Source organism: Siniperca chuatsi, linkage group LG4 (genome assembly GCF_020085105.1).
Source record: "Siniperca chuatsi isolate FFG_IHB_CAS linkage group LG4, ASM2008510v1, whole genome shotgun sequence".
NCBI classification, from domain to species: domain Eukaryota; kingdom Metazoa; phylum Chordata; class Actinopteri; order Centrarchiformes; family Sinipercidae; genus Siniperca; species Siniperca chuatsi.
Genome location: NC_058045.1, coordinates 29969637 through 30113815, shown reverse-complemented (window position 1 = coordinate 30113815; position 144179 = coordinate 29969637). Strand labels below are relative to the sequence as shown.

At 40.4% G+C, this 144179-nt stretch overlaps 7 protein-coding genes, 1 long non-coding RNA gene and 1 pseudogene across 34 annotated transcripts in view; 3 read left to right on the top strand and 6 right to left on the bottom strand.

Moving 5' to 3' along the window:
- The window catches only part of cadps2 (Ca++-dependent secretion activator 2), a 228518-nt gene extending 192698 nt beyond the window's left edge, over positions 1 to 35820 (bottom strand). For 5 of the 12 annotated variants that reach the window (XM_044194160.1, XM_044194162.1, XM_044194166.1 and 2 more), the window contains exon 1: positions 35113 to 35818. In XM_044194160.1, coding sequence (XP_044050095.1) covers positions 35113 to 35457 — 345 coding nt within the window. In that variant the 5' untranslated portion in view covers positions 35458 to 35818. Of the gene's footprint in view, positions 1 to 35112 lie in introns of all 12 variants that reach the window. The other 7 variants (XM_044194157.1, XM_044194161.1, XM_044194168.1 and 4 more) reach the window with 4 other exon arrangements.
- A 1820-nt stretch (positions 35821 to 37640) lies between these two features.
- slc13a1 (solute carrier family 13 member 1) lies at positions 37641 to 57445 on the bottom strand. The gene is made up of 16 exons (XM_044194156.1): positions 57288 to 57445; positions 53827 to 54196; positions 52220 to 52348; positions 51563 to 51699; positions 50848 to 51014; positions 50302 to 50341; positions 50068 to 50149; positions 49034 to 49191; positions 48594 to 48713; positions 47075 to 47173; positions 46340 to 46441; positions 45675 to 45766; positions 45215 to 45309; positions 42694 to 42855; positions 41151 to 41288; positions 37641 to 41012 (listed from the first exon to the last, which is right to left on the bottom strand). The coding sequence occupies exons 2-16, from the start codon at positions 53929 to 53931 to the stop codon at positions 40869 to 40871; spliced, it is 1770 nt and encodes a 589-aa protein (XP_044050091.1). The 5' UTR covers positions 53932 to 54196; positions 57288 to 57445; the 3' UTR covers positions 37641 to 40868.
- A 2601-nt stretch (positions 57446 to 60046) lies between these two features.
- Positions 60047 to 76455, bottom strand: iqub (IQ motif and ubiquitin domain containing). Of its 3 annotated transcripts, none has more exons than XM_044194213.1 (14): positions 76030 to 76455; positions 75511 to 75621; positions 75121 to 75228; positions 74104 to 74238; positions 72994 to 73161; positions 71951 to 72126; positions 66031 to 66186; positions 64426 to 64636; positions 62931 to 63106; positions 62239 to 62409; positions 61913 to 62089; positions 61586 to 61834; positions 61228 to 61413; positions 60047 to 60364 (listed from the first exon to the last, which is right to left on the bottom strand). In XM_044194213.1, exons 1-14 carry the CDS (start codon positions 76193 to 76195, stop codon positions 60167 to 60169), a joined length of 2388 nt encoding a protein of 795 aa, XP_044050148.1. In that variant the 5' UTR covers positions 76196 to 76455; the 3' UTR covers positions 60047 to 60166. The 3 variants fall into 3 exon arrangements, with proteins under 3 accessions (XP_044050148.1, XP_044050150.1, XP_044050149.1); XM_044194215.1 differs by having other exon boundaries at positions 75511 to 75649; positions 76030 to 76165; XM_044194214.1 differs by lacking the exon at positions 74104 to 74238.
- LOC122875265 (ankyrin repeat and SOCS box protein 15-like) lies at positions 74543 to 89511 on the top strand. 7 transcript variants are annotated; one of them, XM_044194219.1, is made up of 11 exons: positions 79103 to 79424; positions 80530 to 80670; positions 81325 to 81426; positions 81530 to 81582; positions 81862 to 81993; positions 82958 to 83122; positions 83678 to 83923; positions 84212 to 84383; positions 85533 to 86058; positions 87444 to 87597; positions 88617 to 89511. In XM_044194219.1, exons 3-11 carry the CDS (start codon positions 81329 to 81331, stop codon positions 88790 to 88792), a joined length of 1722 nt encoding a protein of 573 aa, XP_044050154.1. In that variant the 5' UTR covers positions 79103 to 79424; positions 80530 to 80670; positions 81325 to 81328; the 3' UTR covers positions 88793 to 89511. The 7 variants fall into 7 exon arrangements, with proteins under 7 accessions (XP_044050152.1, XP_044050154.1, XP_044050153.1 ...); XM_044194217.1 differs by lacking the exons at positions 79103 to 79424; positions 80530 to 80670 and adding an exon at positions 74543 to 74745; XM_044194218.1 differs by lacking the exon at positions 79103 to 79424 and having other exon boundaries at positions 80420 to 80670.
- On the bottom strand, positions 85927 to 87795 carry LOC122875267. The gene is made up of 3 exons (XR_006377778.1): positions 87673 to 87795; positions 87418 to 87554; positions 85927 to 86029 (listed from the first exon to the last, which is right to left on the bottom strand). It is a non-coding gene; the product is annotated as an uncharacterized LOC122875267 (long non-coding RNA).
- A 1216-nt stretch (positions 89512 to 90727) lies between the features above and the next one.
- On the top strand, positions 90728 to 104296 carry asb15a (ankyrin repeat and SOCS box containing 15a). 8 transcript variants are annotated; one of them, XM_044193665.1, is made up of 11 exons: positions 90757 to 90840; positions 91406 to 91513; positions 91601 to 91638; positions 93168 to 93299; positions 94453 to 94611; positions 94755 to 95000; positions 96072 to 96243; positions 98107 to 98650; positions 99664 to 99817; positions 99969 to 100165; positions 104166 to 104296. In XM_044193665.1, the coding sequence occupies exons 2-10, from the start codon at positions 91410 to 91412 to the stop codon at positions 100124 to 100126; spliced, it is 1707 nt and encodes a 568-aa protein (XP_044049600.1). In that variant the 5' UTR covers positions 90757 to 90840; positions 91406 to 91409; the 3' UTR covers positions 100127 to 100165; positions 104166 to 104296. The 8 variants fall into 8 exon arrangements, with proteins under 8 accessions (XP_044049596.1, XP_044049600.1, XP_044049597.1 ...); XM_044193662.1 differs by lacking the exon at positions 104166 to 104296 and adding an exon at positions 103829 to 103943; XM_044193664.1 differs by lacking the exon at positions 104166 to 104296 and adding an exon at positions 100452 to 103813.
- A 118-nt stretch (positions 104297 to 104414) lies between these two features.
- lmod2a (leiomodin 2 (cardiac) a) lies at positions 104415 to 109204 on the top strand. The gene is made up of 3 exons (XM_044193670.1): positions 104415 to 104694; positions 106945 to 108171; positions 108955 to 109204. The coding sequence occupies exons 1-3, from the start codon at positions 104425 to 104427 to the stop codon at positions 108973 to 108975; spliced, it is 1518 nt and encodes a 505-aa protein (XP_044049605.1). The 5' UTR covers positions 104415 to 104424; the 3' UTR covers positions 108976 to 109204.
- A 3671-nt stretch (positions 109205 to 112875) lies between these two features.
- On the bottom strand, positions 112876 to 114142 carry LOC122875191 (annotated as a pseudogene).
- A 1034-nt stretch (positions 114143 to 115176) lies between these two features.
- On the bottom strand, positions 115177 to 141078 carry wasla (WASP like actin nucleation promoting factor a). Its single transcript, XM_044193669.1, is given in 13 exon segments — positions 115177 to 116685; positions 117583 to 117691; positions 118450 to 118661; positions 118664 to 119022; positions 119024 to 119069; positions 122503 to 122656; positions 124194 to 124236; positions 125235 to 125436; positions 130073 to 130096; positions 132360 to 132456; positions 133140 to 133226; positions 134977 to 135111; positions 140399 to 141078. Coding segments are annotated over 13 exon segments (1635 nt in total). The 5' UTR covers positions 140504 to 141078; the 3' UTR covers positions 115177 to 116623.
- Between the last annotated feature and the right edge of the window lie 3101 nt (positions 141079 to 144179).

Genomic DNA, 144179 nt, shown 5'->3' with positions numbered 1-144179 from the left:
ATAAAGAACAGCAATTTAAGACAAAACAGTCTAAAAGCCTACAGCTAAGCTAGCGGCTCTGAGGCTATACTCAGGCACGGCAGTGCTTTGAGCTAAATGCTAACACTAGCATGGCTTAAATGAAAAGTTAAGGGACCACAGTGAATACAATTCAGCCTGTGTGCGACATAAATGTCTAGTGGCACTAGAGGGAAAGTCAAGGGATCACCATGGTCAGTAGCGTTCATCTGGGAATCTTGAGTGTCTGCACAAAATTGTGTGTCAATCCATCTACTACGTGCTGAGTTATTTCTTCAGATAAGACTTTGATCTGCAAGGTGGGTGGCACTACAGGAAAAGTAAGGGGATCACCAAATTCAGTAGGATTCATCCTCTGCTGATGTTTTATTTCAGTCTGGACAGACAAACATTAACATCAATAGAGCCATGCTGCGTATGACTAAAAACCCTACTGGCCTTAAAGTCAGCAAACACTGTATAATGATATTTTGAAACTGTCTACGGTACAAGTTACAGTATACTGTATATCTAAACACTCCTGTTGTCTGAAACCACTACAGTGTATTTACTGGTTTGAAGAAAATGTACAGACAAGCAGTAGACAATTTGAATATTATGCAGATTTTTGTACAGTTTACGCCTGTGAACTACAATGCAAAGCCATGTTCACATTAAGTAACTCTGAAAGTATTGCTTTATAGTTTCTTTACTCTGGTCTTCTGTCTGAAAAACCTGTTAAATGTATTCTGAATCTGTTTGTGTAGCTTATTGAACAGCAGCCCTTTTCACTGCTTCTTTCTCCACCTGAATAAACAGTGCCAGATGCTGAAGGTTACCTGTTTGCCACCCAGGTGGGAGTGACCATGTTGTCTACACCAACAGTGGCATTATGTAAAAACCCTCAATAGATTTTCAGCTTGTGAATATCTGGTTCAGATCCAGGAATCTGTGTCTCTGTATCAGAGGAAGGAAGCACTGCTGCGATTGCTACTTTCGCAGCTGTTTCCTCATATTGTTGTTCTCTCATTGTTCTACATGTGAAAGACAGTTTAATGACGAGAGCCGTGTTCTCAGGATTCACTGTCCTGCACTGAAGTGACGTCAAGCAGAGACACAGAATGAACGGTCAGTTTATCAACACTGATGTACTTCATTTGAGACCGATAAGGCTTCAGGGTCTGTATTTAAACAGGAACCTGAAAAGGTTTCAGTCAAACGGAGGCAATGCAGCATGAGAGCAAAGTAAACAACAGTGAGTATGTCATAATTCAGGAATGATGGTGCTCCTTGCTCAGCCAGTCACAACCTTGTTGTGACTACCAGTTGTGTGGGTCATTTAAAAAGCAAGTTAACAGATACTACAACAAAACAACAGCTTTTTATTTAGAGTTTATATTTGTTTCTAACTCAAATCAATTTGTAAAGATATGATTTCACTTGGATTTCTCTTTTTCCAGCCTCTTTCCAGTCTTTATTACGTCTAAAACAATTAAAAACATGCACAAAGTCGACAGTGAGTGAAGAATTTCTTACAGCAATGTATATGATGTTTATATTGAGTGATATTTTAAATCACAAGACATTATGGTTTTCCAGCTGCACCATCTTGCAGAACCTGTGTTTGAAATAATGGACGCATCAACTCTACCACCTGAGCTACAGCCATATATGATGGTCACTGCTGCATCATTTCATAAAAATATTCCAGGTGTCACTTTGTTCTAACTTCCCCAAATCTCAGCGTGACATTAATAACCTTTAAATGTTGACGAGACCTTTGAATACGGTTTTGTGGGTTTGAATTATGATTGTGCACAGACATGAGTTTATGATTATCGACCCTTTGACTCGTTTAGTGGAAAGGAAACCAAACAGCAGCAACTGATACACTAGATAAACGATTACATGTTGGACTCGCCTTTTGGACCGGTAGTTGTAGTTTTAAATATGGCAGAATAGGCAAATGATGAGTAGAATATCCTGAAAATTGGTTTCTGCAATAATCAACACAAAAAAAAAAAAATGTTTCTCACCCAACTTCCACAACCGAGGGGCAGAAAGTGAAGTTAACATACAGTTGAAACTAGAACTAGCTGAAATGATTGGTCGATTAATTGATTGGTAACAACTGTAATAATCGAGCAATTGTTGAAGCAATTTTTAAAGCAAAAATGACATTTTCTTGTTCCAGCAGGATGTGCTGCTTTTCTCTGTTCTATGAGATGAGAAACTAAATATATCTTTGTCTTTTGGACTTTTTGTTCCCGGACAAAACAAGCAATTTGATGATGTCACCTTGATCTTAAGGACAAAAAAAAAAAAAAAAAAAAAGTCACTGACATTTTTCACACTTCCCTGGCATTTTATAGACCAAACCAATAATTGATGAATTGACAAAATAATCAATAATGAAAACAGTTACATATAGTTAGTTAGTTGCAGCCCTGGTTGAAATGGTACTTACAGTAGCATACAACACTGAAAGACAATTGCTGATGTTTCCGTTCCATCTAGCATACATGTTATAATCATAGGATGCTTACGTACCAGTGCTCATCATCACCAGCAAACTGATGAGTTTGCAACCAACTTTAGCTCAAAATTCGGTCTCCTGTTGCTGTGTGTGTGACGTGGAGTGAGGAGGAAAGATTGATAACAGACTGCCCCAAGTTGAAGATACTTAACTGCACAAATGGCCTGAGAAGTTACAACCATTACTTAGTGTTTGGGTTTTTTTTTTTGTTTTTCATATTGTTTCCTCACAGCCTGGTAGCAAATGCTCTGTGGCATGCTCCTGAATCCTGTGGTTGGGAACATTTTCACTAAATTCAAGAGGCATTTATGTATTATAACAAAATCTACAGCTGGTTAAGAAGCTTGTTCTTTGGTTGTTCAGCCTCTGAGAAACAGAAGCTCCTGTGGGGACAGAGATAAGCACTTTAATCTGAGAGACTCTCAGAAACTCCAGTGGATGAAGCTGCAGATTTAGAGTTTCTTCAGGACAGAAGTGGGCGCCAGCAATCTTGCTTTTAATCAAGGCTTACTGGTTATGGCATTTTGGTAGATCTGGCTGTTAAAAGTTAATTTAGAAGTTGCACTGTCACCCAGCCTAGATGAGAGTGCCAACAAGCTGACATGAAAGTGTACAAGTTTGAGTGGTGGAAACAAGCATTGTGGCTCAGGAAAATAAGGAAGCAACAGCTATATGAGCGTTGGAATCCGACTGAAATCTGTCCTTTCTAATGGCTGCTGGTGGATCGAGCCAATGAGGCAGAAAAGCTCGCCACTGGGTCGCAGCAGGCACGAGAGCAGAGGGAGGAGAGGGATGGAGGGAAGCAGGGACAACAGAGGAGACGCAGCAAGAAAAAACTGAGGAGGAGGAGGAATCTGAATTGCAGAGAGGAGAGGATGAGATTGAAAAGACCGGACTGAGGAGAAAGGAGATGACGGCTGTGACTTCACCAGTAGAGGGATAAAAATAGAAGCGGAGCGCTGCCTCGGCTCGTCCGGTGAGGCCATTTGAATCAATTGATCATCGCTGAGCAGGAAAAGCAAGAAGTCTTTTATTAGATTAGAGCATCCAGAGAGCCGCAGCCGTGGTAACACAATCGGATTCAAACCACCATCACCAGCAAAATACGTTCCAGTGTCAGCCGTCAGAGCCTGACAAGAGGCAGAGGAGACGTCATGACATTTTAAAACCACCATCAAACCCATCCATTAAATTAATGTATTGGTACGAATATGAAGACAATATTTGTTCCTGGAAATTATGTTGGAAAAAGTGGGGTCGTATTATGTTAAAAGGACTAGTCTTTAAGTATTTACAACTTCAGATATTCTTTTTAAATGGAGAGTGTGTGTGTAACGCCTACAGAGAGTGTTGCATTATGGACTGTTGGTAGCCTAAACAGAGAGTGAAACCAGAATTTCTGGGTTCTGTTCCAGAAGTTAGAAAACCTCATTCAAAATCCCACTGACATTTCTAATCAAGCAAATAATAACCACACATACAGTTGAGCCTTTCTCAACGGTATATCATATGGTGTACTCCACATGTTTATATATGGACTAATATTTTAATAACTATCTAATATAATTTTTTATTCAATATTTCTCAGACAAGTCTAATAATAGCAGAACGGAGACGAACGGTTGTGATGTTTTTAGACAGCAGAAATTACAGATAAAAAGCTGGAAAAATGACTTCAGAAGAGAGTGGGGGGACAATGTGTTTATGAAAGAAAGAAAGTTACAATGACGGCCTGCCAATGCTGGTAGATTTCCATGGGAGCTGTAGTTTTTTCTGTGCTCACAAAGTAATTGTTGTTTAACTTTGTTAAAATCAAGAAGGTTTAAATTTCTAATAACAAGTGCTGCAGTGGATGCTGAGTTGTCTTAAATAAAAATAGTATACCTCAGAAACACGTTTCACTTTTCCTAAAAGCCAGATTTAAGAAATGCTCAATCAGAGATTATAAAAGCTAGTGGTAGAGAGGCTAGCCCGGATGTGACGTCAGGACTTTTGCTCTGTATGTAGTTTGGCTAGCAAGTTTCCATTTAGTCCATTTATAGTGTGACGTTAGTCAGCCCTAAAAGTGTGTAGTTAGTCCAGTTTAACCTTCAGGAGTTTCTGACAGCTCTTTTAAATTGTTTTTCTGCCACAGAGGAAATAAACTCCTGATGAGTAAGAGTCAATTTCGTCTCTGCAGAAACGGAACGAAGACCGAATCATCTGTAAAGCAGTCAGAAATTACAGCTGTCACAGAACGTTGTGGTGAGAAGTTTGAAAAATGTTAAGAGCCAGAGAAAATCATTCTGACTGCTTCAAGAGCCTGACAGAGGAGAGTGAGTGCATGAGACTGATAGACGAGCTGCACAAATGTGGGATTTATGTTCTGCTTTAATTTAAGTATTGCATGTTTCACTTTTCATCTGATATTCGGGCCGGTATGGCCAGTATTCCTCAGGTCCACAATTAGATATCTCATCAGCTACAGGACTGATCTCCATGAAATTCATTGTGGAGTTTCATGGGTGATGAAAAATCCTAAAGGTGCGTTCAGACTGAATGAAAAGGAAATTTTAGACACGGAATGACTGTATTAAGTCGACAGAGAGACGTGAATTGACGCAAACAGGCAGAGACGTCAGCACAAGTTTAAAATGCTTCTTGAGTAAAAACTTTGTACTCATCATAAAGCCGTTTGACTTCATTGCATACACATACAGAGGCGTCTAGTTTCACAGCTGTATGTGCTAAGCCAGCAATGACAATAAAAAGGTGGAGCCAATTAAAAATAATGAGCTGTGTGGTTTGTCCCTCTACCAGCCAGCTCGGCTACTGATCAATATCAAGAACCTCATCACAGTTAAACAGAAGGAAGTTCTACCAACAACAATAAAACGATTTAAATTAATGGCATAAAGAATCTTATTATGTGAATTTGAATACTTAAACAGATATTGCAACATGATGAGACAATGGTGTGATAATTATCATTTTTAATCAATTTGTCCACAACTTTTTATTTAATCTAAATTAGCAATTCAATTTAGGCATGTCACTCTCCTCACACACATTCTCAGATTAATGTTTTCATTATGAAGTGCAGAAAAAAAAAATCCATGTAGTTCACAAACCATAAAACAAAATATTATGAATCCATCTAGTACATGTGTGATTTTATCTCCGTATCTTTCAGACAAGAGCACTACAAAATGTTATTTTACTGCAGTCTGGAAACTAAAATGTGTGATTTCTGATATGACTCAAAAGCTCAATGACATTGCCTAAAATAAAATAAAATAAAAAGTGGGATGGGAAAGTGAAAGCAGAAAATATGTCACAGCTAATAAACGCCTGCACTGCTGAAAGAGGGTTTTTACAGAGATTTGATGGGTTTTTCAGGGGTTTTTATTTATTTATTTTATTTTTTTACAGACAATAGCAATATTTGAATGTATTGGTCATGTGAGCAACATAATGACAGACTGCAGCTCCTGTGACTCTCTGCCACAAAGATAAGTAAAGATGTCTGCTCACCCACAAAGGACAGGCGTGTCAGATAAAACACAAGGAAGTGTTTCTTTCTATTCACATGGAAATCCTTTTGTAGTGGATTTCTGCACAGGGATAATTAAAGTTTCATTTGATCAAAACATTTCTGAGATAAGTCATATAGAGAGAATCAAGCCGCTCAGACTGTTCACACATGATCTGTCGTCTAGGTAGGTAATAAACACCGACAGTTTTCAGCATTAAAAAAAAATTAAAAAAACTGTTTTTCTACACAGAGACATCCTGTTGTCTGAGACTGCACTAATGAAAGCATAAAAAGCAACCAAACATCTTAAAACACAAACGCAGCTAAAATTCACTACTAGGGCCGAGGTTCAAACCTCAGGACTTTTTCCATGTTAGACAGTAGGCGATTTGAGGGGGGACGCCATCCCCCTTGTTAGCAAAATGACCAAAATCCCCCGTCCCCCTTGTTAACCTGCTCAAAAGATGCTCTGTGCTTTGTCTCATAGTGGCGCTTCACATTGCTGCTTTTAATAATCGCCACGGTTTTGAACTGCCAGTGGGAAGATTGAACATGTAAGAGTCCATTCTTGATTAAAAGCTCTGTTTCCGCTGTCTACTTTTCTCTTTTTAGGGCACGCCATGTGACAATATTTCTCCAGCTCGTCTCTGCTCTCCTGTGTGTGTGTGTGTGTGTGTGTGTGTGTGTGTGTGTGTGTGTGTGTGTGTGTGTGTGTGTGTGTGCGCACGCACGTGCGCTGCACCGGTTAAAATAGAAACTCTGTCAAAATGTAATAATTCTCAACACTATATCGATATTCTCTACAGCAGACAGGGGGAAAGAGAAAGTGCGCTACCATTGGGCCATCCCCCTGCTAAAACTTAACAAATCGCCTACTGGTTATAGACACGAAAATGTGAATCAGAATTTGTTTTATTGCCAAGTAGGTTTTCACATACAAGGAATTTGCCTTGGTATTTTGGTGCATGACAATACTACGGAGTCCCCTAAAGGACCACTTTTGCGTTCCCTCGCAATATGTTTTGCTTTACCTCGCAATACTTCTTCCTTCTTCCATTCCTTCTGAGCCATATGTCTATTTACGCTCAGGTGCTGCAGCGCAACGCCCTAGTATACCAGCTCATTGAATTTTAATTTGAACTGGGCATTAAGTCAATAATATAGTACTACTGCTAAATAGGCAGGCATGGTTATGTAATTAGCTAAACTTAAACGAATTCTTAGATCAAGAGGTCTCTCCAGAAGAAAGCAGTACAAAGATCTGCAAGATGCTGTAAAGCTAATGTGCTTGTATGAGTCAAAAAAAGCAACTAACAAGAAGGTGACTGAAATGCTGCACACAGAGTCAGTGGTTCTGTCACAGGAAGAGCAGACAGCATTGAATCACTTGCAGAGATACAAGGCATCCGGAAAGTATTCACAATGCTTCACTTTTTCCACATATTGTTATGTTACAGCCTTATTCCAAAATGGATTAAATTCCTTATTTTCCTCAAAATTCTACAAACAATACCCCGTAATGACAATGTGAAAGAAGTTTGTTTGAAATCTTTGCAAATTTATTAAAAATTAAAAAAAAAAAAAAATCACATGTACATGAGTATTCACAGCCGTTGTCATGACACTCAAAATTGAGCTCAGGTGCTTCGTGTTTCCACTGATTATACTTGAGATGTTTCTACAACTTGATTGGAGTCCACCTGTGGTAAATTCAGTTGATTGGACATGATTTGGAAAAGCACCCCCCAGTCTATATAAAAGGTCCCACAGTTAACAGTGCATGTCAGAGCACAAACCAAGCCATGAAATCCAAGGAATTGTCTGAAGACCTCCAAGACAGGATTGTATTGACGCATAGATCTGGGGAAGGGTACAGAAACATTTCTGCAGCATTGAAGGTCCCAATGAGCACAGAGGCCACCATCATCCGTAAATGGAACCAGTTTGGAACCACCAGGACTCTTCCTAGAGCTGGCTGCCCTGCCAAAGAGAGCGATCGGGGTAGAAGGGCCTTAGTCAGGGAGGTGACCAAGAACCCGATGGTCACTCTGACAGAGCTCCAGCGTTTCTCTGTGGAGAGAGGAGAACCTTCCAGAAAAACAACCATCTATGCAGCACTCCACCAATCAGGCCTGTATGGTAGAGTGGCCAGACGGACGCCACTCCTCAGTAAAAGGCACATGACAGCCCGCCTGGAGTTTGCCAAAAGGCACCTGAAGGACTCAGACCATGAGAAACAAAATCCCATGGTCTGATGAAACAAAGATTGAACTCTTTGGCCTGAATGGCAAGCATCATGTCTGGAGGAAACCAGGCACCGCTCATCACCTGGCCAATACCATCCCTACAGTGAAGCATGGTGGTGGTAGCATCATGCTGTGGGATGATTTTCAGCGGCAGGAACTGGGAGACTAGTCAGGATCGAGGGAAAGATGAATGCAGCAATGTACAGAGACAGCCTTGATTAAAACCTGCTCCAGAGCGCTCTGGACCTCAGACTGCATCTTCCAACAGGACAACGACCGACGCTTCCCATCCAACCTGATGGAGCTTGAGAGATCCTGCAAAGACGAATGGGTGAAACTGCCCAAAAATAGGTGTGACAAGCTTGTAGCTTCGTACTCAAAAGACTTGAGGCTGTAATTGGTGCCAAAGGTGCTTCAACAAAGTACTGAGCAAAGGCTGTGAATACTTACTGTATGTACATGTGATTTTTTTCGTTTTTTATTTTTAATAAATTTGCAAAGATTTCAAACAAACTTCTTTCACGTTGTCATTATGGGGTATTGTTTGTAGAATTTTGAGGAAAATAATGAATTTAATCCATTTTGGAATAAGGCTGTAACATAAAAAAGTGTGGAAAAAGTGAAGCATTGTGAATACTTTGCGGATGCACTGTATATCAGGACTGCAGACCAACTCAAGTTGGAAAGCTTTTTGCACAGGGTGCTCTGTTTGCAAAAAACAAATTAAAGTAATCTTCAATGCTGAAGCAGGTTTAGTAGAAGGCCTGTTGCTGTAAGTGTGGACAATAATTTATGTTTTATAGAAAACCATGTTGAGATATCTCAAAGTAAGATATAGCAAAAAGTACTGTTTTGCTATCAAAAGTCAGGTATCGTATCGGCACTAGTATCAAGCAATTTGTAAAAACTGTCCTTTTTAAATTGTCTTAATAAATAAATAACGACAGAGGAGGATGTTTCCCTACCTGCCAAGTTTTATACATCCACTTGAAGTCTGGAGGTAAACAGGTTATTTTTTACAGGGTCTCACATCAGAAAGCAGGACAATTTACGTGACCAAATACACTGCCCACTCAAAAGTTTGGAGTCACCTGTTTATATTGATGTTTTTCTTCTTTCCTTCAATAATGGCTATTTTAACATAAATACAAACAGTATAATTATACACCAAATGTAGTATTTACATTTGAAAAGGAAAAGTGACCCTAGATCATTTCTGAACCACAGCTGTGCAATTGAGCTTTTGGGAAGCCGTTTTTCTTTGAACCCTCTGCAGTCTACTCAGTGGTTCGACTGAATAAGTTTAAACTGTAATTTGTCAGTCCGTAGCATGTTCTGCTGCTATTCCATGATCCAATTCCAACATTGCTAACCTCAGATTAACCTAACTATTTCTATTTTGAAGTTTTAAGAATAGCTTTGCTAAAGCAACACGCCTATTAATTCCAGCTTGTTCGAGGCATTATTGTGCACTTGACACTGAAACACTGAACCTGTTCCTATTTAAATCTGCACAGATTTTAATGCTTCCTATTTGTTTTACCAATGACTGCTGATTTCTTATATTCGTATTTAACTGTTGCTCAGAGATCTTTGTCTCTTTCTGCCCTTTTAATTGTCAGTCTGGTTGAACCATTGTACAGCTTTTGTTCTCCATGTGCAAAACATTACTTTTTTTTGAAAACCCTTCATACAAAATAACATCCATTTCTAAAGAAGACTTTCTACAACCTAAAAGCATGAAAGGCCATTCAGAAACAGTATTCCTCTTAGCCATCTGGCTGTACCGAATCAACCTTTTGTGGCAGGCGACTCCAAACTTTTGAGCGGTACTGTATATGTACAAGGTGTTATGTTTGAACACTTCCCTATCCAGAGTGACTTAGTGCGAACAAGCATATTGGGTTCAATGTCTGGCTAATACAAATGTCACAATGCTGTTAATGAATGCAGAGCTGCTGCTGGGAATAAATCTCTGACGTCTTCTTAAAAGGTCGGACCGAGCCACGCAACACTATTCCAGCCATGATTTGTGTGTCAGGTAATGTTAAATGACTTGCCCGCAGACAGTCAGCTTACTTTCTAGTTTGCCAAGATATGCTGTTGTTGTGACGTTAGCTATAGTAGCAGGAGAGTTGTGAGTATCGCTGTCTGGAGCTGCTGTGCTGGCTCTGGGAAACCGTCTCGTCCTCTCTGGCTGTTAGCTTCACAGCAGCAACTGTAGCGACAGTTTGCTAACCCACAGCTAATGTTAGTTACATTACTTGCTGTGTCGTTGTTCACTCTATAATCAAGGTATTTGTCAAGGTATTGGATTTCACCAGAATCGCATACTCCACCTTTAAGCTGATAAAAAGAAATCACTTCACTATAATGTGTAAAATGTATTTTGCGGTAAAGGCTATTTTAATTAATATTCCACCAATTTTTCATTATAACTTCCCTCTGTTGCTAATAATGACACAGCTACATGTATTTTGCTTGGTGACCAGCTAACTGCTTGGGTTTATTACTTTTTCACTACAGTTTAATCAGTTTTAGGCGCTAACACCACAAATCAAGGTTCAGGGCACAAAGTACACTTAAAGATTTCAGTCCTAGTTGATTTGTGTACACCTGTGGTAACTGGTGGTAGCAGCAGGTGTGTTTTAATAACACAGGTACCAGAGTTCTACTGGAAATGACGCGTGTATTGACCAGCAAACACCTTGAGCGTCTACTCTGTCAGACAGAACAAACAACAAATAGATGACAGAAGAAGAGCAACAGGTTTATCTATTTACAGCACAGCCAAACAAACTGTGGACTGCGAGTTTGTTCTAATAAAGAAAACTAAAAAAGACAGGATTCCTAATAAGTTTTTCTCATCCGAGTGCAGAGCTACATGCATTGACGGTGTGTGCTATGGCCATCAAATGACGGCGCTCCACACTACGGCCAGTGTGTGTTGCACTTTACAAGTCTACCTCCCGGCTGTATCCTTATATTCCTGGACCATTAATGAGTCTCCAGACCAGGCAGGTGCTCTGCATCCTAACAAGGATGTCATTTATTCCCAGAACATACAATTGTACTGCTGCTCTGCTCCACAGAAAGCACAAACAACAAACACCACAAGGACAACAAACAGGGGGGAAATATCTGAGTATCCAAATGTTTGATGTTAACAAGGCTAATGTGGGCAGCTGCTACTTCGTTATATACTGTATGTAAAGAAATGTGAAGGCCTTTGTGTGTGTGTTCTTATATCCCAGTGGGGACTTCAACCTGAATGCACACCAACCCTTGGGGACTTGTGTCGCCATGGGGACAAAAATTGAGGGCCCCATCGGTAGAGACAGCTTTTTGAGGGTTAAGACTTAGGGTACAGGTAACGATTAGGTTAAGGTTAGGCATTTAGCTGTGATGGTTAAGGTTAGGGTAAGGGGCTAGGGAAAGCATTATGTCAATGACAGTCCCCCACGGGGATAGTGAAACAAACAAACGTGTGTGTGTGTAGGGCTGCTTTATCAGCAGAGAGCAGAGGCGCTGTGGGGGAGAATCAACCATGACAAACCTGGGAGACAGTTTCCCTCAACAACCAAAGTCAACCTTAGTCTTCCTATTCTCGCTTCTTTTCTGTTCTCTTTCTGCTGTCATATAAATGGCCTACTGTGTCATTCATTGCAGTGTAGATGGAGCCTGTCATTTCAGAACAGGGAAAAATCTAGAGTTACGTGCTGGAAGTATTTCTTGCTGAACAACAGTCAGTGCAGTGTGCATCTTCTGGGAGTCTTTTCACAGTGAGGTTGCCAGGTTTGGTACGATCGTGCCTATTCAGAGATGAAAACCAAACCTGTGCTCACTGATAAAGTCTGGCAACCCACTCGTAAAGAGGGTACACGTAGATGAGCACCCAGCAGCAACCTCCGGGGCTGGAAAATGACGCCAAAAATGGAAGTGCCAAAAACTGCGGTGCCAAAAACTGCAGTTCCTCAAATGGCCACTTGAGGCTGTCTCCAAAAGCGAGTCAATCTCAATAAGCCCCATGTTAAAATGCCCAACTCCACAGCAGAAAATAAACATGTTGACAGCCTGGTACAAAAAAAACCTCTATAGCTAATTTCCCTGTGCATGAAAAATGTGGGGGGATTTTTATATAACTCGCCTGTTTAAATTATATTAAAGTTCTGCATAATTAAGGACATGACTGCTTTGAGTGACAGGTAGGTGCCGTTACAGGTGGCTGGTTTCAGCAAACAGGCTTCATCGGCCACGTTCCACGTCTTTGCCCTTTTTTGGATTACCCAGGAGTCAAGATGGTGATGGCCGGAGCAACCAAACTGAGCTTCACACTGGCATCCATATTTATACAGTCTATAATGAGCACCCACTTCAGGCTCCTCACACTGTGTTACTGAGCTGCGTAGTTGTCCCTGCTGCCCGCTGTGAACTAGTACATAAGGACTAGCACTGGAGGAGTTCTGTATATGGAGAGAATGACAAAGTCTACATGACTGTGACCTTGTTCATCAAGAAGCTTTACATGTAACTGTGCCTTAAACCACTGACTATGGCTTTTACATGTGTGTTTGTGTATAGATCAAACAAATGAGATACAACATTAGGTGAGCTTCTGAAGTGTTAGGTGTATTTTTAAACTTCATAGGTTAAAAACTCATAATACATAGATTAAGCGTTTTTAGTTAGAGGTGTCCTGTCAACAGTTTAACAGATTTGTCTTTTATAATGGCTGTCTATGGGGAAAATGCTCTGTGGGCTGTAGGGGATTTTTAGTTGCAGTAGCACAGTTGGCCACTGGGACAAAGTGGCAGTTCTTATGCCCCCCGGGATATAAGAACATGAAACACACACACACAAGCTTTACTTTGGTCTTGAGAAGCTGTAGCCTTTATTCACTGACAAACTGTAACCTACACTGTATAAACTGCTAAACTGACAACTTCACTGCTCACCTTTTCCTCTGCTTCGCTGCATTCACCGTCAAGCTCTGCCGCTCGCTCTCTCTCGCTCAACCACACACACACACACACACACACACACACACAAAAAGGAGCTACGCTACTCTTATAACAGAGGGTGTCTAAGGGATGGTGTTCTTGATACATCTGCACTTCGGCAATTGACCGCGGCGTGGTTTTGTGGGCTGCCATTTTTTAAAACCCTGGGTCAGTGAATAATAAAAAAAATAATAATAATTGAGGTTGCTATTAATGGTAGCTTGGCAATTTAAAAATGCCTGGTTTGTGCAGGATGTCCCGTATTGCGCGTGTGACCTCCCAAGCCTACCGCTAGATAAGATTTTATGTTTTATATGTTAATAATGCTATTGTTATGTTAACATCAAACAGCCCATTTCAGTAGAGGCTGTGTGAAAACAATGAGTTCTGGTGAAACTGAATAGCTTCTCACTAGTGTGCTTAGTAAACATACAGCAGTATACAGAAGTATAAAGAAAAAGACAAGTCTCTGTAAAAGAGCAGTGTCAGACGACATCCTGAAGCTCATCACATTCAGGGACAGCTCTCCTGTTTCCTTCATTACTATGGACTGAGTTAAATGTGAGGCTCTGCATGGAAAGCATATAAAATAATCCCTGTTTCCGCGGGTGATCATTATATTTGCTGGGTGGTGGGATCAAAGAGAGTTAAAACACGGGCTGTTAGCTGCAGAGACCCTGATCTGAAACAAACATTGCTCAGAGCAAAAAAAATCCTCAACAGCTCTGGAAAAAAAAAAAGAGGGGATAAAAAAAAAGCCCTAATATGACCCCCACCCCACCATTTTACAATAAGTTTTTTTTTTTTTTATGTCTTTATTTATCAAATAGCAAAACCTCCATGGACCACTGCAGGTGAGAAAAAAAAAATACATATTTGAATCTATCGTAGAAAAGGTTTCAGTCGTAGTCATCTGGACACTGTTTTCAGAATCAAGACGTTTCGGCTCCCATCCGGAAGTCATTCTCAATTGTAAAAAAATTGGACGGGAACTGGAAATTTAAACTACTCTGAGTTACATAAGCCCTGCCCTCAGGAAGGAATCTGCCTGAGTATCTGTAAATAGCTAGTTTCACCTGAAACTGGCCTAATAGTTTTAAGATGGCCCAGTAATCAGTAATCAGGCCTATTGTTCTCTGGCTGCATCTACTTCATCACTGCTAAGTGCCTGATTAGCATGTGATAGGCGTGACCAAGGTGATAATACACTCTGATAGACTTTGGGCAGATTAAATCTCAGACCACCATTTCTGTTCAAAGAGGGGTTCTCTTTCTTCACAAAAATGGCTTCCTTGACGCCCCGTTCAAACCAACTCTTCTCTCTACTAAGAATCTTCACCTCGCTGTCTTCAAATGTGTGGTTTGTAGCTTTTAAATGCAAATGCACGGCGCTCTGTAATCCTGAGTTAGCGTGTCGTCTGTGCTGATAAAGTCTTCTGTGAAGTGGCTGTTTGGTTTCGCCTATGTACCGTTCTTTGCAGTTTTCCTCACTGCACTGAATGGAGTAGACAACATTGCTCTGTTTCTGTGTGGGTAACCTGTCCTTAGGGTGAACGAGTTTCTGTCTTAAAGTGTTGCCTGGTTTAAAGAAGACAGGAACATCGTGCTGTCTAAAGATCCTTTGTAGTTTTTCAGACAGTCCAGACACATAAGGAATGGAGACACCGTTCCTTCTTGGTTCCAGTTCCCGTCCAATTTTTTTACAATTGAGAATGACTTCCGGATGGGAGCCGAAACGTCTTGATTCTGAAAACAGTGTCCAGATGACTACGACTGAAACCTTTTCTACGATAGAACACTCCCGGACGAATGAGGGACTACACCGTCATATTTGAATCTATTAAATCCACAGCCATAAGCAGGAGAACCTGTCATAGGATAAACCAACACAAGCAACTGCAACAGAAAATAAAAAGATTTAGAAACTGAGCATTTGGCAACATTGGTCCTTAAAGAAATGCTTAATGTGAGCAAAGTGTGAAGGATAATGTGAATTTGTCCTCTTTTTTAGCTTTAAAAGAGGTTTCTGTTCAGGAGCCAACTCTAAAATGTCTGATGTCAGAGTGTCCTTGAAGGCAACAACAGGGAGGGATTTCAAAACAGCCTCTGCTCTTTGCAGAGACTGCATTACCAGGCTGATGGATTACCTCTCTTGAGTAAGTTTCAAGTTTCTGCCGGTTAATTTGTTGGGTCTCTGTAATTAATATTATAAAGAGTACGGTCTAGACCTGCTCTATAGGAAAAGCACAATGAGATAACTTCTGTTATGAATTGGCGCTATATAAATAAAATTGAATTTAATTAATTTTCAAAGAAATTAACTGAAACCAATGACTTCCTTGAAGGAAGGAAATCCAATCAACCTAAAAAGTAATGGAGTATTTACAAAGTGATAAGCAGGGATGTAAAGTGGTGTATGTGTTATTCATAGTAAATGAGCCAAAACATGCACAAACTACCATTATGACCACTGTGGCCACGCTAGCGGCTGTATAGGCCTGTAATTAGGCACAGCGGTGCTTTGAGCTAAATGCTAAAGTCATCCTGCTAATATGCTCACAGGAACAATGCTAACATGATGATGTTTAATCGTGTAAAATATTTACCATTTTCATCATTGTTGTTGAATGTGTTAGCAAGCTAATACTAGCTAATTAGAGCTTAACTTTAGCCATTAGCTTTGGTCATAAACCAAGGTATTGAAATTGAAATTTTGACCTGATGGTAGTGCTAGTAAAAGTCAGAGGATCAAAAAGTTCATACTGAAGGGGGCATGAATATTTGGACCAAATTTTGTGGCAATTCATCCAACAGTTGTTGAGACATTTCACTCCAAACCACAAATTGGCTCCAGCCATCCAGCGACCCTCAAGGATAAGCAAACCTGCCAACACTCCCGTATTCCCCGGGTTTCTCCCATATTTCAAAGCCATCTCCCGGCGACCTCCCGTTTTGTTGTTTCTCCCGTTATTTGCATGGCCCTCAAACTTTATTATTAATAATCGTCATACATGGATCCAAGTTTTATATGTTTATCTGATGCTACCCAAGTTGATCGTCTATGAAACACAATCTACACACACTACATACAATTTCAACCCATCTGTCACCGCAACCTGGCAACACACAAGCCGATCCAAAGGCTGTGTGCGCAGCTGCTCTCTGCGCAGACAGATAGGCCAGCTAAGTTAATGATAGTTGTTGTCAAAATGTCAGGGCAGGACGGCGTTCCACCGAAAAATTCAACTGCAAATTTAAGCAGAGTTAGACTAAACAGTTTGAAATAACCCGCCACCGAAAAATAACCTAAATGTTGGCAGGTATGGATAAGTGGGTATAACTAATGGATGGACGGCTGGATGAACAACAACAACAACAACTCACAGCGAGACTGAAGGCTAAAGCTCCAGATGTAAAATGAAAGAAGTCTGATGATGGACAAGTAGAGAGGTAATTAAAAGGTTTAAAAAGATAATTGCACGGTTCAGAGGGAGAAATTCAATCAGAAGTGACTTGGGTCTGAAGGGTTCAGCTATGAAAGGGAAACTGATTGCTTATACAAAAGGCATCATTCTCAATTTCACAGACAGAGATCTGCAGAGCCTTTGTGCTTTACAGTACCTCTGCTCAATTAATAGTTCATGAGAATACAAAGGACTGTGCGGGCTGACGCTTATTAACGCCACAAACCATCATATTGAATTGACTGATTACAATGGCAATGTATTTTCTATGAACTATACCTACAATGGAAACATTTAGTAAAAAAAAAAAGAAAAATCTAATGTTTTGTTTGGAGTTATATTCTGCTCATTTGGGGGCTGATATAGCTGCCGTTAACTGAACATTAAAGTGAAAAATCGATTAAAATAATAGCTGCAGCCCTGTTGGAGCTCCAGTTCTCAGAACTCAACATGAGAGCAAATCTTCCTGTAATAGACAAAAAAAAATAAGTCAAGAGAATCACACTACAACAGCCCAAACATGTGACTGCTCACGCTCCAGTGCTCTGGAAAGTATATGCTCTGAAACAGAACTAGTGGACAGAAATCATTTTTATCTGCATGTTACATGAAGTTTACATTTGCACATTCAAAATCTGAATGGAAATACTGTAAATTTGGGGGGGTGGGGGGGGGACACCTGGATATGACAAAAAAGGAGTACTCTAGGGTCAAAATCGAAAAAGCAGAGGCCAAGGAATTCAAACTTTTAGTCCCTAGTGTGGGTCAAGCTCCAAAAACACTACATTTCCCAGAAAGCAACTGGATAGCGTCTTTCATTTACAAAAGAGGAAAGGTTTACTGACAATTATGAGACAGGAGTTGATGGTACAAGTATGTCTTTTGAATAAACTGTGTGAACTTATTGTCTCGTTAGCGACCAAGCTAATGGTAAAAGCTTGTTAGAGTGGAGAGCTTCTTTTGCCCCTACAATAACTCTTAATTAAATAAAATGATGTACAATAATGAGAACAAAATGCAAGTTAACAGCCCAGTACAAAGAAAATGGAAAGAAACTCAGCAAGCTATAGTGACTGACTATCGATAGCATGTTCACGGTTGCTAGCGCGTTAGCCATTTGCTTGCCAGCTACAGTAGTTCACCAACTAGCCCTAACTTACGGCACACAATTATTATCCAGATAATGGAAATTCACCACAATCAGCTTGGGTGATTTTTATCCCGATTCACGAAAATACTGAATATCCTCTCATCCTTACAACTTTAACCCTCTTTATCTATTCATTAAACTCTATTTCTGTTACACCGTGTAAAGCAGCAGACACTGTAAATACCTTATATAAATTACTAATGCAGAACCGTTCAGAAAAAGATGTCAGGAACTTGAAATCATATCCATGGAAACAACTGAGGTCTCGTGGCACATTTCACCCCCTACACGGCCCAGTGCCCTCGTACACTTGACAAACTGATGCGCTACAACAGCTGTTGTAGCCCAGGGTTTAGAACAGCAACACGTTTGTCTTCCGACATGGTCGGACAGCACATCATTTGAACTTGTTCTTTCGTAGCATAACGTGACCCGTAGTCCGCTAGTCTGAAGGGTGGACATTTGGTAGAGCTGAGTCTGAGCAGCTGAGTCTGTATTCTTGCCATGTGAAATGAAAATAAAGTTTTATTTGAGCCTTGGACTTTTTTTTTTTTTGCCTGTAACTTCACTTGAATCAGATTGACAGTTTATTAAGTTTAGCTGTGAGAGAGGATTCAGTGTTGTTCCTGACAGAAGCAGCCTCTGGATTTTTAAACAGCTGCTGCCAAAACAGAGGGTTAGGTGTAGGTGGAACGACAAAAACTAAGACATAACAGAGTGGGATTGCTTTTCTGTTTCTTTTTTTTTTTTTAACTCAACAGCTCAATTACTCAATAACAAAATACCAAAGTTGTCTCGAAGGAAGCATCAAAACAAAGAAAACAAGAACAAATCTAAATGATAGACCCAAGACACTTTGCGTGAAGACAAACGCAACACCTGTGCCAGTCGTCCCAAGAGCTTGCAAGCTGGTATTCAACAAACCTTCTCTCTTTCAGAAATCTAAATTTGCACTTTACTGCACAAGTACACGGAGGCACCGCAGCGGAGACAAAAAGTCTCAGGGGCCTCTGCAGGGGGGACACCAGAGCAGGCCGTCGTCTCAACAAACGAGAGGCATGTGGAGCACCGGTGGAGACGCCTCAGGGGACTTCATTAGTCACCAGAAGCACCGAGCGAAACCGCAGGCTGATCCGGCTGCCACACAGGGACGTGATGCGAGCTGCTCTGCCTGTCAATAACTATTTATTTATGACGGCTCGTAAATATCATCGGCCTCCAGAGGACTGCAGATAACGGTGGCTGTCTGAGAGTGACCCTGTTCTGAAATACACTCAGTGGCCACTTTATTAGGTACACCTGTACAGTCTGATGTAATCTAATACAACTGCAATGACGTCTACTTTTATTCCTATAATGTTGAGTTTTTTTGACACTGTCAGAGGTGTTAAATCAATTATATGCTTTAGCATTGAGGTCATAGTTAGTGGTGGTGCTGTACTGGACTCCATTATATTCAGATGTGTTTCCAATAGTCTGCCACCCTCATGTATGTAAATAGGGACAAAACACCTCTCAATATAATGTATTTAATGTATTCTAGTACAACACCACCTTTACGCATTTCCCACAATGTCAACAAAAAATTAACATTATGAACTTTGTAAAAGGTATAATTATAATTAATATGTCAGAGCTGTTGTATTTGAATAGCAATAGATTGTACAGGTATACCTAATAAAGTTGTTACTGAGTGTATGTTTCACTATAAATACATGTATGATACATGGACCTGCTGCCTGAAGGACCAAAAATACAAACCTGAATGTTTAAGTGTGTATATACAGAATGATTTACTGTTGACTACTGTCTTTATACACTAAGCCCTCATTCATTACTGAATCTGTCACATTGTACACAGGCCTCGGGGCAGCAGGATAAATTAAATAAACTGAATTTGTTCTGTTCTTAAAATACAGTACAAATACCAGTACAGACACGAGGTGCCAGATGCATTAAACTAAAAACAGACACTTCTCATGAGATTTATAAACAGTGTGCATGTTGTTCTTGTTCTGTTCAGTTAGACATAAATGGTGTAGACAGACCCTGTTCGCATATAAATACTTCTAGAGGTGAAACAATTAGTCGACTGACAGAAAAATAAATCTGAAACTATTTTGAATATTGGTTAAATGCCAGGCATTCTGTAGTTTGAGCTTCTAAACTGTGAGGATTTGCTGCTTTTCTTTAATTGAGTAAATAATCAGCAGATGAATCAATAATTCTAATAATTGTAGGTAACAGCCCTAAAAACCATTGCCCACTCCACTAGTCTTTACACCTGTCAATTAAAAGAACTGCAAAGGAAAAATGCAATTTCACCATCGCATCTAGGGTTGCATCGATGCAGTTTTTTTCTTTCCTGATACCGATACTAAGAGTATTTGTTGATACCCAGTTTCGTTCCGACACCAGTGCTCTTTTATTCCCATATTAAAAATTTGTATACTTCACTGCGTAGAACTCATTTGGATCATTTTAATGTAAGATAACATGAGGTCAGTGTTTGCTGTGGCACTACAAACTGAGATGGCGGCCCATAAATATAACTGATAGCGGAAACAATAACATTTTTTAGTGACATTGATGAAGAAACTGTATTTAATGTGGATCACGTCTGGACAATTCCTGATCTGCTTAATAAGGTCAGTATCTGTGCTGATACCGAGGACCATGAACCGCAAAATCCTTGTTGTATCTCTTTCTTCCTCATTTCCTAATCTCTCACCACTATTGCTAATAAAAGGGCAAGTACCCCAAAAAATAATAAAAGGTGAACACTGGCTGCACTCTGGACCGGACTGGCACAGTGTCAGTTTGTGCGAGTTAAGCATGGTTTCCTCTCCATTTCACTTTGACACACAAAACAGCTCACACCACTTATGCAGTCTTGAAACAACTGCTCTGTATGTCTCTCTGAGACATTAGCCACTGTCTATTTCCTCCCCGCCTCCAAAGTCTCAAAAGTCAACTTGACGAGCAAGGGTTGAGCAGTTGCAGGGTCACAGCCCCGTGCTCGTGGGACCGCATTTGTGCGCGCAGAGCAGAAATGCTCCCTTGCGAGGATGGTTTTATTCTCGCGGATTCTGTTCTGTGTGTACGTAACACGTGCACGCGGCTGTTTTTTTTATGTGGACGGGTTTTAAGACTAATTATATCTGCTGTGCAGCTGTGAGTCGGGGCCGGGAATTTTGAGGAGGAGGAAGAGGAAAAGGGTTAGAGAAAAGGGAAGGAAAAGGAAGACAAATGAAGTCCATCAGCAGAACATCCCAGAACAAAGTTATTAAAACTTGAAGTGATGTTTCTCTAAACTAGTAGACATTAGCATGTTTATTCTGCATCACCAGGGACTCGAACTCACAACCTTAGACACCAAGGGCAAGTCATGATCTTGCTCAGCGACCTGCCAAGCCAGAAACCATCTGTTAGTTTGGTGTCAATTGAGCAAAAAATGTGAGAGGAAGCAACTGAAGCTTGTCTTGGCTGGATAATGAGTTAATAATTAGAATCAGGTGTGTTAGAGTGGGGAGACACCTAAAACATGCATGGCAGTAGCTCTCCAGGAGCTGGGTTGATGACCACTTTGTCACCAATGGCACGTCATGACCGTTTGGCATAGGACTGGACTTATGTGCAAAATTTGGTTTATTTTCATGCATGGGAAGGCAGATTTCCTAGGAAGAAGAAGAACAAGAAGACTGGCAATTCCAATGCCATAAACATTATCTACATACAATATAAAATGAGAAAAACTAAAATGAGAACACAGGATTAGAAAGTTGAGTCCAACCCTACACTGCAAATATTTAGCTGTACAGGGTTTGTTAGTCTCAACTCCCCCTCATATCCTCAAACACTGTTATGTGTCCTCAGACTGGTGTACACTATGATCCCACTGTTCTGTTGTAATTTATTTTATTCAGCTGAGAGGTTTGTGTAGGAGAGAGAAAGACTAAAACACTAAAAGCAAGAGAGCGTAAGGTTTTCCAGTCCGGATGATCTGACTATGTGCTCATTCAAAAACACAAGTTTCTCCTGTGGGTGTACAAATTGGGAGACTGTACTGACCAGGTCAGGCCAGATTGGTCACTGTTCATCCAAACAACTTAAAATAACCAATGTTGCTACATTCAAGAGGAAAGCAGGAAGTAGCTTTTTCTTAAACCACGGGAGCTGTGTTGATTGGTCTATATAATTCATTAGTCAATCAACAGAGAATTAATTGGCCACTAATTTGATCAAGCAACAATACTGAGTCTACAGCCATGCTTGCTGCTCTGTGAGGCTGTACTTACACAAAACAGTGCTTTGAATGACAGTACGAACAAGCTGATATTTTGCAGGTATATTGATTACGATGATCACCATCTTAGTTTAGCTTGTTAGCATGCTAACATTTGCTAATGAGCACTAAACAAAGTACAGCTGAGGCTGATGGGAATGTCATTAGTTTTGCAGGTATTTGGTCATAAACTAAAGTATTGGACATTGTGAAATTCTGACCTGCTGGTAGCGCTAGTAAAAGTCAGAGGATCATCAAAGTTATTGCAATTCATCCTGAGATTAACATGAATGTCTGAACCAAATTTCATGGCAATCCATCCATCCATTCAGGTTTGTATCTCAACAGTTGTTGAGACATTTCACTCAAAACCACAAACGTCAGCCTCATGGTGGTCAGGGGAATACCAACGTTTTTAAAAGGAGTTAGGAGTCATCCTCTGGGGAACATCAATGTACAAAATGTCATAGCAATCTGTCAAATATTTGTTAAATTTCAAGTTCCACTTCCCAAGTTCCAATGTGAGTATTCGCTGCTTTTCTCGGTTTTATATTATTGTAAACTGAATATCTTCGAATTTTGGACTATTGGTTGGACAAAATGTTTGATGAAACTGTCAAAAGTAATCAAAGTATTTGACTCAATAATTCATCAATTACATCAGTATTTGTTTGTGCAACTGTTCTGTTGTTATGCAGCTGCACAAACACTGAGTCCATCAGCAGTATGAAAGTGTTCAAGGGTGAATTTCTGCTTTTAATCTGCAGCAAAAAATATATTGAACTAAAAATAATTTTGTGTGAAAGCTGTTGAGTTTGGACTGCAAAGCTAACATGGAGAATAAAGGTGCTGTAATTTTAATGAGTTCTCTGCAGCTGCACAGCAGCACAAATCACTCACACACAGAGTTTCCTGGGCTGAAAACTTCTTTTTTTATGTAAAACTTTACAGCAATTAACCTTTATGTAACAGGTAAAAATGAGGTCCAGTCATGGATCATGTGTATCAAATCATCTGAGAGGTAGAGATACACACCCCTAACAGTTACCTGCAAAATGCTTCTTTTTTCATCCTTGCCTCCTATTTCCTTCCATGAAGTAGGAAACAAATGTTTGTTTTTGGAATGTGGATGGTACGAGGATGAATATTCATTCTTCTTCAATCACATCAATAACAGTAGCCAACAAATACACATTTTCAGATTAAAAGAATAAAGACAAAGTTTAACATCTAAAAACTAAAATGAAAGCTTACGGTTGAAAGACAGACTTGTAAATAAATGACATGACAATGTCCCATTTGTGTTCACTTCGGTCTCCTTCACTTCCCTCCCTTCCTCTCCTCACTTCCTCTGAAGGAGGAAAAAGGAAAGAAGCAGGAGGAAAGAAAACACACCCTGCCGTTCTCTCCATTTTTCCTGCCAGGCATTTCCTGGTTGGGTCTCATGAGATCTCGTTTATCTTCTCAACAGAGACTCAAACAATGAACGTTGTCAGAGAACAACACACTTTGACTGATACAGTTCAGTTTGTGTTGACCACTGTGTCAGACAGGAGATGACTTTGCTAAATTATACTTAAAGTTGTTTCTACTGTGTCCACTCATGTATGTTTGGTAAATGAGTGATTGTGAAGAAGCTGAAAGTAAAACAAGTTGTTTGCTCCAGCAAACTATTTCATAAAAAAATCGTTTCCAAAGGGTTGCTGTGCAGAGAGCCTTGAAGCTTGTTGAAGTTGTGGGCTGAACTTGAATCTACTTGAATCTGTTTTTGCAAAAAATTAAAATCTTGTGTCATTATTAAATCACATTAGATATATATTGTTGTTATTGCCATCTGGCAGTCAAGTTGAAAATGTGAAAACAGGCCTGAACACTGATTCGATGTTAGCGTTTATCAAACTTCAATGGAATGATGATGTGTGATATAATCATATCGTGTTACGGTTTTACAAAATTGTGTTGTTGATGGTGATGGTCATGATTCAAAGCAAACTGTAATTGAAAACTAACAAAATGAGTTGAAAGTTTTGTCTGATATTATGCGTTAACAACTGTCAAATAATCAATTTAATTTTGTCTGAAAATGTCAGAAAATCCAGGTGTCCAAGGTGACGTCTTCAGATATTCTTGTTTTGTCTGACCAACAGTCAAAGATTCACAGGGGTTTAGTTTATAATTATATATATTTTTTTAAAACAGAAAAAATCAGCAAAGGCCACTCACTATGGAAACTGGTCCTGACTGAAATATCTCAACGATTGGATGGTTTGCCATTGAAAGTTTATACAGACAATCATGTCACCCTTGAGATGAATTGTAATAACTTTCATGATCCTCTGACTTTCCTCTAGCACCATAGCTAGCTAGCTCAGTTATGGTGAACTTTGATCTTGGTGCCAATTAGTACATATTATACGCTAACACGCTAGACTAAAATGGTGAACATGGAAAAAAAACTATACCTGCTTAACATCAGCATATTAGCATTGTCAATGCATGCCGACATCAGCGTTTAGCTCAAAGCACCAGTGTGACTAAGTACAGCCTCAAAGAGTTGCTAGCGTGCGTTATCATCCGTAAACACAAACACAATCCGTTCATTTTTCAGCATCAATACTTCACAAAGTGAAGCTTTAAACGTATTGTAAGTTTTTCTTTGATCACATTTGGTGATAAATCAAAGACTTACTTGTTTGTTGGTTATGTAGTCTAACAAATTGATTGCATATTTTCAAACACATCCATATTGCAGCCCTGCTTTGATACTAGTTGGAGAAAAGCTAAAACAAAAACAAGCGTGTACAGTGTTAAACTCACTGCACTGCACTGTACTGTAATGTGATGTACTGCTGACTGCAGAGAGTTTGAGCTGACTGAGGGCTGTCCTTGGCCCCAGGGCCGGGCTGACTCGCTGTTTGATGTTCTTCACGGAGCTCCCTGCAGTGTGAGAGCCCTGCTGAGACATCCTTTCAGTTCTCTGAGAGTGAGAGGAAGAGGAGGAGGAGGAGGAGAGGTTACATAACCCCACGAGAAGAGCTCCGTCTCACTGAATCCGACAGGACAAGGAGAGATGACAAAGGAGGACGGAAGTCGCCTCCAGCAAATCTGCGGCCAAAAATCCAGCCCACTACCTACCAAAACAAACAAGCCCCCACATCAGCAGAAGTGGCTTCTCATAGCAGAGAAGCAGGAGGAGATGGTGTTTGACATGTTTGTGTAATAAACAGCTGCCAGGGGATTAGATGTGCAGGGAGGGATGCGTGGGTCTCCATCAGGAGGGCGTTTCTGCAGTTATGGATTCCCTGCTCAATTCGTCAGGCACGCTTGGAAACAGGACAAAAACAGAAACACCGGGGGAAGACTGGAGGCTTCCCATGTTGGAGAGGCAAGAAAACACAACAGGCAGGAGCTTCCTCATAATGTCATGACAAATATCTCACAAATAAATACATAAATGAATGCACAAATATTCACTTATTTCTATTATTGGCTACTTAACTTTAACCAGGTTCTTCTACATTTTAAAATCAGAAAAGCCTCCCAGCTGCAGCACAGACTATTCAGAGATGCTGCTGAGCAATACAAGGTCCTCAATCCTTCACTCAAAACTATGTGTAAAAAATTCAAGGTTCCAGGAGGTTTCTGAGGCAGTAGTGGCTCCTCGTCCACCTCTGAAGACAGAAACGACAGAAGCCAGGCAGGAAGTTCTGCAGGACTGCAGAAAAGGAGCTCTGAAGTAACTAAGCAAAGTTAGCTTCTACTGTGGATGTGAAAGCCAGTGAGGTAGTGAAACCTTTGTAGCTTCAGGCTGCCGTCCAGCTGTGCTGCTGCTGCTCTGCCTCCCTACAGCTACCAGCCGCACATTCTGGTGGTAAAGATCTTAATCAACCGTCTCAGACTACAAAAACCTGTCTCCACACAGCCAAGGCAGAAAACTGCTGTGGCTCGCATTTTGCATTTTGTTGTCTCAAAACATATCCGTCCCGTGTGCCTTAATAAAGGAGTTTTAACTAGATTGGCTCGGATTTCTTTGTGCTGTTAAAAGAAAAATAAGATTACTATTGACTTCTCATCTTGCCACATGGTTTAGTTGAAGTCCTGCACAGATCGGGTCAGATTTGTAGCTCTGGAGGTAGAGCATGATCAGCTGCTTTTTCATCTTGAAATGTAAATTATTTATTAGGATTAAGAATAAACCTGAGTCACCGTGCTCTTTGGGAAATAAACATCCTTTATTTTATCGAGACGGCCTCGGGTGAAACCTGGGCTGTTTCCTTCCTCTCATCTGATTCACAACATGTTTAACCTGCTCCTGGAAGATTTCATCAATACCAGACACTTGTCCAATAACATTATGTACTTGTACAATTTCTTGAGCTCTTCCAACTCAGCAGACTTTCAACAACCTCAGCCAAATGAGCTGAGCATTAAAAAACTGAGACAAAAGCTCTAACATTTCAGAGTGGCTGCTTCACAGAAAGCAGAAAAGAAACAAGATCCTATAAACAACAAGCTGACAGAAAGCTGCAAAGCTTATTCAACATTCCAACTATGTAAACAAGGAAAGACTAGATGTTGCACGGCTGGTTTCTCTGCTTCAGTTTCTCTACAAAAACGTCCTCCAAAGCCACCCGGTTTACGGTAGGGCTGGACGATATGACCTAAGATCAGAATCTTGATTAATTGAACATCTTACCTCGATTACGATTAATGAACGATTATTTTCTTCTTGGGGTTTTTTTTGCCCTCATAGTTCACTGACAAGGTTTGTACTGTAAAAGGCCCCGTGTAATGGTTTTCTTTTGCTCAAGGACCCTTGCATCGATCCCCATCTGGTGCCGTTTTCAGCTTGTGTTGTGGCAGGTTCAGCTCTTGTTGCGCTTTCATTTATGCCTTCATACCCCCCCCCCCAACTATAGGAAAAAGCACTGACTATGTTCTAGCACACCCTCATTGCCCGCACCACACATCGATCTTTCATTGCATTTTCTGAAATAAACACACACACAAAATTATTATATTGACGGTTTCACTTATACTTGATGCTTTTACAAACTGTATAGTTCAAGCAAAAAGGAGAAATGCCTCTTAAACTACTTAATATCAGATTAATAACACTTCTGGAGCATTTTTTATTTCTACTCTAATGATAACTCAAAGTAGCGTTTTGTTACATTGTAATGTGAAGTTTACATTGTAATATCAAGCACATTTTAACATTAAGAAAGGCGCTATATGAACAGTTTTATTGTCAAAGTATTTATTTAGTGTGCTGAAGTAAAATATTATTTATATAGCACCTTTTTAAACAAATGTAACAAAATGCTTAACAAGAACATCAGCACAGAAAAGAAAAGAATAAAAAACAGTCACAAGTCAAATAAAAACAGACATCATTTATGACACATACAGACAAACACAGAAAGAATATAGCAGCCAGTCACCACCCAGATAACCCCAATTAGATTATTGAATATTATTGTCTGTTAAGCTGATGTGCACTTAACAGATTGCAAGGTGCAGCCGGTGTCCAAAACGCTGCTGCCGTGTCCATCCATTGTGCAGCTTTGACAACATCAGCGCCGTTGTCTGTCGTAATAGCCACGAGGTTCTCTTCCGTGAGTTCCCACGCAGAAACCATATCTCTCAGTGTGCAATCATCTCTGACGTGAGATCGTCAGGGCATCTGTTGCGCAGCTTCCATTCATCGGAAATGTAGTGCAAAGTAAGGCTCAAGTGTGGGTCCATCGTCCTACTTGACCAGAGATCAGATGTGGCTGCAAAGTGCTGATCAGACTTCAGTTCAGCAGCTACTTTAAAAGACATGTTTTGTACATGATGGGCAGTGCAGTTTGGGAAAAATATGGTCGTGCTGGGACAGTGCATCTTCTGTAGAGAGTTTTAACGAGGTGTTTAAACCCACTGCGCTCCACTGTAGCTATTGGAGTCATTTGAGTCGCTGAAAACTGTTTTTCTGCAGTGTTTACATTTGACTTCATTTTGATGAGTGTCTTCTTTACTGAAGCCAAAATGTGTCCAAACGACAGAGTTGACTGTGTTTGAGTTCTCCTCCATTTTGCTTCAATGCCACTGACTGGACGGGGCGGAGTCACGTGACTAAAAACATACTACTGCATGTGTAAAGGGAAAATATTAACAGGATTAAAAAAAAAAAAAAACATCATGGGAAAATTACGTTGGTTAGAGGTTCTGAATTTCGGTTTCGATTACTTTTCGATTAATCATCCAGCCCTAGGAGGACAGAGGACAGGGTTAGATGGAGGCACATGATTCGCTGTGGCGACCCCTGAAAGGGAACAGCCGAAAGGAAAAGAAGAAGAAGAAAGTCCAGCTCTAGTTTACAGTCAATCTAATTCATATCTTTACAGAGCAGACTGGCATCACTGTATTACACAAACCCCAGAAAACATGTTAATGTTTAAATCAGCAAACAGGATATAAAATGAATATCTGCCTGAAGGGGAAAGTAATGGATAAATACTGAATGCAGCGAACAGCAGAGCCGTTATGACTTCTCCAGTTTGGAAAAGCATACTTCAAAATCTCAGAAACGTCGAAGCTCATGTTCATTTCCTAAAATTCTGATTTTATAATTAATGTTGTGGAATTTTACTCCTAGTGGTGGTGCCTTCAACTCAGTTTGTTTTAACACAAGAGGTCATGATCGTAGGGGGAAATTCGATGAGGGATAATGTCGCTGCACTAGCAGCTTCATCTGATTGGTCAGACTATTCCTTGACCGTTTCCTGGCTCCAAGCCATTGCCAGGAAACCAGCGGAGACTCCAGGAATGTTACTGGTCGCAGCCAAGAAACAGTCCAGCACATAACCCTACATAAAACGGCATTGTCGTTTTTACATGTTGGTTTTTGTACGGATTACACAACCAAGATGTTAAGCATTAATTACTAAGAGGTGCTGGTGGGCAGATTTTGTTGCCTTTGGACGAGCCGGGCAACCTGTTTCCAGTCTTTGTTCCAAACTGAGCTAACCGGCAGCAGGGTTATATTTACCGAACAGATATGAGAGTGGTATTGATCTTCTCATCAAACTCTTGCCAGAATAAGCATCAGTGAATCGGCGTATTTACCAAAATGTCAAACTATTCCTTTAATTGCCACAATACATGCAAGAATGGTAAATATAATCTATCACCACCACACACTGACATCAACTGAACCAGACTGGAATATTAGTATTGAGGTACAATACCCAACTCTACCATCGGACTGCAAATTTGACTTTGATAAAAAAATCTGTACTGTCTGCGGCCTCAAATAGACCTTGAGGTGAGATTGTTTTGTCAATTGTTCTTCATTCGTTCTTCCTCATTAGCAGATGCCATTTCAAAGTAAAGAAAATGTGTTCACCCAAAGAGGGCATGCGATTCCTAACTGAGTTAAAGTATTACAATTAATAAATATGACTATGTGACAAAAATTACATTAAAAGTCAAAAACATGGCAGCAGATGTGTCATTTCTTACTACATAGAGTTATATAAATAAACAGCAAACACTTTTTTAGGATTTTTTCCCCACATGAAAAACAACCAATGTCATTATCAGTGTGTTCTGGGAGGTGAAACCCTGAGGTGTGAGCATCATGGAGGCCCACAGTGAACCCACTGAAGGCTGAGTTTGTGCATGGGCCGACGCTAAGCATCGGCGTGCATCATTAACTCCGCCTCCAGAGCCACGGCGGCCAGCAGGAAACAGACGGGATTCAAGACGACGTCTCTGTGCAGTTTTATTATTAGTCTTTTGTCACTTCTCCTCCTAAAAACCAGGAGACAGACTTCATTCGGTTTATTTTGCGGGTGGGTGTGACAAAGAGGAGGGAAAATAATCGCAGCACATGTTCTGTCACTAAAACTTCTTTAGTTCTGCATTAAGGGGTTACAGCGTAACTACAGTGGCTACGTGCATTGGCTCTATGGCTAAACCACAGCTGACGTGCGCCTAAAATAAATGTTGGTGCTACGGCGGCTGCAGAGATACCACGTGGCGACAACAACTGACTGGTCAGATTCGGCTGCTAGAGTTTTCTCCATTGTCAGTGGAGATTGTTATATTAAGGACAACATTAAGGAAGTTGAATCAAGACGGTTATTTTCTCCTCTTCAGTAAGATATTTAACAGACATCTCCACTGCAAACCTTCTGCTCGCCACTCTCTCTCTCTCACAGTGAATGAAACAACATGAATACGGCGACTGCCAGGCACTAGTCTATTCAGTAATTAGACAAGGTGACATAGAAGTTACCTGGATATAATTCCAGTTATAAATGTACATGCGTAGCCCAAACTGCAGCAGTGTTGGCACAGCAGTGGCCCTTACTCAGAGGACTTCCCCCAAAAAACAGGGTTCTTCAGCAAAAAAGTTCTCTCAACTTTTGCCGGACTATAATGCAACGTCATCCTGCAAGGTGCCGCATTGGCCAATTAAATACGTGCAAGCGTATATTCCTGAGAGACTAATGTGTAACATGAACGGTATTTCTACTGTTTACCTGGTGATGGTAGAGACCAAGGATAAAAAAAATCATTTTTACTGTGATAACTTTCCAGACTTGTAAAATCCTATCTCATAGTATTATAAACCTCTGTGCAGCGTTTTGGCATGTGATAAACCTTCAAACTCATGGATCTGTTACTCAAACTCAACTTCAGGATTGTACCTGAAACAATACACCCCACACTGACACAGCCCCTCCTGTATTTTAGATGCAGTGCAATTTTCAGTATCAACGCCCCCTAACTCTTTGGTCTGCAAGGTAGGTCTTTTCAACCAGAAGTGGATTGTTTTGTTGTTGTTGTTTTTTTTTTGTCAATGGATCAGGAAGAAGGGTATTGACCATATATGCCTTTCAGCAACAATAAAGTACCCCAACTCCGTTATTTTGATATTTAACTTTCTGTCTGCACTGGCAGTGAGAATGTCGCGTTGACATCTACTGCGTGTGATCACCTTGCACCTACAATTTAGCAAACCTCTGACCAGTTTTATAATATAACATACAGCAAGAAGGACTACCAAAGCTGGAAGAAAATGAGACTTTCTTCAGAATGTGTTGGTATTTGTGTTTTATTATGTGTTTATAACAATATATCATAACAGAAGTTGTCTGAATGTGGCATTTCAAAATGAACAGTTTTCCATGACATGGGCTTATTATTGTGTAACAAGCTAATTATTCCAAATTATATTATCAATAAAATATACAGTACATTATATATTACATAGTTGGGTAAAAAGATGCATTGTGCATTGTGTTGATAAATCAGATTACTGACCAACAAAGTAAAAATCATCTGGTTTAGTGATCATTTGTGAAGAATGTAAATAATGTTAGTAACGTAATTATCTGCATCATCGTATTAATAAGTTAAGAATCAGAGCTCTTGATCAGAGATCTTTGTATGACTTATATTCAATCAATATCAATACATTTCAACTTCATCAACTAATTTTGCTGGTTATCTATTAAAATTTGCTTGGAAGAATTACTTTGGACAACAGAAATCTGTCAAACGAGAACACAATATGATCATATCATCATGATATGATAAGTTATCGTCGCCCAGCTCTACAACAGGTACATCACAGGTATTCCAGCTAGGCCTGCGACAAACAATTACTTTCATAACTGATTAATTGATCTGTCATTTATAAATCTATTAATTAGTTTAGTTTATAAATTGTCAGAAAACTGAAATCACATTTTCAGTCCAAAGTGATGCCTTCAGATGTCTTTGTTCTGTTCGATAACAAATACCAATACTTTTTTCATATCGACTGAATCTGTCAAGTACCGAAATTTGGTATTCAACTCAGTGCTGGAGACACATTTTGGCCTAATAATACCATTAAAAAAAAAAGGTCATTAGTAAGATGTAACATCAGTCCTCTCTTTTAGAAAAGCTGTATGGAGTAGAGAGGTCTCGTGCCAATCCTAACTGTATCTTATCGGGCCGATCCAGGCATATTCTAATGGATCGCATCGGCTAAAATAAAGCAGATCAAACATAACTCTACTGTGTTTTGTCTCAGCCTGAAAATTAGAGTGTGTGACTGTGAAAAATGATTTGGGTGCACCATACGAGTTACTCTAACACGAGGGTTGGCAAAATACAGATTCGCTATAAGCTCTGATGCCAATGAAACTAATATCGAATCTTATATCTCTTCTCTCTCTCTTCCTTTCTTCTAAGCAAAGAGCAGTGTACAAAACATTCAGGTAGCTGCTTCTCATTTTTAGCTGCCGTTGACCGTAGTTTTCCCCGGTTAAAATTAAATTCTGTGAGTAGCTTAATGACAGGCCAAAATCAAACTCATCCGTTGTTGTTGTTGTTTGTGTGCTCTCTGCAGCCAGTGTCTGTGCTCAGCCAAAGATCATTTAGTGAGGGAAGAAGCTCCACTCTGTAACACCACTGTAGAATCCGAGTGTTTTTGTAGTTTCAACAACCCCAACAGAGTGATGTGTTCTCTAGTGAAACGATCTAGGTGATCCCATCATGTCAATTTCAGATTGTGCATTCTCCAAATTTATTTCTGCCAAGTTTTAGTTGGTCCCACCTGTTTTTTTTCCCCAATGTGCCAGACACATATCTAATCAACACTGATGAATTAAGTTCTAGCTTGTATCATTTTCAGGTTGCAGCTGGTGTGTGCATTGGACAGCTGTGTAATTTAGGTAAAATCTAAGCATCGGGTCAAACTCAGCATCTGCAGATACCCAATATTGATCAGGACATCTCTAATATGGAGTAAATCTTAGGTAACGTTATCTAACCGTGAATGTCACTGTCAACATTTCAGGTTTCAGAGTAAAATCCTACCACTTCCTTCACATTAACACTGTAAAACACAAGCAGGTAGTGAAGGATAAGTATAAGCAGTACCTTTATGTGTAATTATGTTGCTGCAGTCCATGAACGGAGCCGAACAGACAATTGTAATGTGGATCAGTCACGTGACATCAGTAGGTAAATATCAGAGCATCCTTTGTCCCGACGGTGTGGAAATTCAATGAAAACACTGGCTGCTCTCAGATCTGCTTCCTGTCACAGTTTGCACCTCAGTTTTCCCCTCTGATGACTTATTCCTGAACCGTTATCCTGAACGTATTATTGATTGCTCCATCCTGCAGTGATCCAGAGCAGTCTGCTGGGCAACAATCAGGGGATTCAAACTGGCAACCCACCACATTCAGACATGCGGTCTACTGCCACCTCCCACCAGGGAGTACTGCAACATGAGAAACTACTTCCTCCGAGAGACAACAAATCGATGCCACATTCTTTTAATGAATTCACACTGTTTATTTATGAATCAACACAGGGAGAAGCACGACTTCCAGCATCGGTTGGAGTGAAAATAAACACCCAGGAAGAGGCCGATTTCTCCTGCTGGATCTCAAGTTTCTGTCTCATTAATGTAACACGGGTTTAATATTCTGAACTTACACTTGTGCACAAATAAACTCCTACGTCTGCCTTCTGTCGGAGCAGATTCATCACTCACACACACACACACACATACATACGTTGAATGAAAACGCCTCGTCTGCATATTGAAACTAAACACCACGAGACGCTCATTAACAAGCTTCCCAGCGGGACAGGAGAACATGGGGGGTTTTCAGTCAGAACTGGCTTCCCTGCTTGTTTTATTAGCGAGAGCTCGCAGGTCCAGGCTGCCCTCCAGCACAGAAGAAATGCATTCATCTGAATCTAACACGAACAAACCCGGGGAGAGCTATTCACCAAATCAGCTGAATGGCCCCTTGAATGTGGCGCAGCCAAGGATAGTGCTTCAATCCATACTGGAATCCAAAGCAGCCAAAGAAAAAAGACTCGGGAAATTTTTTTTAGAAAGACAGAACAACTTCAGACTGAACACATAGCCCTGCCATCCTCACGTTTAGCATAAAATAAAGCTTATTGTAACGCATGGACAGATTTACACTCATGTACAGTGCAGGTATTCTGGATAAACAGCTGTTATATCAACCCCAGTGAAGCAATTTTAATGCTGCAGGGCATTTTAAGGGGAGGAAACTCCACCAAGTGTCAGTTCACATGTATTTATGTTTGCATTTAAAAGGCTTATTGCACAAATACATATTAGACTGAGTTTATGGTAAGTATAAACAAAGTGGATTTTAAGAGGAAGTGGGCTTAAATGAATTGTTCTGAGACGGTTTAGTGAGATGGTATTTTACCCTAATTTCTGATTTGTTGAGAGCTGAATGTATGGATAACCTGGTTTGAATGAGTTAATGCTGGTGTTACAGGGTGGTTGATTCCTTGACATGTTCTTTTTCAGGACAATTTTTTTTTTAAACTGCAAAAAGCATGCGCTAAAAACCCCGATACTCTCGGTTTTCTGTGTCTTTACCACTGTATCAGATTCGTTTAGGATTCATTTCAATTTAAGGTTGACGTGAGGAGTACGAAGCGGATACACACAGCACAAACGAATAAAAGACCTAACATTAAACAAGTCAAGCGGATGTTGAATTCGGCGTTAATTTCATACACTGTGTAGCGCTTGTTTAAGAAATATTTAACATTTAACAGCTGGATCACAATGGTGGCCGTCGCCCTCCAGGAGTGTTTCGGTACGGCAACAATGTGGAAGCAACAGGAGAATCGAAGAGAAAAAAAAACTATTTTGTTGAAATAAGTGATTCATGGTGGATCAAATGTATGCCGAATTAATCGTCAGCTCCTTGTGATTCCAAAAAGATTAGGATGTTTTGTTGTTTATTAGAAATATTTAGTGAAGTAAGATTGTCAGCTTTAAAATTAACACACTTTTAATGTAAGATAGCTAGCAGGTCCCTCCATACCAGACAACAGGTGCATGTTGTTTCAGTTGTGCGGCACAGACTCACCTTCTGCTGCCGCCGGGCCATGTCGGTGGGCTGCTTGGCGTTGAACGGGTAGGCTATGCACCGCAGGACGAACACATAAATCTGCAGTTTAATTTTCCTCTCCTCTTCCTCCTTCTGGATCCGCTCGCGCTCCTTCCTCTCCTCCTCTTCACCTGTAGCGTTGCTGTCTTTAGCACCTTTGCCGGGGGCACCTCCAGGTGCGGCGCACTGTCGCTGCTGCCCGTCCGCCCGGCTGTTGTTCCCCAGTTTCCTCGCCGAGGAGGCAACCGGTTTCCGCGGAGCCTCCTGGACAACTTCTGGGTCGGACTCCCCGCCGGTGTCTTCGCTGGAGGACGGGTCCAGCATGGTTCACGGCGTTAAAACTCCGGTTCAGACCGACAGATCAAAAGAAAGAGAGAAACAACTGTTCAAGCTTTAGTTTGTTTGTTTTAGTCGACGTGGCGTTAACGGCTGCACTTTACCGACCAACGGTCTTCCCCGGCTGCGGTCGGTGGTGTTTGGAACCACGACTTGAGAGGACTGTCGGGGTTTTTTTTGGGGGTGGGTGGAGTTTTAACGGTTAATATTTTGAGGTTGTCGCCGCGCGCGCGCGCTTCGTTCCGTCGCACCGGGGATGAGTGCTGGAATGGCAGCGCGCGCCCGACGGCATTCGCTTCTGCACAGAGCTCGCGCGCTCCGCGACTGAGCGCTCCGGCACACAGGTGAGCAACCTGTAGCTGCAACCAGAGATAGAAGAAGAACAGCGACGAGCTCTCACTCTGTCTGTGTTTCAAGAACCACAAGTCTTATTTATTTTTTATATTGTAAACAAGTCTATGGAAGCCCATTTCCGCCAGAATGACAAAAAAAAATCATAATTAAAAAACAAATATATCATTATAGTTTGTTTCCAGGTGCAATCAGACTGATTAACAGTCTGACTGCAACACTGTGCTTAAAGTTATAATCCTTAAAGCAAATAGTGTTTGACATTTCGGGAAATATGCTGCTTCGCTTTCTGCAGAGATTTAAATGAGAAGATCAACCCCACTCTCACATCTGCAGTAAATATGAAGCTACAGCCCGCAGCCAGTTAGCGTAGCTTAGCACAAAGACTGGAACCGGGGGAAAACAGTTAGCTTGGCTCTGTCCAGCGGTAACAAAATCCACCTACCAGCCCCTCTAAACCTCACAAATTTACACTTTGCTTGCTTAAGCCTTACAAAAACCAAAGTGTAAAAATAACAATTCACAGTTTCATCGACAGAGTCGGGCTAGCTGCTTCCCCCTATTTCCACTCTTTGTGCAAAGCTGAGCTAACTGTATTCTGATATTTGCTCTACTAAAATGCGACTGGTATCGACCTTCTTATCTAAGTCTCCACCGGAGAGCATAAAAGTGTGTTCCCAAAACGTTTCCTTTAAGATTTTCATCATATCAAATCACAAACTTCCCACAACACCCTTATCCATAGACCCCCAGGCTAAAGATAGAGGGTGCTAAAAGTGCATCTCCTGCCCCCAGTGACTGATAAATGTGTTATTTAAAACCAAACTCTGGTATTGTTAAGAAGTTGTTAGCATTATTTAATCAACCGGAACTGAAATCTAACTAGTATACTTACAGTGCACTACTCATACTGTATAATATGTATAGGTCTACTGTTGGACTTGAAATCTTTTTATATAATGAATATTGTATATGATTCATTTTGTATATGTTATGTTTTGAATTGACAGCAGAGATGGCAATAAAACAAACAAATTCTGTAAAATCACACGGTTCAGTTGCTTTCTTCAGACTGCCAGACCCTCTGTATAGTTTTACATTCACCACTGCAAGACTGTGACTCACAACCACAGACTGTCTTTATACACAGTCTGTGCTCACAACACATTGCCTGGTTACTTGAAAAGCACACAGTGAAGATGAACGCCCACATTTGCATGTCAGGAGGGGGACGTTTTTACCCGCAGTGTGATACCTCTTCCTGCATAGACAACCTGTGACTGGAAAGGGTCCACATGTGTTCAACAGAAAAAAAACATTTAGCCTGAACATGTAGGCCTCACAGTAAAAATATCCTAAGTAATGTAAAAATGGCTTTTAGCAATATTAAGAAACAATGTATATATATAGCCTAGGCTAGCATTTTATCCCATCATTAAAAAATAGAAATATTATTAACCCCAACTAAACTTTTTTATTGTTTGCACGGGGAAACCTCCAACTGAACTTACTGTACTGAAGGTGAGAAATATTTATTCAAAATCTTAAAAGAACACAGCAAAATCGTGGATGAAAAAAGGGTCACATCCCCAGACTTATTAAACTGGCAAAATACAATTCAGGAAGCACAATTTATGGACAGCTTAACTCATTAAATAGAAGAGGACATTTCTGATTTCTAACGGATTTGATTGATGGAGAATTAGAATAATATTTTTTTTACTGTATTTTCTATTTTTTTTAAATTAATTGATTGATATATTTGCTGTTGTTGTAAAGGCACAATGTGTACCTGTAAAGTATGGAGGGACACATATACATAATGTATGAAGGCATTGATATATTTATTTATTTTTAAATGAAGGTATATAATGTGCATAAGTATACGTCTGTATATGTGTGAGTATATATGTACACATGTATACATGTATATAAAATACCTTCTTTTTTCTAAAACTTGTTTGATCATACACATCCTATGAGCTTCTTTCATTTATCTGTTAATTAACTATTTATTCAATTATTTCTCTTAATATTATGTGGCTAATGTATTAGTCACATAAGTTCATGAATATGGCTGTATGACCGGCTAAAAAAGAGGAATTCAAATGTTTAATAATGGCAGTACATTCTAATAATTTGTCCACTTACATTAATGAGGGTGGACAAAATATTAGAAATGCCCACAGTTCAGCACAAACTGCAGCCTCCAATATTTCCATAAAGCTCAATCAACACTGCATTCAAACCTTCATGAAGGAAGAATTTATTGCAGGGCTGCTGAATTAGCATTGGTTTAATAGGTGTATTATATTCATTCTGTATATTTAAACAGGATATGCAAATGGCCTGTGTTTATAGGCTAAAACTGTGGCCACTAGAGGTCAGTGTTTCTCTGGTGTATTTTACCACTGATCAGTCAGAACTTTAAATACAGAAGGAGTTGATAGAGCAACAAAGGCAACAAATACATATAGAAACAACAAACAGCAGGACACACAACCTGTGTGTGTGTGTGTGTGTGTGTGTGTGTGTGTGTCATGCTGTCACCACATTGGAGGTACAGAACATTAAAACAGCTTTGTGTTTTTAATTGCTGACATTTTATTCTCAGTCTTGTCCAGTTTCAGGCTCGTTTGATTTTCATTCGCTGCTTCTACTCACGCCACACCCCAGCAATTATACTGTAGCAGAGTACTTACAGTGCAGGTTCAGTGTATGTTCAGAACTACATTGAGGAACACACTGAGGAACAAGTTTTTCTAAATTTACAAACTCTATTAAATTCACACAAATAGAAACAACAAAAATAAAATGAAGAAACAAAAACAAAAGTAGCTGATAAGTTTGAAAAGACACTCATCATTGACTTTCTATAATAAATATATATATATATATATCAATATAAAATCTAACATTTTTAAGAGTTAACAGTTTGGCAGCAAAAATATTCATTTGGTTTGATTTCATCCTCCCAATCCTTTTTTAAAGACTTTCTCTTATTTACTTTGACCACTTTGGGGCAGCAGAACGAGCTGTAAACACAACATCTGACAAAATATCAGTTTATAAATTTGTTGGGGCTAACATGTTAGTAAACAGCTGCCTACTTCCATATCCAGCAGAGCAACATGATCAATTGGAGTGGTCCATCTGATATGAATATAAGTTCAAAATTCACTCTCCTTTTAGCTCTGGTTTGGTCTCCACTAACTTCTTAGAAAAATAATAGAATAAAAATGGCTCTTTAGCTGCTAAATGTTCCACTTTCTTCACCAGCCGGTCTCTAACAGTGTCTGTCTGCTGTTTGGTGCAGGGCAGGTAGTGCACAGTGGGCTTACCAGAGCTTGTTTGTGCCGCAAAACCAAAGCTAGCAGCTAAAAGAGGCTAAAAAGCTCTGTGGAGCTGCAGAGGTGGTGACAATTCTCTTTGGGTTCATCACCACAAGTGAATACAAATATTGACTGGTTCAGACTGTTGTATTGTTTTGCTGAGGATCTGTTATGCATGTGAAACAGATTTGGCAGAGAGCGTTCAGTCCAACTACCACTTCTCTGTGCCACCAGCCCATGGAAATAGTAAGTGTCACTTTTAAGAAAAAAATCCAGTTAGAATGAATGTGAAATAACATGTAATTAATTTAAATGAATTCAAATGTAACCCACGTAGCCTATCCTAAAATACACTGTGGTCACACAGGATTTCTCTCCCTATTCATTTTTATGAGGAACGGGATGAGACATATTTAATGCCGGCTGCAAATTGATCCCACTGCAAGTTCAATGTAGTTGAACTTTAAGGCTCTCCAATGTCCAGCCAGTTTGAGAGTGTGGTTGGGACTGATCCCTCATTCTAGTTTATGTTTACAACCATTTTTGCCTCAGCGCACCAGTCAATTTCACATGTGATCGTGTTCCATTGTTTCAAGGTGCCTCCGCTGCCTGCTAACAGGTGACAAGCTAACGCTACAAGGCAGCTGCATTTTACAAAGTCTGCAAACACAGGGACATTTGAGGAACGTCCTCACCCCCGCTGGAGAACAAGGCACAGCTTGTTGCACTTATTCACTGACAATTTTGAATTCAAACAGATCATGACACATACCTAGTGACTACCTTTAAGAAAGGTATTCTCTCAAGATGCTTTTTGCCACACTCTTAATGTGTGACTCTGGTGATATTCTGTATTTTTCCTATTGTCAATAAATCCCATGAAAAGACCAAAACCAACAATGTGCTAGTCCATCTGTCAATACTTGGTACGTGGCTTTGGTTCCTCCTGAAGACGTAAATCTGTAAAAACGCCTCACAAATACATAGTTTCATTTTTGAAAAAGACTCTTTCTTTCCTAAAACAGCTGCTCACTGTAGCTTTTAACAAACGTTACTCAAACAGGAGGAAATAGTGCAGTTGTTGGGAACTATTTTCTGCGGCGTATTAATCCACATTCAGTGCTTTAATGAGTTTTCCCAGCAGCAGGACGGTGTATATGGGATTCAGTCAAAATAAACTACTACAGTGTGTGTGTTCATGGTGAAGGAACATGTCATGTGACTGTGATTTTAATTGTGATGTTTTTTTTTTAAATTTTTTTGGACAATGGAGCTTTATGGCATGAGATGTATCAGGCCTTGGATACATACACAATACTTGTTAGTAGGATCAATTCATTGTTGGTTTGGGTCTGCACTTGGGATTTGTTCAGCAAGAAAATTAAATAACACCAGACTAATCCTTTAATTACAGTGCTTAGGTTTAGAAAAATTAACATCTACAGAGAACCCTTAAGGACAAAAACATAGATGTTATATACAACCTGGATGACCAGTCTTACAACAGGGGCTCCTAAATGTTTGAATGTGCTGTCAGTGGAGAGGAGGCAGTGAAACCACTAAAGAACAATAAATACGTTCTCTAAGGATTCAGTGAGTAAAAACACATTAACCTATTCCTCCTGAGCAGCGTTAAGGAGCCTCCTTGGAGCCCCCTTAAGAGGCCCCTGGAGGTCATTGAGCCTCACAATGAGATCCACGCCTGGTGATCCATCATCACGGTGTTGTGGAGTTGAACCCGGGGAGGACCTCCGCCCAGTCAGGGTACGTATTCAGAGAGAATAATGGAACTCCCCACGTTGCCACGGCCAACAGGACAGCAAGTACGCCGATCACGTTGACGCCAAACCCTGCCTTCACCTGCAGCGACGATCAGACATGGAAGTTATGGTTTTCATACTGAATTCTGGTGCATCGCAGCCAGTGTAGAGTTCACGAAGGAGTAAATGATAACTGCTTTTTGTTAACCTGTTTCTGTGTTTGTACCACAGGACTTACCATGTCCATGATGTTGATATGTCCGTAGGCGAACACGATGGCGTTGGGCGGGTTGGACACTGGAAGCAGGAAGGAGAAGGATGTGCACAGGGTGGTGGGGATCAGGACGTACAGCGGGTTAACGTGGATGGCCTCAGCCTGAAGAAATACGGATCACACAAACACAAATATCTTCGTTAGCTTCGTTATTTAACGACAGTGATCAAAGGGAGATTGTCATTGGTCCATGTGTTTGTCTTTCATACACAATAGTTTGAACACTGCTCATCATCCATTCATTCTTCACACCTACTAAAAAACAAACAAAAAAATATGAGTAACATGAAGTAGCCGACATAGGGTGGGCAGGACTAGCTACGCTAATAAGTTTTATTTTGGGTTGTTTTGGTTTATTGACAACATTCTAATATATTTCTAAAATAAAACACATCAAACTTTGACAGGGATAGAAGGACAAAGTCCTGGACTTATTTCCACATTTATCCCTGAAGAAGTTAGAAAACCTAGCTAGTTAGCTTGCAAAAGTTAGCAAGTGGCCTATTATGCTCTGTTTGCTAAAAGGACACCACACTAACTAGGTCAAGAAAAACTTCAAATCACTTGTGCAGCATAGTGCTGTTTATCTGCATTTTCAGTATGTTTCAAACACTCATAGTTCCTCTTAAACAGAGCGTGTTGTGCTACCTGATAGCTCCATAGCTAAACTGGAAGTAGCTTATTTAGAAATTCATTGGCAGAGTGGCAGAGCGGTTTGGAACACAGTGAACATTGACTGAAAAGTTTCTATGAACGTATTCATACTTATTTCTTTCTGTGACTCTGGGTCACCACTGGAAACCATTATAACGGCTGCGAGCCAAGCTGACTACAGTTGCCATCCTCCACAACTGTTTAACTGTTAATTAGTACAATGACGATAGAAAAAAACCCCAATTTTTGTGAAGCCGTTAATATCATTGCATCAATCTGGCACTATTTCAAACATAATTCTATTTTATCTCACATCATAAATGGTGACATCATATTGTAACTGATACAACAGCGTTTGCATCGTAATGCATTTCAAAATGAAAACATGAAACGCAGTTTAACAAACTCATTATTGCACATTTGCTCAAGTATTTCGTTTGCAGCGTGTAATTAATTTGTAAGATTATTGCTATTGGGTCAGGACTAATGTAAAGAAATCACTGTATTTCACTTAAAGAGATGAACTAGTGAGGAACAGAAAACATTTTAAAATAATTCATAGATTTAGATTATAAAAATGTATGATTAGAATGGCACGGTGGCATTAGTATGGTAGGAATACAATTAGTCTGATGTTCCTTTTTAATGTTAAATAGGTTGTGTATTGGAAGACCAAAATACATTTCGATCAATCATTCAAAATTTAACATCAAGGCTGAAAAAACATCTTTCATCAGATGATTTAGTTTCAATCATAAGATTAGAAACTCCACTGTTGGCTGGAAACTGAAGGCATTAAAAAGAATAAAAAACCAAAAACACAGTTTGTGTCTATAAAACACTGTGAACCTACCAGAGGAGAGAGGATGGGGAGGAAGATGGTGATGGTGGTGGCATTGCTGGCCACCTCTGTTACCGTGGTGACGATGACGCAGGCGACCGCGATCGTGGCCAAGACTGGCAGATCACCCAGAGGTGTCAGCAGCTCGGCCACCCACAAAGACAGGCCTGACTCCTGTAGACACACACACACACACACATACACATTAGTGATAGACTGATTAATCGTTCGGGCCGATTATCTGGCATTTTGAGATAATCAGCTTTAAAATGACATTTAAAAACTTCAACAGCAACATCTCTTTTCAGAAACAGAGCCCCTGTAACTCTGGATTATCCACAGAACAAAAAAACTGGCATGACACCACTAGTGTTACGTGAGGAAAATGTGTTTTTTAGTGAGTGAACTGATCCTTTAACCACAAGTTACCTATTATCCTTGACCATTTTCTGATTTCCTGCTTTTAGTTTCTATTGCAAATCACCTTGCAGAGACATTGTCATGTTGTGATGTGATTGCTAGCAGAGACTGACTTGAACAGTGCGTTCAAGGAAGCAGGTTACATTAAAGTTCCTTTCATTCCTAATGAGTGCATATTTTTGCCTGCCAAATATTAAAGGCAGCTGTGCCTTTTCAGAGGGTGTCTGGGTTTTACCACAGCCCACCTGAACAGGCCAGCATAACAACTTCACAGGTGTCTTTAAAGTCTCTAATAAAAACTAATTCTTACAGACTGGCGTTTAAATAAACTTGTTTCGTGCCCCTTAGTGTCTTATGTGCTATATCTTTCCCTGGGGTATTTATTTTATAAAATCATTTTAATTATGTCCATGTGTTATTTCTATCATTCTATCTTTTATTTTCTCTCTTCGGTTTGTAAACAAGGACAAGAATGAACTGTAAAATTCAACTTTTAAGCTCGCATGGAGAAGTCCTTAAAGTGCTCAGCAAACTCCAAACTGCTGATAAGGATCGTGTGATATGATCGAAAGCTCCACAAGAGCTACTAAATGGAGCCTGAGGTGAGATTGTTTAAAGCTTCAGTAATGCTAAGAGTATCTCTCTCTTCTGTTTCATATTATTAGATAATGACACCTTTGGGTTACCTTGTGATTTTATAGCAAATTCCAATGACAAAAACGATAAATCAATTTAGCAAAGAGAAAAATGATCGATTAATCAACAACGAAATAATCACTTATTATTACTGTGACTTGTGATGATAACTAATTAATTCACAAATATTTCTGGGTCAGCATGTCTTCTCGTGACATGATGGTGTTGAGATGAACTCCGTATCTTAAAGGAAGGGGAAATATGTTCATTCGTTTTCTTGCCAAGACTTAGATGAGAAGAGATGACGATATCACTCTTGTAAATATGAAGCCACAGCCAGCAGCTGGCTAGCTTAGCTTACCGCAAATACTAGAAACAGGGGGAAACAGCTAGCCTGGCTCTGTTCAACAAAAACAAAATCCACATACCAGCATTCACTAATTAACATAGTTAATGTCTTGTTTGTAAAAAGTGTAAAAACGACACTTTGTGGGGGTTATATAGGAAGTGACTGCTGTAACCTCCGTAAAACCACAACATGTCATTTTTATACTTCAGCATTTGTATGGATTAAACAAACGAGATGTAATGTGTTAATTAGTGAGTTTTAGAGGTGCTGGTAGGTGGATTTTTTTTACCTTGGGTTAGAGCCAGGTTAACTGTTTCTGCCTCTCTCCAGTCTTTATGATAAGCTATGCTAACTGGCTGCTGGCTGCAGATCAAAGTGGTATTGATCTCCTCATGTAACTCTCAGCACAACACGTCCTCATACCTAAACGACAGAATAGGTCCATTGTCAATGACTCTCAAAACGACATATACGACGGTTGGAAAGTACCAACAACAGGCGTAGCTCTTGAGTACGTTACGTGACTTTAAATAAGTGATTAATGTTCTGAATTGGTCACAGTTTGGTTAGGTTTAGGCAACAAAACTACTTGGTTAGGTTTAGGAGAAGATCATGGTTTGGGTTAAAATAAGTAACGTAAGTCACTTATGTAATGTTTTTTTTACTTAAAACTTGAAATAAGTCAACATTGACTTGATTTCACACGGGACACAAGAACGGGACTTTCACCCAGTCTCCTGGGTGAAAGTCCTGTGATTGACCTGTCCACCACCCCACCTTGCTCCCAATGTGGACTTTGTCCCTCTTTATACTACGTCACCTGACTTCCTCCTTTGCTCCTGTCATACTACAGTCACTGGAGGTTGCGGCCTAACAATAAACGGAAATATGGGTCAAATAAGCTGCTTGCACAATCGACCTATACGGCCGTTTTTCTGGTGAGGACGGGCTGCTCAGCAAGAAAACAAATAAACAAAGTTCCCAAAATGTCAAATTATTCCTTTAAAGCATCAACAGGAATGCCTTCTTAGGCAAAAATCAAGAATCTAATTAAATGTCCTAGTTCTATATGAGGAAGCTATGGTGGATGTATAAAGTTAATGTATCACACAGACAGACACGGCTTACCTTTGCCCCTTCAGCGAGTGCGAAGCCTCCACCAACCAGCAGGGCCACTTTCCACGGCATGGAGGCCTGAAACTCCTTCCAGGAGATCATGGCCTCTGGATGGCGAGAGATAAAAACATATCTTGCTCACATGACATCGAAAGACAGAATTAACACAGGCTGTCAACTGGACAGCTGTTCAAAAACAGATAACATGTTCAGAATATTCTAGACTATATTTTCATTATTAAGTGAAGGTAAAATCAGACATTATACACAGATGTAGTGGAGTAAAAAGTACAATATTTTCCTCTGAATTGTAGTGGAGTTGAAGTATAAACTACCATAAACTAGAAATACTCAAAGTAAATTACAAGTACCTCAAAATGGTACTTCATATTCCACATCTGGTTGCTGATGTGTGTGTTACAGTAGACTAAACTATCAATCACAGCTAAATTGTAATGTCTTGTGTATTTACCATATTTTCTGGAGGGTCCGTAGGCAGGTACGATGAAGAAGAGGAGGCCCAGCAGCAGAGCCACGGTGGCGTCGGTAATGTAGCCCGAGTGACTGATCAATACAAGAACAGAAAAAAACGATCAACTAGGACGCATTTTATTGCCAAGGACGGCCACCACAGCTTCAGTCCAAGAAATTAATACGTGATTGTATCAGAGATCTTACACTGAACCAACTGACACTATCTGGTTACAGCAATTGCATTACATTAATCGCAGAATTTTATTTGTGAAGTGTTTGCGGAGAACAGAAGAGATAACACACTACGAGATGTGGTTATTCTAGTTGTTTTTTTTAAAAAGATATTAAACCAACAATGTCTTAGTCCATCTATATACTTTGTGACTCCCCTACTGTCTGTGGCTCTCAGCTCCAAGCCCATTGGTTCCTACTGAAGATGTAAATATTTAAAAATAACTAACAAATATATTTCAGTTTTAAAAAAGGCTCAGAAATTAGGCTCAGCCTAAAACAGCTGGCCACTGTAGTTTTACTCAAACAGGAGGAAATAGGGCATTTGTTGGGGACTATTTTCAGCGGCGGATGAATCCACATTTGGTGCTCCAGTGGGTATTTGGGGCAGCAGGACGGTGTGTGTGGGACTGGAAAAGGAATGTGACTCACTGAGGGAAGAGAGAAGCCCAGCCGGGCATGAAACCTGGAGATCTGGTCAACCACAACAACACCATCACCAGGAAAACCACCCCAGTGATGATCTCCTGAGAACTGGAGGGAGGGGGAAAATGAGAGGGAATGAATGAATGAATGAGTAATGAAAGGGTGGATGAATACATGAAAAGATGGGTGCATGGATTAATAACTAAATTAGAGAATCCATGTGAGAGGATGATTGGATGAATAAATGAAAATGAATGAACAGATAAATGAAAAAATGTATCAATGAATGAACATACAACTAAATGAATGAATGATTGAACACATAACTGAATTAATGCATGAATGAATCAATGGATTTATAACTGCATGTATGAATGAATGGATGGGTGAATGCATGAATGGACATATAACTAAATGAATGGAGGAATGAATAAATAGATAAATGAACATATAACTGAATAAATGACTAAATGAGCAAATGACAGATTGAATGAATGAATGAACGAAGACATAACTATCAATGACAGAATTAACATTTGACATATTGAATGAATGAATATATAACTGACTGACAGAATGAATAAATGTATGAGTAACTGAATAAATGAAAGAATGCATAAATTAATCAACATATAACTGACTAACAAAATAAATGAACATATGAATGGATGTATGAGTGAATGAACATATAGCTGAATAAATGAAATGAATGAGTAAATTGATTAATGAGTGAGTGATCACCTCATGGGTCCCAGCGACCTGTACTCGTCTTCTATCACTTTTCTTGCTGCTTTCTCTTTCTCAGACTGCTCTCCTCCACATCGCCACAGGAACTTGAAGCTGTGTGTGAGAGTGTGTGATCAGCGCACATATTATATGTACAGATTATATTATTGGTAGGCGACAGAGAAATGCACACATTGAACTAAATTATTGACTGTGATTGGTTAAAAGCACACTGAGAGCATACAGTGCTGACTGGCTGATGAAAAGATTACTGAGCATGTGCAGAGGTCAGCGGCGCTCATAATTAACCTGTCTGACACCATCACACTGCTAATGCTAACATTAGCATTACACTCAGGCCTCAGTCTCAGGTCCAAACTGAGTTATTCACATATTCAGTATCTTTGAATGTTATTTTATTCTTGCAATGTTTACAGTTTATTCTTTAAAGTCAAACTGATATTAAATTTCAATTTTGATAAGAAACCAGTATATATCTCCTTGTTGTTTGTTTTGACACGTGTCCCTATTTGTTCAAAACTGTTTTTACCAAAAAGAAGAAATTTAAGTTTCATTTATTTTTCTGCAGTGCAGGGTTGTGTACATTTTTGGTGTCTTTTTTTTTTTAGAGTAAAAGTGTCAGGAATGGATCAAACAGTGCGTTTGTCTGCTTTAATGTAAGCTGCACGTCGGGCTAACTAGCTAACAACATACAGTATTAACCTCATTACTTCCAAGGCCAGTTAGCATATCATTAACTGACTACATTAGTTTGTGGGGATACAGCTTATGTTAAGGTAGCCTCTTTTACGACTAACAGATCCACTGTGTGGGAGCTGGGCGTGGATGCTATCAGAGTTTAGGCTAACATTAGCAGCTCTGTCCCGCTGTTTATTGGATTTGGATCAACAATTTTCTTTATTTTTCTTCAGTGAACTTGCTCACTGCGCTCTATCCATCTCAACAAGTCATTTTTTAAAGTTAAACCACCTCAACTATCAGTTTAAAGTTAATCGGAAATCTGAGTTTCAAAGGTTTAGTGACGACTAAACCAACAAGAAAGTTTTCAAATTAAACCTGTTTATACCTGTTCAATACTTGGTTTAAAGTTTGGGAGCAACCCAGCCGCTGTGTGTTAGAATCACGTGTGTTATGTGATCTCTATTCATTCCTCAACATGTACAAAAAGATAAATGCTGAAAACAAAGAGCTCATCATAGGGGCCTTGGACCGCACTGTATCGTCACAACAATAAAACACAGAAATGATAATGCAACATGTGAAACGGAATGATAAAAATGTAATAGGGAGACTGTGATAATAGGTTGTAATAATGAATCAATGGACATGAGGCAAAAAGGGAAAAAACAACATAAGATAAAGCTGATGATGTGGAGTCAAATAAAAAGAACTTATGGCAAGGCGTAAGGTAGGAACTGGTTAAGAACCAGACAGCATGACAAAACACAGGTTAGTTGGAGTGAAAACACAGACAGGAGGTGGTTAGCGGAGCAGATGGTGTGTTGACACTCACTCTGAGCCAATGAAGAGCCAGTACAGCCATATCCATGTCAGCAGCAGCATTATAACACTGATGGGCAGGCACAACAGGAGCCAGTTCCCGAAGTTGATGCAGTCGCAGTTCGGGTAAATCCTGAATTTAAAGACAGTGTTTGAGATAGATTTTAAATGCACACAGAAGCTTTGAACCCTTTGGGTTTTTTTGTTCTTGAATCCACTACTGTCCAGTAGACTGAATTAAGCAACCATTCTTCACAGAGGAATTTTTAAATTGCAATTTTATATTTAGCAAATACCAACCCTTACACAGATTGAGTTATTTTTATTCATTTTGTGTGTTGCTTCAAATGCCTTCACAAGATTTTCTGTTTTGCCATTCCCTTCATTTTTATTGTATGTCTCCTTTTCTCTGTCTCATACACATACACTGAGCATGTCTGGTGCACCACTCACTGGTTGAGGTACTCGGAGAAGATGAGGTTGGGCGAGGTGCCGGGCAGCGTGGTGATGCCTCCGATGTTGGCGGAGTAGGCAATGCCGATGCACATGGCTTTACACATCATCAGGTCCGGTTTACTCTTGCTGGGAGCTTCAGGCTGACACACAGCATCCTGCAAGACAACACCAAGGGAGAAATTAGCCCAGAGCAGCAGCATTAGTGGTAGTAGTACTGGTAGTAGCAGTAGAAGTAGTAGAAGTACTAATCACACAAGTTGTAGTGATAGTTGTATCATCAGTAGTATCAGTGGCGTTAGAAGAGTAAAATAATATGATTAGTTAGCAGTAGCTTTAGTAGCAATAGTAGTATCATTATAGGGCTACTGATAATAACATTTCTTCAAATAGTAGTAGAGGTGGTACTAGCGTCAGTGGTATAGGCAGCGGTAGCGGATTAAGAGCAGTTGTAAAAACAGAAGCAGTAGTAACAACAGTTGCAGAATCAACAGTAACAGCAACAATGTAATAGTAATAATAGCAGTAAAAGAAGTAGCAGTAGCAGCAGAGGTAGTAGCAATAGCAGTGGCAGATACTAGTAGTAGTAGTAGAAATAGCAGTAGTAACTGTAGCAGTGCAGTGTTTTAACAGCAGCAGCAGTAACAAATTAGTAGTAGTGATAGAGGTAGAAGCAGCAGCAGCAATAGTAGTAACAGTAGCAGTAGTACCAGTAGAAGAAATCGCAGTAGCTGTAGTAGTAGCAGTAGCAGTACAGTAATAGTATTAGTAGCAGTAGTAGTTACAGTAGCAGTGGTTGGTAGCACTAGTAACAGCAGATGCAGAATCAGCAGCATTACTTGGCTGTAGTAATGGCAGTAACAAAAGTAACAGTAGCAGTCATAGCAGTAGTAAGAGTAGAAGCAGCAGTGATAGTCAATTCTGTAGCAATAGTTGTAGTAGTAGCAACAGGAGTTGCAGAATCAGCAGTATCAGTAGTAGTAACAGTAATATTACTGATTAGTATTGTGTTATTGGTTCAGTGATGTTTGTACCTGGGCTGCAACAGGCTGGGACACTGTCTGTATTTGAACACAAGTGAAGGTCTCTTCAGGAACATCTGGATGCTTCTTGTCACTGAGAGACAGAGGAATATAGTATTAAAGTATACTGGATGGGCTGCAATGACAAAAACCTACAACACTCCAAACACCCAGAACCCAGAGGGACAGCGAAGGCAACAGAACAGGACATCAGTGAACAGTACAAAAACACAATCCTTTACATACCTCACAATTTCTTTCATCTTTTCAATGTGGCTGTCAGTTTCTGCAAAAACAACAGAATGTGGTTAACTTCCCTCCATTCTTGTGTTGCTCTTCTAAGAGGTCATTTTTAGGGCAATTAACAGAAAACAGTTGTAACTTACAAGTTTTTTCACAACCTGGAAAATCAAAACGTTGTTCCTATTATTCGATTTACAACAGAGCTTTAGTAAATTATTCATTAACAATTAATACAGCCATTAGTTTCAACCTATAAAGCCTTTATATAAGGTGCCTTATCAGAGAGTGGTACCCTTTTTCTTGATATCTTACATTTTTTCTACAGAAAACTTCTCAAATGTTAGATATTGTCTAAACACAAGCAGCTACACAAGATCTGATTAGTAAACAAGAGCATGGCTCTAATGAGGTATTAAACGTCAGTGTTCAACACTCAGTGGTGCTACAGACACATGTCAGTGGCAACTTTTTGACATAGTTTTTTAGTTTGAGTGTGTGTCTATACACATTCCTCTGTATAAAAACGGAATAACATGTAAATCCAGTTACCATCCAGCTGCAGGTTGGGGTTGTCCTCGCCGGCACCGCCTCCCTCATTGGCCTTCAGGATCTGCTGGAGAACAGCCTCCACGATGGGCATCACCATGGTAACAGCCGATGTGTTTTGGACCCACATGGAGAGGAATGCACAGACGGACATGAAGCCCAACATCAACCTGGAGACGACAGCATGGTGGTCAGAGCAGGAACATCCGCAGACACTTCAATCTGCATCCCCACACTTTCACTGACACACACTAAAATGGCGAGCCAGTGTTTTAAGATTTATCCTCTCTGGAGAATGGTTTATAAATGCTTTGTTTTGGGGTGAGAAAAAACTCGTCCTTGTGTGGACAGAAGGCCAAAATGGAGAGAAAAAGCTATGCTTTTTAAATTCAACCCGCCTGGTGTGGATGCGCACACTATTAAGGAAACGCAGATACAAGACAGTTGTACAGAGTAAAGTGCAGCTACAATGCATCTGTTACCACATCTGCATGAGCTGCAAAGGTGTAATCAATTTTCTTGTATAACACGAAAAACGTCCTTTAAACTATATTGGAAATGTGTCTGCTGAAGAACACGATAGCCCCATTCGGTGGGCATCCAGGGCTAGACTGTGTATTTTCTTCTGCTGTTTTAAATGTTGAGGAGGGATTTACACACATACCAACCTCTATGAAATTAAAATTTGAATCCTATAGCAGAGAAGGATGGCGCTCACCATGCGGGGTTGACTCCCACCATGGTGACCAGCCTCAAGGCGGTTCTGCGATGGAGACCCCACTTCTCGATGGACGTGGCGAGGCAGATGATGCCTACCAGCAAGAAATGGAAGTCTTTAAAGTACTCCTTCGCCACCTGGAGGAGAAACAGAGAGGGAGTAATAAGAAAGTAATACTGTACAAGTAATAAAGGGAGAACAATAGTTTAAATTTTAGCTCAGTTTCTAATGTAAATTTGTAGTTTACATTTGGTTCTTGCCCAGTAACTGAAATCAAACTACAATACAATGATAAATAAATAAATAAACAAATGACAAAAGCATACTCTGGTAAATAGTTATTTAAAAATAGCCATTATTATTTTTAACAATCTTTGCAAGATTGGGATATTTTAAGAATTTAATACTTTTTTCTAATTTAACAATGCTTGGACTAATCCTACAGTATCATTTAATCAATCTGTTCCAATCAGATTTAGCTAAAGTAGTTGCCAAATGCGCAATATAGCCAGGCTGTAAAGTTAGGTTAATTATTCATTTCTTTGTTAGTCTTCATTACTTCACTAAATCATGAGGAGGGATTTAGAACAGCAACTTCCTAAAACTTTGTTTTAGGTTGAAGAATAGCTTGGCCTGCTAACAGACAGATGGACTCACATCCGAGGACTTCATGATGCCAAACATGGGGAAGAGGATGGCGGGGAACATGGCAGTCATGGACAGGGGAATCACCTCTGTCACCCAGTACGTCGCCATTAGCAGCAATACAAAGGCACATTCTGCCTCCTACAGGGACAAAACACAAAGACACCTCTGCATTTATTTGTCGTAGAGGACTATAAAGACAGAACCAATAGTGCATACATTTCATTTATCAGTTTACCATAAAAAGTATGTGTCCAGAGATACAAATCAAACAGCAGCCACACAACTGTGTGTTGAAGTCAGTGCTTAACGCTGCGTCCACACCATGGGCAGAGAAGTAAACAACAATGAATAGCAACCCGTCACTCTCCCAGTTTTTGAGTCTGCATGTGTGAAATGCTCCGTAAGTCTGTGGCTGCAGTTCCTCTAATGTCCACTAGATGCTGCTCCAAGAAAACTGTAAGAAGACTGTATTGAAATGAATGGGAAAACCACTAACTTCTCTCTGTCTAAGTTGCGTGCTACTTTGTTTTTTTTCTGTTGCTTTCCATCTTACTTCTTGTATAGTGTTTTATGATATGTTTTCATTACAATTTCCTCTGACACGGTGTTAATTCATTGAGTTGTATTGAGGGAGCTGATGATGAATGTAAGTCCAATATTCACTCTCCTTTTAGCTCTGGTTTGGTCCAACTCTTGAGAAAAATATCTGACTTTTTAGCTGCTCCACCACACACAAAAAAAACAAAAACAAAAAAAACAGGTGTAAAACACGTCCACTGAAGAGCTGAAAATATCAGATCTGTGCGGAGCGATGAGGAGACTGTAACCTTCCTCACATTAATACATGAAACAAACAGAAATGTCTTATTTACGTCATGTTTTCTACATTGTTTTCCACTGTTGGAGGTCTGACTGGCGCTCTTTTTTTTACATCATCTCATTGTGTCCTCTTCTTCTACGATGGTTTAATGGCACCCGACTGGAGAATTAGCGCCACCAACTGTTTACATTGATGAACCAACTCCTAATATTCCCATAACAGGATGGATTGAAACGTGCATTCATTTGCTTGTTTGCAAATTGGTGCTGCAGTTGGATGGAAACCTGGCTTCTGTCTACTGGTTGCAGTGGATTTATCAGTGTAAATGTGCAACTAGGAGCAAGATGAGGCTAAAAAAGCTCTGTAGAGCTGCAGAGTCGGAGAGAGTTCTCTGTGGGTTCGTCACTAGGAGTGACACCTTTCACATTACACAGTGATTTGATCCATAGTTAATTTAAAAACAGATTAGTGCAGCTTTAACAAGAAAAGGAAAAACACTTCACAGCTTCTCCCACACCTCTCACTGACAGGCAGTTTCTATAACAAGTGCAATGCAGAGATGATACTGCAGTGAGTGTGTGCAGTGAGGCAAGATGAGCTCAGAGTTACCACTGTTACCAAAGTGATAACCGCTGTGAAAAAATTACAATTGTCTTTCAGAGCAGTAAAGTTCTTTCATCCCTTCAGTTCAGTTTACTTTGATTCATAAACTTCAAAGGAGCTGGGTTTTTTTAAAAACTATAAATATTGTTGCCCTTTGCACTGGCCTGGTTTCCAGCGTGTAAAGGAAACTCACCTTTGTCCCGACGACAAGAGGAAGAGGAAGCAGCAGCAGCTGTGTAAGGACGATCAGGGCGAAGCTGCGATAGTTCCACAATCCTCTGCTCAACTTCTTCAGCATTCTCCTTTTTTTGTTTTTTCTTGTTGTCTTTTAGTTTTTCCTCCTCTTTTCTGCAGGCTGCTGTTGTAATCCTGCGGTCGTTAAGCTAAAAGACTTTACAGTTGATAGTTGACCTGTCGTTGAGCTGGCAGGAACGCAGTGTCAGGTTGGCCTTCTTCACAGAGACTCCAGCCTTAAACTGTTGCAGGTTGCAGGTTATGTGTCCATATCTGTTGGAGTTTTCTTGAGCAAGACACCAAAGTGGCAAACTAATCGCTGGTTATCTCTGTACCAAGACAAAAGTGAGATAATAATGTGACACAGCCTTATATATTAGTGGATTTCACAATTTAATATATGTCTACACTGCTCTGGAAGTATACATGTGCTAATATGTGAGTGGTTAAATTTTGCATCGTCAAAACTCCATCTGTTTTTCCAGGAAGTTCAGAGGAACTCCAGGAAGCATATTGCAGCTCGAACTTAGATTTTGAGTTGTTGGGGGGTGGATTTCTTTACTTCTGATGGAGCTAGGCTATCAGTTTCCCCCTGCTTCCAGTCTTTGTGCTAAGCTAGTAAACACGTCCTGGACCTCTCGCTTCATCTTGTCTGATTCTGGGGAAGACAGCTAAAAAGAGGATTTCACAACATTTTTGAATGTTTCTTTAAAGTTATAAAAATGCATTTTTAACACTTTGAGAAAATCACCAAAGGAAGGAAAGTTTTGTTTTTTTTATATCTGAAACTTGTGTACATCTTTTAATGCTGAATTGACCAGAAAAATAGTTTGTGATAAAATGTGATATTTGCACAAAGCATTGGCAAAACTAAAACTGGCACATTTTTAAAGGGAGTTTTGTAACTAAGTATTGAGAAACCATTCAGACTGCTTCAGAGGCTACCTTAATTATGGCATTTCTTAATTTTTGACCTTGGTATACTTGGTGAACTTTTTGCATTACTTTTCATGCCGAATTTACCAGAAAACATCAAGAATTAAGGATAAATTGTTGATAGTTTATCATAATATGTGATGCCCAAATTTAAAATTGCTTGTTTTTTAAGGGAGCTTTGCACCTTTCTGTGTGTATGAGAAACAAGCTGTTCAATGGAAGTGAATGGTTACAAGTTGTTAAAAAATGTCTGTCTGTCTTCTTTCATAAATTTCATCTGAATGATAGCTGTAGTGTTACATCAGATTGAATATTTGAGATCTTTGCCCAAATTTTAGCGTGACATATTTGGGATCTCCTAATTTAAAATAAAGTACAGTAGGTTTGGATAAATAGAACCTGGGTGCATTATATCATTTACATGTGAGGTGTTATGAAACCATTCAGGCTACTGCAGAGACCTGGCATATTTTGAATCTCCACTACAGTTTAACAGAAAGTTCAGTGGGTTCAGTTTGGATAAATAATACCTACGTGCTTTACATAATTACATCCAAGGTATTGAGCAACCACGCAGGCTACTTTAGAAGCTAATTGTTGTAGGATATTTGTGTTTCATTCACCACAGATTTTGAATTGAACTGAGGCAAAGTTTAAGGATGGATATCTCTTGAAATACCTCAAACTTGGCAAATTATTTCTTATGCCGAATTTACCAGAAGGCACTAAGAATCAAGGACAAGTATGAAAAGTTTATCATGTGTAATATTTTCCCAAAGCAAGAGCAAATTTAAAACGGCATATTTTTTTAAGGGAGTTCTGTAACTTTCTCCCTCTATGAGAAAGAACTAAATGAGGGGCTACTTTTCACTGGATGTGAATGTTTACAAGTTGTAAAAAATAAAAAAATAGACAAAAAAAATGGGACTGTTTGTCTTTTTTAATAAATTTTGGTCAAATTATAGACATCAGGTTGAAACGTTTCAGACATTTGCCCAAATGTCAGCCTGGCATACTTCAGATCTCCATTAAAATTGAACAGGAAGTTCATTGGGTTCAGTTTGGATAAATAGAACCTGGGTGCATTATATCATTTACATGTGAGGTATTAAGAAACCATTCAGGCTACTGCAGAGACCTGGCATAATTTGACTCTCCAGTACAGTTTAACAGAAAGTTCAGTGGGTTCAGTTTGGATAAATAATACCTAGGTGCATTACATAACTACATCCAAGGTATTGAGCAACCACGCAGGCTACTTTAGAAGCTAATTGTTGTAGGATATTTGTGTTTCATTCACCACAGATTTTGAATTGAACTGAGCCAAAGTTTAAGGATGGATATCTCTTGAAATACCTTAAACTTGGCAAATTACTTCTTATGCCAAATTTACCAGAAGGCACTAAGAATCAAGGACAAGTATGAAAAGTTTATCGTATGTAATATTTTCCCAAAGCAAGTGCAAATTTAAAACGGCATATTTTTTTAAGGGAGTTCTGTAACTTTCTCCCTCTATGAGAAAGAACTAAACGAGGGGCTACTTTTCACTGGATGTGAATATTTATAAGATGTAAAAAATAAATCATTTTTAAAAAGACAAAAAAAAATAAATAAATGGGACATGAGACATCAGGTGGAAACATTTCACACATTTGCCCAAATGTCAGCCTGGCATACTTCAGATCTCCACTAAAATTGAATAGAAATGTCATTGGGTTCAGTTTAGTTAAATAATACCTGGGTGTATTACATAACTACATTCAACCATTCAGGCTACTTCAGAAGCTAATTGTTGTAGGATTCTTGTGTTTCTTTACCTTACTTTTGAGTTCAGTTCACCACAGATTTTTGACTGAAATGAACTGTTCTCTTCCAGAGAACACGAAGAAACAAGTTGTGGAAAGTTTATCATAATATGTGATATTTACCCAAAGCAAAATTAAAACTGACTGTTTTTTAAAAGGCGTTTTGTGAATTTGACCCTGTACGAGAAACACAAGTTGTAAACACATAAGTAATTAAATATTAGATCTGGTTTACATTCTTCAAAAAAAAAAATTTTTTTTAATGTATAACTTACGTATAACCTTACATCAGCTTGAAATTTTTCAGATATTTGCTCAAACGTCCGCCTTATTTAAGATTTTCACTGGAGTTTGAAATAAAGTGGGTTTGGATTAATAAGATCTGGGCGCATTACATAATTACACCAGAGGTATTCAGACACTATTTGACTGTGAAAAAAACAAGACTCCAGTGATGAAACACAACGTATTTGTGATTAAATCACCTTCATAATAAATCCATTATATACATTTTTCAGTGTGGTCATAATTTATTGAACATTCTGTAAATCAGAGTAAATATATATTTATTTATATGCCATGAGACCTGTTATCATGAATACAGTAATATTGTGTCGGGGAAATATCAACAGACAGAGAGTGAGAATTATCTCCTGATAATGAGAGCGATAAACCTTACCTCACTGCCTTGCTGCCACCTCTGGCTCTCTGTGGGTGTGGAAGCATCTGCATACATCACTGCTATTAAAGCCTCTTTTAATGGGCTTTACTGCTCATTAGACGTCACAGGATGAGAAGAGAGTACAGTATGATTTGTCTTTTCCTCTTCGCAGAAACAGAAAAAGTGAACGTGAGTTTCTTGAAGTAATTCCTAGAACATCAGGTATACTTTAACTCCTTATCTTGAAGTCCTGAGAGGGCCGTTAAACAGTTGCTAACTCTATTCGTGACCTTTGACCCTTGGCTAATGCCTCTGATTATCAATGCAGAAGTATTATTTTTACATGAAACTTAGCAGAAGGGGCGGGAGACGGATTTACACCAAACTGAAAACATTTTAATCTTGGATTTAAATGTGGTTTTGTTCAAGGTCCAGTAAATATTTCACACAAACAACACACAAATGTTTTGAGGCTTGAGTGTGCCTAGAGAATAATCATAGACTTTTACAGTGTTTCATTTTAGTTTAGTTAGTGTAAGTACCAATATCAATACCACAATGTAAAAATACTACTATTACAAGTAAAAGTCCTGCATTTAAATCCTACTTAGGTAAAAGTACAGAAGTATTATCAGTACAATGTACTTAAGTATCAAAAGCTCTGATTGGCCAGAATCACAGAGGATGTTCAGGTTGCATCTCTAAACTCCTGACAGATTATTGAAACTTTTCTTGGCTGAACTGTGAGCGGCTTTCCCATTTTTTTTTTATGTCTGCCTGCGAGCCAGCACCTCACCAGAACAGGTGTGTGTTTTCCCTCAGTCCTTCACTGAACACTCAAACACTGACATTTGACATGAGTTTCCAAAAGCTGCACTGATTGTGTACTGTTTACAGGTGTTGGGGAGTACTACTGCATACGTGAAAAAGTTGTACAAAACCTTTTGCGGATGCAGATGGAGCTCTGTGAAGTTTGATAAATGTCCTCAAGTGATGTTATTTGTCACACCCTGAAGACTACAAGTTTGAAAAAAAAAACAATTCTGGGGAAGTCAGAAAGAAATGAGCTTACCAGACCTCTGTAGCCTGCTCCTCAATTCTGCTTGAGGCTAGCAACTCAAGGCTACATTAGCCACTACAAGCATAACACACCCAAATATCCAACCAAACTGTTGGCCGTTGAGCTGCATTATGGGTAATGTAGGCGCCAGCCAGGTTTTGAAAAGGAAGAAGAATGCATGGAATAAAGAAGATGAAATCATTGGATCTGCTGCATCCTTTTTTATCCTTTTTTGTTTGAACTGTCCATCATGAGTCCGACAATGTTACAGGAGTGTAACGATAAATCAGTGGAGTACTTTTAAGAGAGATGTGCTTGCTGTTAATGCTGTCTGTGGTGCTTTAGAGTATGCTGAATACACCTATACCTGTCTGAAAGACATGTTATATGTAATAAAAATACATAAATCATAAAGCATAAATGTTGTCAACGATCGACGTTTTAACTTGAGTTACTGAGTGGAAGTCAGTATAAGAAAGTAAACTTTGATCGATTTAGCTGCTGCTCGAGACAGGCACATATTAAACTTTAAATCAAGCAGTGATGGTTCTTATAAACTTTATGAATATGTTGTGGATGTCATTCTGTGATCATTTCGTTATTAGACACATTTCAATGAAATTTGTCTGTAAAAGAAAAAGATATAACTACACTGCTGCTGGCATACTAGGAGGAGATGACAAGGACGAGAGAAACTGGCTGATGTAAATCAGTCAATGAATACACGACAAATGGCCATTTTGTGCAAATAAATAATTTCCTTGAAAATATCCTTCCCCCACGTGCATAGCTCTTCTGGCATTCTTACCCTGTGTGGCAATTAATTTGTTTGTTGTTTGTGTTAGGTTAGGCGTATCTTTTAATTTCAGTGGTTGTGATAAAAATTAAAAGATTAAAGTAAATAAATAGTTGAAATATCTATATCTCCAAGGATACATTGCCAATATGGGGGTATAAAAATTATTTTGATTATAAAAATATTCTCACTATTGTTTTTAGTCATTTAAAGCCAGGAAATCAACATTAAAAAAATATATATATATAGTTTGTGATTTTACTCTTTGAATTTAATTGAATTTTAAGTTTTATTGTAAATTGTTATTTGCTATTTCGAGGATAAATTAGTCAGACTGAACTTGTGGAACTGCATGTGCAATATCTGCAATTCAGAGAGGTCAGTATGTTTCAATGGACAGACCTCTATCATGTGTAAATGTGTGAATGCAATGGGAGTCTTGGCATTATTTACTTTCCTCACCTTCCAATGCAGTGAGAAGTTGGTTTAGCTTGGAGCGTTTCAGTGTTTACAGACTGTTTTTTGACTGTTCTAATTGTTGTAGTAAAGACTTCTTTTTACAATTTTTTTGAATGGATACAAACTGTAAAATGAAAAAGTCAAATGAAAAAGTCATATTTTGACAAAAAGAAGAAGAAGAAGAAACTGGGTTATTTAAGCCCTGATAATTTGGAAAACAACTTTGACTTAATTTTCTTAAATTTTGTTTATGTTCTTGCCCATTTAAGGGTTAAGTTACAATTCTGTTGGAAAACACCCCCAAAGCTTGACGGGTTTGTAAGAAGGATTTTAGGATTATTTTAGCCCGATAATTCTTCCTGGAAGCGGGGCCTGGGCTCTCAGAACAGTGTGCAAAGGTCACTATATTCTCCTTCCAAAATAAAAGTACCCAAACTGAAATTAATTTACATGAGTCAAAACCAGGAGTAAAACCATCATGAACTTTATTTCAGATGTCAGACAAAATGTTTTAGAAAGTGACAGACAATATGAGAGAGGGAGGAAACAGTGACAGAAAAAAGAAAAACAACAGGGTGTTCCTTAATGAGCTGAGGCCAGTGTGGTGTCTGTGGCGTGCTTGCCTGTTGCCATGGTGATGGGCTTGGAGACAAGCTGGTTGCCAAGGGCAGCGGTCGGCGGAGAGTCCAGGTACTCAGCCATGACGGCGATCTGGCTGAAGTGGCGTCGAGCCAGCGTGTGTTTGTGTTCGATCCTGCGGATGAACGTCGCTTCATATGCCTGAACACAAACCGGAGGGAGATTTAGTTTGTGTCACAACTGGAGTGCAAACTTTACCAGCTGCTTTTTTACTGTTTGACCAGAAAAACAGGAAAAACACCAAACAAGTGCCAGAGGGACCGGTATGGGAAGTTCACATGGCAGTAGGTTTCTGTTTTTACACAAAATGTGTACAAATTAAAGCTATTATTTAGTCATGAGGCCTTTAAAGATTAAAATAGTTCAAAGCATTAATAGAAGCTGGGAGGATTTTTTTTATTATAACGCAGGAACTTTTATGGGCCCAGGAACCATTTCAGAAACTACCTGTGTTTCAACCAGAGGAACCAGGGACTAATGTCCCTTTTCCACCAAATATTAATTAAACCCAGGAACTATATAAGGAACTATTGATACTGTTGAGCACAAGTTGTAGCAGCCTGAGGTTTGTGTGTCATTCCACCACAATCTTAGCACCTGCTCCAGGGGTAGTATTTTCCGATGGCCTGGGACTGTGGCACAGGAACTACATTTAGACCCTGGCTCCTCCAGTCAAAATGCAAGTAAAAGTTCCTGAGTTCCTTAAAAGGTTTTGGGTTCTTGGAAAGTTCCAGCCCTAGAAAAGGGCTAGTTTTTCTAATCATTGGGAGATATAACACAATCTGAGAGCATATCTTTAAGGTGAAAAATCAGAATTCGGCAGTAGTTCAAAAGTACATCTCCTCTTTGATCCCATCATGATGAAGGCAGAATGGAGATGACAAGAACATTTATTAATACCAGGTGGAAATGCACAGGCCTGTGATCAGATGTTATTATCCAGATAATAGGTGGAGATGGGGTCCACATGTGTGATGTGAGTGTAAATGTTTACATGGACAAACCTTGTGGATGTCTTCCACCTCCATGTGAGCTGAAGTCTCTTCTTTGGACAACAGGATGCAGTTCCAGGGGCTCCAGTCCCTCTGACGCTCCCAGCGGATAAACACCAGGTTGTAGAGGTCACTGCTGGCGTGGAGGGCAGAGCGGGACGTCCAGACCACCTCCACCAGGTACCGCACGTCCTCCACCTATGAGGACACACACATACAGAGGTTAGGGTTGGGGTATCTGCACTACAAAAACATCACAGCAAACTGCAGGAAAAAGAAAGAATTATGTTGAGGCGTGTAGCATCTAAGTAAAAGAGTGAGATCAATCAAAGCGACAAATACACATAGTGAAAGCGGTGCAGCGGGTCACCTGCAGCAGGAAGGGAATCTTGGCTTCCTCGTTGAGCCGCTGTTCGTCAGCTCTCAGCCTCCTCAGGATGTTTTTGTAGCAGGAGAAGTCATCGCGGGATCTAGCTATGTTGTCGAGGCCGGTGCAGTTCCGGCACTGACTGCTCAGACGGGCGCTGGCGGACGAGCTGAAGTTGGCAGAGTGTAGGTAGCGATGACAGCCGCAGCAGAGGAACATGTTGTTCTTCAGCTGGGAGGGATTCTGGGGAACCTGGGATTAGATTTAGACAATTTTTATCCAAGAGTGTCCAAAGCTTATGATCCCAGACCAGCAGAGGTCTTCACTCACCTTCAGGTGCTTGGCCACCTCAGGGTTAAATACTGGTGTTTTGATGTACTGGAGGAACAGAGTGGAGATCCTCTTCCTCAGCCCCTCCAGACTGGCTGCCTTAACCCCCCGAGTCATCAGGTCCACCTCCCTGTTGATCAAATCCACGATGTCCTGGGTCAGCTGACACGCATGCTCCTGTGCAATAAGGATAAAAACCATCACAATAACAGATATGCTCATATAAACCAAGAATTGTAGTATTGTGACGTACAAACAGGCATAAATTCCTGTGAATATATTAATATTGTTTGTCGGACAACAGTATGTGTGTGTGTGTGTGGTACCTTGACAGTGTGTTTGAGTGTCATGAGGACGTGGAGTCTCTGCTCCTGGCTGACAGTGGACAGGTTGATGTTGTTGTACAGATCTCGCAGCTCTCTGGCTCTGACTGTGTGTTGACTGTCCATCTTGATCAGTCGACCGTCTGCTGCTCGCCACTGATGAGGAGCCGCAGACTGAAACAGACCAACACACTGTTAGTTCTACTACTGATGTGCTAATGATACTGCTGTTTTTACTACTACTGCTACACCTGACAATATAACTGCTACTGCTATTGACATTACTATAACTACTAATGCAAATAATAGTGTTATTATTAACAATCCTACGACTACTACTACTACTAATTTATGAGTAGAAAAGTATTTTACTCTCCTGTGCTTTAAATGTTATCTAAATGTTGATATTTTAAATGTTACTCCTCTGAGCTGAACACAGAAACTGAAAGAATAGAATTAAAAGATCGTTCTGATAAAGGTGGGTCTGCAAACTCTTTTTGTACTTACTTGACTTTTATTTCTTACATGCCCCCCAACTCTCTTTTTGTCTTTGATTGAGCATGATTGTTTTTTCAGTGAAAATAATTTTTAGTTGTAGCACTAATCAAGATTTTTAAAAAATGAACTGGATATAAAAACTTTTTTGGGTCTGGATTGAGAGAGCTGGGAGTGGAGGGAGAGCAGTGACCTCTGACCTTGTCCAGGAAGTTCCTGACAGTTTTGTCGTAGTTGTTGTTCTGGACGGCGATGCGATGGCATCTGATGGCGGCGATGAGCTGCGTCTCCTGCTCCAGCAGCGAGCAGAGAGCTGCCTTCCTCTCAGCTCCTTGCAGAGATGAGTTGATCCGCTGCTCCTCCTCACACCTCCACTCTGAAACACACACAGATAAAACATTTTACTCATCAACATTACCGCAGTTCTGTACTTAAGTACACATTTGAGGTACTTTTAAAAATGTCTTTTTCATGGAAATATTGTACTTTTTACCACGCTACATTTATCTGACATCTTTAGTCACTAGTACCTTACAAATTAAGATTTTTGCATACAAAACATATGAAGAGCTTATAAAATATGATGATTTGTTATAAATTAAACGACCAGTATCAGGGACGCTGGAAGTCTGTGAGAGTTGGGGGTGCTGGAAGAAACTATTTGATGACGTCATACAAAATGCATGAAAACTGCAAGGAGAGGAAGAGGGAGTGAGACAGCACCTGGACGCGCATTTCATACAGGAGATGAGGATACGAGGATCTACTGATGTCCATTCAACCAGCGAAGGACCTGCTCATATGGGACAGCTGTCACTCTGTTTGCTGTTAACAGAGTAACAGCTGTTAACGGCGACTCAAGTCTGCAGTGTAGTTCATACACTTCACTGATAAACCTGCTTGCCTGGAAATTAAGTTGTTTCCGCATTACAGACTAATACATATAAATGATAAACAACGGATAAAAAGTCAAACCTCTTTTCTACCACAAATACTAGTGCACTATGCATATAAATCCTAGAAAAAAAGGAGAAAGTCATTATAAGTTGAACTGAAGGTTTTTATTATTTTATTTTATTATACCTCTATTTCCTGCATCCATGACCAGTATACAAGTAGAGCTGAAACCATTAGTCGATTCATTGATTAGTCACTATTTTGATAACTGATTAAGTCATTTTATGCTTCCAGCTTCTCAGATGTGAGGATTTGCTGATTTTCCTTTTAATTATTTCAATTGTTTTTATTGTTAATAATTTTGAGTTTTGGACTGCTGGTTGGACCAAACAAAGCATTGGAAGGTTTGAAGGTGTCACTTTGGGCTCTGGGTAATTGTGATGGCATTTCTCACTATTTCCTGAATTTTTACGAACCAAACAATCAAGATAATTGCTCCATCTCAACCAACTACAACAGTGAAGTGATGCTAACAATGCATTAGTAATAATAATCTAATGATATAATATATAGTAGTATAACAGTCACAGGGGCCATTTTTCTGCATTGAGCGATTTAACTTTTGATAAGTAAAAGTAAGTTAAGTATAATCAGGAAAATGTACTTTAAGTAACATTTTCAATGCAGTATTTTTACAGCGTGGTATTAGTACTTTTATTAACGTAAAGGATCTGAATACTTCCTCCACCTATGCAGCAGAGTGAGACCTCCTCACACAGTGACCCCCCCCCAGCCTACTCTCTAGAGCGTGGTAAAGCAGGTTGAAGTCCTCCCTCCTCTGTGGGTTCATCCAGCGATGGCGCCGGTCTCTCAGCTGCTCCTCCTTCTCCTCCCTCCTCCTCCTCTCCTGCAGTTCCAGCCAGGCCATCCGCCGGTCCCGCTCCCTCCTCAGTCGGCCCACCTCCTGCTGGGCCAGCCAGCGCCGAGCAAACGACTGCAGAAGGATCACCTGGGTGGGTGACAAGAGAGGAGGAAAGCAGGTCACCACAGCAAAGAGAACAACAGGATGCAGCAGAAGTGGCTGCATGTAATCCTTGTAAAAGTCAAATTTATATATTTCTATAATTTATTTATTATATTGTATTTTATATACTCACAATATTTATTCAATTTATATTAAATATGTGTATTTTATATTATTGTATTATTGTTGTGTGTATATACACTGTAAATATATAATATATACTGTAATGTAAAATATTCTATATTTTTATGTATATTGTATTTATTGTTTACACTTATACCTACATTTTTATCATGTATAGTACACACGCCATGGTTGCATGTTTTGTTTTACATTAGTGGGATTCTAAAAAGTAAAATTTCTACCTTAATAAGGACTCAGAGTTGCACTATTGGATTACTATTTCATTATTTCTGCACATATATATTCACACAAATATTTGCACAATTAATTTATTTACTACAGTATTGTAAGTTATATAATGTCTATAGCTTTTTGATGTAATTTCTCTCATTTCTTTAATTTCTTATATTATTTCATCTAGTCCATTCAAATACTTCTATCTTATCTGTTGTCTTACCTCTTCGCCTGAGTCTTGTGCTCCTGTAAATAATGGTAATTTCCTAGAGATCAATAACGTTTTATCTTATAGCTATTATTTGTGCTTTAATGGCATGTTTTGGAATAGGACTCTCACTTGAAAGATGTTTTATTGTATTTTTCCACAGAGGAAGTAGGGAATTCAGAGTTCTGACATATCTTTAGACTCTGTAGACTCTGTAGCGTTTATCCAAATTAAATTCAGTATATCGGTGAGAAATCATCTTCACACATGAAGTAATTTCCATGTTAAGATTTGTCAGTGATGACTGAAAAGCTTTTTATCTTTTATGGAACTAAGAAAAGCATCCTTATTTTCTATATATCTTTTTGATACCATCAAACTGGAACATTTAATTCTTAAATTAAAGTAGAAAACATATAACATATGTAACTTTAGCATTATTGATATTGATAATTTTACAGTAAGCGTGATGACATTGTGGAAAGATCAGATTGCATCAATCTGCTCAGACATGGATGTTTGTGTCTGTATGTGCTGTTTGGTTTGTGTTTGTCATTTTACATAATTTTTGCTCCAAAGCAGTGGGTCCGAAGAATGATGCCATCTGTACAAAATTTTGGCCCAGAGCAAGATATTTCCATGCACGGGTCAAATGACCCCCCTGACCTTTCCTCCAGTGCCACAATCAGGACAGATATTCCACTTGTACACAAGATGACTGTGTCATGTTGACCGTGGCTCTCATTTCTACATTAACTGGAATATAAAGATGTCATGCATTATAATCGCACACACACACTCAGTGTTCACCCACAGCTCTCAGCCTCCTGTCATGATACTCGTCAGCAGTGATGTAGTTGCCGGGGGTGACCAACTTGTCGTTCATACAGGAGACGTAGCAGCCGATCCCGGTCATCTGGGTGGAGATGTTGACGGCACACTGCTGGACCTGAGACTTCAGCTCTACTGTCTGACAGAGATGGACACACAGACAATGAGACTGACTGTATTTAATAGAACAGGGACACTTTTCTATAATTACATACATAATAATAAATTCAACATTTTAAAAAAAGAAATGAAAAAAAAACATCTTAATGTATCTGAAAAAATGTCTCATATCCATCCATTCTTCTTCAGACAGAGGGATCTGAGATGGCTGAGAATCCCTGGTTGCTGATTTCTGAAGGAATTCATTGTCAGGAGCTGTATTCAATTTAAAATGCACATAATACAGGTAACCAAATGAAAATATTTGATTCTGCCTGAGGAGAGCTCAGCTTACTGCCATGCAGACAGACTATGTGTGCTGATATGGATGAGCTGTGTAATGCAGGGAAGCAGGGTGGCTGCGAACGTCTCGGGGCCACAGCTGAGGTCACAGGCTTCAGGCTGTTAATTGAGGTTCACTGCCGGCAAGATGAGCTGGTGAGAAACATTTTACATTTTTCATCCTTGCGACACAGATTGATGATGCTCGAGTACCCTAAAAAAAAAGGTTTAGTCTCAGTCAAACCTTTTAATTATTGATGACCTTTTAAAGTCTGGAACCATGTCAGAGAGTCCAAAAGTACACACAGTACACACATTTTACAAGCTGGTACACTTATCGTATAAGTGCAACTGTATAATATACTTCAGTTACAAGACCAGAGACATGACTAGCAGCTAAAAGAGTGGCTCTGTGAGCAGAGTTACATTCTTTTCCCCATGGAGAGTGTCCACTGTCTGTTGGATTATTTCAACATGGTGAAATTATCAGCACAAACAATGAGACACGAAGCTGAACGATGACTGTGTCCGTAACAACTTTGGGAGGGAAGTCAACTACGAATCCCAGACAGCATTGCTGTGAGAAAAATCCAGTCAGAGAGGTTGGATGAAGTTTGAGCTTTCATTAGTGTCATCAGCTCTCTCTAAATGTGCTTTTCAAAATGTCTGCTGTGGTAAAGGTCTGTAAATCTGATTCATGCAAGCAGATCTACTAAGGTTCAGGTAAACAAGATTTATTTAGACTAAACAACGTGTGCAACCCAGACTCCTATGTGTTTAGTGTGTTGAAGGTTCACATTAAAAGTAAAAAAGTAAAAGTAAAATTATTTATGGACAGGAATGTATTTTCATCATCAGCTCCAGCCTGTGCTACTGTACAGTAACAAAGTCAAGGGTCAGAGGTCACTGTGCTGTGACAGCTGATTAAAAGACTGTACAGGTTGCCACCACCATTATAGATGTGTTTTCATGTTTCTCGTTTGAGCTGTTCTTTTTCATAATTTTTTTTTTTTTTTTTACAGTTTGAGGAATATTTTAGGGGGCAAAAAAAACACGTAAATGTGACCTGATTCCCAAATAAATAAAACAATTAACAATAAAATAATAAAACTGCTGTCCTGTGATGTGAAAACAGTCTTTACTGTAGGTAAACAGATCATCTCATCACAGAGCTCACGACACCACAGAGCAACAAACAGACGAGGAGGTCTCATTACAGCAGTGGTGTGTGTCTTCATGTATGTACATCTGTAATGAGCCAACCACTGTTATTGCAGTGTGTGTGTGTGTGTGTGTGAGAGAGAGTCATATTAAATCCAGAGGTAGAGGGCAGCTGTGTGCAGGAGGGTCAAGGTGAGTCATACACTACCTCCATCTGATGAGGGCGCGCACACACACACACACACACACACACACATGTACTGAGACCTAGATGTTGTCTCACACCTACCTACACCACAGCCACATGAAAACACTCCTTTCTGATTAAGGTTGAAGGATTTCCCATGATTTTACAATGATTACTTCCCGGGAACATTTCATACTCCTACTGAGATTTCCGGGATTTCACGCCCCGCCACAGAACTGCAAATGATTCATTATAAAATTATGTTTATTCAATTTTATGATGCTCTTCTTCGTATTTCTTATTGTATGCGGCAGCAGAACAACGATTCCTTTGAAAAGTACACTATATTATCTATTATCCTGACCAATCCTGCCATGTCAGGAGAACAGTTGTGGGCATCAAACAGAACAACAGGATTACAGAGTCAGCTTTAATCACATTAAAAGTTTAATTTAAATGGACATCTCAAACTTTAATATATGCGAAAATGTGCAACTAATAGCTATATTTCTCATGAATGATTGGCTTCCTGGCTATCTCTTATTTGGCGTGAGTTTGGTTTGGGAAGCGTGAGAGTGTGACACAGAGCCTGAAAGCGGATGTCTCATGCCAAAAGCGTGAGAACTGGCAAATCTGAACCAAACAGCTGGCCTGTAAGCTGCCAGCTTCAATGTCAGGATATACAGACGGGGGGACAAATCAAATGAAAAACCTGAATGAAAGAGTGGAGAAACATATCAAATGCAGATGCTTCCGTGCACCAGGGCTCACTGAACGGTTTGGTGAGGATGAAAATAATGTGAATAAAATGCTACGGACTTTACAGTCACCAGATCTCAACCCAGTTTCACACCTATGGAAGATTTTGGACCAACGTGTAAGACAATGCTCTCCACCACCACCTCCACACGACCAAATAATATAATATAAACTTTTATCTTCAAATAGTGGCAGCTGTGACTGTCTCTGATGCTATCTGTCCTTTTGTTATGTCTGGCAATGTTTGTTTTTCTTTCTATCTCTCTTGCAAAAGAGATCTTGATCTTGACCTCAATTATATGACTTGATTAAATAAAGGTATATGTACTGTAAATTAGGGAATATCTTGTGGAGGAATGGTGTTCATCCCTCCAATAGAGTTCCACAGACTTAGGAGCACTGAAGCTGGAGGCTCGTGGTGGCCTCGCTCCATATTAAGTCACTTCATGTTGGTTTTTCCTTTAATTTGTCACTCATCTCTAGCTACAACAGGTAGGTGGGCGTCTTTGTTTCCCAGGTTCCCAGGCATTTTTCCTGGGAAAGGGGAGTGGATTTTGGCAAGCATTCCAGGGAAATAATCGGATCGCAATTCCCAGCATTCAACCCTATTTCTGAATAATTGGCAGGTATTATGATCATATACCAGGAAGCAGGTGTACTCAGTTATCTGGATAACTTTGCTGAGAACAAGCTGGAACATCCTCAGATCATAAACACGGAACATGGTCTGATGTAAAAAGATGTTTTCAGGTTTGATTCAGCAGAGTTATCCAATAACTCAGTATACTTGCTTCTTGGAAGGTTAAACGTTTAAAGACATCATGAAATTGGTACTTGAATTTCCTGGAAAACTGTTACTTCCTGGAAAACCGTGCATTTTTTAGTGGTGACAGTCTCATCCTTCTGTCACTCCTATTAAATCAAACTTCTCTCCATAACTGATACCGTGTTGGACCCGCTCAAATTGCTGGTTACCATAGCAACAGTGCTGCTGCTTCACATACTTTATCAGAGTATAGTTAACTGACTGGTGAAACTAACCTAACCATGAGTAGAGACGAGTACTGAGAAGAATTTTAAATTGGTACTGGGTCCTGATTTGTCAGATAACACAAATAAGGTCCCCGCTGTTAGGTCAGTGCTGCTGTTGGTATTTGAGTGTCATTCACTTCGTCATTCCATTGGATCGCTGAACAAACTTTGATACGGGTGGCAATTCAGAGGTCTGGAACCAGGCTTAGGTATTTTCAGTTTGCCTACTGAATAAACTTTTCTCCCCTGTCAAGCCATCTGTAAGGTTGAATATCGTGAATTGAGATCCTAAAATCTGCTCTCATTTGCCCATAAAATACCTGTGGGATCTCTGGATTTTTAGCATGCATTGTGCCTGTGTGTCTGTGCATTCCAACAAGTCCTCCAAATTAAACTTCAAAATATGTTGTTTGTCCACACCCTCTAGAACAACACATAGAAGTGTTTTCTAATCCAACGTTTGTTTGTACCTTCCAAAAACCATTACAAATCACTTAATAAATAAATAGATTTTATGATGTGACAATTCTGTGATTAATGTTTTGTTGGGTTTAAGCAAAAAAAAAAACAAACACAACAACAACAGCAACATTACTGTCTGCAAAAGAGGCTTTTTTTGATAATATCACTGGCTGTCACCAAAGTCAAAACTGTTCAAATCCAGCATCAAGTTAAACACTGATTTACACTCAGTTTCCAGTGCATCAAGTCTAATACAGCAGCCCTGAGATACAGTAAATCCTACTTTTATAATGTTCAGTTTTTGTTAAAAGAGAAGAAAAGAGAAGTGTTGATTACATTTTATGGTAATTTCGGAGGCTGTAGTTTCTGCTGCTGTTACACTGAGAGGTGTTTCTAATATTTAGTCCAGCCTCACTAGTATAAATGGAGTAGACAAAATATTACACCTCATAAAATATAACACAATAAAATTCAATAGCAGTGCAGAACTACAGCCTTCAAAATGATCCTGAACTGCAGCTTCCCCCTTAGAAAGTTGACATGATTATTTTTTTTCAGCAAAAACTATTCGTGTTTTTAATTTAAAAAATGCAAGAGAAATGCCATAATCGTTCTTGAAAGCACTGTTAACCTTGTTTTACTCGGTTTTGTTTCACAGTTTTTTCTTTCAGCTTCTGATAAGCTATAGCTCTTCAACAGTGTAATTAAAGTTTAGTTTATTTGTACTCAGGCAGCAACAAAAGTTCAAGATATTCCTTTTAACTGAAAAAATGTAAGAAATAAAGCATTGACTGTGACTGATTATCTCTTTGCAGGAAGTTTCAAGTCTTTGCAAGTTGATTTTCAGAGAAATAAGAATGCCAGGAAGTAAAGAAATGAATCTGTAAAGTGATGGATGATTTGTAAATGATTACCATTTACCATTCATTCAGCAAATGGCACATGCATATAGAGTGCCTCAGTATAAATACCTTGGTATCTGGCTGGTCATTAATCTTAACTTCACATCACATTACCACACTGATTGCTAAATTGAGAACCATACTTGGTTTTCTGTACAGAAATAAGGATTTCTTCCCTATTGACCAGAGAACAATAATTGTTGAATCAATATTTTTTATCTGTTTTGGATTATGGAGACGTTATATATGGAAAAGCTGCCATCTCTACATTGAAATCAATGGATGCTGTTTACCACTCAGCCCTGTGATCCCTACAGCACCCACCACTACTATCTTTTTAACTGTTAGCTATCATACACTGTTGTTTTCATTGTTAGCTATTTTGTTTGCAAGCACTGTTTTACATCTCGATACAATTGTAAATGATGATGCCTCCTCAATGGTCTTTTGAGGTGAAATAAAGGTTGTAGTAGGTTGCAGTGATGTAAAATACGTATGTTGATGTGAAGTTAACAAGGTTAACCATGCAAAACCCCCAGTATGGTATGGTAAGTGATTTCTGAACTAAAATAGTGTAAATGTTTTAATTTTATTGATATTCTTCTTTATATGGATAGATAATAACGCTCACCAGAGAGGTGTTACTGCGACCATTCGTCTTCTGGTTCAAGAGGCTCATTTACATACTCTCTCTCTCTCTGTAATTACATTTTTTAATTTGCACATGAAGTCATGTTCTGTCTCATGCCTGAATGAGAATGCAGTTTTGCAGTAATGAGTGACATTTAAATGCGCCACACACACATCCAGCTGTTGGTCTGTGTGGTTTCATGCGTTTAAGTTTTTATTATTTTTATTGTTTTTTATTCTGTATTAAATTCAGTCTGCAAACAAATTCATCAGCTCCTGATAACTAAAGTGTGACAGTGATATTTTTGTTTTGGAGCTCTGTACTGTACCTGTGTGTTGCGGCTGAAGACCACCACTCCTCTGTCAGGTCTCCTCTTGGGCGGGGTCTGGACTGCAGCGTGGTGGTACTCTGCCCCCGTCAGCCGGTGTCTGTAGCCGCCCAGGAAGGCCTTCTGCTGGCGGGGACGCTCAATCTCCACCACCACCTCCTGGAACACATCCTCATCTGGAAGTCAGAGAGAGTCATTTTACAGAGAGCTGAAGTCTGTCGTCATTTTGCAGTGCGTAACAAGTGTTTATGTCGTTATGTGTCTGGTCCAAAAATCTAAAATTAAAAAAACCCCAAAACTCTAGCTGTACTAGATTCTGAAATTAAATACTTCACATCACCTTTGCAAATCCTTTCATTCTTCATTCACAACTTGTAATCATTTCAGCTACTCTGTATGAACATGTCAGTGGTATTGTGTCCTGACATTGGTCTTATGAAAGAATTTGGGAGTTTAGTTTAAGTTTAGTTCATGTTTAGACTAATCATATTAATTTTATGTATGTATTTATATATATTTTTAATGTTTCTTTTCTCATTTTGTTCTATGGAGTCTGAAGTGACAATAATTATAGAATTTTACAGTAAATGTATTTATTTTTTACAAATGAATACATTTAAAAATACTTTACTGATTAAATTAGCATTCTTTATTAATGCATCATTAATGCAATGCCAACTCAATTCAATTTGTAAAAGTTATTTTAAATGAATAAAATTAATGTTGATTATTAACTATATTTGTATATTATAATTAAAGGTTATTATTTATTTTAATTAAACACTGTAGAATTATTCCGATAGCACAATCAAGCTTCCATATTAAACACAAATAAATCGGATCTTTGAAAGAAAACTCACATTCTTTCTTAAATATTTACTCAGCATTAAGATAATCTTCCATTTGCTATAAAATGGTGAAGTGCAAGCAAAATAATTAATTTAAAGCTGCATTAAGTGAGCTGCTTCTACATCCAGCAGACAAACTTACACACACACACACACAGTTTGTAGAGGACAGTACAGAGGGCAGGTTGTTCACACCTGTTTGGACTCGGACGGTGATGACGTCCGGCATGTTGTCGTGCTCTGGGGGGCGAAGGGGGCGGAGTGGGTGGGTGTTCGGGTCGGTGGAGCTCATTTCCATTCGGGTGGAGCTGTGAGGCCGGACGCCGAGCTCCATCAGACTCTGCTGCTCTTCCACCACTCTGCCTGAAAAACAACAGGCTGACCACTCGTGCTGACTCACAGTCCACACGTCCACATGGACTCACATTTGGTCATTTCGAAACAGATAAATTGCATTTCGTGGCATTTTACAGCGTCTAAAAGACTATTTGTTTTTGCTCCACATCATCTTTTTTTCACCAACCATTTCTTTCGTCTCCACATATTTTAGAAGCAAAAATCCACATTAGAGTCTTGTTATATGAGAGTGACCGTGCCTGAGTGTGCATGTGGATCCAGTAAAAGAAACGTGGTAAAACATAATGTTTTCCCACTATTAAATAAAAAAACCAGGATTTGTTTTCCACAGAAAGAAAGAAAGCTCATTTCTGTGTGTCTAATACAGTGGTTCCCAAACTGACTAGGGCTAAGTGGCTAAACTGGACAGTCATTAAGTGCTACTCACCAAAACGAGTGCATCTTTGTGCTCTAACAAATGCGTTGAATACATTTCCTTCTTTTCTTTGCAAATGCGAGTTTTTTGGCTCATTAGCCGTGTGTAGCTCAGTGGAACAGTGTGAAACTATTGGCATAACTGTGTTTCATGTCAAAACAGGGCTGACTCATAGAAAAATCCCCCCTATAGCTCCATAGTGCTACTAAACGTCTAGAACTCCACGGGGAACCTTTACATTACCCACCAGGAAGGCAGGTGGGCTGCGGTGGCTTTAACCTTTTTCTGCATCCAAAAAGGGGGCATGATAGAAACTAGTTTGGGAACCACTTATCTAACATGTGCCCTGGTGACAATACTGAAACTTAATGTTCTACTAAGATAATAGTGGGCGCGTTTGTTTACACTGATAGGTATCAGGCTGGGATCGATGGTTACCACAAGTTACTCATTGCTCTCACAACTCTTCAAACCCTTCACCTGCCGGAAAAAACAACATCTCCCTGTGTTTGTTGGTAGAGAAACAGATGTACCGTCCAGAGAGATCTGCAGCACCTCAGCAGGAACTCTGAGCTCTGGGGCAAGGTGACGCTTCAGCTCCTGAATGCTGAGACCGATGGCGAAGGCCACGGTCATCACATGACCCTCTGGCATCAGCACCACCTTCACTGCAGCCACACACAGATACATTCTATCATAGACTGGGTTTACCTCTGAAATCTGTCATTTTTTTTATGTTGTGGGATTTTATCACGACAGTCTGTTTTTTACAACTGAAATTATATTGCTTTTCATAAGGTACAAAAAGAACAAATGATTTATTACTTATAAAGTGGTTTTAGTGGTGTCATTGTGAAGGATTTTATAAGTCCATTTTTTTTTATTTTTCATTAAACTTTGATTGTTAAATTCTCAGAAAATGAATGACGTTTTCCACATCATAAATCTCCACAGTTACCATCCACTGCCATTGTGACTGCTGTCTAGCTGCCGCTAATAGAACTTTAACAAGATATTGATCTTCATGTTGTATAATTCAAGTGACAGGTTACCAAGAAACAGCACAACACATCTTAGGTATTTCGCTGCCTACACTTCATCCTTCACTTCATCAGATCTTTCTATTTTTTGCAAATCCCAGAGTACATGAGTATGATCTGCATTATTTTGTTACGGTATGTTTACATCGTGCCTCCGTATTTTATCACTCTGCAAATATATACAACTGAAATTAAAATTAAATGGGATGATCTGTGACAAATGGATTTGGGAAATGCGTCACACAGTCAACAGATCAGTCTTAGTGAGCCAAAATCTGATGCAGGCTTTTTAAACTATTGTGTAGAAATCAAGATAATTTCATTTGGAAAATAAACTAAATAAATCCCATCAGGCAGGCAACAACCCACAACCAAGAAACATTTGGGGATGAGTGGCAGCAGATTCAGGATATTTAAGATTAAGATAGGGTCCAATTCAAATGTATATATATGAATCCATCCAATGGTTGTTAATATACATATATATATAGCTCTAAATCAGAGTCTTACCTGTAGCTGTAGAGTTTCCAACATTTTCTTTTCTCTGCTCTCTAAGCTGCTCGGCATCATCGGACAGATCAGCCTGAGTTTCAGCTTCTTCCATAGTCTCCGGCACATCTGTACAGTCCAGAAAGTTTAAAAGGGTCCTTTTCAAAATGTTTGTTTATTCTATGAGTATATGTTAAAAAATTAATACCGGCCAATATTGTCTCAAGTATCTATATCAGCCTCAAAAATCTAGTATCAATTGGGTTGTTGTATATTTTGTTTTGTGACAGAGAAATCTAAATCATCCATATTTCGTCACACTGTGTTAATAATATCTGTCACTGAATTTAAAACTTTTGGTTAGTCATATCAGATGCAGGATCTTTGAGGTTGTTTGACTGAGAGTCTTACCAGTTGCTATTGAGTTTCCAACATTTTCTGTTTTCTGAGGCTCTCTGAGCTGCTCGACGTCATTGTGCAGATCAGCCTGAGTTTCAGCTTCTTCCGCGGCCTCCAGCACATCTGCACAGTCCACACAGAGAGGACAAATCTGAATATCAATACAAATGATTCTTGTCAAACACTAGACTTAGATAGCTATTTTAATATCTCAATAAATACTTTAATCAATTAGGATTTCTGCAGTGGTAACCTGTAAGAGAAGCTGCACTTCAGTTGTTGCACTTATCTCAGAATTTGAAGTCTTTAAAGGAAGACCTTTTTTGTAAATGTAATTTTTTTCCTGTTTTTTATTTATTCAAATTTGAATGTGAATTTAAGGCAGAAACATATGCAGTATGTAGTTATATGTATATGGGTCATATATAGCACAGCAATGGACAATATGTATAAGTATTTACTTTTAAGGACTTGATTTAAAACATTGTCAAGGACCTCCAGTCAGTGGTGGTGTGGTCAAACTGGACTCACCTTTGGTCAACCTGTAAGCCTGCACCGCCTCTCCATCACTCCCCGGCTCTCTGTCGACATCTGGCGGTTGCTCTGCAGTACTTCCACCTGGTTGTGGGTTTGTGTCCGTGTTTTCTTCCTTAACGTCTTTCACCTCCTGTTCTTCATTTTCTGTTTGCTCCGACATGGCAGCTTTAACAGACCGGCTAACGCTAGCTTAGCTTGTTAGCTTTCTCACTAACTGAGGTGAAGTTAACAAGCGTGCTGTAAATCCGCCAGAACGCAGAGTCAATGTGACCGGCGGTGACACGGTGGGAGACTGGTCCACTGACACTCGTTTCAACTTCTTCTTTAATGTCTGTTTTATTGTCCCTGTTTAACGAGGTTTTGAGTTAGCAAAGTGCAGCTAACACTGTCTTTCTAACGTTTGCTTGGTTTCCAGGCAACGCCAGAGTTTACAAGTTGCTATAGTAACCATAAACGTCACTGTCCGTGTTAGACTACATGTAGCTACATTGTTCAAATTTTATATTGTTTTTATATTTTTATTATATATATTTTTTTGTATTATTTACATTTACTTTGATTTATTTTCATATTTTTGATTGTTTTACTTTTTTCTTACTACTCAGACACATGGTAAGGATTTTTAATACCATGGTCAGTCTGCCTTGTTTTTTTTTTTTTACATAAACAGAGTTAGCTACACTTTACATGTTGTTGCTTTTTGTTTTTCCTTTAAAGATGTTTTCTTTGGAATATCTGATAAGAAACAAGATGACAGAAAATAATTGTAATGTGAATAATTTTGAAAGTTAATTTGTAGTTGTTAGATATATTGTTTTTATACAACTATAACCCAAATTATAACATTTATGTTTAATTTTAGCTTTAGGAACTTTTACATACCAAACATAAAATGATCTCATAAAACATGATCAACTGTTTGAAGCAGCCAAGGTGACAAAATGGAATGAGAAGAATGTGTTGGCCTCACAAAAATGTACATTTTAAATATTTATTTTATTACATTAAACATATATATATATGTGTGTGCTTTAGCATTGCATGTAGTATTACTTTATGGGTAATAGTGTCATATGCAGTGTGTGGGATCATAATAATATCAATATACAGTATATGCAATGTTTCACAATTGTCAGGAAGGTGAGTGTGAGGCAGCAGGAGCTGAATGCAGATAGTCGGGGCAGATAGGGACAGTTGAATGATTTAATGATCAGTTGAAGGGGGTGGACAGGAAACTACAACGATCTGACAACTGACTGGGGATATGCGCTGCAGGGCTGATGAGGAAATCAGGTGCAGGTGGGGAGGTGGGTGGGGAAGCTCAGGTGAGGGGAATGATGTGATTGCAGGGCAGATGGGAGTGACAGGATCTGGAATAAAAGGAAAGTCTGAAGGCATCTGGTGGACAGAATAACAGTCAAGGGGCCTAAGAAAGTGGAAATGTGTCTGAAGAGAGGGACAGAGAGGCAGAATGAGCATGAATCCACATAATAGAGGTGGACATTTTGACAACTATGGACATTTTGGAGCATTTAAATCCCTGTCGTTCTTATTTCTGTAGGACTTGTTTAAGGATTGGCGTGTTGGTCGAAGAAGTACACATAATGAATGCACTTATCTTCAACTGGTGTAAAACTTTACTGATTATTTACACCAGTAGATGCAGTTTAGCAGGTTTAAGTGGAAAACCTGAAAAAAATACAAACTACAAGCTGTCACAGACAGAGGAAGCATTCACCTCATCAAAGTAAAAGCCCTGAAATGTCACTGCTGCTAAGTTCTCAAAACCCTGAGTTGTGTGTTTTTATTCATTCTGTTCCCTTAAGTGATCTTGCAGTAGCAAAACTAGTAGTGGTAGCCTGTTAGTAGGAGCAGAAAGTAAGTATTAGTGGTACCAACAGTTGAATCACATGTAATAACACAGGTAGTACGCGTAAAAACAAGCAATAGTAGTAGAAACACTATTACTAGTAATAAAAGTAGTTGGTAGTATATGTAATTTTCACTGTGCTGAAAGTGCAGAGACTTATACTCACTCAGTCATACGGTGCCCATTACCTCTAACGACTACAAATACATGCACTGCTTAAGTTTGGACAGATGAAAACGTTTAAAGCTGGTTCTGTCAGTGTACGGATGAGAACCAGTCTTATTTTAGTAGTTTTACAGCCTCCTGTACTGTATAGTGACAGTATGGGAGCTTTACTGTATGTTGAGCTATATGCTGCTGTTTCAGTAAGTGAGCCAGACAAGGCGACATGCTGGCCTCTGTAAAGCTCCACTAATCTGCTGCTGGACATCTGCTGGCTCCCCAGAAATCACACAGCCTGCAGCAGAGTGGGAGGACCGGCATAAACCTGTCACACACAGGTATTCATTTATCCGGGGAAGGTCTGCTTGTCCCGTTAGTGCTCTTTCAGGATCACACTGTTGCACACTAAGACACTTAAACACACACTGGGACCTGACCAAAGATCCGGACAATAGTTGGATCTGGGATCTGGAAAGGTACAATCTGATACTGTACGTTACAAAACAACATGATAACATACATTAAAACACGATACAATAGATTTGTCTGTTCTGTTATTTGCTCTTCAATGGTTTACTGTTAGATGGTCTCTTGTGTGATACAATGGTTTCTGTTTGTTGAAAAGGTTAATAAAAATAATGAATTATTAAAAAAAAAGAGAGATTTGTCATTTCGGCGAGGTTTTCCTCATTAAATGAAGGTTAAAGACATCTGAAGAAAAAAGTACTTCGGCGAGAAAAGGAAGGGAGTAAAAAAGGAGGGACAGAATTTGGGAAAAGCAGAGAAAAGCCAAAAACAAGTTAAATCAAGCCGATGAGTCACAAACAGCAGAAAACAAAACCAGAGCATTAAAATCACACCAGGAAACAATTACAAAACTGTTTTCTCATAAAAGAAGATTTAAAGTCTGGATCGAGGGGACGGCACATAGCTCCGCTGTCGCCTGGTTGCCCAGTTTTCCTGCAGCTCTTGCTTTAACTCAGCCAACAGTTTACGAGACATCCATCATCTCATATTTCTCAGACAAAGCAGCGGAGGAAAAAATAGACCCAATTGATTTTGCTTTCCACGAAACAATTGGCTGCATGAGTCCACGGCCTAAGCCCCAGACGCTTGTGGGATCTTGAATGTGGGATTCCCGCCAAAAATGGCAAAGACCTGGCTTAGCTCACACAATAGCACACGTAACCAGCTATATATAAGACCAGCAGGCCAGGTGTTGACCACACGCCCCTCATTGTGTTTCTGCAGGCAGGGCTGCGAGGCATCTGAAAGCAGGTCACAACTAAATATATAAACACTCTGCGCTGTTAGTGGAGAGTGACCCGCCCGCCTGAGCCGCTAACATACCTCACAGGTGAGAATTTTTAGGTTCATCTGCAAAGATGTGCAGGTAGATGAGTTTTTTAACCAGATGTTTCTGTCAGAATTAAGTTTTTTTGTTGTTGTTGCTGAGATGTGGTCAGTTGAAGTGAATCTGTTGTCATCTGTCATTGTTGGTGTTTTTGCATTGACATGTAATTTATGTTTTATGTTGTCATGTTTTTAGTGAACGGGGAGTCCTAAATATTCAAATAAAAGTTAACTTTATTTTACCAGTCTGTAATTTCTGAATAATTTCCTGGAAAGAATTATGTAATTTGGTACTAATTATAGGGAAAATAGGAATTTTATTGAAATAAAAGTTCAATTTAAAGCCAAGAAAATATTCATTCATTGCTAATTCATAATTGGAAACTTTATTCTTCATATATTAATGAATTAATGAATAATTGTTTGCTTGCCTATGGACAAATTTCACATATTTGCATGCTCAGCTGACCTGCTCTGCTCTGTCTCAATTTTCTCTATTATTAGCACCATTTCCCAGGAAAGTTCCTGGGAAACAATTTGGAAATTGCAGATCTGTAAAATGAAGCGTTGCCTTTTGTTTTTGTTGACACAGTACCAAAAGATATGTTAATTCAACTCCACGGTCATTTTTTAAGGCAATAATTTGTTGGGTTGTTGTCTTGGATTGTTGTGTTTCTGTTATTTTGTCCACCCCCTTGTACCAACTGGTATTTCAACTGGATGCAGGTTTACAAACTCTGTTTTTCAGTTCTGGTAAATAGTTTAATAAGTAACTGACATCACATTTCTGTCATTTAGTAACATTAATGTGGCGTTAATGTTACTCTACAAGTTGATAGGGTCATATGGCACAGAATCAGCTTGTTTGAACATCTTCAGTTGTGGACAAAAGACGTCATCTGTATCAGAGATTTTGGACTGTAAACTAAAAACACAGACAGCTGCAGAGCATCAAGACTTGAACCAATGATATCATCACATGGAAGGAAGGAAGTCAATTCAAACGTATGGAGCAATTTAGAAAATGGTCAGCGGGGATGTTAAAAATCCATTTAATGGTTTTTAGCTCCTAGTTGTTTTTTTTACGTCACATTTCCTGTCTGGTTCAGTCGCAGTGTTTACAGGAGCGGCAGGCAGCTGTTTTCAGCAAACAAGCCCTGATAAACCCACTATACACTACCTGCCCAGCAGCAAACAGCAGACAGACACAGTTAGAGACCAGCTGGTGAGGAAAGTGGAACGTCTAGCAGGTAAAGAACCAGATTTTTTTCAAGTCAAGTGTGGAACACTTAGGAGGAGCTATTTGCAGAAATGGAATATAATATTTATAAGTATGTTTTCATTGGTGTATAATCACCTGAAAATAATAATTGTGTTTTTGTTACCTTAGAATAAGCCATTTTTATCTACATGGGAAGCGGGTCCCCTTCCACGGAGGTCGCCATGTTGCACTGCCATGTTTCTACAGTAGCCCAGAACAGACAAAACAAACACTGGCTCTAGATAGGGCCTTTCACGTTTTTTGCGGCCACCGTAGTTTCTCCTGCACGCTTGGAAGGGGAGGGTGAGGCGAGCGGTATTCAAATGGTTGCAAACTTCAATTTCACCACTAGATGCCACTAAATCCTACGCACAGGACCTTTATATTCATCAAGTTGCTCTGTGTCTGCTGGATGGGAAAATAGGCAGCTGTTTGCTAACAGTTAGCCACAACTACTTTCTAAGTTGATAATATGTTAGATGTTTTGTTTTCAGCTTGGTCTGCTGCCCTCAAGTGGCCAAAAAATAAATTAATGTAATTTTAAGCATCTGTGATTTGTGTAATGTGCTCAAAAATGCGAAACCACCAGTTTGGTCCTTGAAATGCTGCTTATCATCTGGAATCATGTGTCTCCTCCCTGCAGAGTGATGAACACTTATGAAGGTGAAGAGGATACCTATGACTACATCATCCAGCTCAGTATTCAAGACTCCTGCCAAGATGCCTTTCTGAAATCTGCAGCAAGGTAAGGAAGCCACATCCAAACTTCACCCAACTCCAAAAAAACATTTCATAATTTGATCAAACCCAGCTGACCGCCCTGTGCTCCCTCTGCCCCTGGCTGTTAGTTTAGCAGCAGCGACGGATGAAAATTTGAGAGTCCTGGCTGCCATCGAGCAAGGTAGGTTGGACGTGATCCTGGAAATACCTTCATCATTACAGAGCGTTGTCTCTGTGTTTGGTCTGTTGGCTCTCCTCTGAAAGTCACACGGCCAGCAGCTGTAGATGAGGACTGCCAGGCATCAGGAGACTGTCAGACCGACAGAGAGAGGGAGATATATAAACAAAGAGGTGGGAGAGAGGTGTAGTTTGAGAGAAGGAAAAGGTGGAAGAGGAGAAACTGTCTGTTTCTGATCTTTCCTAAAACCCTGGGCTGCTGTCTTGTTGCTGTGGTGACCAGGTGAGGTCTCAGTGCTCAGGGAGATGCTGGGGCACACCTTCGCCTTCAGGGAGTCGGACAGTCGTGGCTGGCTTCCCCTCCATCGAGCCGCATCCCAGCCAGTCCTGGAGGTTCTGGAGACTGTCTTGAGATGTAAGTACATTTCTTCAGTAAAAGGGCATTTTATTGATCTATCCGATAATTTTAAGAATTCCTTTAAAAGTTACAGTAAAAAATAAAAAATGTAAATAAATGTCACCATGTATGATCTTATGAAGACAGCGCCATCAAAAGGTCAAAGGGTTACTGATTATCTGACAAACTGAAGAGGCCAGTTCATAGCAATAATGTTTGAAATAATGCAGCAGCACAAGTCCAGTACCTGAGGGAGGACTTGACCTGAGGCTAAAAGTCACAGAAAGAAATTATAGATGTATGGCATGAACACTTCCTACTGCAAGTTTAATGTTAGCTTATATGGTGCAAAATATTCCATGATGTGATGTACATTTATTTTAAAAGTATAGACAGGCAACTAGACTATAAATGATAAAACACACTCTGTATATTGTTTCTATGGTATCTCTGAGTACTTAGTTAGTGATATGGTCGGCTGAACTGGAAAATCAGAAATCTGAAACCAATTTCCTTACAGTAGCATTTCTTTTTGCCACTTGAGTATAACGACTGTTAAGTGTTGACAGTTGCTAAGTGACACAGCAACAGACACACAGTGAAAATACAACCTCCTCCCACCTTTAACGGTGGAGGTGACACAAATAAATAAATAAAGATGAAGCATCAGCAAACATCAGGTTGATTGCAGGAGAGGTGACAGGACTAGTGACATCACCAAATAATGGCTGCCTGAAATAATATTATTCCACAGAATACTTCACTGAGAAACGATGCTGCCTTCCAGCTGATGACAGCTGATGTCAAGAGTCCCCTCGGTCTAAAATAACCTGTGATGTCGTTCCCCACTAATTCAGCCTGGAGGTCAGCAGACAGCGTTGTCCACGGGTTACCGGCTCACCTGCCAGGTTAGCACAGCTGGCAGACCGATATGAACTCTAGGAATGTACACGTTGACCTCTGTGTGTTGTGTTTGTGTCAGTGGCAGCTCAGGGGTTCAGCCTGGAGGAGAGGACAACTGTGGGGGGAGAGACGCCACTGACACTGGCAGTTAAAGCCGGACTGGTGCAGAATGTGAAAAGCCTGCTGGAGCACGGAGCCTCACCTCACAACACCAACAGCAAAAACGAGTCGCCGCTGCTGCTCGGTAACACTGCAGAGCGTGGAAGTAGTGATTAACGACTAATGGTCCCACGAGAGAGTGATGATCTTTATACACCTTGATGGATGGATGAAATATGGAGAGACATCTTTGTTATTCCAGCATCTTTACCACTAGTGGGGTAAATGGTAAAGTTTGTCCTGAGGGTGGCGCTAGAGTAAAGGTCATGTTGTGCCTTAAAACCTCAGAAAAACTAGGAGCAAAAAGATGCTGAAAAGCTCCACGAACTGCAGAGTAGGTGATAATTCTCTGTTTGTTCACAACTACAAGGGACTCATTTTTACATTACACATAGTGAGATTCATTGTTAATATAAAAATGTCTTAAAGTGCAGCTTTAAAGAAAGTAAGCAAACCTTTGTTGTATAAACTGAACAACCTGCATTTGTTGATTTGGAAAAAAACAGCAGAGAATGCCCCACTTTTAAAAATGAAAATATAACACTTAACATTCCCTCTAAGCTACATATTGCTCTTTGGTGGTTTGTCATACACCCATTATTCGCTGCTGATTAAGACACACTTTCCCCTCACCTTGCAGCAGTGAGGGCCGGCTCTTACGAGATGACGCACATCCTGGTGACTCACGACACCTGGGTGGATCAGGTTTGCCAGAAGAAGTGGACGGCGATGCATGAGGCGGCCAAGGTCGGCAACGTGGACATCCTGATGCTGCTGCTGAGGAACGGCGGTCGGGTAAACCACAAGGACGTGACGGGAGTGACGCCGCTCGCCGTGGCTGCAGAGCATGGACACTTCCACATCACTGAGATTCTGCTGAACTGTGGTCAGTCTGAAGATAAAACTGAGTTTAACTGCAAGTTTAGAGACTGTGGAGAGACAGTTAACTCGCAAGGGGAGAAATGATGTAACGTGATGAATTTGTCAGATAGTATATTACAATAAATTAAAATTAAATTTGCTTGACAAAGGTCTTTGTACAGAAGCATTTGACTCATTCAGTGAGGGATTTATTTGTCTTATTTCTATTGACTTCCACATACACACCAGTCTCCATTTTTATTTGTGCATAGGTCCTATCTCCTCTTGTTTCTTCCCTCTCATCCCTGCTCAGGTAGCAGAGTGAACTCTCAGGCCTGTAATGGAGAAAGTGTCCTGATGGACGCAGCCGGATCAGGGAACACCGCCTGCATTCAGCTGCTGCTGGACAACGGAGCCAACCCCAACCTGCCCAGCCTCACCGGACACCTGCCCATTCACAAGGCAGCGTACGCCGGACACTACGAGTGAGCTCCTTCTGTCCAACACTGTCAGACTGTGGGATGTGATGAACACAGCAGCTTGTAGGGGACGCCAGTGGCTCGGTCACACCACAAAGTGAAATTCATCTGCATGTCTTTGTAAAAGTGGTGGAACTAAAGGCTCAGTGACATAGTGACTGCCAGGAATATGCTAGAGCTAATCTGTCACAGAAGCTCTCTGTACTTCTTTTGTACCAGGCCATTTACTGCCCCCTGGCATGTGTACATCATTGCAATAAATCACTAATTTCAATCGATACAGAGTTATTGGAGAGGGGAAAAAAGAAAGCTCTTAGAGCAAAATGGTTAGCTCGGTTGCTCACAGTTTATTTGAAACATGTATTTGTACCGCTGACTCCTGTCTGATAACTGTCTGCAAAACATTCCTCTTTTGTGAAGCAGTTTCTACTCCGTCAGAGGAGGATAAATAAAAGTAGATGGTGACACGCATCTATTAAACTAAGACAGCTTCCTCCATTTTGGACTCTCTGGCTCTCTGTTCCCTCAAAAGTCAGCACTGTCGAGGCAGCTTGTTATTGGTCAGCAGTAGGGATGCAACGGTATGAGATTTTCACGGTACGATAGAAAACGGTTTCACAGTATACGGTATTACACAATTATTATTATTATTATTATTATTATTATTATCAGTTACAATGATCTTTAAAGGAATGAAAACAGAAGGTTTTTTTTTGGTTTGACAAACCCTTTATTATAATTTCACAAAACATTTTGTCCTGACAGACATGAAACTTGATATAAACTTGAAATATATATATATATTTAATAATACTAATATGGTAGAATTCAATACCGAAGATAAGCAAATACATGGTACGATAACTGTCAATTTTCATACAACAGTATACCGTGAAACCGGTATACTGCCGGTATAAACCGGTATAAACCGGTATACTGCTGCAACCCTAGTCAGCAGCGCAAATTCACATATCAGAGTTCACCAAAATTTTACTCAACATGAAAAATTCACGCAATTACTTCACCCTCGAGAGCAAATCCATTGATTGTGCTGAAAAATGTCACCATTTTAAATGCTGGTGTGACCGGACTCAAAGTCTTTTTGAACTCTTGGTTCTTATTACGTGATTGGACCATTGTTTTCTTTTCCCACAGTACTCTGAAGATGCTGATACCTCTGACCACCAAGAAGGCCATCAAAGAGGCGGGTCAGAGTCCGGTCCACTCTGCAGCGGATGGAGGCCAGAGCCGCTGCCTGGAGCTCCTGTTGGCCTGCGGCTTCGACGTCAACTACCGCATGAACACGAGAAACTCTGAAAACTACCGCGACATGAGGAGGAGTGCATTGTACTTTGCCGTCTCCAACGGGGACGTGGACTGCACCAAAGTCCTGCTGACAGCCGGGGCGAAAACAGACCTGGACCCGCTGTGCTGCCTCCTGGTGGCGGTCAGGTCAGGGCGCTACGAGATTGTAAAGTTGCTGCTGGCGGCCAAAGCGGACGTGAACTGTTACTTCACGGTGGTGAGCGACACAGTGTTTCCCACAGCGCTGCAGTACTGCCTGAAGGACGAGGTGATGATGAGGCTGCTGCTCAACAATGGCTACAAGGTGGAGAGATGCTTTCACTGTCACCATGACAACGCTTTTGATGCTGCGGAAGAGGGGGAGGGGAAAATCCCAGTGAGTGACGGCTGTTACTTGTCTTCCTTGTTTTGTTTTCCTTAAAGCAATAGTTTGATATTTTGGGAAATACACTTTTCAACTCTGGCTGAGAGTTAGATGAGAAGATATATCACTCTTATATCTGTCCGTTAAATGTAAGGGACAGGGGTAAACAGCCGGTTAGCTTAGCACAAGGAGTGGAAACAGGTTGGAACAGCTAGCCTGGTTCTGTCCAATGATAACAAAATCCTCCTACCAACACCTTTCATGTAATTCATTAGTTACCATTTTATATTAATTTGTTTAATTTGTACAAAAACTGAAGTGTGAAAACGACAATTCACCATTTTATGTGAATTATGTTATGTGCCGGCATATTTCTCGGCTCTGAGCAGTTCGCAGGCAACTGGGGGTTGTGAGGTGGAAAGTAAAAGACGGGACAGACTCCAAAATGGACGCACATTGGGTGTCTGCATAGGTGCACATGTTTACACATGTGTTTTTGGGCCACGTGCACAGTTTGCCTGTATCAGGCTGCGGATGATCCGCCCAATTTGCAGACATAGCCAGATGACAAAATATATGTCCTGCAGACTCTCGCGGCAATGCAGATGTGGACTGTGTCATTTGCACTTAAAGGTGCGAAGGTTGGGATGGTGCATGGACCTGTAGTGTGTCTGACTTTCATGCAGGAGACCGGACATGTTTAAAAAAAAAAAACATAACCACAGTCACATAGTCACTATGTGACATTTTAGCAGAATCATTCAATATCAACGTTCTTGTCTGGCAAAAGGCTCGACTTGTGTCATTTCCAGCAGAATTCTGCCACCTGGATCATTTAAACACACTTGCTGTTACCACCAGTAACCACAGGTGTCGCCAAATAAACCAGGACTGAAATCTGAAGAATCATAATTGTAATGTTCAATTTTAGTATGATTTTTTTCAACCCATTAATGTTAATTCAGTTTTCAACTGCTTGCACCATGATTAAAGATATTTAAGACAAACTTCTCAGCAGAGAAAACAACTGAATATAAAAGATCAGGGGTTGAATCCATTGACCCATCAGTGCGAATGAGAAACATCAATTGAGGGATGGGACGATAATCTGTATTAAACAGAATATCTAAAAATATAATGGTGGTCGATTCTGTTTCTGTCATTATTCTAATTACCGACAAAGACCACAAGTGGGAGCCCCTTCTTAAAAAACGACATGCATGCTGGAAATTCGCATTTATCACAGAGGAAGGTTGAAAGATAAATATTTTAGACAGAATATCAGAATAAGTTGCACATTTAAAGTGAAAGTTTACACTCTCTAAAAATGTGTTTACTTTTATACACACAGATAAAGAAAACATTAATGACCTTCTGAATGTCCGTCCTCTCTCCAGTTCTGTGAGTTCATGAGCCTCAGCTGCCTCATGCATCTGTCTGGGAGCGTGATCCGGATCCTGCTGGACTACGTCAACCACTTCCACATCTGCTCCAAGCTCAGACTCATCCTGGAGAAACAGACAGAGTGGCCCGAAATATGCGACATCCTCAGTGAGTTCATCCATGATTTTACGGCAATTGTCAGGTTGGAGGCAAGAGTTTTACAGCAAAGGTGCGCCGCCTCACCTGAGATAAAGACCGCCTTCACTAACATCTGAAGAAATGATCACACTTTAATGAATTAAAACTAACCTTTAGAGAAAACACACAGTCGCTACATCACACAGCAAAGGCCATATATTTACAGAGTGATCACGAGACAGGATTTGTCAGGATCTATTGGACTCAGCTCAGCAGGCGACAGTGACTGACTGTTTGCGTCTGTGTGACTAATCTAAGCAGCATGTCACAGGAAAACGGGTCACACAATATTAGTTAATTGAACAAAATAGAAAAAGAAATAGATACATGAAATAAAGTTTATTTATTTATTTAGGTAATATAAGTAATCAGGTTAGCATTGTTAAATTTCAATGTGATTTTAACAATGCAAGACAAACAAAAACAATGTAAGTGTCTACTGATAAAAGAATAAAATAAAGAGATGTTAATTAAAAAAAAGGAGATAGTGGCGGAGATGGTAAGTTCAAGTATATTTCTTTTATCCGTCTATATATTTTTGTCCTACTGGTTGTCTCTTTTGATGTGGCAGGAAGTGACATATTTAGCAGAAGGAGGGGTACTGTCTCCCTTTCGGTCAGACTTCTGAATTCGGGGCAGTTTTTCAAAAAAAATGAGTAAAGAATTCCTCCCTAATATTTCTGTGTTTTTGACATTTTGTCAGAAAATGTAATTCTGTCTCTACAGCACCCTCATCACAATGAAAACACTGTCTGTCACGTTGTTTTTACATTGTCATTTGATACATTATTATAAAATTATCACTATTCTCTAGTACATATAAAATATTAAGGGGGCTCTATCAGCACTGAAGGCCTTTTAGTTTTGTTTCTATCTAGCACAATGTATTTCCTCTCATCTCTCCTCTATATCATTGTGTTTAATCCAGTTCTGTTTTATTACAGTATAAATTAATAAAGTAAATTGGTTTTCTGAACCTTGCTCTCCAGACAGTCCTCGCTCCCTCATCCACCTCTGCAGACTGGAGATCCGGAGGCGTCTGACCCTAAAGAGACTCAGCAACCCTGAAATCATGAACTCACTCGTTTTCCCGCCCAGACTGAAGAGCTTCATACTGTACCAGGAGCTCGACCTCTACAGCCTGGACCCTGAACGCATCATGTGAAGATATGTGGATTTTCTCTGGAAGAGTCCTTCTTGTTTTGAAAGGATGCAACAATTTTTTAAATCTTTGTAATCTCTCGTTTTGATAAGCACAATACTGTATAGATAAACTTTATTATTATTATTTTTAAAGTACTTTTTATCATAGATTGTGATTATTCTGTTTTGGAATAAATGTGTGATTCTAAAAGTCAGAATCTATGTTTTTACAGAAAATGTAAATGTTTGTTGAAATATAATTTTTTTTTCCACATTTCAGCCCATTTACTCCAAGTCAAATGTACTTTACACTTCTTCTCACTATTTTCCAAATCACATCCCCGTTAAGTTTTTTTTTTTACAATGTGGCACTTTTTGACCCCTTAGTGGCCCATGGGTGGTGTTGATGATCAGCCCACCTGTCTGCAAGATATCTCAACAACTACGTGACAAACTTTAATGTAATTTACTGTGAATATTCGTGGTCCTCAGCGGATGAAATCGTAATGATTTTGGTGACCCCCTGACCTTTCATCTTCTAGCGCCATCATCAAGACAAAATTTCCATTTGCAATTGTTTTGAGATATCAACATCTAATGCAAGAAATTATAAATGGTGATATTCTATATTTTTCTTATTGTTAACCCCACGTGCAGACCCAACCCAACAATGAATTGATCTACTAACAAGTAATGTGTGTGTAATAAAAGCCTGATATATCTTCCTCCTCTGAGCCATAGAGCTGCACTGTTGTCCAAACACTATTAAAAACACATCAGTGAGCCACACTGTTACCATGAACACACACTGTAGTTTATTTTGACCGTCCTGCTGCCCCAAATACTCACTAGAGCACCAAATGTGGATTCATCCGCCGCTGAAAATAGTCCCCAACAAATGCACTATTTCCTCCTGTTTGAGTAACATTTGCTAAAAACTACAGTGAACAGCTGTTTAAGGAAATTACTGAGCCTTTTTTTAACCTGAAACTAGATACTGTATTTGTGCGGTGTTTTTCACCTGGTGTTATTCTACATTTCAGCCTCAGACAGAGTAGTGAAGTCAGAAAGTACTGAGAGACGTCTTTGTTGACAATAAGAGAAATGTAGAATAACACCAGACTGATCCTTTCGCTGTAGTTCTCTTACTCGGTCAGCCTTTCATTTTACAATGTACATATCCAGGCTCTCTGTATATGAATTATCAGCTGCATTTTTTTTTTGTCTCAGAGCTGATCGTCATATTGATTATTAATTGTCCTTCACCTGATGGCTGCGATGTAAAGTATTGATGATGGAAGTTGAATGCTTGTGTGATAACATCTGCAATCATGTATGATTTTGAAAGAAAATTGAAGATGCATTCTTTTGTTATGTAATGTTATTTCTCACCAAGTAAAAAAAAAGAAGAAAGATTCAGTCTATTTAGTATATGGTACAAGTGTACAGGATGTCCCTGATTTTGAACAGCCTGGAGGATAGGAAAAACACTTTCTCAAATGAACAGCCTGTTATTGGGCATTAGTGTTTTGTAGTACATACACAACGTGCAAAAACTGCATGTTCAAAACTGTTCAGATTGAAGTGCATATTTTAAGACCACAGTGAAGTCTCAATTTGACCATCAAAATGCTAATCAAGCGCAAAGCTGTCAGTCATTTCACTCTTCAAGCCTCTTCATTATTTCAACAGGTTCTCATCGGTTTGTTGTCCAATAGCGTTTGAGCACACGGCGGACTGATCTCATCTGTAGTGAAAACGCCATCGCTGTCTGATGAATCATAATGACACAATAAATATTAATACAACAGGCCAGCTCATTATTGTTTGTCATTAGCTGTGGAAATTGTGCACAGAGTGACATTACACTCCATTAGGTGCTGTGGAACGGCCTGCATGTTAAATACACTGGAACAGGTGACACCTATAAATAGTGTGGTGTGTGTGTGTGTGTGTGTGTGTGTGTGTGTGTGTGTGATGGTGGGGGAGGGCAGTTCAGCCATGAAACAAACACCGTGCTGCTGCCGCTGCTGCTTCGTCCTATGACTACAACGCTGACACATTAATCAGGTGAGAATTATGAAATTTAGGGTTTTATTATGTTTCAGGTGTATTTTGCAAGTTCTCCTATACAGAATGATATAAAAATGATAAGACTATGTAATTGCTGGAGTGCCTGGATCACCAATGTTATATATGATCACCAGTAAGGAGGTCAGGGGTCAAAGTGTCTTGAAAATGGAGCTGATAGCAAAAAAAAAGATCAAGAAAGAGAAAGCAGTTGATTAAAAAGTAAGCATGGCAGTTTACTCCAAACAAAAGTAAATTTGATCTCAGACTGCTCTCTGTCATTACACACACTCATACGTACATACTCACTGAGACTCGAGAGCTGTGTATCAGTTCCACACTAAATGCTAAGGGTCCCGTCAGACCAGCATTTATAACAGCAAAATTTCAGACCAAGATCAGTTCTACTCTAGAGACAAAGATGTCTCTTGACTTGAATAAACTGTGTAAAGTTAATTAGCGATCAACAGATTATTACCCAGAGAGTTTAAGCAAGAGGATTTTTAGTTTGAGGTTTATTTTAGCAGCAATTAATGTTGTTGCTTGTGTACCTGTATGATGTCAGAAGGATGGATGCAGCTGATGGCATGGATGAAGACGAACTTCTGGACTACAACGTCCAGATGAGCATTCAGGAGTCGTGTCAGAGACAACATCTGACAGGATCAGGGAGGTACAGCAACATGACACCAACTTCACCATCCGTAGCGATGTTGCACTTTTCTGAAATTTCCTTTTATCTTCTCATTTGTACGTTCAGGAGTGAAGCTCTGAAGCTTGTGGAAGCCATCAAACAAGGTAAAAAGTCAAATCTCGGTGTTGTTAGCAATTCAAACTGGCCACAGTACTAACATCAATAAACAGTTTTGATTTGTCAGTAAACATCAGTCCCTAGTGGATGAGACGGGCTGCAAGTGGATCCAAATACACATACAAATGAATGTAGAAAATACAGACGCTTCCTTTCAGCTCACAAGAGGTCACTGAATGTGAATATATAACATACGTTATGGCTATCACAGCTGTCAGATCTCAACCCACCATCATCTAAACACCAAATGAGAGGATATCTTCTGGAAGAATGCTGTTCATCCCTCCGGTAGAGTTCCAGAGACTTGGAGAATCTTTGACAAGGAGCACTGAAGCTGTTCTGAACACAACACTAAGGCACTATGAGTTGAGCTGTACTTTAGTTTGTCATATAGCACAAAAGAGGAAGGGGCAATATCTTCTCACTGGTCCACTGGACAAGGAGAAGTTCTGTACCTTATTGTAACATCAATAACATGGCATAATTGCAGTACACAGGAGACTGTCGACCTCTGCTGGCTCCACACTGTACATCAGATCAGATCAGAACAGATCAGAAATACTTTATTGATCCCCGAGGGGAAACTCTTTTGCTACAGCAGCTCACTTTCACGTCAGTGCACACAGGGATAGAAGTTCTAAGCAAATCAGAATATAATACACTATAATACAGGTCAGATAAATTAAGTACAAAGTGGATATACAGTAAGTATAAAAGCAAATAAGTGTAAGTACAAAAGTGGATTTAGAGGTTGATAGGTTGATAAGTATGCACGGTATAATAATACAGTGTAATAATATAAGTAATAAGTAATAGTGCAATAATGAGTACTGTCAAGTTAAGTGTAGCTTATTAAGATGATTATGAGACGGTAGATATTGCACAAGCAGTAATAGAAGTATGAATAAATAAATATCTGAAAAAAGAGTATATTGCACAATTATTATTATTAAGTATTGCATTCCCATTATTGAGCCACCAGGTCGGATTTAGAGGGAAATATGCTGGATCACTTTACAGCTGAAAACAGTTCTTCCAGCGCAAACCCAACTAAAGCTTTTATTGCAGGGGTGGCCGACCATGTGCCACAGAGAGCCAACAGTCTGCAGGTCACCGTCGCAGGGGATTCCAGTGTTCTTCCCCTCTACCTGAAGAAGTGCTCATCAGCGGGTGGAGTCTTTGGTTGGAATGAAAGCCGGCCGACTGTTGGCTCTCCATGGCACATGGTTGGCCACACACACTTGATTGTTTCTGCTGTTGGCAGATGGTGAAGAGGGGGAAAGACTGATGAGAAAAAAAATTTCAACATGGTTGTGCTTTTCAAGGAGGGGGAAGGGGAAGGAAGCAACAGGGCTGATGGGAAATGTAGTCTTACATGAGAAGAAAACAAGCATTAACAATGACTACTGGTGTGAGATAGAGATCATAGAGACAAAACATCTACTATGTTCTGATCTGACATTTTAACACAATCTACTGGAAAAAAAGTTAAAACTCACTGAAACTGTCCCTGCAGGTGACATGTTGGCACTGCAGAAGCTCTGTGATTTCCCAGCAGCCTTCAGTCAGGTGGATGAGTGTGGCTGGTATCCTCTGCACAGGGCGGCGGTCCAACCTCTTGTCCTGGTCCTGGAGACGGTGCTGTACGGTGGGGAAGAGGTCCAACCTTTTATTTTACGTGACAGTCAGAAGTGATTGTGGACAGCAATGTGAAGCTTTTCACACTAGTACTAAACCTCAAGGACTGTAGAAGATTAATAGCTCAGCAGCCACCTATCTGCAACAGAGTTATCACATTATAATTGTTTCTGTGGCCTTTTAGTAAGTTTTTAAAGAGGAAATAATGCGCTGTGAATCACATCTGAGCTGACAGTGCTGCTCTCAGCCACCAGTAAGTGGAGCTTCACTGCTAAAAGCTACTGGTTGGTTTAATGACATTGGTGATTCAGTGAAGTCAGTTCAGTTTAAAGATTTGGTGTTTAAGATTTGTTCGTACGTGTACTGAACACCTTTAATTTACACCTCAAAAAGCACAACGAGATCTAGTAACCAATGTGGCTGGTCTGGTCCTGGGTTACTCTTTAAAACGGTCTTACAATGAATTATCAAAATGAAAAGTCATTAAATATACATTAATATTACTTGAAAGATTTATTAAAAATAAGTTGATGTACAATGCTTGTAAATGTACTTTACAACAATTTTAATTGTGTTTCAATCGATTGTGTTGAATTCAATAATATAAATAATTATTTAATTTAATTGATTACACTTTATTCCTTTTTTTTTATCAATGAATCCTGATGTGTGAAACATAAGAAAATGTGAATATAAATGTAAAAGTATTTGTACTTCTTCACTATTTAATTAAAGGAGTTTTTATTTTTGTATTTTTGCCTTTACTTTGGACTCAAACCAGGGGTGATGTGATTACGCCGTCTTAAACCTCAGGGTCACCAGGTCGCCCCAAATGAGCTGCAAACTGCTTCTTGTGTGCTGTTTACAGTGTATGATATTGTCAGCATGTGCATCGTCTGCCTCAGTGTTCGTCTTATTCAACAGGCTTTAAATTCAATTCAGTTCAATTTTATTTATATAGCGCCAATTCATGACAGAAGTTATCTCATTGCACTTGTCATATCAGGTCTAGACCATACTCTTTATAATAAACAACTGTTGTTTTACTGACAATCTAATAAAAGTCAGTATGTGCTGGTGCAGGAGCGAAGATGATTGTTCACTGTCACACTTTCAGAGCTGAATTCAGTGAAATAATGTATAATTTTTGTTGTGTGCTTCAGCGTCTTTCAGTCTGACTCTGGAGGAAAATACTTCGGAGGGCGAGACCTTCCTGACTTTAGCAGTGAAAGCTGGTTTGGTGGAAAATGTGAAGATGCTACTGGACCACGGAGCTTCTCCTCACACCACCAACAGCAAGAACGAATCCCCTCTGCTTTTAGGTCAGAAGTCTGCCTCTCCAGCACTGTGTCCCTTTCGGTATATTCTGTCCTTCACAGCAGACATGTAGTGATGCCCGAGAGAAAACCTTTGTTTTTGTCCATCCTCCCTATCAGCTCCTCATCCTCTCATGTCCTCCCTGCAGCAGTCAGAGCCGGATCTTATCAGATGGTTTCCACTCTAATAGCTGGAGGAGCTCGGGTGGAGCAGGTGTGTCTGAAGAAGTGGACGGCCATGCACGAGGCCTCCAGGGCCGGCTGTGTTCATGTCGTGGAGCTCCTGTTGCAGAACGGAGGTCAGGTTTCAGAGACAGACCAGCATGGAGTGACTCCTCTGGGCATCGCTGCGGAGTACAGCCACCCTGAAGTCCTGGAGCTCCTCATCAAACACGGTGAACCGATAATACCACACATTTTCACATTTTAAAATCTTTTTATGTTTACAATGCATCAAATGACTGTCGTTTGAAAGGGGTCACTTGTAGTTTTGAACCCAAAGAGAAGTGTCACCAACTCTGCAGCTCTAAGGAGGGTTTTTTTGCCTCTTTTAGCTCCTAGTTTTGGTTTTACGGCACCTTTACTGTGTGGTTCAGTCTCAGTGTTTCCAGCAGCAGCAGCTTCATCCAATAAGCTCTGATAAACCCACTGTGCACTACCTGCTCAGCACCAAACTGCAGACAGACACTGTTAGAGACTAGCTGGTGAAGAAAGTGGAACATTTAGCAGCTAAAGAGCCAGATATGTTTTTAGCAGTTGGTGAAGAGCCTTACATTCATCAGGTCGACACAAACATGACTCCAGTGGGATGATCATGTTGATCTGTGTCTGCTGGATGTAGAACAGGCAAACATATTTCCAAGAATCAGGTTGAATGAGTTTACAGTTTGTTCTGCTGCCCACAAGTGGCCAAAAAATCAGTGAGTACAGGTTTAAATAATAAATAATGTCTATTATCTCAAAATCACAAGAATATCATTTCTACTTTTAAGCCTATTATTTCATAATTATGATTTCAAGATATCAAGATATTTCTGGTGATCAGGTTTTAAATGTGTCAATATGTTGAGATTATAGGCCTTTGTACTTAATGGTCTATCTAAGGCGGTCTCATTACAGTAATTTCTTCAGAGAAAGTTGGCTTCTGCAGCCTTTTGCCGGTTGTGACAGGTAGTTTTCGCCAATGTTGTTTAAGTAAACAGAGCAACTTAAAATATGGATACAAGGTCAAATTTATGTTTTGAAGCCAATTACTCTGGATCCAAAAGTCCAATATTTCCTTAGACTTGACAGAGCCACATTAGACATTATACAACTGTTTTCACAGGCAGAGATGTTCTAACCATGACAAAAATGAGTGGCTTGCCCCTTTAAGGAATAGATTCCCATACATTGGGCTTAAATATTGTTAAAAACATCTTTGTGCTACTGTTCCAAAATTATTCTTTTTCTGCTTTGACATTTAGGTGCTGATGTAAACGCCCAGGCGCCAAATGGCGACAGTGTCCTGTACGATGCTGCAGGTTCGGGGAATCCAGACTGCATCGACATCCTGCTGCAGCACGGAGCAAATCCCAACATCCACAACCTGAGCTCCCAGCTGCCCATCCACCACGCTGCATACGAAGGACACTACCTGTGAGTAGGTCGATGTTATACAACTGCTGACGCAGCGATCAACCAGGCTTGTTCGGTATGGAAAAAGAAAAGTTGGCTTAGTGTTGGTCTGAGCCAAAGAAGTCCCTGATCCGGGGGGGTCGGATTTTCTGATAGTTCAGGAATCAGGGAAGAGTTTGTCTCTGATTGGTCAAACACAGACGCTGCGGCAACTACAATTTATGTACAGCTTTATTCAAAAAAGGAAGTACTGGGTGTCAATAACATTAGGACAAGGGGCAGACCTTTCTTGTTGTTTTATTAAAACTATATTTTGTCGTCGGCTTCATGACTAGTACAAAAAAATGAGAGAGAGAGCTAAGTGAACGAGAGAATTAAAACTTTATTTGCTAAGTCTCATGGAGATTACTTACTAAAATAGATATTAATTAAACATGAAACACTCTCGCAATATGTTTTGGATTTCCTCGCAATATTTTGCATTCTCGCAATCAATTTTGTGTTGTCTCGCCTACCTTTCTTCTTCCATTCCTTCTGAGCCGTATGTCTATTTGTAATGGAAGGTAGTGCGGAGATTCTCAAGTTAATGCATTAAGCATTGTTTATGGACACCTCACCTTATATGATGTCCAATGCAAAGAAGTTATCAGATAGAACATTATCAAACCTCTGGGTAGGAGCTGTATGTAAGGAACATCAGTTATTGCTCCACACTTACAGCAACAGGCCTTCTACCAAAACCTGTTTCAGCATTGAAGGATACTTTAATTTGTTTTGTGCAAAGTACAGAGGAGCCTGTGCAAAAACGCAATAAGCTTTCCGACTTGCGTTGGTCTGCATTCCTGATGCGTCTCTGCAAGTGGCTCAATGCTGTCTGCTCTTCCTGTGACAGAACCACTGACTCTGTTTGCAGCATTTCAGTCGCCTTCTTGTTTGGTGCTTTTTTTTTTTATGACACATTTTTTGGCTCCGTAGATCATCCACTTTAGAGACACTGCGGTGATATGGAGTTTTCAGTCTCCTATTTTTATTTATTAATTACATCCAACTCAAACATGTTTCAAACACTGCTATCGTTTTTTAATCCGTCACCGGTCTAATTGATGTAATCTTCATGGTTCTTCAGATTTTAGTTCCCAGTTTAGTTCCTGAATTTAGTTCCTTTGGATCCATAGTTCCTGGAACTTTTTGGTTTGGTTATTAGCGTTCACACCCCAATCAGCTTTCTAAAGGAGTACTCCGCCGATTTAGCATTGCACAACATTAATCAAAATCGATGCAGCAGAACCAGAGATATCGTTTTTTATTCCACACATTCTTCTTCCATGTCAAATCCTCACGCCTACATTACCCACAAAGCAACTTGAGCAACCGCCAACAGTTCAGTCGGAGATTCAGGTGTGTAATGCTAGTAGCGGCTAATGTAGCCTCGAGCCGCTTGCCTCCAGCAAACATGAGGAGCGGGCTACAGAGGTCTGGTGAGCTCATTTCGTTTTAGCTTCACACCCCAAGATTCAGTTTCATTTTCAAACTTGTAGCCTTCAGCCCCAACCGACCACAATTAGACTTCACACAGCTCCCTCTGGAGTAACAAAAGACTTTATACAACTTTTTTCACATTTGCAGTTATACTCCCCAAGACCTGTAAACAGACTTTGATGGGTAAAACTGGTGCTCTGTTTTTTACATTCCTGAATGACGTGGATCATTTCTTCAAGTTCAGTCAGAGGCATTTTGTACCAGACAGCTCAGGTTTGATCCATAGCCCCTCCTCTAAGAAAAGTATTTTAAGATAAATGACTCATTCAGACTGTCCAGCTTTCATGCATATTAGTTTCTGATGCTTCAGTTCTTTCAGAATGATCTATGCCTTTTCTCCATCAGAGCTTTGAGGATTTTGATCCCAGTCACCACTAGACGGGCCCTGCGGCTGTCCGGCCACAGCCCTGTCCACTCTGCCGCTGACGGGGGCCACGTCCACTGCCTGGAGCTCCTGCTGCAGAAAGGTTTCGACGTCAACGCGCTGTTAGCCCCTCACATCTCTGAAAATTACGGAGACATGAGGAGAAGCCCGCTGTACTTTGCCGTCTCCAACGGGGACGCGACCTGTACTGAGATTCTGCTGAAGTCGGGGGCCAAACCTGACCTGGACCCGCTGTGCTGCCTCCTGGTGGCGGTCAGGTCAGGGCGCTACGAGATCGTTAAGCTGCTGCTGGCGGCCAAAGCAGACGTGAACTGTTACTTCACGGTGGTGAGCGACACGGTGTTTCCCACAGCGCTGCAGTACTGCCTGAAGGACGAGGTGATGCTGAGGCTGCTGCTCAACAATGGCTACGATGCTGAGAAGTGTTTCTGTTGTAACCATGACGACGACTGGGACGACCTAAGTGAGTCTGGTTACTCACAACATCAGGAGGAAAAAGTTGCTGTGAGTTTTCTTAATGTAGAAGTAATTAGTAAAGAGACGTTTCAAAGTTTGAACCTGGCGCAATGGGTTGTTAAGATAGTTATTTTTTTCTCTGTTCTTGTTTGTGTTTGTGTGTAAAAAGACACGTCACTCTGTAACACCAATGTAGGACTGTGTGTTTTTGTAGTTCAATAGGGACCAACCGAGTGGTGACTCTTCTCTAGAGAAATGATCAGCTGATCACCTCACATCAATTTAAGAATCTCCCAGTTTAAACTTCATGATTCATATCAGATCAACATTTTAATCTGATCGACTTCATAGTTGTGAATCAGGACCTTAAGAAAGTAACAGGAGTAAGTTCAGGAGGCCACAGCTGTTAATTGGACGTGTCTGTCAGATTTGAATTAACATTTCATATATTATGCTTGTTGTAGGTACAGGTTGTGAACATCAATTAGGCAGCTACTAAAACTGTAGTGTTTCTGCCTTCTCAGCCAACAAAAGGTGATCAGACATCTTTGACTTATAGCTATTTTAGCTTTTATTTACTTGCAAATGTTGAAAGGTAAACCTAATAAGATTCAGAAAGGGAGTACTGGATTTGAATTTGATTTGAATGCTATCAAACTCCATTCCTAACCTGATCTCAAAAGGAATTTTTACATCAATGGATGTGCATGAAAGCTCATTCTTGTCCTGTCTAACAGCAGTTATAAAATAATCTCAACTGAAGGTCCACTTGCTAGCTTTTTCTGGAGATTTCAACCGCATCTCACAGTCTTCACCCGCGAAAGATTAATCAAAATAAATCGTTTTGTCTGATATGTACAAAACGAAGCAGAACATATCTCTCCACCAGTACCAGAGTGTTTTAAGGGCTTTATGCTAATATAAAAGTACAAATAGTTTTGGCAAATAGGTGTGAATTATGTGTAAATTCTAAAAGACAAATAAAGTGTTACCATCTCTACAGTTTTGTCTGAACAGTATAACTACCTGTCTGTGTCAAATGAACGTTGTTTGTTGTCCAGTTTTGTGATTTTGTCAGCGTCTCCTGGCTGGTGAACCTGGTGGGCCGTGTCGTGTCGATCCTCCTCGACTACGTCGGTCAGGTTTCTCTCTGCGGCAAACTGACAAAGATCCTGGAGAAACACAGGGAGTGGCCTCACATTCACAGGACCACGCGTGAGTTAACTGTGTGGTAAAAACAATCCGATTAGAGAGCTGCCGTTACACATCAGAACCAGGGGGACGCACTAAATCTTCCTGCTTCATTGGCAGGACACGACATGTTTCCTGCCACTTTGGTACAAACTGCTGTTCTCCTGTGATCCAGGTAACCCTCGTTCTCTGTCTCACCTGAGCAGAGTGGTGATCAGGAAACACCTGAGCTGCAGTGGTCTGATGTCCGTCCAGCTGCCCAACAGGCTGAAGGACTACCTGCTGTTCAAAGAGAACGACCTGTACGCCAAAATCATCTGCAGGCAGAACTGAGGAGAGGAGGATTTCTATCTTATCAACTGAGTCTTAAATGTCAGTAATGACTTTATTTCCTTTTGTGGTGTATGTAACGGGGCCTGTATTTATCAAACATCTACAAATTACCACATGGCCACATGTGTTAGATGTGAAAATATTTCACTGGATAAGTGAAAGTTTGACCTGCTGGTGGCGTTACATGGAAAGTCTGGGATCACCAAAGTCATTAAAATTCATACTCTGGGTACCATGAATGTCTGAACCCAATTTTATGGCAATCCATCCAATAGCTGGTGAGAGATTTCAGTCTGGACAAAATGTCTTGACTTTGTCTTTCCAGAGAGAAGTTGGGTTTTCCCCCATGTAGCGGCCATCAGAGGAACTGCAACTGAACGAACTTCAGCTCTGACTGTAACATTCAGCCGTAGCGTTTTCCAATTGCACTGAACAACAACACACACTGACAGTAAACACAGCGAGGAGGTGTGAGCTGCTTCCTCTGGCTGACAGACAGTGAAAGCAGATCGACTCTAAATTTAACCTCCTGACCTGCAGAAACAACAACAAATACAACATGGCTCCACATTCTGGTAGGTCACCCGAGAACCTGATAACAGGAAGAGGTCACTTGTTCTGAATGACCTCCAAACTGTTGACACCTGCTGGAAGGCAGCTGTAACCAGCGGGTGTGTGTGTTAATGTGCTACAGTAAAATAAAGCAAAGCACATTCAGATTAAAGTGAGACAGTAAAACAAGGAGTATATAACATATCCCAGGAGTTTCTTGTGACATAACACTCCATCCAGCGGCCATATTGGAGGACCTCTGCTCTGTGAACAGCTGATTGTGTTTCTGTATGTTTAAGTTAAAGCAGCATTAATTGGAATTCTTGGCCACTTGGGGGCAGCAGAACAAGCTGAAAACACCACATCTGACATAACGTAGTTGTGGCTAACATATTAGCAACACACTAACATCCAGCAAACACAGAGCTACATGATCATCCCGTTGGAGTCGTATTTGTATTTACCTGGTGGATTTGTCTGTCTGCAGTTTGGTGCTGGGCAGGTGTACGGTGGGTTTCAGAGCGTGTTTGCTGAAAACAGCTGCCTGCTGCTGGAAACACTGAGACTGAACCGGAAAGTAAATGTGCTGTAAAACCAAAACCAGGAGCTAAAAGAGGCTAAAAAACTCCTGAGAGCTGCAAAATTGGTGACATTTCTCTGTGCGTTCATCATTACGAACACCTTTCACATTACACATCGTCCTTTGATCCATGGCTAAAATAACAATATTGATTAGTGTAGCTTTAAATCCTCTTTTTAATGGCAAGTGATCATTTCCTCACTGATCCATGGAACTGGTTTTGTCTTCAGTTTCAGCTTGTTACAAAAGAAACCAGAGAAATTGTTTAGATAACAATATCTGTCTGGTTGCTAACACATCTGCGACATTTTCCAGCTGTTTTGTAGCAGTTCTGAAGCCTCCAAGTGTCTCAGAGGGAAAAAAACAAACATAAAAAGATTGTCAAAAAGAATCACGGAGAAGTGTAATAAATGAATAAAGTTAGCTAAACACCGACTGTGATAGATTATCTCTCTGCATGTTGATTTTTGTAAAAATTAACTGAAACCAACGGCTGCCTGAAAGGAAGGAAATGAATCTAAAAACTGATGAATATAAAATTTTGTATTAATGGGTTAAACATGCAGAAACCCGCAGTTTGGTCCGTTTGGTCCGTTTCCATTCTCAGTCTGGACTGCACAGCTGGATGACTGATGCTAATCAGCAATAATCCAGGTCAAAGGTCAAATTTACAGCAGAAATTGACAGTGTTGTTATGTCACCCAGAGTCTTTTCACTTCAGACATGCAACATGATACGACTGCCAAGCAGCTTGTTAAACATGCTCAGTGATGATGTTGTTCCTGAGCTCTGATGGTCGTCTTGGCAACCAAACAACAAACCACCCTCCCCTCAAAGAAACTTTAATACTGAGGGTCAGTCCTACACATTCATACCAATGTTACTCATGCGACAAGTACAGGGGTAGACACAATAATGACAACACCTATGCCACATGGTAGGATGCAATACAACAGCCCTGCAGCTAATAAACAGTAGCTCTGTGAAGATTATAATGTTTAGTTTGTGTTCACACTGTGATTCAACTCTACTGTGATTTTAGGAGGTTGTAGTTTCTATTAGACTGTACTATATTGTGTCCAGCTTTGTGATTATTTTGCTGAACACAGCAATTTCAAAATAAACTGCAGATTTTTCATTATTTCAAATTTTACCACAGGTTGCTAAAATGACAGCGGCCTGAATTCAATTCACATGGTTGACAGACTCGTAATAAATGACCCAGCAGTTTCCTCTGGCCCAAATCTGGAGCCGAACAGAGCTGATTGTTAAAGGAAATGTCAGATAACATACTTGGCTCTTATTTTCATAGTTGTGTCCATCATTTTTATCAGTAATAAAAACATTGTTCCCCAAAAAAGTTAATATCTGAGATGTGGTAACACAGTGACAACACTAAAAAGTAGTCATATGGGTCAAGAAACACGAGGAGTCAAACAGTCAGACAGACTGGAGAGAAACTACAGACAAAACTATCTAAAAAAGATGTTGTAGTTGTATGATCCCAAAACTCAATTTGGCCCAAGTTAGCGTCCCCAAAATCAAACCAAAGCTGGCAGCCATTAATGGGCCAGAGCTGACTCGATATTGGTCCTCTAGTGCCAGAACTCAGCCGAGTGGGCCAACACTCGAACTATTTCCTTTTTTTACTGTGAAAATGAATCTTACAGGTGTTTGACTGCCGGACTCTGTACCTCCAAGGCCTCCAATCGCCCACTGTAACTCTACTGTCTTCAACATTAATAATTTAAATCTAAATATGTGATATAAGTGTTGCTTTCTAATATATACTACATTCAGTAAAGTTTAAGACCATTCAAACAACAGCTGTGACTTTTCAGTTCGTGACCATTGATCGTCTTTGCATTTTTTCTTTTTTTGGGTCTGGAAACATGCAGTGTTTAGTGCTTGGTTCTTTCTCTTTCTATTTAATTTAGTATGTTCTTTCTTTTTTGGTAACCACTTTCTGGAAACGGAGGTAATACGATGTGCATTTTTAACATTTGACCTCAGACTGGACTCCTGTGCTCCCTGTGGACATTGTTGTATTGTGATTTGATTATATCGATCTAATCTAATTGTGTTGTTGAGTTCATTCTTGACCTTGGAAACAGCAGTTGACAAAAAAATCTCACCTCAAAGTCTATTTAGTAGCTGTTCTGGAGCTTTCAGTCATATCACACAGTCTTCATCAGCAGATGGAGTTTGCTCAGTTGTCGGTATTGATGGAATTACAAATGTTCTAATTTCCATTTTGTTTAGCGCTTTTTTCTCTCGTTCATGTTGGCTGAAAAATGATGAACAGCTACTAAATAGATTTTGGGGTGAGATTGTTTTTTGTCCTGTGCTTCAGTTTTTATCTGAGCTGCACTAAGACAAATGATTTTATCACGGCAGTTAACCTTTATCGACTGACATAGCAATAAGGTGTGATTGTGGAGATGAAAACCAACCACTACTTTGTTTTTGTTCCACCAAATGTCCGTAAGATAGTTGGGCATTATTACTTTGAAAGAGTCTTACAAATCAATCTGTCTTGACTTGATGTTGTTGTGTCCTGGTGTAAACAGCATCAGTCCTCCTCAGTACCAGCCGGAGCTGTACTGTACATAATCCCACCATCCTCAGGGAGAACAAGTGTTTCCCTGACAACACCACAACCAAGGCGTGTTTCTATGTCCTGACATGTTGCGTAACGCCGCAGAGCTTCATCTCCAATGTCTCCCCACGGTGTTTTGTTCCCTTCGTTTCTTTCGAGGCACGAGTCGCTGATGAGCTCTCAGCACAGGCGTCTCAGAGGGCTCACATTCCTGCAGTAAGCCTATCTCATTGACCCCCTCCACCCAACACCCTAAAAAAAGACAAGACCATCAGTGGCATGGCAACCCTCCCCTTTCTCCCTTTCAGGCTCCTCTGGCAGCTGGGTACAGTAGATGAACGTGGACTCTCTGATGTGCCACCAGTTGTCCACAGCATCCGTGATGTGAAGGAATCTGATGGATGACAAGTCACTGAGCAAGAGGAGATTCAAGCAGGAAAGCGAGAACAACTGAGGGAAGATTTATTTATTTATTTATTTATCAAGTAGAAGGAGATAGGAGTGCAAGAAGAAGAGCTCAAGTTAGAGATTTAAGTGTTCAGAGAGTCCTAAAACAAGCGCAGAACCATGAGTACCTTTGGGTACCGCAGGGAGCTGAAGAAGTTTGAGGAGGAGGATGAAGACGAGCTGCTGGCCACTCTGTCCCCCGAGGAGCTCCAGGAGCTGGAGAGGGAGCTGGCCAACCTCGACGACAACATCCCCATCGGCCTCAGGCAGAAAGACCAGACCGCCAAAACTCCAACGGGGACCTTCGACAGGGACGCTCTGCAGAAATACTGGGAGGATGAGAATAAGAAGCTGCTGGAGGACGGGAGGATGGAGTCCAACGCTGGACAGGTGAGAGGGGACATCAATACTCCGTCTGCAAGTTTTCTATATCACACTTGAAGGATCATAACTGCATGTTTTAACTACCAAGAGAGTATACTTCACATCCCTGCTAAAAAATTCCCAAAATCATTCCTCAGTTGTTGTTTTTTTAAAAATAGCTTTTTGTGCCGAAGCTTTTTTCTTGTTATAGTTTTGTTTGTAATACAGTTGAGGGCAGCAAGTGTTTTCAAAACTCTACTATTTGGTGCCTAAAAAGGATGCTCCGACATCTGAGATTTGAAATTCAAATGATGCAAAATTCACATTATCCTTTTCACAACATTCATGTTTGTTTAATATCTTCTGGGTTTGATTTTCCAAAAATAAATAATGAACCTGCATCTGACTTTCAGTTCGTGGATGTTACAGCAGCAAGGAGAGTTTCAAAAATGGTCCCTGCTTGCACCTGCATCACCACATAATGATCCATAACTTTGACAGTAAAAAAAAAGTTGACTACATTTTGGATGTGATGGATTATCTCTTTGCAGCAAGTTTCAAGTCACTGCATGTTGATTTTAATAGAAATCAACGGAAACCAATGGCTGCCTGGAGGGGTGGAAATCAATCTAAAAACTTTGAAAAAGGATCAGCAGTTTATGTCAGTAATGCAAAGAGATAGGAGTACCTTAAATTTCAATTAACACCAACGCCAGAGTACATTTGAGTAATTTTAACCATTGCCACTATATACTGTATATTAATTAGTGTGTTAAGAGGAACACAGTATGAAACTATAGTGGTACAATGGCTAAAGTCAAATAAAGAAAACATTTGTGTTCAGAAATTTTGTTGATTAATTGAATTGACAGAATATCTGTATAAAGTTGCAGTATTTTTATATTAAAAATTGACGAAACAACTACACATAATTTGAAAGGAGTCCCTCATGGTAACTAATTTGTAAGCTGACATTTTGTGAGATGTTTTGTTTTCAACTCGTTCTGCTACCCCCAAGTGGCCAAAAAAATCTATTCATTCAGCTTTCATGAGCAACTTAATACCTAATTTTAGCCTCAACAGTACTACTACTACTGTTAGTCTCAGTCTCTTTGCAAATTACACTTCTCCACACTGCCGACAGTAGATTTATTTTTATATGGCCCAGGTCACAATGAACGTAATGCTGACTTGTACTTTGTTGGGGGTTGGAGTACAAAGCAAAGTCAGTAGTCGTTGCACTGAACACCACAGACTGGGACCAGAATCAATTGATAGTGTAATGAAGTTACTGAACATATAATTCTCAATTTGAAAAATTGATTTAGTGTTAAATGAATCTGTTATTTGACTTTGGACACGGCAACCCGCACTGTTTATGTTGTTTTCAACATGTGTGGTATATCAAGGAATTAACTAATTTGAGTGGCAAGACTAAACAGTCACAATCCTCATCAAGATCAACGCTTTGACAGTTGGCACTTTTCTGAAAAATCAGAAAATAGATTGAGTTTCAGTTTGGGATTAAAGGAGCACTCCAACAATTTTGCACTTGAAGATCAGTTTACTCATCATGGTTAGTCCTACTCAGCCTGTGAAAAAGTTGTATAATGTCTCCTGTGGCTCTGGAGTAAAAAATAACCCTAATGACGTCATAATCATAAAAGGGTTATCTCAGTTTAGGCTTGGAGATTTATAACTGTATCTGCATTATAAACTGGAGGTGTGGAGTCTGAAAGAAAGTCTAATGGAAGACGCTATCCAGTTGCAATGTGGGAAATGTAGGATTCAGTGTTTTTGGAGCTTGATCCATACTAGAGACCAAAAGTCTGAATCTCTCAGCCTCTGTTGCCTCGATTCTTTTTAAAGTTTTAATTGCTTTTTGTATGTCTCTCACAAGTCCTCAACAACTTTATGGAAAATCAATACTAAAATCACTGGCGTACACATTTAATGCAAGTCTTTCTGATTCACATCACTGAATTCATGTGCAAATTACAATATCAAGTCAAAATCGTGCAAAAATCAAATGTGGTTTTGATATGAAGCCTTTTAGTTTAAGACCAAAGTAAGAATGAACCTTGATGATGTAGAAAGTGTCACATGTATCCAGTTTACTTAAATGTGTTGCTGGAAAACAGTATAAAAATAAAGACTGTCTGAGAAAGGGCAGCTTTAATGACTGTCTGCCAGCGCTGGAGAGGGATCTTAATTAAAAGCCAGAGGCTGGAGAATGTCAGGGTTCGACCTAATTTTCTGTCCTGTTATCGTGTGCAGGAAGGATGCCCAGATAAGAGCAGGGGGGAGCGAGTGACAGTGACCACCAGCGACACCGGCAAGACTCTGGACAGCGACAGGAAAAGGATTTCACAAAAAGGAAAGAAAGCTCAGAGTGTCTTTCGCAAAAATTATGCGAAGGAAGACGAGGTGGAAAAGAAAGATGAGTGTAAAAAGGAGGCTACGATCAGGAGTAAATGTCCTCAGAAGAACGGTCCGTCAAAAGTCTTGAAGAGTGAATCGAGGAGGACTGAAACCACAGACCAAAACTTGGATGCAACCTCTGACAGACCGAGCGGGAACCCGATCGTCATCGACAAAACTCTGGAGCAGATCCTGTGTGACGACCCCACCATGAGCGAGGTCAACCTCAACAACATCGAAGACATTTCCCAGGAAACCTTGCTTCGTTTCGCAGAGGCGCTGTGCACAAACACTCATGTCCATGTTTTCAGCCTCGCCAACACTCACGCTGATGACCGGGTGGCCTTTGCCATCTCCAAGATGCTCCGTGAGAACTGCTTCATCCGAAACCTGAACATAGAATCCAACTTCGTGTCTGGTCAGGGCATCCTGGCTCTGCTGGCGGCGCTGCAGCACAACAGGACACTGGTGGAGCTTCGCTTCCACAACCAGAGGCACATCTGCGGGGGGAAGGTGGAGATGGAGATGGTCCAACTGCTGAGGGAAAACACCACTCTGCTCAAGCTCGGTTACCAGTTCGACCTCCCGGGCCCGAGGATGACGGCGACCGGAATCCTAACACGCAACCAGGACCAACAGCGACAGAGGAGGCTCCAACAGAAGAAGGAACAGAGTCCTCCAGAGGTGTCAGGACAAGGTTCTGGTTCGTCTGCAGAAAACAGACCACCAAAGAAGCCATCACAATCTTCTAAAACTGTTGAAAATCAGAACAGAAATCCTCCTCCTCCTCCTCCTCCATCTCTAGACCCACCGACAAGGAAGATCGCCGAAATGGTCAAACAGCACGAAGGCTCGAACAGCACAAAGAGTCAGTCAAACCAAAGGAAACCCAAGTCAAAGAAGCTCAAGAATGGCGCCAATGAAAAGGAGAGCGCAGATATTCTCAAGGACCTGAAGAACGCCTTGAAGCCGTCACTGCAGAAGAGACAAGATGAATCGTCACGTTTGCCTCCCCCACAGAGGTCGAGCCGCGACGACCTGATGGCGGCAATTCGTGGAAGCAGCATCAGGTCCTTAAAAAAGGTAAGACTTCCCGTGAGTCTGTCATTGACTGATCTATGTTTGAGGTTTGAAGGAATTTTGTTTTGCTTGAGTGAAAGCATCAGAGACATAATTTAGCCTCCAAAAGCCCTTTGGCCCCCTCAGTGTGAATGCCTGCTGTCATCAGACGACAGCCTCTGTCACTGTGAATTCCTCGACTCTCTGTCAGGTTATAAATAGTTTGACTTCCCTGCTGTTTGATAAGACTGATGGCTCAGAGAGCTCCTGGGAAGACAGCAGATGAGCTGAAGAAAACAAACTGTTGTTCAGATTTCCACTAGGTTTAGGGAGCTTTAAAAACATGCATTTGGTCCAAAGAGCTTTAGGGAATAGTCAGGGACAAATATTAAGTATCATGATATTGATAACAAAATGAGTTTCATGCTTTCGTGAAATTAATTGGACAACAAACAGAATTCAACCCTCACTGAATCTGCCACAAATCATGAAGTCAGGCCGTTCAAAACCAACCAGATCAAGCGTTTTTTAACCCCTTACAGCCTTCAATGGAGACAGATAATCAAACAGAGTGAAGGGGAAAGTTCCCATTTGATCTTTTCTTTGATGGAAGGACAGACAAAAGACAAAAGCCGGGTGTCCTCAGGACAGTCCAGTCTGCTCCAGCTGCTCATTGGCTGACAGATCATAGTTAAATACCTCCAACTGTGTTTTGAAACATGATGTGTGAATGAAGTTATTTTTGTCTTGAACATCCATCCAATCTTAAATCTGCTGTCACTTAACGTGTGTTGTTTGTTGTTTCAGGTGGATCTGTCACAGGCCTGAACTCACCTACTGCTCACACCTGAACTGTTCTCACTTTGTATTGAAATATTTTATTTTTATTTCACACTAAATGTCACTTTTTAACAGCATCTTACTTAACTTGTCACACAGCGTAGCAGCAGACTGCATTTCTGTGTTTCAGATATTATTGTTGTATTTTGTTACTGTGTGAAACCTACTGTGAATAATGATGTGTAGAGAAATAAAGTTTATGTTCTGACTCAGTCTACATGTTTGTCAAAACTGAACTCATGAAAGGTTTTCTGACAGCTCACATTAAAGTGGATTTAATATTCTTGGTTGTACTACTACTACTGTAAAGTGTGTTTCATAGATTCATGATAAACACAGTTATTCATTTATGTGAGATCAATTTGCTTAGGCTGGACCCTGATTGACAGAAAAGCAGCAGCTTCTTTAATCTAAATGAGGAAGACTTCGTCTAATGTGATGTGATATACTTGTGTCTTTGAGTCTCTGAGCTGAACTCTCAGCTTTCAGAGTTTTTTTTGGGGGGGGGGGATTTTTTTCCTTTAATTGACAACAGGTGCATTTCTGTTTTATGAGCATTTTCAATTTGCCTCCCCAAAAATGGAGTGGAAACACTAAACTTTATATTTTAAAGTTGAAATTTCGCAAAAATGTTTTTACGCTTGGCTGAGGTGGAAAAGTTTGTGTTTTGATAAAAAGAAAAGACGCCGAAGGTCAATGGAAACAGACTAAGCAAATAAATCACGACGTACATAAGGCATGAGACCTAAAGGACCGGTGAAACGTTCAGGATTTAGCGGCATCCAGCGTTTTTTACAGTTTGCAAACATTTGAATACCGCTCGGATCACCCTCCCGTTCAAAGCCTGTAGGAGAAACTACGGTGATACGTGAAAGGCCCTCTCTAGAGCCAGTGATTGGTTTGTCCATTCTGGGCTACTGTAGAAACATGGCAGTGCACCATGGTGACCTCCGTGGAATATATAGATATAATGTGCTTATTCTAAGGTAATGAAAGGTGATTCTAAGGTGATTCTTATTCCATTTGTGCCAGTAGCTCCTTCTAAATGTTACACACTGGACCTTTAAATGTCCGCTGAAGAGACAATAATATATAATGGTATAATGGCACCTGACTGGAACATTAGCGCCACCTACTGCTTATCTCGATGAACCAACTTCTGTTTCTTTTGCTGGTTTCCTGAAAATTATGTTAAAATCTGCGCTACATTTGGATGGAAACCTGCCTAATAACAGCCAACATACAGACAGGAAACGACGCTCCAGAGAGAGGCTTACGACATGCATATATGTCATACCCAGTAGTCTATCAGGACGCCTCATTCAGAAAGTTGTTTACTTACGAAATTGTAAATCAATGGACTCTTCTTGTTACAAACACCTCTTAAAGCCTTCATTACAGTTCAGACAACAGCTTCCCATGTTGGTGACCTGAGAGGAGGATCAACCCACTATGTTCTCTAATAAAGACTGCTCACAGACGGATTAAACTCCACTACAAACTCACACAGAGAAGTGTTATGTGAGCTGATTGCAGCAGCAAATTCTTGTGTGGCTGAGCTGTAGTTAACTGTAATTAATGCTAACATACCATGAACTTGCCAACAGGCAAAGCAATGGTATGCTTGCATGCAAAACGTAAGAAGACACTGTGTTAAGATATTAAGATAAGTTTAGCTGAGCCTAGACGTTATCCTAAGGTTAGCATGCTAACCTTAGGTCTGACAGTGTGAGCTGAGCCTGACAAGCCTCCTAAAATGGCCACCGTACAGAGGATAAACCCTTGTAATTGAGGTAACACAACCGTTCCTCTGGAGCCACACAGTTTATAATACAGTATGAGGAATGTACAAACACTTTGGACACAGCAGTATCAGTAAATAAGTATTATCATTCACATGTATTACTTACTGGGATTTGGGGGGAAAGTAGTAAGGAAGCTATTATTTAGATTTATTTCTTATCAAGACGGTGTAGTCCCTCATTCGTCCAGGAGTGTTCCATCGTAGAAAAGGTTTCAGTCGTAGTCATCTGGACACTGTTTTCAGAATCAAGACGTTTCGGCTCCCATCCGAAAGGTCAAGTGACACCATGGTCAAGCCAATCATATGCTAATCAGGTACTTAACAGTGATGAGGGAGGTGCAGCCAGAAAACAATAGGCCTGATTACTGGGCCATCATGGAAACAAAAGAAGGTCAGTTTCAGGTGAAACTAGGCAGGGTAAACAGCACTCAGGAAGACTCCTCCCTGGGGGCAGGGCTTAAGCAACACAGAGTAGCTTAAATTTCTCAGCTCTCAGACCATTTTCACAATTGAAAATGACTTCTGGATGGGAGCCAAAATGTCTTGATTCTGAAAACAGTGTCCAGATGACTACGACTGAAACCTTTTCTACGATTTATTTCTTATGTTCATGAGATGTAATTACAGTACAGTGGTATATAGTACAACTGTATTATGATCACAGCTCCACATATAACCATAGACTGTATATAAGGTTTATACACAGTCTATGCATACAACAAACAGCATCAGTTAAGTCTGATTTGATCTGATATCAGCTGGAAGAGAAACAGCAGAGCTTCAGATCCATCCGTCTGTATATGAATCAGTTTCTAATCCAGTCTGCTTACACACAGAGTCACTGAAGTTCATTAAACACCTGTTCAAAGTAAATATGGACTCCCCCGCAGGGAGGAGCGGGAGGGGAGTTAAGTCTGACTGAGTTACCCCTCATTACAACACTTCACATCTTTAATAAAATGTCATGTAAATGTTAGACTCAAGTTTAATTGGAGGAAAATGAAATCCTCCACTTACAGTGCTGAGTGACACTGCAGGATGTCTGTCTGAGGAGAGGTTCTTGTTGTCAACTCACTGTATTACTCATTATAACATATGACTCCATTTTACAAACACTTATCTTGCTTAATTACTGTGTCAGCAGCTGGGGAACAGTTTGTCTTGTCAGGATACTCAGGTTTCTCTCTGACTAAAGACTGAGAGGATACAGCCATGCTAGCAGCATGCTAACAGCAATGTGAGGCTGTACTAGCTGAGCTAAATGCTAACATCAGCTCGGGGTGGGGCACCCAAACCCTGGTTATGATTAAAATAGTTTTATATGTGACTCAGTATAACTACTACACCTCTGCAATAAAAACACACAGGGGAGCTATTAACTACTTAACTATTTAGAGGCACGTAGATGCCAACTCATTTTCTAGCATGTAGGGCAGCCTACGTGGCACTGCATGGCGTTTTCTCCACTTAAAGGCCACCGTAGGGGGCACTTCATCGTGTTTTCTCCATTTTAAGGGCACCCATTGGTGCACTGCATCACGTTTTCTCTTCTGGACCTGCACCCTAGAGGGCACTTCATCACATTTTCTGACACATCTGGCCACCCTAGAGGGGATTTTATCATATTGTATCACTTTTGCAACATTTTTTTCCAAACACGGTGGCACCGGGGGGGGTCGACCGATGCCTGCCCGGCACAAAAAACATCCACATGATCACCTGCAATCCGGATCCGGAACAGGATGGAGTAGTGTCATGCAGCCACTTTGGACAAAACATGAAGCAACATATGTAAGCAGAGATATTTACATAAATATTTAAATATATATATATAAATAGTGTCAGTAATAGACATACTGTATGTTAGGTGTGGGCAATATGATCATAATCGCCATGCTCGGGCATGGGTAATTCTATGTTGAGTTCAGTATATATTTCAAAACTTGGATGCTTAAAAGATGGAAAGTAACTGTGAAATGTCAAAAAATAAACGAGGTAAGATGAGGCTTTCTGTGGCTATATGAGTTAAAATTACAGCCAATTTGAATGAGAATGAGTTTCTCATTCTGTGCTTCGGAAATCACTTAGACCTCACCGCCCCCCCTCAACATTACAGAGAAATCTCCAGTGTCAAAACATAGGAAGTGTTTTTCAGTGAAAGTGTCTCTGTGAGTGCAGATGTGAGTCATGTCGTCAGGGACACCTCCCCTCTGTCATAGTCCAGGTGGACTCTGATCCTTTGGAGACTCTTCTTCACTGGAAAGTCTCACCAAAACCATCAGTGTATTTCCCACTGCGATGCATTAAACACCAGATTCCATATTCTGATGAGGCAAGTCTCTTCCTTTCAACTGACTCTTTAACCAAATCCACCTCCCAGCTGTGTGTCCCTGAGCTGAAGCTCTCAGAGCCATGAACAGCAGTATACTCAGTGTTTCTCTTCGGATTGTAAGGGAGCCGTTGCTTTGTGTCTCCATATCTCACACTGGTCAGATCATCAGACAGATAGAGCCAGCGGCCTGCAGTGTTCGGGTCCAGAATGACAGGACTGAGGTGGACCTTCTGCTTCATCTTCTCCCAGACTCTGAAGGACAGGTTGCCCAGGTGTTTGGCCACATCTATCAGTGCTCCTGAGACCAGTTGCGGATCTGACAGTGAGCCCTGGACTCTGGTCTGAGGAACTGCTGAGGAATGGCACGTTGTGTTTCTGCAGGTCTTCTTCAACAGCAGAGATACTGTCTGAGAGGAGATCTGCTCCTGAATCATCTTCATCTCTCTACTGCTAGTCTTCCCCTTCTGCCCCTCTTCCTCCCTCAGAGCTGCCAGTCTGGACTCCTCTTCTTCTTTCAGGAACTTGTTGAACTCGGCTCCAAACTGATTCTCTGTGGACAACAGCTTCGTCTTGGAGTGTTCCTTTGTTGTATGTTTTATCCACGTGTTTGTATTTGCCCCTCTTGTCCTGTAGAGACTTTAAGTCAGATTTCAGCTGGTCCTTCAGGTCACTGACTGCTTGTGCCATAGGAACCACCTTGTGACTCTGGTGGCGAGGAGCTTCACAAACAGGACACAGCTCTATTTTCATCCTTACAGAACAATATACAGTCTTGATGTTTACTACACACCACCTCCAGCTTTTGCTCCTCTTTTTCTGTCCCAGATGATCCGGCTTTCTGTCTCTCAGCAAAGGATTCAGCCAGATCCTTCAGTGCAAAGATCAGCTTGTTCCCAGAATTTTTGCAGGCAGCTTGAACAGAAGCTGTGGCTGCAGCTCAGAGACACAGGATCTCTGGAAGTCTCTGAACACACATGGCAGTTCACGAAACCTTCAAGAACAAAACTTTTCTCCGCCATTTGATATGCAAGGTATCTTTCAATAGCAGGACTCACCAACTTATAGTCTCTTCACCTTTCCACTTAATATACTCCCAATTTTCCAGCCCTGTAATGGCGTCACAGCTCTGTTCAACAATGTGAAAATCTTTCACTTTTACTCTCCTCTGTGATGGGGTGAAATATTACCAGCAGGAAAGGCTGCCACGTCATTTTGTCACCAGCAGATAGTGTCAGAATGTTTTCAGAGGAACACGAGATATGTCACTCTTATCCAGTACAGTACACATTTATTGTACATGCATCTGTAGGCAAACTAAATTAAAGCAAAATGTCTAAACATCTCTATTGTTTCTTTTTCTTTAGTTCACCAGAGAAGACTGAACCTTTCTACAGGCTGACTGACACTAAATCACTTTTTGTTTTTCCAGCAAGCAGGAACATGTTCTGCTACCACGTCAGTATGACTGTTTATTTCATCCAGTTTGATTAAATGTTTGGCATTCAATTAAAATACAGGTACAGGGTCAGTTTTTAACCTTCCTATATTGTGTTCCAGGAAAAATAGGCCTATTACAACTTTCCTCTGTCATAAATATGGTATATTTCATCTGACTGACCGAAGGCTTCATGTATTCCTCCACACGAGGCATTTGAACATAAAAAATTAGCTATGACCACTTTCACTGATTTTGTTTTTTTCAGTAGCTTTAAATATGAATGCCATCACTTATCTGCTTTCACCTGTTAGCTCAAACGTACCTGCTACCTTCCACATAATAAAGACTACCTGGTGTTACCACTGTGTAGCTCTTGGAATTATATTCTTCTTACACTACAGGTAGTTTTCAAAAACTGAAGTGTCTTTGAAAATGTCATGTTTAGTATCGTTTTCCATGTTTACACTGTACATATTTCTAGGATGCGTGCCTGCATCAATGGAACAGGAATCTTGATGCCTATACCAAATTTCTCTTTATAGAACAATAAAGGGAATCTTGAATCTTGCAGCAAAGAACCAGAACCACGTCGACAAAGAAAGAGAAAGAGACAAATTTCTCTGTAAATATTAACATTTATTTAAGTATACAATTTAGTATTTTCATTGCCCCCCACCCCTCCCGACCCTTTTCACAGGTTCTCTGTCAGTATCTCGGCTTCTCAATGCAGCATTAAGCCTCGCTGGAGGACGGTAAAAACTCTTAAGACGAACAGTTAAAACGAGCGTTGGTTATTTCTTTACACCGTTTTCAGACGGAGGATCACAGGCATTGCCAAACCCACAAGCTGCTTGATAATGCCAAATTTGGTTCATTATTTATTTGCTTTTTTTTTTATTATTCTCCATAAGGAGGCATTTACAGTCGCATCGCATAAAATTATAGTTTGTTAACTGAAGGACAGAAGAGGACAAATGAGTTTTTTTATCTTTTAGTTGCTTTGTGTGATGTGATATTTGTTTGAAATACTGACCAGAGCGCTGTTGATGTTTCCTCCTGCAGGAAATAACGGAATGATGTCACAACAAAAACAATCAACTTAACATTAAGAACAAAACTTTCTTCATTTCACAAATGCCACAGTGTGAGTTAACGGGTGTAGACATGTTTTCGTATTAAGCCAAAGAAAGTCACTAACTGAAACATCATCAGTCATGTTTGTACTCCCATTTAAATGTCCCAATATTGCGAAACCTTTAGCTTTTAAAAGTGTCCATCGTCACTGTAACCTGCTTGAAATAAAATACAAATTATTTGACAAACGCACACCAGAAAAACACAAAACTGAACTATCATATAAACTGTGTGCAAATAAACGGCTTTAATTTCATAAAAAATAAAAGTTGAAAATCCGCGAGGCGACTGAGCCGCAGCATTTTGGTCAAAGTATTTATGAAAAAATAACACGACTAAACTACAATTTATTAGGAAACTCGGAGGTACGAAAAGAAGCACAGTAAGAAAATAGTGTTATCTCGCATTTAAACAGACCACTGTCAAACACAAAGAGGATCCTGCCTGTTTGGTCACACGTACGTCTCCCTTTTCAGTTTCTTTCAAGAGGAATGAAAACACGAAGAAATGAACACAAAAAAATATTTCCCAAGGAGCACATGAAGACTGCAATTCAGATTCCTCTCAGTGGAGCAGCTATAGTGTTTTATATTATTGATTATTAATAATGACATGAAGCCGGCTGCATCTCCACATTGTGCTGATGGCGGTGTTAAGTGCTTTCTAATGACAGAATGTCCCGGGGACAGTGTAGCGTCTTTAACGATGAGGGTGTGTGACGAACGATACAGATTTAACGGATGAGGTATTGCACAGATTAATTATAATAGTCATAAAAAAACAAAAAGCAAATAGGCAAAAATAAATATACAGCCAATTCATACAACATTTACATTACAATTTTAGTCAGACGCTGGAAGATTTTTAGAAGATATTTTAGTGTCAGCTGTAGATGTGGAGGGACCGGGGTTGAGGAGAGAAATCTTCACTAGTCGTCCCACTCGTCGTCGTCTTCGAAGTCCTCGTCTTCGTCGTCATCCTCGTCTTCGTCTGGGAAAAGAAAACACAAAAGACACATTTAAAGTGTCACTGAGGAATACGAGTTCTGCCTTAAAAGGAAAAGGTTGACGTTTTGGGCAATTTGTTTACTTGCTTTCCAGCCGAGAGTTAGATGAAAGGACTGATACCACTCATGTCTGTCTGTTCAATATAAAGTCACAGCCAGCAGCCAGCTAACGTAGCTTAGCACAAAGACTGGAAACAAGGGGAAACAGCTAGCCTGGATCTGTCCAAAGGTAACAAAATCTACCTACCAGCACCTCTAAAGCTCACTAATTAACACGATAAAGCTCATTTAGGGTTTTATTCATCATTACATCTGTACAAAAACGGAAGTATTAAAACAACATTTCAAAGACTATTAGTCAGGACTTCCTGGAGTGTCCGGTGGTTTTCCTGGGGTTATGTACTATAAGCCCTAGGGTTGGGTGATGTCTACCAAATTGGCATATGACGATGTCCACAGTGAGACATTGGGATGGACAATGACATCGTTCATCGGCCTAACCCTAGTATACGCCCTGTGAAACAGCGATTTCTCACTTCTTCACACATAACGTGTTAATCACCGAGCTTTAAGGGTGCTGGAAGGCGGATTTTGTTACATCTGGACAGAGTCAGGCTAGCTAGTTTCGCTCTGTTTCCAGTCTTTATGCTAAGCTAAGTTAGCCGGCTCCTGCTGTAGCTTCACATTTACAATACAGAATTAAGAGTGGTATCCATTCACATACAGCTCTCGGCAAGAAAGCGAGTAAGTGCATTTTCCAAAATGTCAAACTATTTGTTTAAGTATCAGTGTATCTTGGGAAACAGGTTTCAGGCCACACAAGAACCCTGGACGCCGTGGTCACATGGTATGCGTGTCCCAGGTAATACAGATACAGTTACCTGAGGAATGGATGGCTTTGCTCCTCTTCTGCATCACCTCCATGAGAGCGCCGACGATGCCCGCGGTGGGAGCCGGCGTTGGAGGACCGGACTCCGGATGATCTGACACCTGGAGACACACAAACAGTTTGTTACAGGTACAACCAGATGTTTCTTTAACCATATAAATCACAGGTATCGTCACATACAGTTTATAACAGATTTTTGTGTGGGGGCAAATTAAAGCATTTGCTGCCTCTACGCCACCAGGACACCTCATTTATTGATTTTTAAGTGAAGTGACGTTACATTTTAGTTCCATCTCTGTGTTCAGCCTTTGGATAAGACTACAAACAAAAAATGCCACAGTGCTGCTTGAAGTGAAATGCCTGAAATGTAGGTTAATTAACCCTTTGAACCCTTGGCTTTGTTACTTTATGATTAAGTTGGTCTACTAAAAACTGTTTCAAATAGTGCCCCGTTTTTTAAGCCGATATTAGTTTAAATTTTGGCAAATTTGCACCATGAAAAGTCATGTCCAATTAGCTATTAGCAGTTCTTGTTTGCACTGTAACCATGGACGTACAAATAAAACCACTGGATTACTTTTGACACTGAAGAAAACTTCCAAATATGATGATCACGAGGCAAGATCTGAACTTATAAGGAGCGTCTTTCTTCTGTGAGTGGATTATCCATAATGGAGATCGGAGATATATACCACAAAACCGTAAGTCACGCTGAATCTAAAAACATGTGTCTGTGTGATCACATTTGACCGAGTTACGACTCTAAGAAAGGAGCGCGATTTCTGACACAAATTGCCTCAATTGGGTGCTAACAGTCACGCATATGTCATGTGGGAATCAGACATCGCGATCGTCTTACGGTCTTGAGCTGGATTCCTTGTCGGATCTGGTCCAGCAGGGCATCGCGTCCAATGCCGGAGGTCGGCGCTCGGTGGTTCTGCTCCACCTTCTTCAGCTGGGCTCCTCCTCTGATCTGCTCCAGCAGCGCTGACTTCCCACCGGGACTCGGCGAATGAGGAGAGTCTCCGCCTCCACCATCCAGCTCTGGAGGGGGAGGGGGGCCGGGAGGGGAGGAGGAGGGGGAGGAGGTGGAGCAGGGGCTGAGCCACCCCCGTTACCCACTGGAGACTGATGGGCCAATGCGGGAGGTGGAGGGGGCGGGGCTTGGGGTGCGATGGAGGCGTGCAAGGCAGATGGAGGAGGAGGAGGGGGAGGCTGGTGGTGGTGGTGATGATGGGGAGGAGGAGGAGGGGGCTGGTGACCTCCCCTGGTGGGCGGAGGTGGAGGAGGCGGGGCACCCAGAGTTCCTGGTCTGGAGGGAGGCGGAGGTGGAGGAGCTGAGGCGGGGGCTCTGGATGGAGGAGGGGGTGGAGGGGCTCCCCGGCCCACTCTGGACGGGGGAGGAGGAGGGGGTGGAGCCGAGCTGTGGGGGCGGAGGAGGAGGAGGCGGACCACCACGAGAAGGAGGTGGGGGGGGTGCTGCAGGGGGGATAACAGACATGAGATGGTGTTAATACACCTTAAGATGACATCACACACGTTTCACCGCCACCTGTTCGTTTCACAACATCTTAAAGTTTCTCAAAGAGTTCGCAAAACTGACCCTGGCCTGTTTCCTCAGGCCCGGTGTAACTTTAGCTGCGATGTTATTGCAGTTAATCACAGTGTGGGTCGGCACGGGCATCTCTGCCCTATAGAAATATGCCATGCAATACTAATGTTACTTACTGCAATTTGCACACTTGTATACCTGTGCCTAAAAGGGCACTTTTATATTAGTACTCGAGTTTGTTTTTGCACTATTCTTTGTACTGTGTGGTTGGTTCGTGTACTGCTGCTGTGACATGCAAACATCCTCCCCGGGATACATAAAGTAAGTAAGTAAGTATCTGTCTATCGATTTTAATATCTAGAGCATGGGTCAGCAATTAGGTTCATCCACGGGCCAGTTTCTTACAGCATTCAATGGGGGGCTTGTTTTGTACAGGTTCAGTGGAAATGCAGGTCTGTATCTCTTTAGTGTGTTTTGCCTGCGTATTTCTTACATTTTTTTTAAGGGTTGTGTCCAAGGGCAGATGTCAGTTTTCCCATTAGTTACAGCAGTTTATTTTAATATTTTGATAATTTTTAAGTCTTTTTTTGAGCAAAAATGCCAAACAGTGTCTAATTGCAGCTTCTGCAATGTGAGGATTTGATGCTTTGTCTTGCTATATATGATCGCAAACTGAATATCTTTGGTTTTTGAAACATTGGTCAGACAAAACAAGTAGTCTGAATCTGTTAACCTGGGCTTTAGTTGACTGTGATGGGCATTTTTCATGGCTGTGGCTAAGTGGTAGAGCTGGTCGCCAACTGATCGGAAGGTCGGCGGTTCGATCCCGGCTTCCCCCGGCCCACATGTCGAAGTGTCCTCGGGCAAGATACCGAACCCTAAATTGCTCCCGAGGGCTATGCCTTCGGTGCGTGAGTGTGTGTGTGATTGATTAGTTTCTTTAGTCTGACGTGCAGTTGGCACCTGCCATCAGTGTGTGAATGTGATATGTAGTGTGAAGCACTTTGAGTGGTCGGAAAACTAGAAAGGCGCTATACAAGTACAGTCCATTTACCATTTCCTTTCTGACATTTTACAGACAAAATAGTGAATTAAATTATCTAGAAAATAATCGGCAGATTAATCAATAATGAAACAAATTTTAAGTTGCAGCCCCAGACTGAGGGTATGAAAATAAAGTTACAACATTTCCGTAGTACCTCTTCTGTACTAGGAAAACATTGTAGTCAATCAACATGACGCAAGATCGTCGAGAAAAATTAAAGAGCACCCCGAAAACCACTGACAACCAATAATATTCCAGTACATTTCATTGATACCAGATCATTTTTTAAATCACTGGGACAGCATGAAAAGATCCACCATCTTACTATATCATGTCCAAATCATCATACACACACACACCACCCTAAATTCAGATTCAGATCGCTCTACACTCCTCACTCGTGCTTTCATATTAAACTGCGCTCGCCTTAACATGAATAAAACATGGAGAAAAACTCTTGACAGACGTAGCAGAGTCTGTCGCGAGGAATAAAAAACCCCGACAGAGAATACCGTTTCATCTGCACACCTCAAGTCTACTGTCAGATAGAAAAATACAGGTGAAAGGGAGGAAATGGTAGTTCAAGATAAAACTGTGAGAGGATTTTAAATGAGTTCAAAAAAAGTTATTTTGCTTCCGTTTAAAATGATGGTGAATACCCAGAAAAGCACACAATTTATTAACACCTGCAGTAGCACTGTTTCATTTTTGTTACTTTGCTGTATTTGTAGATTATTTTTCCAGGTACTCGAGAACATTTTACATTAGCAGCCGAGGATTAAAAATCCCAGACTTCTGACTTGATGCTACACTACACCTTCACCTGCCATGTTCAATGCTTTGTCGTCGTAATCATCAAATGCTGTAAAAACAAGCCATCAGTGCTCACACCTGAGGTAAATGACAGCTGTCAATCAATCTGCGTATTGCAGCGTAAACATTACAGTCAGATCAATTAAACTGATTTATTCAGACTGTACTAAGATTAAGTGCCTGGTAAATAACTGGTTCGTACGACTTGGTGGTATGGTTGTTACGAACCTCATACGTCTGTAAGGAAACTTAAATATTTAACCTGTCCCACGAGAGTTTAAAGAAATAGTTCGACAACTGGGGAAATGCGCTTATTCATCTTCTGGCAGAGAGTTCGATGGGAAGATCAATACCACCATCATATCTGTCCTTTGAGCAGTAACTTCGTCCATCTCGGCTTGTTGCGTGGCAACCACTCAAATCCAAAACATTGTCCGGCTCGTAACCCCCCCCCGTAAAACAGCACTGTTGTTTTTACACTTTAGTTTTTGTACAGATTAAACAAACGAGATGTAAGATGTAAATCAGTGAGTGAGCTTTTGAGGTGCTGGAAGGTGGATCGTTAGTGCTGCACAGTTTCCCGCCTGTTTCCAGCTAAGCTAAACTAACCGGCTGCTGGCTGTTAGCTTACAAACATGTACATACAAGTGGTATTGATCTTCTCATCTAACTCTCCGCCAGAAATAAGGGTATTTCCCTTAAATGTCAAACTACTTCTTTAAGATCTGTTTCAGAGGCTTTTCCATTTTGGCAAAGGAAAAGAAAGTCATCTGGGAGAAAAACCGGAATATATTTCAGCACTATGTATAAGCTATCTGCAAAATCAATTCACAAGCAGCAGCACAGGCATTCAAACATCCATCATAAATGAGCAGAGCCCTCCACAGAGAAAGAGAGCAACTCGTCCAGCAACAGAAACTGAGACAGTGTGGATAGTTTTCCTCAACACCACCTAACTGGGGATGCAACTAAATACATTTGAAAATAACTATTTTTTTAAGACTAAACGATGAATCGTTATTCTGTAAAATAGCTAACATCTTCCAACTGCTTGTTTTGTCTGACCAACAGTCCAAAATCCAAAGATATTCAATATATAGTAATATAAAATTGCTGAATGGTTGGTGTCTTTATTTGATAAAGGACTCAAACGATTATCAAAATAGTTGAGGAGTTGTTTGACAAAAAAGTAATCATCAATTAATTGACGATTGATTAATTTCATTTCTCAAAAAATACACCACAATATTTGTGTTTACATCACAGATGGCATTAGAGATACAAAGATTATTAATGATTAAATGATTAAAAACATCAGAACAGTGTCTACCTTAGAGACGCTGTCACATGGCTGCAAATTCAGTTGTTTTGAAGTAAAGTTCTGATGAAACTGAGGAGCTTCATTCTTCAACAAATGCTGCACTGCTTCATAATTATTTAATATCAGTTTGACACATCAAAGGTATCTGTGTGTGTGTTTGTGTGTGTGCGTGCATTCTCACCCTGCCTCCTCAGCTCGTTCTTGACAGCCTCCACCCCTCCCTTCTTCTCGATGAAGTCGTAGATGACCTTGGACGTCTCTCGGTCCTTCAGCTGAGCCTCAGAGATGCCGCACATGTCGAACAGGTTCTTGAGTTCAGGGTCCAGGTTGTTGAGCTGCAACATCAACAACACAGAGCAATTTAAAACACACACCACACTGTTGAAGACTGACAACGTCCGCAGTTAAAGGACGTAATGTTTGTGTCAAGCCCACACTTCAGAAAATGATTTAGATAAATCAAAAGATGAACTACACTGCAGTGAGTCACAGTGTCAGTGTGACACCTGGTGGCCAACAGGTAGAATTACAAGCTGCCTGAAACCTGTCAACAAACGAAACAAACCACTCAGCTGCTTTCCATCAAATCAAACATTAACCTGCTGCTCTGTATGGTCTCACGCAGGAATATTCACACCTCTTCTGTCACGCTGCAGTGCATTCTGGGAATGCCTGGTGTGTGACTGACATGTGGGATGTCGGGTAAACAGAGCCAATTAAGAGGCAGTGAATGGAAACCAATCAGCCTCCCGCTCGTTATGCCCGCCAGTCTGAACACAATGTTCGTTAGCGAACAAACTCAACAATGCCACGCATCAGCAGCTCTGGTTGCTACGAGAAACCACTCAGGGTTGCTAAACAGCCTCCATTTTACAACTGCAAACATTTGTCAAACCTTAAATGAGAACACTGATGATACAACCTGTTTACAATCCCACTGACTGATCACAACTAGCGTAGAAACCAATAATGGTCCGATGTGCAACTTAAACCCTCCAGCACAGCATACATTGATCTTTTAAAACAGTAGTTACACTTAATTTTTTGCATATTTATTGTTTCTGGGATTTTCAGTAACAGAGGAAAAGATTACTCTTAGCTCCATTACTCTTACGTGATATCATCACAGCACTCACTATGAAAAATCAGGAAGATTTATTTTCTGCTGTGGCACCAAATCACATAACAAGGTTTCCCTTTTTGCATTAAACACGACTGCTGACAGCTAAAACACTTTCTTTTGTGCTGGTAGTTCACAGCAACATCCTCGCTAATGATGAATACAAAGAGGAGATTCTTGACAGCTACAGCTCCCCTTGTGACAGAATCGCGCTGGTTGTGGAGACGACCACATACTCAGTGTGTTTGTGCGTTTAAAAGCAAGTTCCACGAGGTGCTTCACGTCTAATAAATAACATCAGGTCAATACAACTTTATTTATAAGACATTGGGGGGGTGGGGAGTGGCATGGGGTGCAGAACTACGTTTTTGGTGCCACAACACGACAATGCATCTTTTAATTATATATGCCACAATTATTTCTGAAATTAGGGCTTTTGGAGATTGTGGAAGACGACGAGAGGAGTGCTTTGAATGCGTTTGTACTTAAATCTATTAATTTCTTCGGTATGCAGCTCTCTACTGAGTTAATGAGGCTGCAGCCTGGTTCTCTCTGGAACATTCTGGGTCCGTGTGCAGCTTCTGAGAAGCAGCGAGATGTTTGTGAATATGAGCAGGAAACAAAAAGAGCCTATTGTGTGATTTCATCATGCAGCCACCACACAGGTCACTATTGTGCTCCTGTGAGTGTGTGTGTGTGTGTGTGTGTGTGTGTGTGTGTGTGTGTGTGTGTGAGAGAAGGGGGATACTCACATCAAAACCTGTGTTTGGATCCCAGCCCACGTGACCGATGTGCCTGAAGAAGACGGGACAGATATGCGGTGAGATCACACACGTCCACACAAACGCATAAATATACAGAAGTACTTCAACTATTTAGCATGCGCACGTGGGCGATCATGTGCACATGTTAAATAGTGAGCCCACACACACACACACACACTTGTACATCAGTCACAGAGACAGTGTGGTCATTGAGTGCTCTCAGACCCTAACGCAACATGTTTACTGTTGCCATGAAGCAACGTGTTACTGCTGGATCAGACAGGATGGTACAGGTCCATGACTGCACACACACAGATACACTACAGGGTACACCGGGTGCATTTTGAAGACGACAGAAGTCTTCTGTGTCTCTGGAGGAGCTGTGTTAAGTCTGAATGATTCACTTAAGTGACACCACTTGAGTATCTTGGCTTCACCATGGAGAAAACAGAACGTCTGTGTTACAAACTGGAGGTGTGGAGTTTGAAAGATGTGGGTATTTACCAGACATGGAGAGTCTAATGAAAGACACTATTAAGTTGCATTTTGGGAAATGTAGGATCCAGCAATTTTGGAGTTTGACCCACACTGGGGACAAAAAGTCAGGATACCTTGCTTAAATTTTTGACCGTTCTTTTTTAAAATCTGTCTCTTGTGCGTCCCCCAACTAGAGCTGACAGTTAGTTAATTAACTGATTAGTCAATAGACAGAAAAATTAACTTATTACTAATTAAATTAACTTATTTCAATAACTAAGTCATTTTTTCAAACAAAAATGCCAACATTTGCCTGGTCCAGCTTCTTTTGTTTTTTCTGCCCAACAGTCCAAAACCCAAACATTTGAAGACATCACCTTGGATTGTGGGGAAATTTTGAAGGGCATTTTTATTATTTTCTGCCAGTTTATTAGAAAAAAATATTAATCAGTTAATCAAGTAAATAACTGGCAGATTAATAAATGAAAACACTATCTCATCCTCATTCTGCTGCAGCACTCAGTGATGTTAAATTTATGAGGTGTGACTCACTGGAAGTTGCTGGGCGTGCCGATGTCAGCCTTGGTCAGCTTCTTCTTCTTGCCTTTGGTCTTCTTGTCCTTCCGGGTTAGCCCGCTGTGGCTCAGCATGTTGTTGAGGTGGTACGGCTGCTGGTGGCTGTGGGAGTTGTGGAATCGGACGTTGTTGATCTCCGGGTTCTTGATGTCCACTGTGGCCATGTGCAGAGCTGGACCTGCACACAGGGAGGGAGAGAGGGCGGTCATGGAGAAATGTTCATGAGCTGTGGTCGATTTTTGATCAAATATTTGACAAATATTAAAATGTATAAGCAGACTGACAAGAAATGCCCTGATCCCATTCCTGCTTCCCAGAGGATGAACCCTTTAGATTTTAACAATCCCATAGCACTACCCTCAGGACAAACTTTACATTTTTATCTCCCAACAGCCAATCAATCATACAAAACATTTTTTGTAACTAAAATGATTGTGTACGACAGGCAAGAAAAAGCATTCAAGACCTTTGCAAATTAAATTTAAGACTTTAATACCTTTTAAGGCCTGTTTTTGATGAAAGAGAATTCAATTCCATTAAGATTTAAGACCTGTGGATACCCTGATACTGTGGCTGTAATGAAGACTGCATCCTACAGGGGGGGATGCTGGCAGGACTATAGACTGTTAGTCAGGTTTTTACTGTGGTAAGTAATCTAACTGACCCCTCCTGACTCACACACTGTCATCAATATGCCTTTAGTAATCCCTAGTACCTGAGGGATCAATATGGCAAAGGGCTGCTGTAAACTCTCCGCCGTGTTTCATGTTCACCAACAGGGATCTGATCCGTCTGCACTGAGTTCTTTTGATCCATCTTTTCTAATATAAATGTCAACTGGCTGTCCCTCCCCTCCCGTTGGTCCGAACCATTCAGTCTTTGAATTCCTCATAATCTCCACAAACCGCAGCAGCATTTGACATAATCACTAATCCACTGCTAATCCCAGTCAAAATCCCTGGACTCCCCATGAATGCTGGATGTCTATGACCAGACCAACAGGCTCGCCTCAAATCTGCCATCTCCTGAGGACCAAGACGAGCAGGGTGGTCGTTTCCCCACTTTCAAGCAGAGCTGCATGGGTTGCTTCTGTGTAGGCGTGGGTATCAAAGATGAGTACTATTATGGTACTGAGCGAAAGGCTTCATTGTGCTTCACAATGTTGTTTACTTCTTCTTTAATCAGAAAGCTCCTGATTTAAATCATAATTTTTAGACCAGATGTTATTTAGACAAATTTCTTGTCCGGCTGCCTGTGTTCAGACAACATTTAACATTTGAGGCGTCTTTCGTTCAATAAAAAAAAAGGTTTTGTAGAAAAACATGTTTATATTTCTGAAAGTAAGGCATCAAAAAAGTCACAAATTATTTCTGTATCCGTACTGAAACTCAAGGTATCATATCATCGCTAGTATCTAAACATTTCAACTGATACCTAGCCCTAATCGAATTATAGTTTCACAAAATGCTGTTCTATTGATCCATTTGCCAAGTTTACTGAATTTTGGCAAACGCCATTCAGTACGTTCAAATTCCAAATAACTCAGATTCGAACTTGCTGGATTCTGTACTGACAAAGGTCATTAGCACACTCAATAGGGAAAGCTGCGAGATTCGCTGCCAAAACTCTGGCTTCTTTTCTAAAACAAACCTGACCAGCAACAACTTCTAACTACACTTCCTACTTGGATACAGCAGTCAGCATCCATTCAAGCCACCGCATTCAGTTTGTCAATGAACACCATATGTGAAGGAGGTTCAGCTGGATTTACATGGACAAACACTGGAGTTCACATCAGGTAACAACATTCCCTCAACATTCCCAAACAATGTGGACTATCCCTGAAGTACAAACACGAGCAGCTTCTTCCCTACAAAAGTGTTTTTGTTGATATTCTCACAATGAGGATAAGAACAATACATGTGAAGAGGAGTGGGGAAGCAAACTGAGACACACATACATCCCTCAAACAGAGAGGCAAATCCAGAGCAACAAGTCTCATGTTTCACAGCTGAAATGTCAAAATTAATCTGTGCCAGTGGAGAGAAACTTCAAATCCATGGAGTTGACTGAAGTGACGACTGATTTGTTCAGTATATGTTAATCCTGCTCTTTACAGCATCAGTGTTTGCCAACAGCTTATAAAAAGACACAGTTGCAGAGGAGAAGACCTAAATTTAAACTCTGATGCACTGGGACCATTACTCACAACTCTGTTCATGATGGTGGCCAGGTGCAGTAAAATAACATCTACATTTTGGAAAGCTCTAAGGAGGGAGATCTGCGCTGCTCACAAGCCATTTTTACCCACAGAACCTGTCAGATTGCCATGTTTACTTTATAATTAGCCTGAGGTACCAAAACTTCTACCACTTCCTACCACAACGCAGTCAGAAACTATGACATTCCCAAAGTTTTGACATAAGACAAACTGTCATCTCACTTCATGTGCGATAATTTAGACTACCTCTACATTAAGCCGGCTAAATCTGAATAATAAACTGCCTCCAGAGTTGCTAAATCTAAAACATCAGCCATGTTTTGGTGTGGACAGGAAAACATTTCCAAAATGCTGACGTAAACCTGTTCAGTCAGTCGGGGGCTGTGTGGCAGGAAAGTGTTAAGAGGACAACTTTCTGTCACCTGTAACTTTCTGTTTTGCGATCGCTCATTTCAAGAATATCTTCACATTAAGCCAGAGAAATCCCGCCACTCAGGCGATAAGCCTTTTCTCGCTTCCTGGTTTGCTTCCGCGGAAAATGCTTTTTGGGCTGCAGGGGATTTTTTTTTTTTAACTGGCAACAAAGGTGATTGGCAGTGCCATATCCAGCTCTTGATAGATCCATGGTCCCACTGCTCAACACATGTTGGAGACCTTTTATTTTGTCAGAAGACTTCGCAAACATAATAGTAATTTGACCAATGTCTCAGCACTGCTGAGTTAATCCTGGCACATATTTTTAAAATGTTAATTCTGATTCATGTGCACTTTCAAATAAAAAAAAAAAATCACTGAGAAATGATAAAATTAAATCTATACAAAACAAATGTTCAGCAGCAGTAACTGTGGGGATTACAGATTAGGCCTAATGTGCATCACAACAGGGTTTAAAGGGAACAGCAACAGAGACCATGTGGTCCACATATGGCACAGATGGGCTTCCTGCTGACCAGATTAACCTACAGCAACTCCACTCTGTGTCAGTGTGTGAGTCACGCTGTCTGTGAAACAACGCCGCCAACGTGTCAGGAAACACCACAACCATTCAGTCTCAGGGCATTTGTCATCCAGTCACGCAAATAACATCTATTTTTGTAGGAGAAACACAATGAGCACGAACACTGTTTTTAATCAGCTTCTTGCTTCTACATTCACACAGCGAGCTGCTTTGTACAACCAGTCCGCTGTTGTTGAAAGCATGTATTGTAGGGTTACAAGGTAGTCACTGAACCCCACATACAACACAATGAGAGTCCAGACAGACCACAGATCTGCAGATCTCACTCAAAGTCACTTTATCCCAGAAGATGAATTTTTGTCAACCCAGGTCAGAATGACCAAGCACACTGGAGGACCACAGTAGCACTCAATAAGATGCCTTTTTTGAGTATACATTATGCCCCAAAGTTACGGATGAAACTGTAGCTGTGAAACAACCACAGAATGGTTTGTATGTTTTGCACAGTGAACTTGAGGTGCATATTTGCAGTATTCATAAGTCTGGTGCAGGATCTTTGTAATTGTTTATAGTCTATAGGTGTGGTGGATGTGAAAAAAAAAAAAAAAAACATCATTGAATTAATTGAACCAGGAAACTGTAGGCGCAGCTCTCATTTGCTACTAAAGCTGAATTTATATTTGACCCAAGGGGTTACGGTACTCCTACCATAAATACATACAGTTGTAATTTATAGTTCAGCATTGGATTTCACGCACCGATACCACTACCGCAACACTGGACTTCTGAGACATTCATTACATACATTACATTAAGGCTGTATTGTGCTTTAAATCATATTGGCAATATAACCGGGCTGTCAATCTATGGACGCACTGAACCTCTTCCACTGGTGAGTGGATGCGCTCTATTATTCTGAAAACTCAGTATAGTTATTCCTTGAGCTGACGTGGAAAAATGTGTGTGACGCAGGGGCTTACATGCTTAAAGGCGCTGATCACCCCAACGCACTGGACGAAGTTCAGAAGACTGGAGCTGGTGCGTGTGCAGGTTGTACGTAATGTCACATACCTGTATGTTACTTAATGATGTAATCACGAAGAGCAGAACAGCTGGTCCCTGGCATTTTGAGGAGGAAAGTATAGCTACTACTTTGGCTATTGTATTTTGGACAGAGTAGCTGCTAAAAGCACGTTTCCTGACCCCAGTAATCGATAAACGCGTCATTTTGAACAGAACTCTGGCACTACTATTAAGATGTTCTTAGCATTACCACCAGTAACCACAGGTGTTGCCACATTAACCATGACTAAAATCTTAAGGATTATAACTTCAATTTCTCTCCATTTTTGTTGTGTTTTATTGTACTTGTGTTGTGGAGTAATTGGATTCTCGTGTCTCATCTTGTGTTCATGTTTTTTGTGTTTTTGTTTGATTTGAAAAAAAAGAAAAAAAAGAAAGCCTAAAAAAGATAACAGGGTTAAAAGTGAATATGAGGATCATTTGACCTTAAGATATTGATATAACCGAATCATGATCTCAAGATAATGGGACAAAACCCCACTGTGGGCCACTCTGAGCTGAAGTAGTAAGCAAAACTGAATCTGCATTATCAATATTAAGAATTCAACATACCATTTTTAGGGTCACCTCTCTTCTCTGCAAAAGAAAAATTAACACAATTATAGTTTCAGAACAAAATCAACAGGACGGAACTAAATTAAGAACACAAAATATGGAAGTTATTTAGAGTTTTTAAGAGGCGAGAGAAGAGGGTGAGCATTTCAAGAGTCAGAACATGCGTTGAAGTTCAGTTAGTGTGATTCTGTGGCGGCTAGAGAGAAGACGACAGTTTTAAAGCCCTCAGGTGTAAAAGCTGTCAGAGAACACATGCTGCCTCACGCCTTCGACACCGTTCAGGAGAGTTCAGGAAGTCTTTGACATGAGCAGAAGAAGAAAAGCAAAAGCTTTGAAAGCTCAGTGGTGATAAGCCGGATAAAAACTTCCCCTCCTAAAAAAAAAAGCTCTGCGAGCCTTTGGACCCTCAGTCATCATCACAGTTTGAGTGGTGCACTTCAAAAGGCCGGCATGCTGAGGAGCTGGGGGAAGCCAAAGAGGACCCTCACCGCAGAGACGTTTACTACAGCAGAGAGAAACCCACTGAGCTCATAGCAGCAGAGAAAAGAAGCGAACTGTCCCAAACCAAACCTTAACTCATGACCTCATCTGAGAAAACACCTTTACAGATTTCACATTTTGGGTATTGTGACTTCTACCCCTCTCATAGAGCAGATGCACATATGATGTGGATCTAATGGCGGGCCGTCACTTTTTCAAACGGTCAAGTTCAAACAAATTCAAACTAGTAATTTGTTGTAATTAATTTGAACGCACACAGCGACGTCCATCTGTCAGTGGTGAGAGATAGTGTCTTACAGTTCAGTATAGTCTTTATATTTTCCCGTATGTCATACAACTGTGTCTTGAGATTGTGGTGCGACCTGGAATTTAATATCGTGGCTCCAGTTCTGTCATTTTCCTGAAAACCTCCTCCCGAAACGACGCTAATGGGCCGCATATCAGGTCAAGCTGCTGGACCGCAAGGCAACTATTTCAAACGGTCTGTTGTGCTTATAAACTGGAAATTTTGAATTCAAACAGGTCTTTACAGTTCAAATATTTAGTTTTTCCCCATGTTCAAACAAAAGCTTGAATTTCGAATAAAAAGTGACAGCCTAGTCTACTGACATGTGTTCAACCCGCATTACACACGTTCACATTAGACAGCGGTCACTCGTGTTGTCACTGTTAGCACAGACTCCAGTCCGCAGTGTAGTTCATACACGTCACTGATAAACCAGACATTTACACTGAATTACATCCGAAAATAACCAAATAGAAGTTAAGTTTCAGTTTTACATCCCTCCTTCAGTCTACACAAGCACACTCTCTCTCTCCCACACATGTGCACTTTCACTCTTTTTGTCTGTTAAATTATGCTTAAACATCACAAAATTAATTTCCATCCCTTCCTAATATTTGTAATAATAAGGTTGCGCCGTACTAGGAAACGTGTCCCACGTCACAGCAAACCAGGTTCCTGGATGGAAACCCGCAGTGAGTATCCCATTCACGTGAAAGTCAAACCACGTTAAATCTTGGTCAAGAGGGTCAGCTGAAGCGCCTTCATCCATTCAGATAGACCGCCGATGGTTTGACCCTCGCCACTGTGTTGGTCTGACTGGGTATTAAACCGTGGAGATGTGCAAAGGACAAACGCATCCGGAATCAGTGGCATCTGCTGAAGCTATTCTGACGATACCTCACCTTTTGATGAAATGCTTTTTTTTGGTGATGTACATTTTCTACGTCCTCAATCATTCAAGGCTTCGATCTTCAGGAGGAACTCCAATATAAATTATATATTAAGGTGTGTAAATGTCTTGACTGAGAAGAGACCAAAGAATCCTGCACACTGTCAATCACTTGTGCTTACTTTATGAACGGTCTAAGGACCGAAATGTCCTAAGAACAAGAGTCCGACAGTGTGTGGGATTATTTGGTTCCTTCTAAAAACTGCCTTTCTACCTCTATACTATACTTTCAAAATCCATTCAAATATCATAGCGGCAGCAAAACCATGAATCCTCCGTGTTTACAGTTGTTGTCTTTAGCTCATATTCACTCTTCTTAGGATTGCAGATACACAAATTAACTTCAGGAACTCCCTGAGTTTAGTTCCTAGGTTGATTTGATTTTATAATCCCTGCACATCTCCCTGGTGCAGCTGGACATGAGCAAGGCAGCCAGGTTTGGGACTGAGGTTGAGGTCTTGTTAGCAGAAGAGGTGGTAAGTGTTCCTCAGTCTGAGCCCAGGTTGAGGAAGCAGAGACAGATGACAAACTGAAACAATAAAACGTACCGCTTTTGCGTTGTCGTCGGTTGAGCAAGTCGTTGATTGCGGCTCTGAATCTTTTGGCCTCTTCTTCACTGGCAAAGTTCAGACCCATCTGACAGGTCTGAGGAAGAATAGGAAAAGTCACAGATGACATTTAAATAAAAAGTATTCAACAGAAAGATTACAGAGTATTAAGTATGAACACCTTGTATCAGGATGGGGGGGGTCAGAATTGAAGCATTGTTAACTTCGAAACCTGACATAGAAAATCTGTCCTCAAATAAACACAATTAATAATTTCAATAGTTATCACCAGGTACTGTCTGGGAGTTATCGATACTGTTGATTCACTTACAGGTGCATCATCAATACAAAATTGATGAGCAAAAACATGCCTGTTTATTTCTGGTTTAGATGTCTCCTCATTATTTGAAAACGTTCTGGCTTTTTCTGAAGTGCGTCTATTGTAGAGACATCTACGGTTCAGGGCTTCCTGCAGCATTTTATAGCCTTTTTTTCTAAAAACTGACGCCACTTTCAGAAGCTCTCTGCTCTGTCAGAAACAACAGCAACTTTTTAAAGAGCAGACACACCCTGAAGGCCTGCGGCTGCTTCACATTACTGGCTGTGTGTAAAACAGGCAGCGGCAAAAAAGCAAAGAGTGAGCAGACCCAAATGTGCATATGCACTGTGTAAATACACTCAGTGATTATCACACCTTATTAAACAGTAGGACCTGATCAGTGAGATCAGCTGCTGTGGACGATTTGGTTTTGAGGTAATCACAAAGAGCTGCACACTTACATCTCCTGCAAATGAGATGAAGTAGGATCTGGAGCTGCTGATGGAGAAGTTGTGGTACAGTTCCTGTTCAAACATGGTTTTCCCTTCCTGCAAAAACAATAGACAGAGAAAGAAACATCAGAGTAGATTCTTCTTGACGTTTAGAAGGACCACATCTGTGACTGCAGATTTTCATCCACTGAATAAAAATTAAACATTTAAAAAAAAAAAAAAAAAAAAAAAAAATCAGCTGCACACTGCTCTCAGTTCATTTTTATGAAAATCGATGTTCTAACATCTGACATTTAAGAGTCAGCTGTTTTTTAATGCAAGAAACAACCAAATTCACATGAGTCACATCAACAGCGATACAGAGACTTAAAAGATGCTACCAAATGTAAGTTTGTTTTTAATAAAAATGAACTGAAACCATAGGGATATTTTGTCCACAGACTCTGCCTGTATGAGCGTCAGACAGTAAACACACATCAGTGGCTGGTAATTCACTTTGATCCATTAGGGTTGCACAGCTGATTGCACATCATCTTTAAAGCACCGTATTAATTTATTCAATGACTGCCGACAGTGTATGGATTCAGTCTGGCCACATAATGTAGAGGCAGTTTAAAAGACAGGGAAGAATGAAGAGAAACATTGGAACAGATTTAATGGACAAGTTTGTTGTTATTATTTAATTAATGTCATTTAAATGTTGATTCCCATTATTGTACATAAAATCATATTGTATCACAACCTCACTGATAGTTAAAGTTTAGAGAGATTTGAGAAACATTCTGCTGCAGTTTTTCACCAAGCATTAACAATGTGAAGTCTATAATCATTATATGTCAATATTACTGGAATAAAACTACATTTTTGAAAAAAGGAGTGGATCAGTTTAAACCATTTTTCAGAATAACCCACAAACAGAAATGTGACAAATAAAAAGGAAAAAGTATAATTGTAGCGGTCAACCGATACTTGATTTGAGGCTAATACAGAAATTGATTGAATTTAAAAAATCCAATATAATATAATATTCTTTTTTTTTTTTTAACAAAACAGGCATTTATCCCAGAAATGTAAGAACTGTTACCAAGATATGTACAAAGCCAAACATATCTTTTGGTATAAAGGCATTTCTGTACTGCAATTTCTTGCTACGTGTCAACCATTTAAATACCGCTCGCATCCCCGTCCCATTCCAAGCGTGTAGCAGAAACTATGGTGGCTGCGAAAAACGCAAACAGCCTTAATCTAGAGCCAGTGTTTGGTTTGTCTGTTCTGGGCTACTGTAGAAACATGGCAGTGCAATGTGGCGACCCGCTCCCTCTGTAGATAAAAACGGCTTATTCTCAGGTAACGAAAACACAACGATTCTTATTTTCAGGTGATGATACACTAATGAAAACATACTTATAAATATTATATTCCATTTCTGCAAATAGCTCCTCCTAAATGTTCCACACTGGACCTTTAAGTTTCTTCTAATGAAATGTTCAGTACATGTTCTAGGCAAATATTAACTTAAAGCAAATATTGGGAAATAGGCTTACTGGCTTGGAGAGTAAGATCAGAAGATCAATACCAGTCTCATATCTATGCGTTCATAACCCCCCGTAAAATTGCCGTTTTACACTTGGACAAAGCCAGGCTAGCCGTTTCCCCATTTCCAACCTTTGCACTAAGCTAAACTAGACAGCTGCTGACTGTGGTTTCATATTTAACAGACAGACATGACAGGTATCAGTCTTCTCATCTAACGCTCTTTCTAATCAGAAAGCAAATAAGCATATTTCCCAAAATTAAAATGCTATATTCAACTATCCTCTGGTATTTAGTTAGAGCTTTAACTCACCTTGATGTCAAACACTCTGATGAAGTAGGACCTCTGTGGGTTGTCTTTGACCAGACAGGCCACTCCACAGCACCTCTTTACCCAGTTGCAGCTCCGGTCTGCACCGTACACCTGGACCACCGCCGAACACAGAGTCTGAACACACAGAGGACAAAAGCACGGGACGGTGAGCATTATCAGATCATAAATACATGTAATAATCTATGTATTTACATTTAATAATCAGGTATGTTGAGCCCTGCAGTGAGTGAAGTTGCTCAGTCAGGAGAATTTTAATTGCTCGGCTGTGATCTCCCTCCATTATGTGTCCACATTTTACAAACACATCTGGTGTGTTGTTAAAAGCCTCCAAGCTGCACATGAATCACAAAGCAGCAACAGGTCAGCCAACGAGCAAGAGGAAACCGTCATGATGCAAAACATTTAAACGGCAATAAGGACTACATTCCGCACACACCTGCTTCACCAGGTGAGAAACAAAGAGCAGGTCACTGAGGCAAAACTGATACCTTTTGATATCAGATTACGAGTCACGTATGCAAACACCTTTACAATGGATTTTCAAAAGTGCAGAATAAAATGAATAAATTCAGTTTGATATTATGCCCAGTAGGCAATTTGTTAATTTTTAACAGGGGGGACATTAAGATGCAAGACGAAACAAACAGAAGGGCGGGAACTCAGAGAAAAAGTCGAAATTACAAACCCGTCTGCTACTTGGATTTATCAATACACAGCACAATTAGGCTACTGATATTTCAGAGCCACGGTCGGGGCCATAGAGTCTAACTTGCACAAACCTCAGTCAGATAAAGGATCAATGAGTCAGGCAGACCAGACTAACATATTCAACTATTGTCTCTAGCGTGGCTAAAAAAGGCAGTTGATACGACAACATGAGGTTTGAACTGGGGGAGGAATTCTTAGCATTACTGATGTTTTGGAGGCAGCCCTTGTTGACACAAAGTTGGAAGCACACTAGTGAGTGTTTCATTTCAAATCTAGTGTATCTGACATTTCTCCACAGTGTTTAACCTTCATTCCTGCAGGACACGAAGCAGAGTCCAGTTGCTGTCCTCAGCACTGTCGTGGTTTGTTGTTTTGAGGTTTCTGCAGAAGTTACACTGTGTTAAATCTTCTGCCAGGATTTCTCCCTGTGCTGCAGAAACTAACTCCAGCCGCTGGGAGAGGAAAGAGGAAATGCCACTGGGCTGGTTTCCTCCTCTGTGATTCATGAGTGCAGGTTAGAGGAGCAGCAGGAAACAGTTTGCAACATGAAATCACCATTCAGCATCACACAGGAAAGGTCAACACTGCAGACACACAGACTCTCTGCAGGTTACATTCAGGGGTGGAAATTAGCATCCGCCAAATGTGGGTGATTTTGTGTAGTGGCGGGTGAATTTGCTCAACCTACCAGCCACGCTGACGGGTAAATACAAGTAGCGTACCAGAGCGATTTGTGACATTCCACAACACAGTTACAGTGTGGTCAGTTATAGTTGACTTATGTATGCAAACCGTAGGAACAACGCTTGTACGCATGCGTCATAGGTGCGCTCCGGTACAAATAGCATTACACCTACTGTGTGTGTGTATGAGAGAGAGAGAATATCAATATTTTCCTTTAGTTTAAATATTTACCTTATGAAATAAAATAAACTATTGATTGAATATTGTAGATCTCGTTTTATTATTTTTCACATGCAGTTACACACTGCCGGTTTTATGACAATTTATGCTGCCTTGTCAAAAAATTCTACGTTGTGTGTTTCCATTTCCAGTTGTGTATATCCCATAAAAGGTATAACTTTCAGTATTATGACGTCTTTTATTTGTTTTTTTATTACAAACAGAGGTAAGTGTACTGTAAGAATATGGGGGGCATATTTTGATCCTCTATTATAATAACTTTATTTAGGATTTCAAGAGTAGCGTATTTCGATAGACCAATATAAAATAATTCTCCCACTACAGAATCATTTTATATTAAATCACTACTCACGCCATGTATACTGTAAGTATATGGGGAGCATGTTGAAATACTATATTATAATATCTCTATTTAAGGTTTCAGGGAGATTGTGGGTCATGCGCAGAACTGCTAAGCAGCACATCTCGACAGAACACCTGTTAAGAAAGTGGCTGGTAAAAAAAGTGAGTGGCTGGTAGATTTTGAAATCCACCAGCCACAGTGGCAGGTGGACAAAAAAGTTAATTTCCAACACTGGTTACATTAGCTAGCATCTTAGCATCTGATTAACACAAACCCAAAGGACGCTACCAATGTTTTAGGCCATTAACCACATCACTGATGATCATTTCCAAATCATTCATCGGTTTTTAGATTGTCTTGAAAGAAAGAATCTGGTTTGAGTTAGTCCTGAAACTATTAGTCAAATCACCCATTATTTAAAATCGACCATAAATTTATTTTATATATATCCCACTACATAGATGGAGACCTTACAATACAGCCAACCTTTCGATACAACCAATCAAATCTTGCATAAAGCAGCTTCAGCACATTAAACAGCATGTAAATGTTCCTGCAAAGGTCACTTGGGTCGGGTTACCTTGTCTCTCGTTCCCTAAGGTGTGACACCGGCACTCTGGCCGCTGCTGTCAGTCAAACACAGAAACCAATATGCTCTTCCAGTCTGCTGAGATGAAAGAGCATTTCTGATATTTCCCCAAATACTCTTTCTTCTTTTTAATAATAAAAAACTATTAATAATACATAAAAAACCCCACAGACATTATTTTTTACATCAAAAAGGGGAGACTAAATATGATTTCAGTTGCAGTGCCTTCTTCTAAAAGCTTTAAGGAAAGCAACTTTTATAATCTGTAGTAAAATAATATTTGTCATGAATAGGCCTATCTGATGAGGTCAAGAAAATTTTGAGACCTACAAATATGGTCATGGTTCAGAAAAGGTTGAAAAATCAGTTGTAAACATCCAACAGTCATAAATCCAAACTATCTAATTCAGTGCTCCCCCAAACTGTTTCATGTTCCTCTGCCTCCGGATAAATCCACCACAGAGCCGTTTAAAGAGCAGAGGGGCTCTCCACAAAGCCGGATTAGCAAATTAGCCATATAACTTTAGGAAGCTTATAATAATTTTCTGAAAATGTGTTTTTTTTTTCTTTTAAGAAACCATCACCTTGAATAACTGAAACTTAATATCAAATGTAATATCCCAGATTTGATTTTCAGATACAAATCTGTATCACCAGATTTAGCTTTACTGCTGTCAAAGATATGTTTAACTTTCTAATCCTGCTTTGTGAAATAACCCCCGCCCCCCCCAGCCCCCTCTGACAACCCTCCATCTGTGTGTTTGTGTTTAGGAGCAGATGAAGTCTGACCACAAGTTATCCTGAATGCTGCTCTTTAACTGAGACTAACTCTAGAGACCAAAACAGTTAAATTACACTTTGCTTCACGTTAATGGTAACACCTGGAATTAGTCCTGGGTGCAATATCGAATTTTGCTAGACATAAAAAAGGGCATTACAGTAAATACTGGTTCATTGGTTTAAATTCAAGGTTTAAGTTTTCACAACCCTGGTGTTGACCAAACAACCGAACCAAGACCGCTTGAAAAGGTGGGTCTAGGTCCGATGTCAAGCGGACTCTGGTGCGGTTTGTGGTGTGAAAGCAAACGAACCAACCACAGGATTTTATGATAGCAGATATGTCATTTTAGCATTATTTCAAAAGCTAAACTACTAATAAATCCATTTGCTGATCGTGAAATCTGTTCGGGAATCTGTTTATATATATATGCAAATCATTTGGTAACCATGGTAAGTTGCACATATGCACGTCAGCGTGGGTATTTTCTCTGATTAATAGGTCAAAAGCTGTTGAAAATGCTGTGCTTGTATCCTACTCTGTGTACTTTGTCAGTTCATTAAGTCCATTAAAATACGTGTGACGGCGAACCCACAGTAACAAGCCTCGAATCATTCCTGTGTAAGACGTCTCCTTTTCGTCCTGCCTACCTGTTAGTCGTTATTCATAACATGCGGCCGATTTGCAGTCTAATAATTCTTATAATCAGTTATTTCTTCGTGAGCTCTTTGTAACACCGAAAAAACATAAATATACACATCAGAAGCATTAAAGTGCTGCACAAACTTCTGTCAGTCACCAGAATTTGATTTCCCCACGTGGGTCCTGATGATGCAGGATGTCAACTGCCAAAACTGTCCAATCAACGAGTTACCTGTCAGTCTGTATGACTTCATGTTTACTCCTCTTGGTTCGTTTGTAAAAAGTCAGCGTGAACTCTTCCCCTTGGTCCGACCAAAAGAACCGAACCGCAGGTGTGAACCTAAGTGGCATCCATGATAACAGCTGCTTGAATGTGATAAACGGTATGGACAGGAGCTTGACAGCTTCCTGGCCCACCTCTATGTGTTGAGAAAACACACGGCCATCCTTGATGAAGTGGAAGGAAATGCTGTAACTCAACAATGCAAACCTTTTGCTCCAGCAACATTTTTTACAGCTGATGCAAGGCCATCGCTAATGTCAAGAGTTTTTAGACTATCTGGACTCAAGACTTGGAAGCAATTAGCCAGATGTACAATGAATGACAATGAATCTGTCAGTTGTTTTCTCGATCAATCGTTTAGCTGATAAAATGTCAGAAAATAGTGGAAAAGGGGCATCATAATTTCCTAAACCCCAAGTTAACATATTCACACTGCTTGTTTTGTCTGACCAGCAGTCCAAAGCCCAAAAGGTATTCAACTTACTATCATAAAGGAGTAAGAAAATATAGAAAAAGCTATTTTTGCTTCAACAAATTACTTAAACAATCAATTATCAAAAATGTTTTGAAAAATTTCGTGTTCCAGAAATGTTCACAGTTGCAAAATGTAAATAAAATGTACATGTTACTGATGTAAACAAATACTTGAACAGAAACGTAAAATGTTAATAACTTGTAGTTATTGATGTCTGGATAATATTTCAATACTATTAAGGTTGTATATGTTGTAATGATATGTATTGAAAAACCTGTCATTCAAATTTAGAGCGATGGCAGCTTCCAAGTTTGGACTTTTTCTGGTGGAGGCTGGTTCACTTTTACCTAAAAAGGTTATACAACAGAAGCTAATGAACAAACAAATTAAAGAGGAGTTTGCCATATTTAAAAAAAAAAAACCCAAAAACTTAATAATAATCTAAATACGTTTAAAACAGTAGGTGTCAAGGAGTCTGAAGGGTCACCGATTTCGTTGTTAACACCGGGCCCAAGGTGTGAACGGTGTCAAAACAGGTTTCTGCTGCTTCATATCAACCGAGAGGGGTAAACTGGAAGGAAAAGCAAAGGCTGGCGCGTGGGTAAGAGCACCTGCACCTTCTTTGAACCTGCAGGTGGTAAACAAACGGGGGAACTTACGGCGCATTTCCTTCCCAGGTAGCCGAACAGGCACTCGTTCTCCTGCGGGGTCAGGAGGATGGAGCCGACGTTAGCGGACCTGCGGGACGGCGGGTGGCTGTTCATGGCTGCGAATTCTTGTAGTTAACCCCCGAAACGATGCAGTTATCCCGGACGGATTCAGCAAACACTACTAATTACAGAAAATCCATGCGGGCTCCGGTTGCTGTGGCCTGCAACCGGATCATCTCCGCTGAGTCCGACTCCAGGCTGGAGGACGGAGAAGGACGGGGGGGAGAAGAGGGGGAGGGTTTCCAGGCTCACCCCTGCTTAAGAAAGAACAGTAACTTCTCGGTTTGGCGTTAAATAAAAAAAATAAGGACTCACTATGTGCATGTACGCGGATAAACGTTTAACTTTCATTCGGAAACTCCAGCAGCTGCAGCAGCGATGCGTACATCCAACATGGCAGCAAGACGGAGCAGACCACTTTAAAGAAAGAGGAGAGGGGGGTGTTGGTTCGGGAAAACTCCAAAACTATCCACTGCAATATGGATAAAATGGTGAAGTTGGCGAACACACATGCCAGAAGATATGATTCTAAGGCTATTTTAAGTTAAAACTGTGCGGCTGGTGTGTGTTTTTTGCCCATTATGAAGCTAAAATGTTGTTGCTAACACAAAATGGTTCGGTCCGATGTAGCAGCAGGAATGCAGCTCTGCGGAGGGAAAGGGAGGGGTGGGTGTTTAGCGCGTGGAACGAGATGGAGTGTGACGTAGCGCGGGGAGGAGCCAGATGGTGCACGGAAAAAATGTAAATATGCCTGTCGTTATAAATAATTTATAAAATGTTTCATATTTTCTACATATGATGCCTTCTGTGGGGAAAATAATGAAATATTCTAAGTTTGCACCACATAAATAATAACAATAATGCTGCATTTCTCCAGAAAAAAGTATATTGTAACATATAATTATCCATCCATATCCATCCAAATAATTATATTGTATGGAGCCTAAAGGCAGGGCACACCCTGGACAGTGGCCAACTCGTCGCAGTAAAATAATTATATTGTATTAAATACATACAAAAAATTAAGTAAAAAACAAAAAATAGACTGTTTGCATTTGACTTAATGAAACATAACACTCATCACTGTATTCGTCATCAATACCTCAAAACTATCTGCTTATATGACAGCTGGGGTTAGATTATGTAATAATAACACTGTCATATTTTTCTGACCCAGGTATGGGGTTTTGTAAGGTTGACCCTCTCTGTCAGTGAGAGGAGACCTGCACTCTTAACTGTTTATTTGTAAAGCCCTTCTAAGAAAACATCCTTTATATCTTGCATCTCTTCTGCAGTTTACAGTGTAGGAAAACTCGTTTTAAATTTATATTAGAATAGAGTAACATACAAAATAAATTAAACAGTACATACAGTTATTTATGTACATATATTCATACACGTATTACACCCAAGAAATAATTCTGCAGTGTATTTATTTGAATTTGCGGCTGGTGGAAGGTAAACAGCAGACAGAGATAGTAATGATAATATATTTTTCATCTTCACATAAAAAGCTCGACAGTCGGGAAACAGTGTCCGTCCACTTTGCCTGCGTTTGAGCACCAAGCATCATCGACGTAAACACAGAGTCCTCCTCCTTTCATCTCGCTGAGTCTTGCGCTCTGTCAGCTCAGAACACCATCCACCTATCCAGTGCTTGATGCGGGATGTTGATGGACCAGGTCTCTGTCAAGATGCGGGCACAACAGTCTCTGATTTCTCATTGCTGATTTCCCCACTGAGTCCCATTTCGTCCAGACCGGGCATTAGCCAGGAGCAGCCTTAAGTCCAAGCTGGGCCAGCACTTTCTTCACCAGCTTGTCTCTAAGTAACTAAAACAACACCGATGAGAGCGTTGAAAATGAAAACAGTAAAATTGCTGGCTGAAAAACCAAAACAATGAGCTGAAACTCGCTCTGTAGAGCTGAGGGGAACCCCAGAGTCTAGTGATAACTCTTTGTTTGTCACGAGAGGAAGACTCCTTTCACATAAAAGTAGTCATGTGATCCATTGTTAATATAGCCTGCTAAAAAAGTTGATTACAGCTGTGTTAAATGTTTTACTCCATTCAGATCTAATAGGGCTAAAGTGCAGCGGCATCTCAAACTGGATCACCTGATTTCTTTGGCTGATTTTAGAGTTTGATTAGTTTCTGTCTGAACCTGTTCTCTCCAAATAAACTTGACCTTGAGTGCAGATATTTAAGGTTATCAAGGGGCATTTTTGCCTTTATTTGATAATGACAGACTCAGCGTTACTGGTACGCACTCTACCAGGTGAGCTACCGGGGAGCCCCTGTCTTAATGTTTGCTGCTTTTTGGTCCTGTGTTCACAGGGCACCCATGCCAAACAGAGTAAACAACTCTCATTGGACCACTCTGTATAAATAAAGGTTGAATGAATGAATTGATATTGATAGTAATGTCAATCTGTTGCTGCATCCATCACTTTGGTTCAGGGCAAGATCAACAACTACTGGCCAGATCATCAACAGCTTTTTGAACTTTCCTATATAAATACAATTGAATTGAACACCTTTATCGAAACAAATCAAATCAGGAGGATTGTTGTGAAGGCGGCGGTGGCAGATGGGCGGAGGTCGGCGTCCTGCAGGTCCCGTCCGCCTGCTGCAGGGTTAAAGCCCGTCAGCAGCATTAACACCAAAACTAATCTGTGGACCAGCTGCCTCTGCACTCTGCTGCGTAAAACACTGAGCAGAGGCCAAACAAGAGGAGTTAAAGGACCATTCACAACTATTACAGAACTTGTATTGTAACCAGAGTGACATCCTGCCAGTGTCCCATAGAGGCTGCAGTGTTCATTCCAGACACAATCTGAAAGTGTTGGACAGCAACAACATCCTGGAGATGTATCTGTTCTCAGAGCTTTACCAGTGGTGAAGATAAGAATGTAAAGATTGTCTTGAGGGTGGTGCTAGAGGAAAGGTTATTGGGTCTTTGAAATGTACTTGGTTCATCGTCTGGAGAGCAGGAATGGAATCAGGACAAGTCATAACAATCTGATCAGTAGTTTTTGAGATATACATTTTTGCATCATGGCTCTAGTGATGGCAAATTTGGTTGGTCCACCACTTTGGTCCAGACAGAAATGTCTCAACAACTAGCCTATAAGATGAATTGTCACGAAATTAGATACAAACATTCACGGTCCCCAGAGGATGAATTCTAATGGCTTTGGTGATCTCCAGATTTTCCATCTAGCGCCACCATCAGGTCAAAGTTTTCACTTATCGAAATATCTGAAAATATACTGGATGGATTGGCTGAAAATTTGGTACAGATATCCATGGTGCTCCAACCCGTTCTCATTCCCAGGGCGTCATGTACGCCTACAGAAACGACTTTTGCATCTGTAGGAGACGCCTTCAGAAACTACTTGGTTAGGTAGTGGGAAGTCATGTGACGTAAGTGACATAAGTCACATACATCACGTGACCCGGTCTCCTGGGTGAAAGTCCTGTGTTTGTTTGTGCCATCCATCCACCCCTACACCTCCACAGGTGCTCTTTATGTTGCTCATTATACTACGTCACCTGACTTCCTTGAGGCTTTCTGGCAGCCCTGTGCGTCCCATACAAACGCTAAAGGGTACCTTGTGTGTCTGTATACAACGCAGAGGGGTGTGACAAAACGCCCTGGGAATGAGAACGGGCTGGGTGCTCAGACAATGAATCCTAATAACTTTGGTGATCTCCTGACTTCCTAGCACC

Coding starts and splice junctions, on each gene's coding strand:
- slc13a1 (XM_044194156.1), bottom strand. CDS start 53,931: ATGCTGAAGAAGTTGAGCAGAGGATTGTGGAACTATCGCAGCTTCGCC. Junction 52,349..53,826: donor CTCTTGTCGTCGGGACAAAG/GTGAGTTTCCTT, acceptor TTGTCCCTGTAG/GAGGCAGAATGTGCCTTTGT. Junction 51,700..52,219: donor GCATCATGAAGTCCTCGGAT/GTGAGTCCATCT, acceptor TTTCTCCTCCAG/GTGGCGAAGGAGTACTTTAA.
- iqub (XM_044194213.1), bottom strand. CDS start 76,195: ATGTCGGAGCAAACAGAAAATGAAGAACAGGAGGTGAAAGACGTTAAG. Junction 75,622..76,029: donor GGCTTACAGGTTGACCAAAG/GTGAGTCCAGTT, acceptor TGGACTGTGCAG/ATGTGCTGGAGGCCGCGGAA. Junction 72,127..72,993: donor CACCGTCCGAGTCCAAACAG/GTGTGAACAACC, acceptor TCTGACTTCCAG/ATGAGGATGTGTTCCAGGAG.
- LOC122875265 (XM_044194216.1), top strand. CDS start 81,284: ATGCTGCTTATCATCTGGAATCATGTGTCTCCTCCCTGCAGAGTGATG. Junction 83,123..83,677: donor CGAGTCGCCGCTGCTGCTCG/GTAACACTGCAG, acceptor CTCACCTTGCAG/CAGTGAGGGCCGGCTCTTAC. Junction 84,384..85,532: donor GCGTACGCCGGACACTACGA/GTGAGCTCCTTC, acceptor CTTTTCCCACAG/TACTCTGAAGATGCTGATAC.
- asb15a (XM_044193665.1), top strand. CDS start 91,410: ATGGATGCAGCTGATGGCATGGATGAAGACGAACTTCTGGACTACAAC. Junction 94,612..94,754: donor CGAATCCCCTCTGCTTTTAG/GTCAGAAGTCTG, acceptor TCCTCCCTGCAG/CAGTCAGAGCCGGATCTTAT. Junction 95,001..96,071: donor GGAGCTCCTCATCAAACACG/GTGAACCGATAA, acceptor TTTGACATTTAG/GTGCTGATGTAAACGCCCAG.
- lmod2a (XM_044193670.1), top strand. CDS start 104,425: ATGAGTACCTTTGGGTACCGCAGGGAGCTGAAGAAGTTTGAGGAGGAG. Junction 104,695..106,944: donor TGGAGTCCAACGCTGGACAG/GTGAGAGGGGAC, acceptor TATCGTGTGCAG/GAAGGATGCCCAGATAAGAG. Junction 108,172..108,954: donor GCATCAGGTCCTTAAAAAAG/GTAAGACTTCCC, acceptor TTGTTGTTTCAG/GTGGATCTGTCACAGGCCTG.